This window comes from Microplitis demolitor, chromosome 8, assembly GCF_026212275.2.
Source record: "Microplitis demolitor isolate Queensland-Clemson2020A chromosome 8, iyMicDemo2.1a, whole genome shotgun sequence".
NCBI lineage: Eukaryota > Metazoa > Arthropoda > Insecta > Hymenoptera > Braconidae > Microplitis > Microplitis demolitor.
This window is the reverse complement of record NC_068552.1, coordinates 20,638,605-20,760,521: the sequence shown is the minus strand read 5'-3', so window position 1 is coordinate 20,760,521 and position 121,917 is coordinate 20,638,605. Positions and strand designations below refer to the sequence as shown.

The 121,917-nt window shown below is 27.7% G+C and overlaps 13 protein-coding genes across 30 annotated transcripts; 5 read left to right on the top strand and 8 right to left on the bottom strand.

The window, feature by feature from the left end:
- Positions 1-3,005: 3,005 nt before the first annotated feature.
- Positions 3,006-14,513, bottom strand: LOC103572696 (protein dopey-1 homolog). 5 transcript variants are annotated; one of them, XM_053741310.1, is made up of 9 exons: positions 14,393-14,513; positions 14,245-14,265; positions 13,684-13,859; positions 13,339-13,616; positions 4,127-13,211; positions 3,926-3,937; positions 3,679-3,849; positions 3,469-3,589; positions 3,006-3,378 (listed from the first exon to the last, which is right to left on the bottom strand). In XM_053741310.1, the coding sequence occupies exons 3-9, from the start codon at positions 13,737-13,739 to the stop codon at positions 3,070-3,072; spliced, it is 10,032 nt and encodes a 3,343-aa protein (XP_053597285.1). In that variant the 5' UTR covers positions 13,740-13,859; positions 14,245-14,265; positions 14,393-14,513; the 3' UTR covers positions 3,006-3,069. The 5 variants fall into 5 exon arrangements, with proteins under 5 accessions (XP_053597285.1, XP_053597286.1, XP_053597287.1 ...); XM_053741311.1 differs by having other exon boundaries at positions 14,245-14,262; XM_053741312.1 differs by having other exon boundaries at positions 14,397-14,513.
- Positions 14,514-15,360: 847 nt separating this feature from the next.
- Positions 15,361-17,724, top strand: LOC103572692 (la-related protein 7). The gene is made up of 2 exons (XM_008551421.3): positions 15,361-15,636; positions 15,788-17,724. Exon 2 carries the CDS (start codon positions 15,832-15,834, stop codon positions 17,722-17,724), a length of 1,893 nt encoding a protein of 630 aa, XP_008549643.1. The 5' UTR covers positions 15,361-15,636; positions 15,788-15,831.
- Positions 17,725-17,829: 105 nt separating this feature from the next.
- LOC103572693 (probable H/ACA ribonucleoprotein complex subunit 1) lies at positions 17,830-19,690 on the bottom strand. 2 transcript variants are annotated; one of them, XM_014443219.2, is made up of 5 exons: positions 19,317-19,690; positions 18,795-18,895; positions 18,458-18,698; positions 18,152-18,332; positions 17,830-18,033 (listed from the first exon to the last, which is right to left on the bottom strand). In XM_014443219.2, exons 2-5 carry the CDS (start codon positions 18,887-18,889, stop codon positions 17,930-17,932), a joined length of 621 nt encoding a protein of 206 aa, XP_014298705.1. In that variant the 5' UTR covers positions 18,890-18,895; positions 19,317-19,690; the 3' UTR covers positions 17,830-17,929. The 2 variants fall into 2 exon arrangements, with proteins under 2 accessions (XP_014298705.1, XP_014298704.1); XM_014443218.2 differs by having other exon boundaries at positions 19,595-19,680.
- A 44-nt stretch (positions 19,691-19,734) lies between these two features.
- LOC106693859 (uncharacterized) lies at positions 19,735-21,919 on the top strand. 3 transcript variants are annotated; one of them, XM_053741308.1, is made up of 4 exons: positions 19,735-19,811; positions 19,881-19,984; positions 20,068-20,868; positions 21,120-21,919. In XM_053741308.1, the coding sequence occupies exons 3-4, from the start codon at positions 20,862-20,864 to the stop codon at positions 21,794-21,796; spliced, it is 684 nt and encodes a 227-aa protein (XP_053597283.1). In that variant the 5' UTR covers positions 19,735-19,811; positions 19,881-19,984; positions 20,068-20,861; the 3' UTR covers positions 21,797-21,919. The 3 variants fall into 3 exon arrangements, with proteins under 3 accessions (XP_053597283.1, XP_014298703.1, XP_053597282.1); XM_014443217.2 differs by having other exon boundaries at positions 19,762-19,984; positions 20,068-20,482; positions 20,705-20,868; XM_053741307.1 differs by having other exon boundaries at positions 19,762-19,984; positions 20,103-20,868.
- A 208-nt stretch (positions 21,920-22,127) lies between these two features.
- LOC103572691 (putative epidermal cell surface receptor) lies at positions 22,128-31,970 on the bottom strand. 7 transcript variants are annotated; one of them, XR_008404142.1, is made up of 13 exons: positions 30,361-31,970; positions 28,878-29,510; positions 28,462-28,764; positions 27,963-28,305; positions 27,602-27,882; positions 27,050-27,456; positions 26,685-26,973; positions 24,754-26,448; positions 24,292-24,559; positions 23,592-24,144; positions 22,808-23,480; positions 22,649-22,726; positions 22,128-22,566 (listed from the first exon to the last, which is right to left on the bottom strand). XR_008404142.1 is itself a non-coding variant. In XM_053741303.1 (13 exons), the coding sequence occupies exons 1-13, from the start codon at positions 30,488-30,490 to the stop codon at positions 22,719-22,721; spliced, it is 5,505 nt and encodes a 1,834-aa protein (XP_053597278.1). In that variant the 5' UTR covers positions 30,491-31,970; the 3' UTR covers positions 22,128-22,718. The 7 variants fall into 7 exon arrangements, 6 of the variants coding, with proteins under 6 accessions (XP_053597278.1, XP_053597276.1, XP_053597277.1 ...); XM_053741303.1 differs by having other exon boundaries at positions 22,128-22,726; positions 28,878-29,147; positions 29,226-29,510; XM_053741301.1 differs by having other exon boundaries at positions 22,128-22,726; positions 30,361-30,596; positions 31,017-31,970.
- A 3-nt stretch (positions 31,971-31,973) lies between these two features.
- Positions 31,974-32,753, bottom strand: LOC103576627 (uncharacterized). Its single transcript, XM_053741597.1, has 2 exons — positions 32,668-32,753; positions 31,974-32,370 (listed from the first exon to the last, which is right to left on the bottom strand). Exons 1-2 carry the CDS (start codon positions 32,751-32,753, stop codon positions 31,974-31,976), a joined length of 483 nt encoding a protein of 160 aa, XP_053597572.1.
- Positions 32,754-33,855: 1,102 nt separating this feature from the next.
- On the bottom strand, positions 33,856-39,983 carry LOC103576810 (dentin sialophosphoprotein). The gene is made up of 3 exons (XM_053741125.1): positions 39,773-39,983; positions 38,866-39,358; positions 33,856-38,774 (listed from the first exon to the last, which is right to left on the bottom strand). Exons 1-3 carry the CDS (start codon positions 39,825-39,827, stop codon positions 34,169-34,171), a joined length of 5,154 nt encoding a protein of 1,717 aa, XP_053597100.1. The 5' UTR covers positions 39,828-39,983; the 3' UTR covers positions 33,856-34,168.
- Positions 39,984-41,900: 1,917 nt separating this feature from the next.
- Positions 41,901-47,620, top strand: LOC103576811 (probable serine/threonine-protein kinase ndrD). Of its 2 annotated transcripts, XM_053741127.1 has the most exons (3): positions 41,901-42,402; positions 42,957-46,942; positions 47,028-47,143. In XM_053741127.1, exons 2-3 carry the CDS (start codon positions 43,024-43,026, stop codon positions 47,054-47,056), a joined length of 3,948 nt encoding a protein of 1,315 aa, XP_053597102.1. In that variant the 5' UTR covers positions 41,901-42,402; positions 42,957-43,023; the 3' UTR covers positions 47,057-47,143. The 2 variants fall into 2 exon arrangements, with proteins under 2 accessions (XP_053597102.1, XP_053597101.1); XM_053741126.1 differs by having other exon boundaries at positions 42,957-47,620.
- A 3,284-nt stretch (positions 47,621-50,904) lies between these two features.
- LOC103576631 (uncharacterized) lies at positions 50,905-56,030 on the bottom strand. 2 transcript variants are annotated; one of them, XM_053741128.1, is made up of 12 exons: positions 55,943-56,030; positions 54,756-54,932; positions 54,577-54,684; positions 54,260-54,488; positions 53,951-54,185; positions 53,533-53,874; positions 53,351-53,460; positions 53,146-53,276; positions 52,743-53,080; positions 51,746-52,681; positions 51,414-51,667; positions 50,905-51,292 (listed from the first exon to the last, which is right to left on the bottom strand). In XM_053741128.1, the coding sequence occupies exons 1-12, from the start codon at positions 55,974-55,976 to the stop codon at positions 50,911-50,913; spliced, it is 3,276 nt and encodes a 1,091-aa protein (XP_053597103.1). In that variant the 5' UTR covers positions 55,977-56,030; the 3' UTR covers positions 50,905-50,910. The 2 variants fall into 2 exon arrangements, with proteins under 2 accessions (XP_053597103.1, XP_053597105.1); XM_053741130.1 differs by having other exon boundaries at positions 55,658-55,950.
- A 1,010-nt stretch (positions 56,031-57,040) lies between these two features.
- On the bottom strand, positions 57,041-60,353 carry LOC103576632 (transmembrane 9 superfamily member 3). Its single transcript, XM_053741133.1, has 9 exons — positions 60,258-60,353; positions 59,939-60,134; positions 59,721-59,843; positions 59,391-59,638; positions 59,077-59,316; positions 58,721-59,005; positions 58,281-58,636; positions 58,080-58,163; positions 57,041-58,011 (listed from the first exon to the last, which is right to left on the bottom strand). Exons 1-9 carry the CDS (start codon positions 60,342-60,344, stop codon positions 57,867-57,869), a joined length of 1,764 nt encoding a protein of 587 aa, XP_053597108.1. The 5' UTR covers positions 60,345-60,353; the 3' UTR covers positions 57,041-57,866.
- A 1,308-nt stretch (positions 60,354-61,661) lies between these two features.
- On the top strand, positions 61,662-64,572 carry LOC103576633 (nucleoplasmin-like protein). 2 transcript variants are annotated; one of them, XM_008556939.3, is made up of 6 exons: positions 61,662-61,841; positions 62,175-62,290; positions 62,761-62,974; positions 63,085-63,161; positions 63,371-63,470; positions 64,047-64,135. In XM_008556939.3, exons 1-5 carry the CDS (start codon positions 61,820-61,822, stop codon positions 63,455-63,457), a joined length of 516 nt encoding a protein of 171 aa, XP_008555161.1. In that variant the 5' UTR covers positions 61,662-61,819; the 3' UTR covers positions 63,458-63,470; positions 64,047-64,135. The 2 variants fall into 2 exon arrangements, with proteins under 2 accessions (XP_008555161.1, XP_008555160.1); XM_008556938.3 differs by lacking the exon at positions 63,371-63,470 and having other exon boundaries at positions 61,666-61,841; positions 64,047-64,572.
- Positions 64,573-77,173: 12,601 nt separating this feature from the next.
- On the bottom strand, positions 77,174-82,497 carry LOC103576812 (LIM domain-containing protein A-like). 2 transcript variants are annotated; one of them, XM_053741131.1, is made up of 3 exons: positions 80,449-82,497; positions 77,659-77,855; positions 77,174-77,510 (listed from the first exon to the last, which is right to left on the bottom strand). In XM_053741131.1, exons 1-3 carry the CDS (start codon positions 82,070-82,072, stop codon positions 77,256-77,258), a joined length of 2,076 nt encoding a protein of 691 aa, XP_053597106.1. In that variant the 5' UTR covers positions 82,073-82,497; the 3' UTR covers positions 77,174-77,255. The 2 variants fall into 2 exon arrangements, with proteins under 2 accessions (XP_053597106.1, XP_053597107.1); XM_053741132.1 differs by having other exon boundaries at positions 77,659-77,852.
- An 18,319-nt stretch (positions 82,498-100,816) lies between these two features.
- On the top strand, positions 100,817-105,522 carry LOC103576636 (homeobox protein LOX2). The gene is made up of 3 exons (XM_008556940.2): positions 100,817-102,247; positions 104,798-104,979; positions 105,089-105,522. Exons 1-3 carry the CDS (start codon positions 101,209-101,211, stop codon positions 105,314-105,316), a joined length of 1,449 nt encoding a protein of 482 aa, XP_008555162.1. The 5' UTR covers positions 100,817-101,208; the 3' UTR covers positions 105,317-105,522.
- The last annotated feature ends 16,395 nt before the right edge of the window (positions 105,523-121,917 follow it).

Below are 121,917 nucleotides of genomic sequence, written 5' to 3'. Positions count from 1 at the left end.
AGGGAAAGGAAAAGAAAGGAAAGGAAAAGAATCTGGCGGATTATTTACGTCTCCATGTTGGTCATGTCTCCTAGGGGACGCTGTCTGGTTGGGGACGTGACCAAACTTTTTCTTGGACCGCCTCCCTAGGCGGCCGGAGGCCGCCTACAATCTTCCGGCCAAAGGCCGGTTATTGCGGGCGGCCATAGGCCGACCGCCCCCCGCATAGGGCCTTCGGCCCCATGCCCCGCAGAACACTTGGTCAGATTCCCACGTTTTTCCCATTCCCGGATTTTACCCGTTTTTACTTGATTTCGCCTGATTTTAGACTTTTTTCTAACTTTTTTTTAAGCTTTTTTTTATCGACCACTTCTCCTGAAACTAGACAGAAAATAACAAATTAACTCGGATTTTCATTTAAATTTTGCTCGAAAATCGATCATTTTTTTCCAAAAAAAAAATTTACCCCCACCCCCCAAATTTATTTTTTTTTTGATAGACAACATTTTTCTCTACTCCCTCCGACACTTTTTTATTACAACTTTGTCAATATCTTCGAAGATAATTTCCGCTCAATTTAACCATAATTTTAATAAAGTTCATATGGCCGAGAAAATCGAGGGGGCCGAGGCTTAGAATACTCGGCGTAGGGTGGGACGCGGGAGGCGGAGGGGGATCCATTACTGACCCCCACGTTTCACACTCACAAAACTCAAAAATTCATTAAAAAAACAATTTTTGAAATTTTGGAAATTTTTTCTTAGTTTTTTTCAACGTTTTTTAGACATTTTTTCTATTATTTTTAACGGAAATTCAACTTTTTTCCTCATAAAAACTTAGAAAAGTACGGGGATGTGAAAGGGAAAGGGAAAGGAAATGACATTATTTGTCACATTCGCTGTTTTCTTGGAGACGCTGTCTACTCAGGAACGTGACCAACTGCTTATTTCTCCATGTAGACCATGTTTCTTAGGGGACGCAAACTACTAGGGAACGTGACCATGAACTGGCTGGGGCCGCCCCCCCGCATGGGGCCTTCGGCCCCATGCCCCGCAGAACACTTGGTCAGATTCCCACGTTTTTCGTGTTCCTGGTTTTTACCCGTTTTTACTCGATTCCGCCTGATTTTAGACTTTTTTCGAACTTTTTTTAAACTTTTTTTTTCGACCACTTTTCCTGAAACTAGACAGAAAATAACTCAATCAACTCGGATTTTTATTTAAATTTTGCTCGAAAATGGATCATTTTTTTTTTTCGAAAAAAAAAATTCACCCCCACCCCCCTAATTTGTTTTTTTTTTTTTTTTTTTTTTTAATAGATAATATTTTTTCATATCCCCTCAGTCACTTTTTTATTACAACTTTGTCAATATCTTCGAAGATAAATTTCACTCAATTTAAGCATAATTTAAATAAAGTTTATATGGCTGACGACTACGTCATTTCTCCATGTTTGTCATGTTCCTTAGGGAACGCCACCTGATAGGGAACGTGACCAATCTGGGTGGGACCGCCCCCGCATGGGGCCTTCGGCCCCATTCCCCGCAAAACACTTGATCAGATTCCCACGTTTTTCCTGTTCCCAGTTTTTACCAGTTTTCACTTGATTTCGCCTAAATTTTCACTTTTTCCAAACTTTCTTTTGAATTTTTTTATGAAATTTTTTTCCTAACACTTTTTCCCTGAAAATACACCGAAAATAACAAAATGAACTCGGATTTTTATTTAAATTTTGCTCGAGAATCAACATTTTTTTTTTTTTTGTTTTTTTTTTTTTTTTTTCAAAAAAAAAATTCCCATATTAAGTTCGGATGGAAGTGGGTGGAGATGATTTTCTATAAAAATAGCCCGTAACTTTGCTCCTGTTTGGAATTACCTACCATAACATAAACGTCTCTCATTTATTGTGATGCCCTCTAATACGAACGGCCGTACAAAGTCCCGGGAATAATTTATTTTTTGAGAAATTGACATCGGGCAGATACAGGCAGATGACACTGTCTATGCGATATTGTAACAAGTAGCTCGTAACTTTGCTCCTGTTGGGAATAACCCATCATACCATAAACGTTTTTTGTTCATTATGATGACTTCTAGTAGGAAAAACGCTAAAAAGTCCTATGAAATATTTATTTTTTGATTTTAGACCCATATCAGGATCAATTATGGTAAATGGGAATGACACTTTCCATGAATTCTTATACTAACTATAATTTATAACTTTATAGCTTTCGAATTAATTTTTTTTACTCACTTCTAAGAATATTTTTATTAATTCCTTCTTAAACGATTATTTATTATTTATTTGCCTTCGTAACTAGTATATCATTATTATACAAGTAGTTAATAAATTATAAAAATAAACGAATCGTCATTTAAACAATATTATAATTATCTGTTTGAAAAACAATAACATAGAAAGATCTTAAATAATAGTAATAGTAATCGCGATAATATTAGTTACTAAAAATTTCTGTCAATTCATACTATCTTGGACAATTCATGTGATAAATATTAAAAATATTACTTTTCATATCATTAATATTATTATCATAATTATTTTTTTTTTAAATTTAGTATTTAACTTTACAATATTAATTTACAATTCTACATTCACATTTTTTTTTATCCTGAATATTACTTAAATTATTTTAATTCACAACCGAATGAGGAGACGTACACACGCGATTAATGTGATTAAATAATATACATTATCTTTATCTTATTTACGTAATTATCAATTCTAAATAGATTTCTCAACTGCCTATATATGTATATAATATACATTTAATTGCACAACATACAATGATAACATTAATAACGTTATAAGTTAATATTATTTACATTTACATTACTTTTTATCGACAATCATAATTATATTAACATTGTTTTACTCATTAATGTGAACCATTTGTTGTTTTCTTCGTCAATTCTCGGTGTCATATACATATTTTTTTTTTTTTTTTTTTCTTTTCATTCTCATTTAAACTCCCATTCTCGATGTATATATATATATATATATATATATATATATATATATATATATATATATATATATATGATTTGTTAATTATGAAACTATTGATGATGTTCAAGATGTACTTAATGTCGATGATAATAACATCGGTTCAAGAAAATCTTGTTCAATAACAGATTCTATATGCGTTATATTTACCGGTATGTCTAATCGCCGATCTGTATCTGATTTTTTACTTAATACAGTGAAAAAGTTATGTAAATCTCTTAATGAATTTATCTTGTTTGTTGTTAATAATAATTTTCCTGGTTCTATACTTTTCTCAATATTTGATGATGTTGTTGTTGTTGTTGTTGTTGTTGTTGTTGTATTTTTTCGTTTATTCACATTATCGGGCGGCAACAAATTATTATCTTCAGAGAACTAAAACATACATATTTTTATCGACTATAATATTTCATTAATTATATAACTAATATTTATTATTATTAGTATTATTAGTATTAGTATTACCTTTTTATCCATTAGTTTTGCAATTCTTATTATATGCGGAACAAAATCATAATTTAATGTTGTATTACTAATATATTCACTTGTAACATTATTTACATCTCCAACAAACGCCCATCGATACCTATAAATAATTCAATAATAAAATATGCATAATTATTTTTATTTATCATAATATTTTTATAAATTATTATAATAACCATTTAAACTCACATTTGAAACTGTGGCAGCTTATGCGCTGGTAAAAGTAATGCTAAATCAAGTAATTTTGATGCTGACAATTGTAATTGTAACCAATGAGGATGTCCATGACCTAATAATAATCCATTACTAGCATTCATTGTCCACGAAGAATCCAATGCTGACAATAATTTAATATGAGAGCTGAAAATTTTCATTATTATTTTATTTTATCATTATTCAATATTTTAACTTCATTTTTTATTTTATATTACAATACCTGTTGCAACGACTTGATTATTGCAACACAACATCCATACACCAGCCGTTATATTCCCAAAAAAGCATCCGTAAAATGTAATTAAACAAAAAACAAATTATATGAACAAACACCAAAGCACGTACATTAATGTTATGACAATGATGTTAATTTTAAACAAACAAAAAAAAAAAGCATGATTATTATAATAATTATATTCACCTAAATTCTTCGCTGTCAGTACCACTACCAAGCTCCTGTTCAATATATAAAAATACTTGAACCAATTCACTAACAATAACTGGCCATAATGATGTTGTATGCTGTGGTGACATACGTATTAAAAGTACACGAAAACATAAAAATACTTGAGCTTGAATTGTTGGAATTACTTGAGGTAATCTAAGACTATCTGCAAGACGTTCTTGAATATCTGGCATATATTTATGATATTGATCTTGTTCACTACAAAGAATTACAAATGCCAATCGTTTTAATAATTGTGCTCTTTGTTCATATTCTTGTTCACGTGATGAAAATATACTTATACCACTACTTTGTGATATACTTGATGATATTCGATTCATTAAATCACGAAATGTTGTTGTATCATGTGTCATTAAATTATCAACAATTATTTTCCAATAGGTTAAACATCCTACAGGCATTTGAAAAAATGATGAATCTAACAATAGTTCTAAAACATCTTTACGCCAAGCTTTTCGTGTATATTGATAACCTGATAACGAACTTGTTAGTTGTGAACAAGCAATAAATGACGGAATATTTTTTACAGTATGATTGCGTAAATATGGTGTTATATTATACATTAAATTTGTTAATAATGTTATAACACGTTCCTTATTATCAACAGCACCATATACAATATCTAATAATGGTGCTAATATTTCAGCTAATACTATTTGAGCTCGAACACTGTAAGCTGAATTTGGCGGTAGTGATCCTGATCCTGATCCTAATATTAATGATGTCAATTCACCAGATACTTGATTTTTTTCATCATTTAATTGTTGTTGTTGTTGTTGTTGATTGCCTGTTATTGGTGTTGTTGCTGTTGTTGTTGTTGTTGGTGGTGGTGGTGGTGGTGGTAGTGGTGGTGGTGGTGGTGGTGGTGATGGTGGTGATGGTGGTGCTACCATTAATACATCTTCTCGTACAGCTAAATTTCTTCTTAACCAAGTTGTTTGCTCTAAACATGCACCAGCTATCGTTGAACAAGATTCAACAAGTTTAGTTGTTATATCTTGAAGATCTCTAATATCTTTTTTTTCTTGCATAATACTTGGAGTTGTTAATGATGTACTACATCGTTGAATATATTCATTTAAAATTGCCAAAAGTAAAAATTGTGCTGGCGCTGGTAATTGTTGAGTTACATTTGATGATAACAACGATGATGTTGCTGAAGCTGCTGCTGTTGTTGTTGTTGTTGATGCGGTTAATGTTAATGTAGAAAGACTATCACGCAAAAGTCCTAAAAGAGCACTCCAACATTCAACTAATGATTGTGATGAAATATTTGTTTGTTTTATATAAACATATAATAATTCAAGAACAGACACTTGTAATGAAAAGTTTTTTTGTACACCATTTATTAACGGTGGATTTTTAATAACACGATTAACTGTTTTTATTAATGTATCTATTGGCATAACACGTATTGCACCAACTAAATCAACAATTACCTGTTGATTAATACAAGCTTCTGGTAATATATTTTTTATACCTAATAATAATAATCCACTATTATTACTATTGTCATTACCACTATTATTATTATTATTATTATTATTATTATTATTATTATTATTATTATTATTATTATTATTATTATTATGAGATCGCCTTTCATGCCATGCGACAGCTACTGCGGAAAGGAAATTAACTCCATGATGAAAAGCTATTGGTGATATAAGTTCTAAAAGTTGATGTACAACCACACGTGGATTACCAATAATAACGCTTTTGTATTTATCATCAAACAAACTTGATGTTTGTTTATTATTATTAATGTTATTGTTGTTGTTGTTGTTGATATTATTATTCTTTTTTCCTACTGTTGATGTTGATGACATCATATTTGGTATTGTTGTTGTTGGTAGTGATGGTATTGTTGCAACAAGAACAGCTTGCCAAAGTGTTGATAATGAAGCTATTATTCTTGGTAAATGACTCAACACCGCTCTTTTTATAAGATTTTGTTCATTGCTATTCATTACCAAACTGTTATTACTAATATTATTATTATTATTATTATTATTATTATTATTATTATTATTATTATTATTATTATTATTATTAGTGTTGTTGTTGTTGTTATTATTATTATTACTGTTTGTAACAGATTTATCTTTTACATTAACTGGTGTTGTTGTTGATACTACTGCAGCTGTTGTTGGAATTGGCGTTGATGTTGTTGCAGTTATTGTTTCAGAAGATTCATTTGAAAATGATGTAGGTGAAAATACATTAATAAGATTTGTAAATATTTGATTACTATTATTAAAACTTGAAATATTATTACTATTGTAAAATAATCCTCCATTACTATTGATACCACAACCACCACCAAATGGTTGATTAAAATTTATTTGTTGTTGTGTAGCTGTTGAATTATCAAGCAAACAATAATGAAGTAAAAAAGTTAATGCTTCTAAATGAGTTACAGTATAATCAACCGGTAAACAACATTCAATATTTTCATCATTATCATCGTCGTTGTCGTCATTGTTATTATCATCGTTATCATTATTATAATTGTCATCACTATTATTACAATTTTTATCGTTATTTGTATTTAAATTAATTTTTTTATTATAATAAAATGCTAATTGTTCTATATTGTGACACAATTGATTAATAATAGATGTTATTAATTGAGTTAAAAATACACTATATCCCATATATGGAAGACTTGAAGTAATAAGTGTTGTCCAATGTTGATGAAGGTGTCGCATATGATTTAGTTTTAATACACTTATAATACTAGCTTGAAATATTGGTTGTTGAGCGATTGGTGTACCAGGAATATATTCCAAATTATCAGCAGCTGTAGTTGATAAAAAATTATTTTTATTAAAATTCATTGCCGTAGATGATGCTGAAGTTGATGACATTAAATCATCATCACCACCACTTCCACCAGATTTTTGTTGTTGTGTTGAGTTATTATTATTACCACTGGTATTACTACTACTGCTATTATTAATATTATTATTATTATTACTACCGGCACCACTATTACATTGATGTTCTAATATTATTGTTGCTAATATTAACTTTAATAATTGTATTTGATAAGCTTCTGTATGATGACTTGTTCGATATTTACATTTATTAATTATTAACTTTTCTTGTTGTTGATTATGATGATTATACGATGACGATGATGATGATGTTGTTGTTGTTGTTGTTGGTGGTGTTGTTGTTGTTGTAGATAACGAAGAAAAAGAAGAAAAAGTAGAAGAAGAAGAAGAACAACAACAAGGTGGATCATTGAATAATACAATTTCTTCAGTAAATGTTAAATTATCTTTTTTTTTTTTCATTGTTGCAACGTATTTCATGTTTAATACACTAGATACAAGACAAAAAAGAATAATTTTTTGTAATTTACATTTAGCCATTAAATCAATAATATAACAACTAAAACCACGTTCTGAATCTCGTACTATTGTTACTAATTCAGACAATATAATTGTAAGAAGTTCAGCACTTGTTAATTGAACTTGACGATTCCCCGCTATTTCTTCAGCAGTTAATCTCATTTGTCCAAGATTTGGATAATAACTACGCATAAAATATAAACATACTGTTATTAATACCTCCAAATACATACTACTTCTATATGTTGATATAAATTTAGTATTTGTAATATCTCCATAAAAACTTGTACCAAGTACACTTTTACGATGCCTTGCTAATAATATTAAAAGATTACTACTGCTTGAAATTCCAGTTGTTGCTGCGGCAAATAAAAACATTCGAGTATTTGTAAGTAATTGTGCTTTTAAAGCCTTTAATGCGTAAAGTGTTTGCATAGAATCATAAACACCACAATAAAGAAGCATATGAGAGTGTAAATTATGTACACCAGAGTTATTGTTATTATTCTTATTACTATTATTATTATTATTATTATTGTTATTATTATTATTATTATTATTATTATTATTATTATTACGTTTTATCGCTGCTACTGCCGCTGCTGTTGCTGCAGCAGCAGCTGCTACTGTTGTTGTTGTTTTCTTTTTTATTTTTGTTTTAATTGATCCCAATTTTTTTATAGATTTAGCTTTCATTGGTTTTAATGTTATATCAGTTATTGAATTATTTTTTTTATAATTATCCGCATAAATCATTTGATTTTTATTTTTACTATCGTTACTATCACAAATCTCTAATACATTATCTACAAGTTGATCTAAAACTTGCTTAACAATTATACTAGAATTATTTTTATCAAAATATTCTTCAGCAGTTGTACAAAGATTCAACTCATTGTCATTGTTAACTTGATTTTTATTATCACCATCATCATTACTATTATTATTATTACTTGTAGTCCAACCTGGAATTTTTGTATTTATCTGTGTCGCTAACGATGTTGTTGTTGTTGTTGTTGTTGTTGTTGTAATATAGGTAGCAGAAAATTCATTATGACTAATATATTTTCCTTTCAAAAGTGTACCACCTGCAACTATTTCCCGTGAAATATTACTGTTTGTGATAGGCATAATACAAGAATTTAAACCTTTTTTCAATTCCTTATTTAATGTAGACGGCATACTTATTAAATTATTTTTTTCAATTGAATCTAAAGATGAACATCTATTTAATTTTTGTGACTCATCTTGTGTATCATTATCATTTATTACTGCTGATTTTAAAATACGCTCATCAAAGCTAGTACTACCGATATCATCATTATTATTACAACCATCACCACCATTACTTTGATATGACTTTTTATAAGATAATGTACTTTTTAAACTTGATTTCCTTATTCTCATTGTTGTTGTCATATCATTATCATCATCATCATTATTATTATCATCATCATCACCATCACCATCATCATCATCATCATCATCATCATCATCATCATCATCATCATCATCATCATCATCATTATCATCATTATCATCATCATCATAATCATTTGCAGTAGCCTTTTTCAGATTATTTATTGATGAATTTTTCAAATTTGTCATTGGATTGACGAATACAGATATATTGTAATTATTTGATATACTAGGAGGGACTTTAAGTTCTTTTATAAATTGATTTTTTTCCGTAATATATTGTTGCTGTTTACGTTGACCACTACTACTAGCAGAATTTTTCGTTACTAATGTTGTAACTGCAAAAATACGTTTTACATTCACTGGATTTATTAATGATTGTTTATTTTGTTGTTGTTGTTGTTGTTGCTGTTGTTGTTGTTTTTGTTGTTGTTGTTGTTGTGATTGCAACTGTTGATTTTTTTTATTAATTTTTTTATTTTTTATATTATTATTCTGATTATTAGTATTATTACTACTGCTTACATGATATATCACATTACCATCTACTGAACTGATGGCATATATTTTAGCAGCATCAGCAGTTATATCATCATCATCATCATCACCATTAGCATCATCGTCATCATCACTTATTGTTGTCATAGTTGTTTTCGTTGATAATAATAATTTTTTATTTTTTTTAGTACTTTCTTCAATAATGTTTTTATCTTTGCTATTTTTAGTTATTGATAATACAGTATTGGTGTGTTGAATATTAACATGAAGTACACTCATACGACAAGTAGATGAATCTAGTAACATCAAAAGTACTGGATCTACAATTCTAGTAATGTCACCACGAATTAATGAGTGATGTAACCATGATTGCGCATGTAATTTTAATGGCGAATTATCATTTAATTGAAGATTATCAAGCATTTTTAATAATAACTTATTAAATGATAATAACGGTACCGATACTGATGATGATGATTCTAATAATTTATTAGATTCTATCTTCATAATTGTTGAATTATTAATACGTATATCTCTTCCAAGATGCCAAAGAGTGGCAAATCTATTGTAAATTTCATTTTGTCTTTCTTGTTTATTATTATTATCATTATCATAATCATCACTATCATCACTTTCATCAGCATTTGTTGCAGATAAAGTTAATCCTATAACATCTTCAACAATATCACATGATTGATATTGATATAATAAATAATGTAATTCATATAATAATTCAACACATTGTACGTGATATTTATGAGGTGAAAGTTTATCGAGATGTTGCCATAATGAGTATGCTAATATTTGAAAAACATTTGTATACTCTATAAGATAAGTAATATGCCATTTTTTCAATAATGGAACTATTATTACTTTAGTGATAGCAGTAGTACTAGAATTATTATTATTATTATTATTATTATTATTATTATTATTATTGCTATTAATCTGATTGCATGATGAAAAGTTATCATTGTAAGATAACGCCAAAAGATCTATTAATGTTGCAATGCTTGTAAGTTGAAGTGATGGTTGTTTACTTAAACAACAACATATTACCAATACTTGAAGCCAATCTGGTAAAACTAATAAATTAATTGAATTTGTTTTTGTTTTTGTATCATTTAATTTTACATCATTACTATCATCATTATCATTGTTGTCAATAGTAATACTGTTATTATCAAAATTTTGAAAATATATTGAAAAAGTTGATAACTCAACTAATAATTTAGAAGCAAATTTCAAAACTTGTTCCCATTTTAAATCAACTACTGTCGTAGTTATCATAGTGTCATTAATTTTTTTTAAAAAATTCAAATATGATGTCATTGTTTCTGGTATTTGTTTAACATTATTTAATAAAACTGAATTTAATTTATGATTAATGTTATTAGTATTATCTTGTAATATTTTAGAATTTAGTATTGATTCTAAAGATTTTTTACTATTTTTTTTATTTGATACTTTTATAAGAGTTTTAAAAATATTTGATATTGTTTTATCGATTTTCAATTGAGATAATAATATTCGTTCACTAACTAATTTAACATAAAATAATTTATATTTATTAAGACACTTGCCCAATACTGATGAACAACAGTAATGGTGTGATTTTGATAATTCTCCAATTATTACTGACGATGACGATGATGATGATGATGATGATGATGATGATGATGATGATGATAATGATGATGACGATGATGATGATGATGATAATTTTTTATTATTTAATTCAATAAATGAATTATCATCTGCATCATTATTTAATGAACCATCATTATTAATTTTTGAATAATTTATATTTGAGTCATCTATACTTTTAAATTGTATTGTATGTTTTTCATTATTATCATTATCATCATAGCCACTGTGATTATCATCTCTATTATCACAATCTGGGTTATTTAAAATTTCAACATTTAATTTGGATGCACTTTTACTAGATTTTTTTTTAATTTCTTTATCATTCTTTTTAATTAATCCACCAGAATTAGCTCTTCTTTTTTTTGGTGATGAATTTGATGAGGATGATGATGATAATATATTATTAAAATTTAAAAATTTTATAGGTTGATTTAATTTACTATCCGACAAACTTTTTTCAAGTGATGAATTTTTTGATACTAATCTATAATTCATTAATTCTTTATTATTATTATCTGTAGAATTATGTTGTTTTTCTTGTTGAAAAACTGTTATTTCTTGATTTATTCCTTTTTCTTTTTTTTCTTCTCCTTCTCCTCCTCCTCCTGAAATTTTCATTGGTTGAATTTTTGATAAAATTTTACTACATAGTACAAGACTGTTAGTTATTTCAACCGATGTAAAAATATATAATCGTTCTAACAATTGATTTATAATTTCATGAAAAAGCTCTGGTAAATGATCTGAAGGTACATCACCAAAAAATGTAGTATCAACATTTTCAAGTAAAAATTCAATTAAAATACACAGTTCCATTAAATTTGGGATACCATTTCCGACAGGTTGTACGTGATAACAAGACATTGAAATATTTACTGATGTTTTTTTTTTATGATTATTTTTTTCCTGTTCTTGATGTCGATATTCATTTTCTTTAACGATACATACTTTTTCAATTAATTGTCCACAATAACGCCACACATAAGCTGGTTCTAATTGACTTGAAAATAAAAGATTTGCTGATTTAATTATTTCGTGACAATAAGGTGATTTAATTAAACTTTTATTATTTGTTGATATAACTTTTTGTTTTCGCATAATACCGATGTAAAATGTACGAAATACATCATATAAAATATCATCTAATATTAATGGACCAATTTCAGGTTTATCTAACAATGAAACCAATATTTTATATGGTTTTACATCTAATGACGATTGTATTATTCGTGACTTTTCTTCACTATCACCACACACACTTTTCATTATTGATCTGAGAGCTTCAATTAATAATTTTTTTGAATACATATCAAAATAAGTTGATGAATCTTTATCAACTTCTGTCATTGAGTCTTTAGCCTCTGTTACTTTTAGTATTGATGTCGATGTAAATGTATTATCACTAGTTATTGTTGTTGTTGTTGTTTCAGTTGTTCCACTATTTTTAACTTCAGTACCAAGTAACCATGAAAATAACCGCCTATTTAAGCTCATGTCTCTTCTTAACAAAGTTGCTAAAGCAGCAGTAAGTAATGATACCATATCACTGTGATTCAACAGTAACATATCAATGTCATTATATTCTTCACCAACATCAACCTTACAGTTATCATCATCATCATTATTATTAAAATTAGTTAAATTACTTTTACTGCTAGTGTTGCAACTATGTAATGGAAATCCTATCAATAAAAGATCTAATATACTACGTTGAACAAGTACTGAATTATCTTGAATTCCAGCAATCAATGCAGATACCATTATATTAATATTTGTTCCCATGACATGGGGTTGTTCTGCCATAGTTAATTTTTTATTAAAATGAGATAAAACAAATAATATAGCAGGTAATCGGATACTTGAATTTGCGGCTAAACAATCCCATAAACATGTATAAAAATGTTCAGAGCCTACACCTTCACATACTTTCTCCAATAAAAAATTTGTCCTGTCAAAATGATCGGATCCTTCTTCTAATCCTGGAAAAACTCCACTTAGGAAACCACTTAACCCAGGTCTCAATCGTTCACCAAGTGGTACAAAATGAGTTTCATAAACAGTCAATAAAGTTGGTCTCACATTCATAGCAGCATTACCAAGAAGAGGAAATAACCCTTGTATGAAAAAGAAAAAAATAATAATAATAATAATAATAAATAAATAAAATGAAATAATTAATTTTATTCAATTAGTTAATTAACTAAATAAAAATAATAAATCAGGTATTAATAATTTTACTACCTGCACTGTATATAAATAATTCATGGCTTAGTCGATTAGTTCCCATACATTTGAAAATTATGTCATAAGTTTCTAATGCTTTTAAATGTACTCCAGATGGTAATGCTGGATGCATACACTGTGCTAATCTTTTTGATATTTTTATACGTCGAGGTATAACAGGGAATTTCATATGGTTTAATAAAACCTTATTAAGTTTTCCCAGTGCTGATATTAAATCAGCCCATTCACTTGTATATTCAAAGTTTTTCAATGCTTTATCTACCGCTGACACATAACTGAATCATTAAGATTATCATTATAATAGATGTATAAAAATTAAAATATTTTTTATTAAATACTTACACTCGGTATTTAGCATCTTTCATTAATTCATACTCCTCCAATGCGATAGAACCCATTTTAGAATTTTTATTGGATATATAGATGAATAACAATAATAATAATAATAATTTAATCAATTGATAGTAATCAATCAATCAGCAGTAATTAATTTTTACTGTGCATGGCTAGATATTATTCTGCAAAAAAAAAAGGTTAATAATTTAAAAATATAATAAATATCTAATAATTACTAATAAAAACATATTTAAAAATAACACACATTTAATATACACATATGTTATAATTCTAATATAGTATTTAAAAACATTACTTAGACAATAAATTCATACGTTCATAATTCAATAACTATTCATTCTGTATTACGAACAAATCAAATAAATAAATAAATAAATATATATATATATATATATGTATACTATGATATAGATTTTTGTGGTACAGATTTTTTAATCAAAAACACGTCATGTCACAATAAATACCAATTGTATATTGATAATCATTTACTTGCGTTAAAATACATAACACTAAATTATTTTTATGTGAAACTTAATATATAATTACCTTATCTGGTTTTTACTACTACTTTATTTTATAAATTTTTAACACGTCACATGTATGGAAAAAAACAAATTCGTTTAAATTATTATTATTGTTGTTGTAATTGTACAAAAAAAATCGGTAGCATATTGAATAAAAAAAAAATATTAACCTACTAATAAATTTTAAATTTTAGATATTAAACTTGATAACAAAATGGTGATAATAAAGAATTAAAAGATCTGTATTGAAAGTATTTGTCACTTTACTTTTCTTATATATATTGTTGTATAGCCGCCTGGTTGACTATAGTAAAAGATGTTCTTTTAATTCGCAATTAGGAACTTGGAGGCGTTTAACTCACGGAGAATATTTTACATGCCAGCGCGCGAAATGTAATTTGAATTTAAATTTAAAACAAATATTTTATTGTAGGTTTTACTTTTAACTAAATAAAATTAATGGTTTTATTGAGGAAAATAACAATTATATTTATTCATATACTTTTCACAAACTGCTTGTACTTTATAAAAATTATACTCTCTAAAAATAATAAAATAATAAAAAATAAATTTTTTTTCCGTGATTTATCGTGTCTATGGGACAAATTTATCAGTTTATGTACATTTATTATATGTACAATGCCGGTGGCGACTAGTGATGTAAAGCTAAGCATGTGCTCGTCAAGTTCTCGTCAATTGCTCGTCATTTGACGTCAATGGACCAACTAAAAAAATGACCGTCGGTCATTTTTTGAATTTAATGTCGATTCCCGCGAAATGAGAATAAAAAATTATTAAAAATTTGACTAAAAAATGACCGAAAAATTTTTGACGGTCATTTTCCATCTAAGTAGTTGAGCAAGCCAAATTTGTTTATTATCGTCAGAATTTTCGGATAAATTTTATTTTGAATATTTAAAATATTTAGGTTGCATATAAAATAGGTTGCTTTTTTTTTTTTTTTTTTTTTTTTTTTTTATGAGGAATTTTCGTAAAAAGAAAAAAAATGCTCATGAATTTTTGTGACTGACCAAAACTAAATGACGTCAATTGACGAGTATTTGCTCGTCAATTGCTCGTGATTTGACCAAAGTTAAAAATGACCGTCATTTCGCATCACTAGTGGCGACAAATGTTTGTTTATTCCTACGTTTATTGTGCATGTTCTTAGTGAGACAATATTTTGTATCAGTGTTATGTATGTATGAATGTACTTTTATACATATTACATATACAATTAATTGTGAAGCACATATATATTAGTTGTAAAATAACATAATAATAAAAAAATACTATGGATGGTATCTTTTCATACTATTGTTACCTCGGTAAAAAATATATCACATAAATAGTTATTTAAACAAATAATATCTAAAATATATATCGACAAGTGCATATATAATATAAAAAAACGGTATGTAATTAGTATACACAATTTTGATAACTATTATTATTTATATCAACATTTTATTTTATATTGTATTTAAAATGTATCATGATCAAATGATTGTTTATTATTTTTTGTTTAAATAATCTTCTAATTATCAATATTTTACTTTTAATAGATCTATTATTTGATATTTAACATCATCACTATTATTAAGTTATAATGGTTATGGAAGAGCAAGAAATTGGGCTAGCTTCAGAATCTATACCCGTACCACGAGTACATGACTCTTTAGTTATTGAAGCTCAACAACAACAAAAACAGAATAATATTGTATCCACTAATACTAATACTGATACTGTGTCAATGACAGTACATCAACAACAACAGGAAACAGAAACAAGTAATAAAACAGGTCAACGAAAACCACGACTTCGTAAAAAAGCTTTACATGCTGCTATTCTTAAGCAAATGGAATTTTATTTTAGTGATGCTAATTTGAGTAAAGATCGTTTTTTATCAAATTTAATTAAAAATGATCCTTATGTTAGTTTATCAATATTTATTAATTTTAATAAAATAAAAGCACTTACTACTGAAACAAATCGTATTGCTAAAGCATTAGAGTCCTCTAAAATATTATCTTTATCAGAAGACAATACAAAGGTTTGTCGTAAAACACCTATTAATATACGTGAAAATTGTGATGATTTTACAGTCTATGTTCAAGGATTACCATCTGATGCTGATCATGATTGGCTTATTAGTATTTTTTCTCAATACGGTTCTGTTGCATATGTATCTATACCACGATATAAACGCAATAAAAAATTAAAAGGATTTGCATTTGTCGAATTTGATAGTATTGAAGGTGCTGAAAAATGTTTAAAAGCATTTCAAGATAAACATTGTATATTACCATCTCACACAATGCCAGAAGATATTTTGAGTATTACAACTTATACTAACGATCAAGATACCTCATCATTGTCGTTAATTAATAATAAATCTAATACTATTACTACTACAACTAATATTAATACTGTCAATAAACTTGATGATCAACTTTATTCAAATATATCAAATAAAAAAATTGATGGCAATAATGTATCATCATTGTTGGTAAGAAAACGATCTTTACCACAGATTACCACTGTCATTTCAGAAATTCATGCTAATAATCTTAATTTGAATAATGATGATAATAATGATACAAATCCGAAAAAAATAAAAATTGATGAATCAACTATCACAGATGAAAAAAATATATGTATAAATGATGATAGTAAAACTATTAAAGAACATAATTGTGATGAAGATGATGATGATGACGATGATAAAAATGATGATAATGAAGAGAAAAAGAAAAAAAAAAGAAAAAGAAAAAATAGAAGTAGCAAAAATGAACATCATCATCATCATCATCATCAAGAACAATCAGACATTATAGATTTCGGGCTTCGTATAATGGCAAAAAAAGAGTGGAAAAAATTAAGAAATAAATACCTCCAATTACAAAGAGATAAAATGAAACAGCTTAAGCAACATCTTTTAAAAAATAGTAATCGATGGAATGTCAGACTATCATCTTCAAATGATAAAATTAAATATGATAAGATGGATACAACAATAACAACAACTAGTAATAATACTACTACTACTATGATTGATCAAGATCAAGATCAAGAGCAAGATAAAAATTCACAAAAACAATGTTCAGTTCCGAAATTTAGTTTTGCTCAAGGTTTAATAATAAAAATTGAACTTGATGAACCATGTTCTAATCCAAAAAGTTTAAAAAATCAACTTAAATCTGCTGCCAATTCTGATGCCACTGATATTCAGTATATTGACGTAAAAGAAGGAGATAATTATGTATACATTCGATGTGATACTGCTTCAGCGGCAGTTAAATTACTTGAAAAATATTATGAAGATAAAACTTCAATAATATTGACAGGAGATGAAGAAAAAAATTATTGGAATAAAATGTATAAAGATAGAGAACATAAATTGATGATGGGTAAAAAAAATCGTGTTAAACAACGAGGAAGAAATAAATTACTTAAAAAAGCTGAAAAAGAATTAGGAAAGCATATACGATTTGATGATTGAAAGTAACAACGTAATTATCTAAATTTTGTTATTATTTTTTTTTTTTTATTCATTTCAAATTTCGTTTTATACTACAATTGTGAAAATGTGTAAAATTGATAATTTTTTCATATTTTTCTGTATTTATAATAAATATAATTATATAATAACATATTTTTAGTAAATTGTAGAATGAAAAGTATTATATTTCATATAGAAATATATTTCACCATCTTCCTCCTCTTCCGGCACCACCACCACCACCACCACCACGGCTGTTGCCGCCTCGCCCAAATCCACCACGTCCACGGAATCCACCTCCTCCTCCACCTATAAAAATAAAAAAAAAAAAAATCATATCATATTTTATTAAAAAATTAAAATGTATAAATTACTTATTATTTGTGAGTATTATTTCGATATATGCATATAAAATAATAATTATTACCTCTAGAACCACGACCGCCGAAGCCACCACCTCCTCTGTTACCTCCTCCTCCTCTACTAATACCACGGCCACTACCTCTACCTCCTCGTCCTCCACCACCACGGCCGCGTTTCTCAATCGATCCTGGAGGTTTTGGCAAAAATCTTTGAAGTGGCAATAGCTTAGCTGGATCTATGAATAACTGAAAATGAAACAAAATAAAAAGTTAAATATAATTTAATTTCTCTTTTATTTATTGAATATATATATATATATATATATATATATATATATAAAGTAATAAAATTTTATAAGCCCATTAATTACCTTAAAATTTTTTTCAAAACTCGAAGCTTTTACATTTTCAGAAAGTTTTATTGAAACATAATAATCTCGAATGTTTCCAAATATTTCATCAATTTTTCCAATCTGCTGTTTATTTTCAGTATAAATTGGAGCATTAAAAAATGGGACTTGTTCAATGTCTACCTTAGCTACAAGATCATCTTGAACTGACCATTCAAAATGTCCTAAAGTTGTAACTGATTCCGGTGGACCTTGATCATACCTTAATTAAAATATCAATAATTTATTCACTTATTAATATAAAAAAATATTATTAACATTTATTATTAAATACTATTGAATTATAAATGTTTCTTACCCTCGGTTTCTATCACCTCCACGATTATTTCCTCTAAATCCACCACCTCCTCTGTTTCCACCTCTGAACCCGCCACCACGTCCACGAAATGACATGTTGAACTGTAAATAAAATTAGTTTAATATATATTAAAATTTATGATAGTAATAAAAATAAAAATTATTTTTACTAATAATAGTGTTAATTGATATTAACTAAAAGTATCATTTAGTTTAGGTAAATTCATGAGATAAAATTTAATAAATTTTAATTACATTTCCACGTGTTACTCGAATTGATTTACGTCACAGTAAAATTTTAATAAATAAATTTATTATTTTCAATTAATAACTTTTTTTTTTTTTTAATAACATCAGTTATGATAATAATGCCACAATAAAATTTAATTAATTTTTTATTTAACAAAGTAATATTAATTGTTAACATATCGAGAGTAGTTAACCTCTAATTTAAATGTATAACATCGTGTATTTCCACTTGAAAAATGAATCCTTAAAATTTACATCTATATTCTATATTTACCTTTTTGCGTTTATATTTTATGAATAAAAAATTGATTACTGATTTTCTGCAATCGTTATTAATTGGAAAATGTACAGAAGTGAGAAAAGTAATAAATAATATGGTTTATATATTCAAAAGTAACAACATCAACATGGATGTATACTATATAGATTTAATCTACAACGTACAACACCATACTGCACCATACAACTACAAACTACAAACTACAACACTAGGGGCGTGTTCAGAATTATACTCTGGAGGTGAAGAATTACCTATCCAGGTGTAATTGGTACCTTTGTAATGTTAAATCGCACCTCGGATTCAACTAGAGGATATTTCTGAACGCAGGATTCGAATATTTTCTCTTCCAGAGTGTGTTTCTGAACATGCCCTAGGACTGCCGGTGCCGGTTGCTTAGTGCTGCGTGCCGGGAGGGATTGCCGGAAAAAAAATGGCTCCGTCAACTCTCATACTCTCAGCTCTCAATATGCGGTCAGTTATTGGTTATTGGTCAGTGCATCAGTTGAGTAAGTATGTATACCAACTATACCAACAAGTCTAATTTTCTAATTTTCAAAGAGAGGGAGAGAGACCGAGGCTTTCCCTAAATTTCCTAAATCAAAACAAAATATTGTTAAAAACAATTTGAGTGAATTTGAGTAAGCATCACTGATCACTGAGTAGTGAGTATCACCGGTGGCATCGCATGTCTTTTAGTCTGATTAGCCCTAAAGTTAACTTTTATAATGTTTAATGTGCTTTCTAGTTTCTATTCATCTGTTCTCCTTTAATTTCATATAGAGTGACTTTGGACGCTTTACACTTTGACAGATCCAGAATCCAGTAAATGAACGATCGAATTTTTAAATATTTTAATATGAAGAAGAATGCTACGAAATTAGAATTCAAATTATAAAAGTTGTCAATCATGTTTTTATTTTCTGTAATGGTGATCAAAATCTAAATGATGTATAAATATTAAAGCTTAAAAAATATATAATAATAATAATAATAATAATAATAATAAATACAACGAAATGTATAAAAAAAACAACTCAGTTATATTATTTATATAGACAATAATCTTATCGTATTAATATATATACAATAAACACATATTATTAAAAAAAAAATATTTATATCAATAACATCATGAGTATTTATAGCACATATCGATAATCGTAAGTATTATAATATGTGTAAATAGCGGAAACGTACTATGTACGCAAATATACATTTATTAGTGCATTTATTATCATCACGGTCGTTTTAATCAGTTTTGATTATATACACAACTTGAACAACTTCCTCAGTTCAGGCTATCACGCATTATAATTTTAATTCCTGTTTTCTGTAATTTTTTTCTTTTTTTTTTTTTTTTTTTTCTTTTTACAAAAAACTAGTTTGAATGGAAAAAAAATTAAATCTTCTACCAGAAAACGATAAAAAAATACAGATAAAATACAGACTACGACGGCATCATCAAATTTTTATGATTAAAAACTAGTCATTCGTGTTTCAAAGCTTTCGAAGAGGATACTATTCTGATCATCAGAAAATATGTCGGGTAAGTTTAATCAACGTATATAAATAAATATTGTGTAGATACTTGAATGTTATTTTTTAAATGAAAAAATAATTGAAATTTCCTTTTTTTATCGTAATTATATATTATTATGTTAGTTTATTCGACAGTATTATTTTATATCAAACTAAATTAATCTTACTAAGTAATTATAAAAAAATTCGTCTAAATATTAATAATACTTAATGAAATAAAGTTTTATATATTTAATATTGATGAATAATTATTTTTAGGTGTGATATTAAACAGAATGATATTTTTATTATCATTATTATTTTTATTATTATTGACAATTGCTAGAGGTGATTCTTGTGAAAAGGGGGAAGATGGTCACTGTATGGCAAATGATGATCCATTAATAAATATAAATAAGAATGATGATTTATCAGCTGGAATACTATTTAATCAAATAACAGATTGGCAAAAAGCTGAAAATGTATATCAATTTTACGCGAATGATATTCACGGAAATAATATATCTCTTGCTAAATATCGTGGACACGTTATGATAATTGTAAATGTTGCCAGTGAATGTGGTTTGACAGACGTTAATTACAACCAGTTAGTTGAATTATACAAAATGTACGGTAATAGTAAAGGACTTAAAATTCTAGCATTTCCATCAAATCAATTCAATAATCAAGAACCGGGAACATCTGAACAAATATATGAATTTGTTAGTAAACGTTTTAATGTTAAATTTGATATGTTTGCAAAAATTGATGTTAATGGTGAAAATGCACATCCTCTTTGGAAATGGTTAAAAACCCAAAAAGATGGTTTTATAACCAATGATATTAAATGGAATTTTACTAAATTTATAATTGATAAACAAGGAAAAGTTGTATTACGTTCATCACCTACGACTGAGCCCCTTGCTCTGGAAGACGAATTAAAAAAGTTATTCTAACTATTATATACTCTTTTTTTGTTAATGTAAACGTAAACATGACGATATGCAATATTGTACTAATATTTATATAATTAATCAAACTTTTACAACATATATATAATAATAAATTATATAAACTTATACAGATGTTTTCGTTTTTTATTTTTTAAAATTTACTATCATAAAATGTGTACACAAAAATATTTCATTATTATTTTATATTAAATCTTTATAAAAAAGCAAATATATATATATATATATATATATATATATATATATATATATATATATATATATATATGTTTCATTATAAAATAAAAAATAAATAAATAAATAAAAATGGCTTTTTTCGACTTATTGTCTCAAGTATCATACTCATTTTTTTGCTCATACATACCCATCTTTAATCATATTAAATATTATATATTTAAATAATACATATTTTTTATTAACTTTCAGCATAAAAAATAAATAAATAGAATATTTATTAATAATAATGTATACATTGAATAAAGTAATTAGAAATAATAATAATAATAATAACAAAACATATACTGGTATTGCACATTAATTCTATGTATGTACAACTTATAAAATAATTATAAAATATCTTATATCTTACACAGTATAAACTTAAACATAATATAAACATCCATTATAATTAATCTATTTAATTAAAAATAGTTAATTACAACTCAATCTTTCATATATTATTTTCAAAATTATTGTTATAAGTATTTACTAATGTCGTTTTCGAAAATTTAACTAAAAATTAAATTTCAGTACCTCTGTTGAAATTTATTATTAATAAAATTAATTTTATCAAAAACAAGAAAATTAAATAAATAAATTAGTATTATTTTCTGTTACCTGCTACGTAGATGGCAGTACTATTATTATTATTGTTGATATTGTTGTTGTTGTTATAGAATAATAACTTTCAAAGATCTAATATAAAATAATAAATGATTAAATATAAATCTTTGTGAAAATAAATAAAAAAAATAATACTTAAAATTATCAAATTACCCATGGTTTCTTGTTGTATTTCTACTTTATAGGAAGGATTATCGTACGCTGCAGATGTTGTAGTTTTTCGAGATGAGGATATGTCTGCTCTATTGCTTGATCTTCTTTTCATAAGCATCATAAGTAAAATTAAGGTTGACAGAATAGCAAGAGAAGCAACGATGGCAACAATGACTAGAGGTCCATAATAATAATTATTATTATTATTATTACTGTTGTTGTTGTTGTTGTTGCCTTCTTGTTGCAATGATGGAATTGATGCAGCAGCGGCTGTAGCAGCAATATTAAATTTATCCGGTTGATGATAAATATTATCACTGCTAGCGGTATGCAACAAATCAACACCCGGTTTAGTAATAAAGTCCTGTACATTGCTTTTTTTTATTTTTCCATTAGTTAAATAAATTTCAAGCCATAGACGATATCTTGTTCCAGGTTTCAGATCACTTATTATTGTTTTTGCGGGAGAATCTCTTTTAGCTATTTTAAAAGTACTTGTATCCCCTTTTCCACTGTCGCTTTGATAAATTGCGCGGTATATATTAACGTATTTATCTTCTGGATAAGGTACTCCACTCCAAGATAATTCAACTTCTTGTGATTTAACCATTTTAATTTCAACTTTTACATCAAAAGAGTAAGGATCTAGCTCAATTGCTGTGGTTATTTGAATCTTTAGCATCAAGTTATAAATATATGAAAAAAAAAAATTATTATTAATATTAATATATATTAAACTGAAAAAAAAAAAAAAAAAAATTATTATGCATAGTGATTGATATACCGTTTTTTCGCTATAGAGTTCAGTAGTTTGACCTGGAAAAGGAATAATTGAAATTCCAATTTGATATGTTGTAGCTGGTTTTAAATCTTCAATCACCCAACTTGTAACAGCTCGATGAATAAGTGGCGTTGTTGTATAAACTTTGCTATCGTACTCTTTGTATCTTAATTGTATACCATCAATGAATTGAATTTCGTATTCTGTAAATTTTTTCCATTCAACTTTAATCCAGCTGAAATTTTTTTCTGTAACTTTAAGATCAGCATCAATAAAAATTTGAGGAGGTAACGACATCTCTGTTGTTGTTGTTGTTGTTGTTGTTGTTGTCAATGTTTGCTGTCTATCCTTATAACGTTCAAGTGTTTTAATACTATAAATTTTACTAGTTGGATTATTTTTAAAAACTTGATCATTTCCAAGATTTACTGTTACTTTTAATTTATATTCAGTTGAAGGTTCTAGACCATCAAGCTCAAATTCTAATTGAGGTGTTGCTATCAAGTCGTTTGGAGGTATGAAAATTTGTGATTTCCATTTCGAAGGATCTAAATTTCTAAACAAACACAAAAATTATTATTTGTTAAATATTCAAAAACAATATTAATCTAATAATAATAATAATAATAATAATAATAATAATAATAATAATAATAATAATAATAATAATAATAATAATAATAATAATAATAAATAAAATTACATTTTTTCTTTTGTATAACGTAGCTCAACACGTCCATAAAGTCCAACTAATACAGCTGGCACTGTAAAAAGTATTCTTATTGTTGAATCATCAATTGCATCTAAAGATTTAATAATAATTTCATCATCATCATTATTATTATCATTATTATGATTTAATGATGATTGCTCAGAAACTTGACCAAGATATTCAGTAGCTGCAGTTACATCACTGTGTATTGGAAAACCAAGAGATGGATAAATATGTCCTGATGATGGTGCTGGCATACCTGTGTATTTAAATTAAAAAAAAAAATTAATAAATAAATAAATAAAATTATGTATAAATATGTATAATGTTCTTAATTTATTATTGTCCTTATAAAAATGTAGGATTATATATATTAATATTAATATATAAACGCGCTTAAAATCCATGTTAATTAAATTTTGACAATTTTCCTCGGTAAACACGAACACGAACCTGAATGAATAGGAGCCTGAGTGCCAATAAATTGATGATTTAAATATGTCGATAGAGATGATGATGATGATGATGATGATGATGATGATGACGACGACGACGATGATGATGGCAGCGGTGATGCCTTTGAATTTTCAACGTTAGAGTCACCTTTGTGGATTGGTGATAACTCAAATTTTGACAAGACATGAGAATTTGGGGAGTTATTAAAATTAATTGATGAAGATGATGATAATGGAGGTGGATAATGATGAAAAAAATTAACGTTAGGGTCATGTTGGGTAATATGAGCAAGTAATTCTTGAATTTGTTGAGGTGAGTTTGGAATTTGTGGAGTATGGACATGATAGCTTGTTATTTCACCATTATCATTTTTTTGAGCTTTTATGTGCGGTTCTGTAAATTTATTTTTATGTGTTCCTTGTTCAGAAATTAATGATGGTGATGATAATCCAAAATTTTGTATATTTGGTGATATTTTAATGTGATAATTGTTTGGTATTAATGATGATTCTTGATTCTGATGATTAACAGATAAAGTTGTTTGTGGATGTAATTCATATAAACCTGGATGCTGAGTTAACTCTGGATGATGAAGATTTATCAAGTGAAATAAGTCTTTTTGGATAATTTCTTGCTCTTTAAAATTTAAAGGTTTATTTTTTTCAGTATTTTTTGGTACTATTGGTGATGTTGCTGCTATTGCTGGTTTTGTAGATGACTCTAATTTATTTTTAAATAATAATGATGAAGAATTATTGGACATAATTACTGGTAAAACTTGTTTTTTTATACCATTAGTATTATTAAAATCAGAAAATTGATATTTATTTAATTTACTTGATGAAATTTTTTCTCTATTATATGGATAAAATTGTTGTTCAGATTTATTATCAAAATTATTAACTATTACCATAGGATTTATATCGATAGTTGCATTATCTTTTGATGATTGAGTAGGTGTAACATTATTATTACTTGTCACAATTATTGTTGGTAATAATGATGGTAATGTTGGAAATCTATCAGGTGCCAAAGGACCAGGAAATGATTGAGATGACATCACTTGTTGTTGTTGTTGTTGTTGTTGTTTTTGTTCTTGTTCTTCTTCTTTTTTAGTTTTATTATGGTAATAAGCCTGATTAGCTGATTCATTTTTTTTTTTTATTTCACCTAATTTAGATTTTAAAAATTTATCTTTTATAATTAACGGTGATATCATTATTTCAGATTGATCATGGTTGTTTTTGTTAATATTATTATCATTATTGTTATTCAATTGAAGATTATTATCGAAGTTGCCTAATTCAGGTAATTTATAATCGGGATTATAAGGACCATTGTAAGTAGGTTTTTTTATTTCTGTTGGTCTTGCAATAGAATACTCATTAGATGTAAAATAATTAGTAGTATCAGAATTGTTGGGAGCATGATGTTGAGAATAAGTTGATGATAATTTTGTATAATTTTTATGTAATAACTTAACATCGATACCAGCACCATAATCATCATTATCTTTACTATTTTCTATTTCTTTAGCTAAAGTTAATTTAGATATTGATATTGTAGTTTTATTATTTAGTTTTTTTTTTCCATTATTGTCATTAGCAATTACAGAGGATTGCCGATTTTTTTTCATATCATTCGAGACAATATCAGTCAATGTTAAGGGACCCGCCGAAGACATGGTATCATCTACAAATATTGTACTATTATTTTCTGTAATAGCAAATCTACTGTAATATCACACAGCAAAACAAATATATACATGATCTGACACATGATTTAAGATTTTATATATGTATAAATCATCAATTTTATATATATTTCAAGCATTTAAAAAAGCAAAAAAAAACCTATCAGTTGATCAAACAATCACGAGTAACAATATATATATATATAATAATAATAAAAATAAGAATAGTAGTAACCTGATATAGAAGTATGGTAGTTGTTGTTGTTGTTGTTTTCATTGCCACATGTCCAGTGTAAACAACATTCATCATCAGGTAATTTAGTAAGTATCGCCTGATTTGAGACACACGATAAAGTGTCAGGTGGTAGAGCTGGAATTGGAGGGCATACTGGCTGACAGGATACTTTTCCCATTTCACAATAACATCTTTTATCACATCCAGTAATATTATTCGGGATTTCACTCCAATTATCATACGTTATACCTTGATAAATACAAGATCCATTATTACGACATCTTACTTCCTAAAAGATTAACAAAATTGATGATTATTTATATAATTTTTTATAAAGTTAATAATATTAATGGAAAAACATTTACTTCAGGACAACATTGAGGAGCTTTAGGAACAAAATTAAGTGGAACAGTTTCCCAATCTATACAATTTGGATCAAGAACATCAAGCCCAAAATCAGTGGGACATTCGATAGTGACGCATTCAGTTTTAGCACCCTTTTCACAAACACAAAAATATATACATTCGTCGTACCATTCTGTACCAATTTTGTATAAATTACCCCTATAACTACACGTATCATCATTATTCATTTTCATTGTTGTTCCATTGTTGCTCTTATTTTTATTTATTTTAATTTCTGTTGCTGGCAATGCAACAATACCACCAACTGTTGATATTGTTTTATTATCATTACTGTTATTAATTTTTCCATCTGTTTTGATTCGAATATAGTAAATAGATGAAGGTTCTAGATTTGATATTATACCTTCTGAAAAAAATATAATAATTATTTATTTGTAATATTATTATTATTATTACCATTTTATGATAAATACATGTAAATATATATATACATATATATATATATATATATATATATACAATTATATATATATATATATATATATATATACCTTTATTGAAAGTTTGTTGTTTCCAGGTGTGATTATTTTTCGAAATTTCAATTATTGTTTTATTGTTATTTAAAAGTCCTTGTGATAATAAAATTTGTATCGCTGTTGAATTCAAAACTTTAACTTGGTCGTTAATTAACTTAGTATCATTAAGAATGCCATCATTAAAATTATTTATTGTTTTTGTTGTTGTTGTTACTTTATCATCATCTATTGCTGATGTTAAATCGTCATGTTCACCAATGCTTACATCACAGTAAGTTATGGTACAGCATTGATCTCTATAAATTAAATATAAATATTTTATGTAAATAATATACTTGATATAGTATAGTGTAGCTAGACAAAAAAAAATATTTACCGAGGATCTTTAAGTTTAACACATCGATCGTAATTATTCATTTTTAAATTAGCTTTATGACTTTTTTCATCATTATCATTATTATTATTATTATTATTATTATTATTATTATTATTATTATTATTATTATTATTATTATTATTATTATTATTATTATTATAATTATAATTATTATTATCAGCAACTAGTGGACATCTAGGTTTACAATTTAGTATACCACCAACTTGACAAGTACATATTCTTGAACAACCATCTTCTATATGCTCTCCTATTGTGATAGTTTTATTTTTGTTATCATTACCAATAAAATTACATGTTTCTGCTGATTCTGGTGATTTAAAATCTAAAATAAATAAAATAATATTAATAATTGAATTTATAAATTTACTTCATCTTCATATATATATATATATATATATATATATATATATATATATATATATATATATATATATATATATAATAAATGAAAAATAATAAATATTTTTAGCATTATTACCATAATTAACAGAAGAACAAATTAAAATTGCACAACATTCATTATTATCAATTTGCCGTTTGTGACAAAAAGGATCTTGACTTTTACCAATGGCCCTAACTAATGGACTTTTACAAATTGGCTGACAATTTTCAGCGGTACCATTATAACCGCAAATACATTTTTCTGTACAACCCCTGACAATTGTTTCTCCAACTAGATATGTTTTATTATTTGGTTCTATACATTTTGGTTCACTTGTAAATATTATAGGTAAAATTTTAATATGACTTTCATTATGATGTGTAGCAATGTACTCTCCACCTGATGATTGTTTTTATACAATACATATATCATTAAATGTAATAAAATAAGTTTTACGATAATAATAAAAAATACATTTATTACAGATAATAGATGTTAAAAAAAAGCTTTACCTTCAACTTGTTTATCTTCCTCATCCATGCTCACATCGCTGAGATCCGTCAAATTAGCATTTAATGAATTAGTTGGATCTGACGGAGATGCCGGTATATCAAGTGCACGAGCGCGTGAAAAATTAGTTTCAAATGTTTTTATAGTTGATGGATTTAATACTTTTTCTGTGCTATTTAAATTAGCAATTGATGGTGGAGTTTTATTATTATCATCATCATCATTTATATTATTTACTGTTGTTATAATTGTTGTCATTGTAATCGGCTTGTCTAAATTTTCAACACTATTATTATTATTATTATTATTATTATTATTATTATTATTATTGTTATTATTATTATTATTACTATTATTATTGTTTTTGTTATCATGTGTATACATATTTGAAATTTTTAAAAACTTTGTTTCATTCGTAAGTCTTGTAGATGTATTAGCACTGCTATTAATCAAATCAATACTTTTTTTATCATCATTTATTTGTTTTAGTTGCGATATTTTTTTTTTAAATTTTGAACCTATTGTCATTTCTGGCAACGTTGTTGTTCTTGGTGTGAGATTATTAACCGTAACAACATCGGTTGTATCCAAAGATTTCATGTCAAGTGATATAACTCCAGGTATTTCCTCATTAACTAAAAAATACAAATAAAAATATATATATCTATACTCGAATGGAATGTATTTTATTATTTATATACTACGATGATTGTATATACGGTATTTTATCCTACTTTTTAGTAATGCATGTGTACCATTCACTTAAAGATGTCACACTTAATTTTTTATTCACGAATGCATGCGATTACCGTATATGTCAAAGTAAAATATAATATTTTTGTTACAACTATACTAATTTAACATTTATTAAATATTAGTTTTAATTTTTTTAAAAGTCCAAGTCAACCATGAAAACCTATTGTATATTAATTATATCATGTTTAATAGAGAATGATTTTAATTTTTAACTAATAAGTATGAAGACTTTATCCATTGACGTCATAAAATTCAATTTTCTTAAATCTAACATCGTTTGATGTATATACGTTTAAATTCTACATGATGTGAATACCAATGATATTTCGTAGTAGATACTGACGATTGCTGAGTCAATGTATTTCCAAAAAGAGAAAGGATGTGAGACTATACATATGTAATCCGGATACACTTTTATATTGCGCAAAATAAGGTTTTACCTGTTATACTCATGCGTACATATTTTTATAAAAAATATATATTTAAAAAAAACCATCAAATATATATATATATATATATATATAATGCCGCGTGAGCGATTGACCGGTACGACTCGTCGATTTCCCCTGTGGAATTTATGTAAATATATATATATATATATATATATATATATATATATATATAGATGCTACACAACTTTCCACACAACAGGTTGAATCATTTCTATACTTTTCATATGTATCATACCATACTTTTGTAATATATTTAATTATTATCAAGTTAACTTACAATAATTTGTAGTTTTATTCATCATTTGAATATATCGTTGATGAAACTCATCCATCTCTTGATCCTGAGTACATAATACTGTTGTCACCGTAAAAATTGTAAACAACAGACATATTTTTTTGATGCACATCCTAGTACATTACTTGCGATATGCGAAATAAATAAATACTTTTTTTTTTTATAGAACAGTCAAAGTAAATGCACTTGAAAACATTAATGGAAAAAAATATGATAATCTGATAAATAAAATATGTAATATTAATAATAAAATAAAATTTTTTGATCAAGTTAAAAATTTTGTTCTATTTAATGTATCCGGTTGTGACAATGATGATGTGATGGTGATGACCTGCTTTTTTCTTTCACTCACAAAATCACGACACTTATTGTTTAATATTTTTGTTCACTTTTAAGATGAAAATTATATATCATATTTGTAATAATACTTTTTATGTTCTTTAGAATAAATTAAAAACGAGAATCATTTAAAACAATCAACAAATTCCGTAAAATTTATTCCTTACATATCGAATTAAATAATTTTTTAAATTTAATGACAAAATAGTGTATTGCTGAACGAAAGAATGTTAACTCTCGATGAGTTTAGTAAACGGCACTTGTGGGATTTGTGAGCACGGGCACTTTGGGCATCTTACCTGATCTTACCTCTTAGCTTAGAATATATATTTATTTTCAATACCACTGTGTATGTACTAGTGAGAGAAACGGGAGAAACAACCGCTTGTTCTTGAGAAAATAAAACTGAGGCAAAACTCTTAGACACTATGGGCTCTATAGTTATTCCAACGTCTCGAACGTACTTTTACCTGTGCTTCTTTTTCTTTTCATTCCTCTTTTTATTATACCGGACATGCACGGGATGGATAAAGTACGAATGAAGCATTGCTTTACTACTGAAAACCACTGAAAACCACTGAAAACCACTGATACTCTCTTTTGGTACTGCTGCTGCTTCTCCTGCTCCTGCTGCTCTTGCTCCTATTCCCGCTGATTATACATCGGTTTTTCCTAATTTATTCTAATAAATTTTCCTTCCATATAAATAACAGAACAGTATAATATTATTTTATTTTATTTGAATATATAATCATAAAGTAGAATAAAACATATTGAAACTCTCTTAACATGAATCAGTGAAAATTTCATTAATTACGTACGTTAGTGAAGTTATATTCACTTTATAATCAGTGTATTTAAACAAAAAATTAGTGAATTCTCACTAATAAATTTAGTACTATAATTTTCATCAGCAAATTAATGATTTTCACTAATATAGTAGTGAAATTGTCAAACACCCTGATCATGTTTGGTCATGTCTTATCATACTTAATCATACGTAGTTACTTACTTTTTTTTCACCGATCAAATCAGTGGATTCCCGTATTCACTTATAAAATCAGTGAATATTCACTAATTGTGCGTGGTACGATTGTAGCATTGACAAAAAGTGAATATGCACTTGAAATTAGTGAAAAATCACTAATTCATGTTTAAAGAGAATATTTGATAATAAATATTATTATTATTATTATTATTATAAAATATAATAATATAAATTATAATTGATGCATATTATATATAAATTTGAATTATTATAATTTGAGAATAGTAATGTCGGAGCAAGTTCTGAAAGTTTCTTGAGGTCCACATCCAATTGCACCACCAGTTACATCGTCACAAATACCCCAATTATTAGCTACTCTCCAATGCCATCGTAAAGAACAATGATGACAGATAATATTTTTAGGAAGAATAAGTTTAATTTGATAATTTCCAGTTTCAGAGCTTGGTAAAATATATTTATCTTTTCCTTCAACAGTTAATATAGGATATTGTTGAAAGCATTCCTCTGTTTCTTCTATTACTGACGATAGATTATTAATACTGTTATTGTTAGACAATAGCAGAGGGCATAAAGAAAATTCAAAATACCCTCGATGATTTGATGTTAGAGTGACATTTGCTGTAAACTCTTGACCTTCTACATACCTTAAATATAAACTATATATTAAATCATAATAATAATTAATATATATAGATATATTATAGTAAATTTACGTTTTCACGATAGTCTTCGTCCCATAAATTCCACCGTCTTCATTTGGCCGAGGTCGCTTTAATGAATAATCATCACCACATACACCACACTTACCTTTATTTTGGGTATATTGAACCTAATAATAGTATATACAAATATATATATATATATATATATACATATATATTTAAATATATCATAATCATTATTAATTAATTTATAAATATATAATATAATTTACATTATACCCGCCACAATAATTTTCATTGTCGTTATAATTTATTGGAGTATTAAAACCTCTTCTCCACGCACTACCACGATTAACAGGGTCCATTAACATCCCATGACCAAAAACAACCGGTAAAATAATAATTAATTGAATGCAATAATTATAATAATTTATTTTTAATAAATCCATATTAATTATTATTATATCAATATATAATATACGTTATGATTATTATAACACTTGAAATAAGACAACAATTAAAAGCACAAATGACGCTTATTATTTATATACATTCATAATGTATATCATCGATGACAATCAGTTGTGATAAATATGAGTGTGATGATAGCACAGCATTGATTTGTTCTAGTCAAGTACTGTATAATCTGATTCTAACTAAATTTGTGTAATCATATCATTCATGAGAAATTTTATCATTTTTATATGGGTTTTCAACCAAGTAAATTATATATATATATATATATATATATATCTTTAATTATATTATATACTCGTTATTTTACAACACGTGCACAAATAAGAAATTAATAAAATTTATCGTTATTATCATTATTGTTGACTCATTGATCAATGATTAATATGTTTTATCTTAAATTTAATTTCCGGTGGTCTTGAATTAAAATTTTCCTATTTCAATTTTATTTTAATCTTTGCATACTGGATTTTTTTATTGTAAATGAAAAAAATAATAAAAAGTCCAAATTAATATACATAGATATTAATTTTTTCCATCAGCCTAATTGATCCACGGCTTACAAAATCTATTACTATTTCACGGCTGTGTATTTATTGAATTCTAATGACAAAAGTACTATAACGTTATAATTTAGATGCAAAATGTTAAAAATTTCTTTATATATATGTACATAGATCGAGTTTAGTATGATTGCCATTGAAATATAATTATAATTATTATTTAACTTATTTTATTATTAAAAGAGTCACCGTATGTATACTTAATTAATTTGTATTGGAACTTGTTAAAACTATAATATAGATTAATTTTTTAAATGTCCTTATAAAAAAGATTTAAGCTCATTTTTTTTTTTTTTTACAATGAAAAATTTATTTAAATTCAATAGCATACAAATTTAACAAATAATGCGAAGACAAAATACAATCTCATGATAATTTAATACAAAATTATTATTATTTTTATCACTATATGATTAAGAAAAAAAAGGAATGTTTACACAAAAAATATGAAAATTGTAAAGATATATCTTAATGAAAAACATTCTTTGAAGTAATTTTCTTGACTAATTCGTATTTTATCAAGTGAATTATAAAATATATATTATATAGTATAAAAGTAATAAATATAATTTTTTATTATCAATAATGATAATACACAACTAAAATGAATTAATCAATTTAATGAATGACTTTAAGGTATTTTCATCCTCACATTTACGTATGTTTGATTTAAAAAAAAAAAAAAATTAAATATAATAATAATGATAATCGATAAAAGTGAATGCATATTATTAAAACAATAACTAGTATTTATCTTTTGATAAAGTTTTCTTTTTTTGTTGATACATAAGATACGCAGAAATTGGTTGACGAGGATTTCTTCCTAATATACGTTGACGAAATGAATATGCTGCTGCTGATTTTTTAGACTGCTGTTTTTTAGATTTATTAATATTTATAACTGAAAATTTTGTTGTACCACCATTAGAACTTGATGGTAAAAATTCTTGTTGGGTTTCAATTATCATATTATCAGGTTTTGGATGTTTACTATCAAACATTTTTTTAGTTGGAACAATTTTTTCATAAGTTGTTGAAGAAAGCTTTATTTTTTTTTGTGGCTGAATATCAGGTAAATTTTCAATAACATCATCTGAAAGTCTTTTTAAATTATTTTTTGTTGATGGCAATGTCAAATTTTTATTAGTTGATGATAACAGCGATAACTTTTTTTCACCTTTTTTATTTTCATTAAATTTATGACAACTATTTGATTCAATTTTTACTATATTTTGTTTTGTTTTTTTTTCTTTTTCTTCATTTTTTTCAATTCTCTTTGATGAAACAACAACAGATGACAATATTTTATAATCATTATTGTCATTATCTATTGTATTTTTATTTTTTTTAATTTTATCTTTTAATTTAACTACTTTTTTATCAGATGTTCCTAGTGTAGATAAATTTTTTTTATCGTTAGTTTTTTCATCTTCATCAAATGATTTTTCAAATTCGCTCGTTGTTATCATTGTTATCGATTCAAGATTTTTATTTTTTTTCGATTTTTTAATTTCATTTTGATAAATAACAAAATTTTGATCATCAGTAATTGCAGAACAAGATTTATTAGTTTTATTCTTCTTTGATAAAATTATTTCGTTATTTATTGCCTTTAGTGTGTTTTCTTTGTTAGTTTCATTAATATCGAGTTTACTATTTTCTAATGACAATCTATTGGCATGATGTTGTAATTTAAGTGTTGGAAGAGTCTCATTTAATTTTTCTTTCATTAACAATATTGTATCATGATCTGTTAAATTTAATATCTCCATACTTTTATTATGAGGTTTTGACGATGAAGATTTAACAGTATTTGTATCATTTGTTGATTTTAATTTTTTTAAACTACCAATCGATTTTATTTCGTTATCTAATTTATTATTAATTATTTTTTTAGATTTATTTTTTTGTATTTTCGAATCAGCCGATTTTGATACACCCATACAAAATTTTGAATTTATTGGTGTACTATTGCAAGATTTACTTTCTGTGGTTAGTAGTTTCTTATTTATAGTATTTGAAGAAAAATTATTATTTAATTTTTTAGATAATGTATCATCAACTGAATCATAAATTTTATTATGTTTATCTTTATCATTTTCATAATCCGTATTATAAGAATCGAACTTCAAAATTTTTTGTACTTTACTTAAACCAGATTTATAATTTACTTCTTGTTCATCTATTTCATCAACATCACCATCGTTATCTTTTTTTTCTTTTTCTTTTTCTTCATCGTCATCATCATCATCATCATCATCTTCATCATTTTCTTCTTCAGATTCAGATTCAGATTCATTTTCATCTTTTTCTATTTCACTCTCTGTTTTGTGATCTGCAACAGGATTAGAAACATCGGATAACGATAACATTGATGATTTATCTTCATCTTCTTCGTTTTCAATTTCGTCTTCGTCTCTGTCTTCTTCTTCATCATCATCGTTGATAAAATTTGCCATATCATCGTCTTGATCATCATCATCATCATCTGATAGTTCTGTTTCAGATTCTCGACACTCATCTCCAATCACATTATCATCTGAATATTCAGAAACGCTATTTCCATCAAAATTATATTCACGTGCGATATCAGAATCAATATCAGAATCATTATTTTCACTTGAAGAACAGTTATTATCGTTCCCAATACTACTAGAACTTTCTTCATCATTTAATAAAACTGATGGAGCAGTAACAATACTTTTATTGTTTAGACTATCACTATAATCATCTTCGTAATTATCATTTGAATCAGAATTAATCTCAAAATTTTTTTTAAATTTTGACTTATTTTTATTGTTATTGTTAAATTTATAGTTTGAAGAAAATACATCATCTTCATCATTGGATGAGTGTTGATGTTGTTGCTTATTATTATTTGATTTATTTAATGGTGATGTTATTTTATCTACTGAAACTATACTTTTATTATTAATTATTATTAATTTACTAACTGATGAATTATTTTTTTCATTATGACTGGTATCAATAATATTTTCAGTACCAACAATTGATTCAACTAATTTATCATTAAAAGAAAAATTTAAATTTTTATTTATGTTATTTTGTGTTTTGTTTTTATCATTAGAAATTATAAATTTAGCTGAATCGAGTGATTTTCTTAATAATTTTTTATTTTTACTGATATTTATTTTATCATCAGTAAATGTTATTGGCAGCAATGATGATGACAACGACATTGATGAAAATTCAGCTGTAGTAGAATTATCTGATTTTTTAATTGGCGAGGAAATTTTCTCTGATAAACTATCATTGTTAGTATTATTTGATAATGAGCATGAAGATGAAATAAAATTAGATATTGATTTATCATTATTTTTATTATCATCATTACTATTAGAAATTTTATTATCAGATGTTTGATTAACAATATCACTTTGTCGATTTTTTTTATTTAATTTTAATAAATATTCGTTATTTATATTTTCTTGAAGATCTGGTTCAATTTCAGTATCATTATCATCACTATCAACATCCATTGATTCCTGGAACTGCATTGATTGCAGCGATTGTTGTTCTTGATCTTGAATAGATAATTTTAATAACTCATCATTATTTTTTGTTAAAATTAGTGTATCATTTGAATCAGAATTACAATTCATATCTTGTGATTGTTGATTGTCCATATCTTTATTGTTTTTATCTAAATTATTATCAGAGCTGTCTTGAGTTATTGTTGGTATCTGATTATCTATCTGACTTTCGTGAACTACTGTTGTTGTTTCAGTTATTTTTGTTTCAGCTGTAGATTCAATTTCTACTTTATTTGTATCTGTTTCTGTGCTTGGTTTCCATTCATCAGCAGGAATATCGTGAAATAAGTTTTCGATATCATTATCAACATTATCAGTATCATCATTGTTATTAATTTGGGTGGAATCATGGTTATGATGATCTATAATGTTTGACGATGACTCTAATGATGAAGACTCGGTAATAATAATATTATCATTATCTTTACTGTCTGATTTATTTATATTTTCAGTTGATTTTTCTTGTTCTTCCTGTTCTTTTGACATTGGTGAATAACAAGTTAAATTAAAGTCATCTTGTTCATCAGTTGATTTCAAAATAACTTGTTCATTGCTATAATTTTCATTGTTATTGTTATTATTATGAGAAGAGTTTAAATCATTTTCTTGTTCATTTATTTGTATATTATCATTAGAATCAGCAATTATTGTTGTAGTTGTTGTTGTTAGCATTACATTATTAGTTGTTGATTTAACTGAATCTAATGGTTCGGATGATTTATTAGTATCATTGGGAATTAATGGTAATAAATTTGACTCATCAGTCGATAATGGATTAATTTCTAAAGATTTATTGAGTCTTTTATTAACGACAAGAGATGCTTCTATTTTTTCATTATCACTTAATATATTCAATGATTTACGTACTGATGGTATAATTTGTGATGTAGTTTTTTTAAATTTATTTTCTAATAATATAACTGAATCAGAAAATTCATTTTTATTATCAACATTTTCTTTATTTCCTGGGCTTTTTTCTAAAGAAAAGCTTTTATTACTTTCATCATTTAAATTATCATTTTTATTATTAATATCCGGTATTGAAAGAGTTTCTTTATGATAGTTATCTGAATTAATTATAGTTGATGTTTTAAAATATAATGATTTATTATCATCATGATTTATTATTTTTGATGTTGTTTCATCATTTATTAAATTATCATTTTGTTTAATTGGTGATTTTATTTCTAGTACAACAACAGGTGACAAGGATGATGGTAATTTTTCAAAATCATTAATTATTGTTGTTTCTTGATCTAATTCTTGAGTTTTATCTTCACTAATATTTATTTGTAACACAGGAGATGATGATAATTTTTCTTGATTAACGGTACAATCATTATTATCTTTAATTTTATAGTAGTTATTTTCAGTAAATTTATTGTTATTAACACTTTCTTGACAATAATTATTCTCAATTTTTTTTTCTTGGTTAGTAATAATATCAAGAATATAATTATTATCAGTAGATGGTGATAAATTATCATTATTTGTATTAACAATTGTTTCTACTGTTTCTATTATTGATGCATTAGATAATGGTATACAATTATTAGTTTGTGAAGTATTTTCAATCTCTTCTACAACTGAAGGTTCCGATGGAATAACAGAAGCCCGTTTTCGTGTTTTAACAGGAGTACAATTATTACTACTATTATTAGTATTATAAGTTATTGGTTTTACCTCATTACGCTGTTCTTCCAAATCAACTGAGCTCGCTCTAGTTCTCCGAGTTATTCTTACATTGTTACTAGGTGACATAGTTTTTGATTCTGATCCAGCTCTCATGCAACGCCTACAATAATATTAATAAAATTAAAAAAATATAATAATAATAATAATAATAATAATCGTAAAAAATATTAAATCGTAAAAAAAAAAAAAACCTTAATCGAGTAGTGGGTGGTGTATCCACAGATGAAACAGATTTTGTTCCTGTAGCTGCTGCTGTTGTTGTTGTTGAAATACTTTTTCGGGTAACACGAGATTTACCAGAATCTTTTAGTGATTCACAGTCTGTCACAACGACAACAGGATCTGCCATGAAAAGGTTATCCATTGAAGTCGTTGAAGTCGTTGAAGTCGTTGAAGTTTTTCTTGATCGTAATGATCGAGTTGATGATAATAACGACTCTGAAATAGTTGTTGATTCCGGTATTGTTGTTATCGTTCTTCGTCGGGTATTTCTTCCTGACTGTAGTGAACTAATTGGTGCCGAGACCGTTGAGATTGAGGTTGATGTTGATGTTGATGAAGCATCATTGATATCATTTGATTCAGGAGGAGAAATAGTTTGTTGTTTATTTCTCGTACTCCGGCGTAATGGTGAATCAATTATAGTATTAAGACTGCTGCTGACTACCGTTTTTGTTCGTCGTCCTATATTATATAGGATAATTAATGTTTATACTAATAATTAATTTTTTTATTTATTAATTTATTTACCCTAAGTCTGTATTGAGTCTGTATTGAGTCTGTATTTTCTATGGAAGCTTTAAACAAGGCTTTTAAAATCACGCTAGCACATAAAAATGAAAGAAAATGATTATTCTTCCCAATTTCGAGCACAGAGTCTGTATTGAGTCTGTATTGAGTCTGTATTTTTTATAGAAGCTTTAGACAAGGCTTCTGAAATTACGCTAGCTAGTTATATTTTTTTTATTTAATTTAATTATAATATAAAAATAAATAAATGTAAATAAAGCGGTGTGGAAAATTTTACGATTTTTACACAGAAAAAAAATAAATAATTATTAATTTGTTAATATTTTTAAAGTTTATAAATATACATACCAGGATTTTTAACTTCGTTTTCATCATCTGATGATTCTCTAGTGGATCGTGGCATTGTTTTAATTTAATCAGTATTGTAATATTAAATAAATGAATTAAAAAATAATGAAATTGATATTTTATAATTGTATAAAAGAATAATTTGGTTACGTGATAACACGTGTTGTAAGTTGTACGTTGTACGTTTTATCCGTTTTATCCAGTTTTATCGTTTATGGTACATATAAATTTGTTTCGATGTTTCGACGTTTCGAGAGTTTCGAGTTAGAGCAGTAAGAGTATATATATAAATATGAATACGAGTAATACATACGACAAACGACAACACACGAGGAAACACGAGTGCCACCGATGTTACCGATGTTGCTACTTGTACCGTACCTAATGGCCCTCTTAGTGTATTTGACCATTTAACGTATGTCTATGGTATATGCAATGTATCTATAACCATCAACACTATAAATACCATAAAAAATAGATAAAAAAAAAAGAGAAAAAATTATTCCTTAGTTGACATCTTAAAGCATATCTTTACATCTTGACATTTTTGACGACATCTTGCTATCTTGTTATCAATATCAACTTGGCATATGTATAAGTACGTAGTATGGTCGCTGAATGTTACTGGTGTTGTTCTCTCGTTTAACTTGCTAAGTGAGTATGTAATTTTAAAAAAATTTTTAAAAATTATTATTTTTGTTACCACCACTATATGACATCAGAAACGTTGTATTTTCAAGCGAAGTAAAAATTATCAAGAAATTAATAAAATTCGCCATAGATATTAAAGACACCATAAACCTAACACCCATTACAATAGAAGAAGAATAAAACAGAGAACAACACATATTTAAATATTAGCGGAATCCCGCCAATACTACTCAATCAGACAATCACTCAATCCACAAAAACATTGGCTGTATGGGCATGTCCAAAGGCGAGCTGGGGTACAACCTAGCGGAGAAAAAGAAATATAAAAATTATATTAGTTGGATAACTAAAACATTTTTATGTGAGTTATTACTACTTTTAGTTACATATGTATGAAAAATAAAAATTAATTTTAAATTTGTGTAAGATTATCATCTTTCATATATTCATTTTTCATTTAGTATTTAAATTATATACTTTTTTGAATCTACTAATATTCTTGCGCTATTATAGTGGCAACATTGCATATATTGTACGTAGATAGTAGGATACAGGATACAGGCATGGAGATTAGAGGGTACAAGTCGTACAAGTTATAGGTATATCTATATGTAATGTGTAATATAAAATACAATTTTCCTTCCCTTGACATATGTAGTCTTACATTCCCTAGTTGCTCCTAATCCTCCGAATGTAGTGTACGCTCATACACTTGATATACCTTGATATATATTAGTCTTGGGTAGTTCGCGAACGACCTAGGTCAGAAGAGCGCTCCTTTAGGTGAACTATGCGAACTAGTTCGTCGATGATCTCGCTCTTAGTTCTTTTTATATTTTTTTTAGCGTCGGTTTAATTAGACACTGGCGCTATGTGACCAACCGAGTTATTTACTTTTTCTGTGCGCGCCTTGATATTGCGAGAGACTATTTTTATATATTAGATCATTACTCAACGAGACTAGCTGTTGACTAATGATTAATATAAATTATTGAATTTTTTCATTTTTACTTAAGTAAAAGATTTGATGTGCTATAAAAAAATGTCAACTTTAATTGTAATAATTAGCATTTTTTAAGTATTGTAATATAATTACGCATTATACTAGAAACGAGACTAGCTGTTGACTAATTATTAATATAAATTCTTTTATTTTTTCATTCTTATTTAAATAAAAAATTTTATGTTCCATAAATAAACAGAACCAGCATTAATCATAAATATATTTTTTTTTCTATTTATTGTTTTTATTAAATTATTTAAACAAAAGAACTAATGAACTAAAAGAACGAACTAGTTCGCCATTGGATTATGAACTAAATTGAGCGCTCTCAGTGGTGACCGATTAGGCCCAAGACTAATATATATACAGATTGTACCATTGTACGCACTGTACTGTACTGCACTGTACCACCAGAACCAGACTGCAGCGATTACAGTAGTATAAAGTATAACTAGTATTGTCATCCCACCGAGAGAATGCACCTCGGGTGTCGTCGGTTTTTACTCCCACCCTAGATGTTTTATATGCTAAATGTTCTCCTACTTTTCTGTGCGCATGCGCAGTTCATAAATGTTTGGTAGTGGGGGCAATTTCCAAAGTTTATTCTCTTACTGGGACTACAATACATACGTATTACGTATACTGCAGTAAACCGTAGACTGTAGTGACTGTAGCAGACTGTAGTACAATCTTTAATAATTTCATTATTGTATACTGTGTTTGTGTGTTGAATTTTGTGCTTATAACTGCTTATGACTCCTAACCTCTTTATGTTGTTACACGTTACTGTATAATTTAATTTATAATAAATATAATATATTTATCGACATATATTATTATTATTATTATTATTATTATTATACATATGGAGATATAATTTCAAAAATCTTATTATAAAAATTATAAAGATTCGTAAAATAATAATATATTTTCATAGGCAGTAACACCGTACAACACAGTGGAAACATGAAACCAAGTATGTATACAATTTAATCTTTGTAGTTATACTAATAATATATATTATTAATTTAAATAAAATATCATTTATTTATATAGATAAATTGTTTGACAACGAAAAGATAAATATAATAACATGAACATTAATAGCAAATTATAATATTCAAGTCACCCCAATACTCGATTTTATTAAAAATAATAATAATAATAATAATAATAGTTATTATTATTATTATTAAGAAATTATTTATTGACACACATGCATCTTTATATATATATATATTGTAATCTGTTATTTTTGTTAATAGAAAAGAAAAGACAAAAACAAACTGAATGTAAATAATTTATTGTTGATAACTATTTGTTATTTTTTAAAAAAATTTATAAATTCAAATCAATAACTTGTGAAATTTTTAATAATTTGAAGAATAATTGCTAATTTTCTTAAATTTAATTAATTTTTTTCTTTTATTTATTTATATTTACAATTTATTTATATTTTGCTTCTCTATTTAACCATAAATATTAAATTTTACTATTATTATTATTAGTTTTGTTTTTTCATTTTTTCAGAAACAATATTGATTCATACATAATAATAAAAAAGTTGGAAAAAAAAAATAATAATAATAATAATATTATGGTAAACAATCTAATAAAAATGAATCGTCAAGAGGAGTTTATATCAAAAAGACAGGTTTTATGTAGACCTTGTTCTGTAATATTAATAAGATTATCAAATTCTGAGATCAATAAATGGAGAAAGAGAACAACAGTACAACAATTGGAACGGCACTATCCTCGTCGTCGTAAAAGACTGAGCTCATCAGAAACATCAACGAATGATTATTGTAGGCTATTGAGACCAAAGAGAAAATTAATTTCAAATAATTCTACCGGTGCAGTATTTGATTCATCTTTATTATCCCATATGTTGGATGATTCAAGTTCTGATAATAATAATTATGATGATGATCATGATAATGCTGAAAAATTAAAAATTAACGATACATTATTAAAAAATGATAATATACCATACACTGTTATTACTAATAACACCAACAACGCCAACAATACAAATTCAACTTTTGTCACTAATAACGTATCATCAATAAATTATGATAATATTCAAGCATGGAAATATAAAAGAAAGCAAGAGTCTTATTCACAGTCAATATCTCATTCAATTGATGATGTAAATAGAAAAAGAAAAAAAAATATACAAGAAATAGTAAATAGTCAACTAAAAGTTGATAATACTAAAAATTGTCATTTAAATTTAAAAAAACCTTGTATCATCAATGACAATAGTGAAAAAAATAATATTACAACTTTAAATAATTTTTGTCATTTAATAAAAGAAGTAAGAATAATTTCACCACGATTAGAAGAAATAGATGATCCACATGTACGACAATGGCAATTAAAAACTGCTGCTAATACTGCTAATACTGATAATACTGATACTACTAATACTACTAATGATGCTTTAATTTCGACTACTACCACTATTACTACCACTACTACTACCACCACTACTAGTAGTACTTTTGAAAATAAATCTCAATTGCAACTTGCATCTACATCTACATCGAAAATTATTGCTTTGAAAAAAACAACAATTAAACCTCTAAAAAATTTATTATCAAAAAAAACTCAAAAAATAAAGCGTAAACTTGAACCAAAGTCTACAACTTTAGAATGTAATGTTTGTTTAACAGTGTTTGACAGTAAAGTAGAATTAGCTAAACACATTTATACACATACACCACGTGAGCTCCAAGAACGATTCGAAGCAGCTCAAATAAAAATAGATCAACAACAACAACAACAACAACAACAAATCCAAGAATTATCGGATGAACAAAATAATATAAGTAGTAACAATAATAATAACAACAATAATAATAATAATAATAATAATAATAATAATAATAATAATAATAATAATAATAATAGTGTAGTAATAAAATTAACTGGTAATGAAATAAATAAACAAGTTGGTAATAATGGGCAATTACCTTTACTTACTAAAACAACAGCAGTAACAACATCACAATTACCACTCTCTGCTATTGATAATAATATTATATCATCTGCATCTGCATCATCATCATCATCATCATCATTATCAACAGCACCAGTACCAATTACTATCTGTCCTTGTCACAATAATTATAAAAACAATGATTTTAGTGTTCAAATAGAAATGGTATTATTTTGTGAAATATGTCGTACATTTTATCGTCGACGTGATTGTTTTGAAACTCACTATAGATCCAGCCCAAAGTGTAATAAGGACAGTGATGGACGACGAAGTCATAGACTAGTTAAATTATTTTGCCTAACGTGTTGTATAGTTATTGATGAATTGTCAAGTACCCATCAACATATCCAAGAACATGCCAATATTAATAGCAATACATCTATTACTGTTGTTTGTAATATCTGCAAAGTTGTATTTTCCAGTGTAGGAACAATATTTTCCAATCATTGGTATAATCATGTACGAGATCCAATGTTTACTGCTAGTTTATATTCATTTCAAAAATTATATATACAAAAGCAAGGACAGTTACCTATTGATGCAACACCAAATGATAAATATATTTTTATAGCTGAATTTGTATGTCATATTTGTAAAACACAATTCATTTCCGAAAGTATTTTAGATAATCATATTAAAAATGAATGTAATAAACTACCACCAATAACAACAACAACAACAACAACAACAACAACAACAACAACAACAGCAATTATTCCGACAACAACAACAACAACAACAGCAGCAATTATTCCGACAACAATAATTTCAGTTGTAGACAAAGTAAATAATACTATTATGTCTACTCCTATGACTGTTGTAAGTAATTCATCATTAAATTTATTTGAAAAAAATTTAATACAATCTTCGCCCATATCTTTTTTAAAATGTCCTACCAGTGATAGAACAATAATACCAAAAAATATCGAACAAAGTATAACATCTGATGGACGATCAATTAATAGTATTAGAAATAATAATCATAATTCATCAATTGCTGTATCTTTAGTTATTGACAAATCAGGAAATCTTCGACTTATTTCTACGCCTACAAATACTTCAATAATAAAAATTACTGGTAATAATGATACAATTGTGAATAATTTACAGACTATATCAACTAATAATAACATTTCAAAAGGGCCATATACTTCTAATGATAAAATTAAATTAATAGCTGATAATAAACCATCACAAACTAAATCATCAGCAGAATTAATTGATATTACGGATAATGACGATGATAAAAATGAAAAAAAAATAAATAATAGCAGCACAATATCCAATGAAATTACTAATGTAAAAAAATTACGAAAACCAGTTGGAATAGCTACAAGTGTAGAGGATAGTAGTAATGTTGATGTTACCAAAAATTCCTTATCTTATAATGATGTTAATACTCAAGTTAAAAATGATGAAATTATTATAGAAAGCATATCAACCGTAACAACAAAAAAAACAACATCAAATAATTTAAATAAATATAATACTGTTGAAAATAATATCAATAATACACATGATATTATTATTTTGGATGAAGAAAAAAATGAAAATTCTCTCAAACAACGAGGATTTTTGCGTGTAAAAAAATTTTCCGAATTACAAGCTGTAAAAAATTTTGCTTGTCAACATTGTAAAGCAGCATTTGATAATGCAACTTCATTAAATGAACATTTGATTGGACATAAAACAACGTTAAAAAAAAATTTAAAAGGACGTATTCCAACAATGAGAGCTGCTTTAGTATTACCCTCATCACCACAGCCATTAGTTAAATTTCCTTCCGTCCTTCCAAGGAGTTGTTCAGAATTTAATAATAATTCAACTTGTCCATCTTCTGATAATTTAATTCATAGAGGAAATATAAATCCATCATTAAATATTTCTACTGAAATTAATCAACAGTTTATATTACAAGAGCATAATAATATTCCATTAGCAGCACATAATCAACAGTCATTATTAACATGTCCATTATGTATTATTTATCAGTGTAAAAAACAAGAGGATCTTGCTGAACATGTATCAAGTGTCCATTGTAGTAAAATAAATAATAATTTAAATTATACTCGAGAAATAAACGATAATTTATTATTATCATTATTATCATCATCTACATCTACATCTACAACAAGCATATCATGGAACAATATAACTAATAAACCTGATCAATCAATTGTTACTGGTATTGGTGTTGATAACATTAATAGCACTAACATTAGCACTAGCACTAACAATACTAATACTAATACTAATATAATAAATTCATTAAAAAGAACCATCTTACAACCATCATTGCCATCATCATCGCCATCTTCATCGTCGTCAGAAGTACGAAGTGAAATAAAAAAAAAATGTTATAGCTGTAAATTTTGCAAGTTTGATACATTTGATAAAAATGAAATAATTCAACATGTTTTACGGCATGACGTTACTTCTGATCATGCTGCTACTGTTGCTACTACAACAACTCCTGGTTCACTATCATATTCTTCACCTATTATTACAAATGGTACTACCGATATTGCCATCAATAATAATAATAATAATCACAATAATATTACTAATATTAATGATAATAATTTTATTGATAATAGGCTTTACAGTTATAACTCACAATTGGTAACTACGACATCAGCAAAACCACCAACAACAACCACAACAATAACAACAACAACAATAAATTCCCATATATGTCCTATTTGTATGAGCTTCCAATCAACTTCATTTGATCAATTGAATCAACATATTAAACTAATTCACTATGCTTGCTTATTATCTGATAATGAAACATTTCTTTGTTTAGAGTGTCCATTTTTCCAGGGTTTTCATGGCCCAGAAGTGTTAAAAAAACACAAAGATATTTATCATATTCATATTTGTCCATTTTGTCAAAAACAATTTCAATTGTACAATGATTTTATAAAACACCCCTGTACGCAAAATAGTGTATCAAAATAAACTTAACAATAATAATAATGATAATAATAATAATAATAATAATTATTATTATTATTATTATTATTATTACGATAATGTCAAGATCAAATATTTTAAAAAAAAAACATCTAATTACCTCAATATACGTTGTGCATAGGCAGTGTATGTATTAGTACTTTTTATAGGTATATTCTATAATTAACTTTTTCAAAAAAATAAATAAAATAACGTTAACGAATCTATCGTTCTCTCTCTCTCTCTCTCTCTCTCTCTATATATATATATATATATATATATATATATATATATATATATATATAGAGTATGTAATTACATATATATTTAATCATAATATAAGAACAATATTTATCTCAAATATTTATAATATAGTATTATTTAATTACTTGGAATAAAAAATTAAAGAGTCTATTAGTTTAATGTCTGTATGTAGTACTATCAAGTAGTAAAAGTTTAATAATAATAATAATATTATTAATAATATTTAATTGTATAAGTATTTAGTAATATTCAATTTATAATAAATAATAAACTACTGATTAATTTAGCTGCTGCTGCTTATTATGATAAATAAAATTATTTGTTTTATTAGTAATAATCACCAATATGGCCTTTACTTATATGATTATTATTGTTGTTGTTGTTATTGTTGTTGTTGTTGTCGTTTTGTTGTGTTACATGTATATCTAGTAGTAATGTAAATTAAGTTTAAATACATTAATATAATTATCTATAGTTTAGAAAATAAATAACTTTATTAAATTATTAAATTTGTAAGCTTTATATTTTTTATTGGTAAAAAAAATTAAAATAAATTTTTTTAATATCAAGTATTAATAAGTTTATTTTATTTATTTAAATAATAATTATACATAAGTAAAATATATGTAATTAAAATTCATCAATCAAGTATGTAATTTTTATTTATATAAATTTACAATACATACACGATAATTAAAATTTTTTATTGTTATCGTGTAAATTGCTGAATTTTTTTGTTTATCTATAATATCATCGAACTATTGCTCCCTGTGATCACAAATCAAAAATACAAATTATTATTAGGTATACAAAAAATTATTTAACATAAAAATTTTGACTTTTCTCATTGTTTAGAAATTTACTTACATACCTTTATTTTGAGAATTTAATTTTCTAAGCTTAACATCATCATCATCATATACAAGTAACATCTACTACGAAATTCATCTAATGATTCAGATATAGTAATTTTAAGTGGAATAGAATTACGAATACTGCATCCAGTAATTATAAACGACCGTTGATAAGTTGTTATTGTTATTTGAGCAACAGTTGTTGTGAATTTTATTTATAAATATTATTGTTGGCACGCGCAATTCACAAAATACAAAATTATCTATATCATAATTTTGCTAATAATGAATTATTAAAAGAGTAAATGGTCTCACTAAAGTCATTTTAATTAAATAATACATATAGTTAATGTATAAATAAACATACGTGTTATTTTCTAATAAATTTATTTCTTTTGTGTTGACTAAATTTATATAATTTTTTAGTAAGGTAAGAGACCTAATACCTGATCATTTATATATTAGTATATTTATATTTACTGGATTTTACTAAATCAGGAGATATAGATATACAAATATATGGAGTGATCGAGTACTAGGTCTTTTACCTTACTAATATATTTAAAAAAAATAAATTATTTAAAAATTTGTCTAAAATCCGAGTTAAATATCTTAAAGATCGTTTTTAAATAAATAATTTTTATCATACGCATTATACAAACATTTCGATAGCTAATGGAAATTATTATTTTCTTTTAATCGATTAATGTTTAAAGAAAAAAAACGTCGTTCATTTATCGATATCGTACAGTTTTGTTGGGCATAATTTTCTTTTACGAATTACAAAGTACATTTAAAATTTTCAAATAACCATATACATATTATTAACTACATCACTTATATATTTTTAAGTTTTTTATATAAACCAATAATGAATAATTGTAATTCTCTATAGTTACAAAATTTTTTAGTTGGACACGTAAAAATACGAATGTTTTTTTTATAAATTTTATAATTTATGAAATGCTATAAATAAAAGTTATTTTTTTAGTATGTATATATAATGCCCTATCATATTATTTCTGAACAAATTAATTTTACATTATTTTTTTAAGTAAATAATAAATTCAATATTGTTTTAGAATATTAATCGTTTTATTGATTCGTATTTTGATTTTTTTTTTTTTTTTTTAATTATATAATTATCATTTTTGATTGCATATATTTATCTTTAGTATGATAGAATTATTATTAAATAATAAATTATGAGTATTATTAAATTATTAATTGTTATTTTCGATTGTTTCAGCATATATATATATATAGTATAATATATTAATATACATCTTACTTATACTCTAATAATAATACTGACGCAGGTCACAGATGTCTTAATTTTTTTAAATTAAATTTTATCATTAATTATAAACATATAAAGACATTATTATTTTATCAAGTAGTATAGTAAGAAATAGCATACAAATTTTTTTTCTTTTTTCATTTTGTTAGAATAATAATTGTTTGGTCTCAGCAGATTTTTATATTAATTAATAATATAAAATCATATTTTTTATTATTAAATAATTATATATGTTCTTATTATTATATATATATTATTTAATCTCACTATACTATACCCCCGAGATATATCAGTTGCTTTAAATATTTAAAAATAAATCATAATGTGTCCCCGCCATAACAACCATGTGCGTGTGTGTATGTAAGTTTTTTTTTTATTTTATCAAAATGTCGTAACTTATTGAATATACACACTCCGATAGCACTTAACTAGTTAGTACACATATTGTTAATAATGATAAATAAATAAATAAATATATTGTATGGTTTATAATTGATAATAATATAATATTTTTATTGATTTATTCATTATTATATATATTAGGTATATAAATGCTGTATATTGCGTTGATTATTGAAATATATATATATATATATATACAACTATTGAGATTTTTGGAGTAATTATCTATATATATGAACAATAATCATGAAAAAACTTGTATTGTCAAGAAAAGAAAAAGACATGATTTATTTAAAAAATAATAAAATATTATTTTCATCAGTTGTTGTAGTTTGTTGTATATGTTTTGTTTCATTTGATAATTGTATAGCAAAAAATATCACAATAGTCAAAAAGAAAAAGAAAATAGAAATGACTGAAGATCAACGTCATTTAGATTGTATATTTATTATCTGTAGCATTGAGCAAGTATTACTTTGTACAGACTCATTTAAATTTTACTTTTTTATATATATATATATCGTGAAAGCTTATAATATTACTATAATGGTAATAATAATAATAATAATAATAATAATAATAATAATAATAATAATAATAATAATAATAATAATAATAATAATAATAATAATAATAATGTGATATAAAAATTAAAATAAATTATTATTATTGTTATTAATATTATTATCATGGCTTATAGTCAGACTAGAATCTACTAATTGCCTCATTATCATCTTCGTCATGACAATCATCTTCATTATTATCATTATCATCGTAGTTATTTGTATAAGTAACAGTAGCAATTGTTGAATAGTTTAAATCGGCAGTTATTTCTTTTTTATAAATGCCATAAGTAGGACTTATAACAAGTCCACGTCTTCCAGTAACACCAGAACGATTAGTATGATCCTTGTCATCCGCTACGGAAGAATATCTAACTATATGGTTACTATTAGATTTTCCCTTACCATCTTTTTTCGTCGTCATTAATACAGTCATTCGACAATCTTCTGTTCGCAACGGCATCGATGGATATGCTGGTTGCCTTGCAAGAGTAGTTAATGCTCGATCACCAGTTTCATTAAAACTATAATAATAATAATAATAATAATAATAATAATAATAATAATAATAATAATAATAATAATAATAATAATAATAATAATTATAATCAAATAATTTAATAATAAATAAAAAATTAATCATACCTATGGTGCCTTACAATTCCTCGTTTAATTCTACAGTGCTCATTACCGGAACCACCAACAGCAGTACCATGAATTTTACAGGCTTCTACACCTAAAGTAGATGGAATAGGTGATAATGATATTGGTCCGCCAATACTACTAACACCTCTTTCTTCTTCTTCTCCTTCTTTTTCTTCTTCTTGTCTATTGAGGTTCTTATTATTGTCTATAATGTGTACTAATTCGACAGATGGTGTTGGAGAAAATGTGCTCTGCTATATATATATATATATATATTATAATATTAAATTAACATCACAAAAAAATAATTTATTATTATAGTAATTAGATACCTGCGAAGGACGCCGAAGACTAGCCGATTCATCCATACCAACGAGCTTTACACCAACAACATTTTTCTTAACAATCCCAGTAGATGATGATGATGATGACGATAAGGATGATAAAGGTATTACGGCCGCAGTTGGTTCCTTAAAATTATTATTTAAATTTAAATTTAGATTTAGATCTAAAGAACTACGATCTCCAACTACAACACCATTGAATTTATTTTCAATTTCTTTTTTAATTTCAATGCTTTCTAATTTTCCATATATCACAGTAGAATTAAGTAAATGTTGTGAAATTTTTCCGTTACTTGGAGTACTACAAAACGATGATGTCATATCAGCAACTGCTGTTGGTGTAGCTGAACTATTATTATTATTATTATTATTATTATTATTATTATTATTATTATTATTATTATTATTATTATTAATAATTCTTTGAGTATTGTTATTATTTTTATTGTTATTGATGACGCTTATATTGTTAGTTGGTTCACTGTTGGTTAGATAACAAGTGCTAGGAATTAAATTTCTTACAGCCAAAATTTGTCCAGAATTTATATTATGATTATTATTATTGCTGTTGTTGGACTGTAATTGGTGAATCGAGATTACCTTACGGCAATTATTATTATTATGAATATTATTAATACGTCCAGGTGTTTGTGTTGCATTCTTTGGAAAAGGGTTATGATCTGTTCGAGTAACAGGAGTATTATGAACACTCATACCACGGCGAAGAGTATGATCGGCTTTAAAATTACTCAAGTCTATTATATTATTGGATTCTTTGGAAACATTTTGTCGGGATGATGATGAATCCTCATAGTTTAGTATGGATTTATGTCGTTGCTGTTGATGATGATAATGATTTACTGATCCGACTGTTAGTTCTTCTTGACTGTCAGTAGAATCACATCCATCATGTAGTGAACCTTCCTAATAAATAAGAAATAAATATATATGTACATATATTTTATTAAAAATATATATTACTTACTTGAGTAATAGCAGAATCATCTAGAACAAGTGCTGCACCTGAGCTACTTTGAGCAACACAAGATTGTTTTTTTGATCCTTTTTTTCCAGATAAATAATAAACACCAAGAAAATCACAATATTTTAGCCAACAGAGTTTTCTTTCATTAGTATTTCCATCTTTACTAGTACCGTTACCATTACCAAAAATACGTTTGGTAATAAAACTTACGAACAATTGTATAATTATCGAAGATATAACAGCTACAGTACGAAAGGGAAATTTTTGAACCCGAGTTTGTTGATCAAAGAACGGATAGTATATTAATGGAGGCCAAAGACCCAATTTTTTTTCCCCTCCTACATATTATGATTATTATTATTATTTATAATAAATGATAAATATAATAAATAATTAGACAAACCTGCTATTCTCATAATTATTGAAACTAAATATCCTGCAAGACATCCATAAGTATCGATGAGTGATGGCCAATAAATTACTGCAAGCAGTTGAGGGAACAAGACGACGTAGGTCAAGTCCGAGGATAAGTACCTTGTTAAAAGATTGAGGAATCAAGTTATGTATAAAGATCTGTCTCTAATATTCATAAAAACATTTTTACTTACGATAGATAGTAAACACTTGCACTACGAACATTGAAAACAATCCCTGCAGATATTAGAGAAATAATGATGACAGTTATTCTCAAGATCCATATAAGTTCTTTATCAGTCGCCTATTATACATAATTAAAAAATAAAATAATAAATCTTATTTATTTATATTGTTATTATTATTATTCCATTACCTTGGGTCTGATAGTAATTCTGTAAATATTTCTAGAGAAGATGAAACTACTCGACAGAATACTTGAACTAGCAGATGACATGATGGTAGCTAAAATTGTACCTAGACTAATAAATGAAACCCACTGGGGTGTAAGATATTTTAAAATAATTGGTAAAATAGAGCTAGTGCTAGATAAAGTAGTTTGATTAAAATTTTCAATTAGAGACCAATCAGTTTCTCTTGCTACAAGTCCAATTAATGCAGACAGTACAGCTACTGTTAAACAGCATATCATTGATATAATTGATACTATTTTTGCAGTGGATGTATTTTTAATACTCTTAATTTGCTGTAAATAACTCTAAATAAAAAAAAAAAAAAAAAAAAAAAAAGTTACTATTTATTGTTATATATTTATATATTTATATACTTAATACCTGACAGGATAGACCTCCAAAGATGAGCAAGAGTAAACGATCGATCCAATCAGCAAGGTCTTCTGTGGTGACCTCACCCAGCCAATCCTTATTTTTAATTAAATATCTTTCTAAAGATACTACAGCTGGATTCAATATAACATAAGGAGTTGCTATTGCCAATCCGAATATGACAAAAATTAGTTGAAGAGCATCAGCAACACAAGTTACATAAAACCCTCCAAATATCGTATATCTAAATTATTTTAATTATATTATATCAATATATTTTTTAGTAATATTAAATAATAATAATGAAAAAAAAGTTACATAATAATAAGAATTAATGCTGCAGTGATACAAATGTTGCCATCAATTTCAGAAATTACACTTATGGTATTGGCAAGTGCTTTAATTATAGCAGCACACCACAAAAGATCACCTATAAGTGTTGGAAGAAAGAATAAACCACCAAATCGTGGACCATATTGCTGTTGAAAAGGATCAAGTATTGTCACATATTCAACATTTCTTATTGGTTTAACAAATAGTATTGCACCTGTAGTAAAATAATTAAGTTATAATATAGTGTATATTATATTATATTATATTATATACGGTAAATCTAAAGTCAATGATACGATTACCAAAGAAAAGGCTCAAACTGTAACCAAGAGGCATCTGACACCAGGCTAAACTTTTACTAAATATTGCTTCTGCGGTACCATGTACAAAAATTCCTCCTGTCCAAGTTGCTAAAAAATACAGACACATATTATAATTGTTATTGTCATTATATCAAATATATATAAATATAAATATTTACCAACAAGCGATGAAACTCCTAAAAGCAATCCAAGATCGCGATTTCCTAATATTAAATCATCTAGAGATTTACTTTGAATTTTTTTTCTTTTTTTAGTAGCAGCCCAGATATTTACACCCAATATGGTAAAATAAAAAACGGCTGCTCCAGCTATTCCTGCGACGTACATTTCAAAACCTGTTCATAATTAATACATAATAATAATTATTATTATTATAAAAAGTTAATTATTAACTACAGATTGATTTAAGTTATTTTTGATTTTGATTGACATTTTTAGTAATAACGATAAAAAGTCAGGTCACACAAAAGTCACAACCTACTGACATTTTATACTTTCTATTATCCTAATAATTTCTTCCTTTACAGCCGCCTGTATACTAATATATTTATTTATTCAATTTATTTTTTTTTGTCATCATCATCACCAATTAAAAAATATGTTTATTATATTCTGAGAAAAAAATATAAACTTACTTGGATAATAAAATCTATCGTAATAGTTATAAATATATATATATATACTTAATACGACTTTTTAGGTAAAACTAAAATTTTTTTGTCATTTATAATATTTAATTATTCTATAGATTATAATAAATATATCCCTGCTGTAAAACTTTCATATAATACGATAGATTCTGATGGATTCTTATAAAAATGTTTGAGAATCTATTTATCACTTTCTTTAAAACCAAGGATATATTAATTTTATGCATATAAGAATATTGTACAGCTAAAAAAATATGCCAATAAGATGAAGCTATTATTTACTCATATAGTAGTTTAGATCATATGTATATAGATATTAAATTTATTCGTTGATAATTAAATATATATTCCCGCGTGTTTAAACAAATATAGATAATAATTTTTTTTTGTGCAGATAGATTTAAACTTACGTTAAAATTATCTTGTATATTCCAGGATGAGTTAGTTAATTATATACAATGATACCATTGATAAATAGAAAAAAAAGAAGAAAAACTTAATTATTATTGTAAAATTAATTATATTAGCACATGGATTTTTTTTATACTGATAATTGATAAAAAAATATAAAATTTTGTTTATTTAGTAAATCTTTAAATTAGAAATGGAAAAATAAACATAAAATATTATGTATATATAGGTATATGTATAGGGCTATATGCGGCTATACAGATAATAGTAGAATGTAAAACTACCCTGAATGCGCGATCGTACACCCATATCCAGCATCCGGTATTAGTTGAATACTGGACCACTTCGGACCACCTCATCAGCAGCCTCGAGAAAGTATAATAGGGAATGGGGGTAAAAGCTATCCACGTGCCGAGGGTCTTGCCCGGTTTATTGATCTGTTCGCGCAAGCTCTTTATCTTCACAGCCTTTACATTGTATATACATTCATCATAAGTAGACTAATGTTACTCTGCTCTTACTCAAAACTATCTAAAAAAAACCTTATCTTTTTCATTATTTCTTTGTTTTTATTAATATATCCCGTTTATAATTATAATATAACTCTAGAAAGAATTATATATTTTTTTTTTTAATCGGCGTCGAGGAGATACGAGAAGATGACTCTATTTATGTATTAGCAGCATTAAAAGTATCCCGTAACTTTTTCCTTGCTGAAAATAATTTAGCACAATATTAATGTTTTTCTTTTTTTTTTGTTAATTATGATATCCGCTAACAAGAGAAACCCCAAAAAGTTCAGATAAAAATTTATTTTTTAAATTCAGAACCATATGAAGATAAATGAAGATGATTATCTATGAAAAGTGACCCGTAAAAATTCCCCTGTGGGAAATTACTCATCACAATATTAACATTTTTTCTTCATTATAAAGCCCTTTAGTAGACAAAAACATAAAAACTTAAGAAATACACTTTTTTTTGTTGTAATTGGCGAAAGGCAGATGTGGGCAGATGACACTGTCTATGTATTTACATTGATAATTGACTGTAACCTTTTCTCTGTTATAAAATAACTCAAAAAAGATGATTTAAATTACATGTATAATCATCCATCAATCACTTAAAATTTTTATATCATAATTTTATTATTATTATTATTATTATTATTATTATTATTACTTCTAGCAATGCCATTATCATCGATTTTTAAATATTTATTTATTATATTAAGTTTAAAATATTTTATTAGTTGATTTAATTTTCATTATTAGACCATTGTTATTAATTATAATATATGATGTAACTTAAATTATAAAATAAATATTATTTTTATTTATTTTTTATTTTTATTAATATAAAAACAATATAGTATTATAATTAATGTGTGTTGAAGAATATAAAAGTGCTAATGCGAAAACGTAAATAAATTATGCTTTTCGTTGCACTAAATATTCAATTATAATACATTATATTAAGCTAAATTTATACCAGAGTCTATTATTATCATCATTTAGTATATTGTTGCTTACTATATATAATTATTTTGCATCCTTCACAAATATACATCAATTTTTTCCCAATAATCTACTTTTAATTTTAATTTTAAATAATATATTAAATAGTTACTGTTATTCCTTACTCTAATTATTTTTTTTTCTTTTTTTAACTACTCGCTTAATCGTCATTGGAACACAACTTTGTTAAAGAAGACTTGGAGCTAATCATAAGTTTATAATATTTAATCATAAACGCAATAATTATCTACTTAGTATGTGTTTATATACTATAATGTTTACAAGAAAAATATTATTATTTTTAAAAAAATGTTTTTTTTTTCTTTTACAAATTTTTTCTTAAGGTATTAAGTTAACACAATGTAGTAAATTTAAATAAATTATAATAAAATTTCATGACATATTATTAACATTATGAAAGTAAAGTCGTTGATTGCTAACAAAATTAAACAAAAATTTTAAGTACAATTCCTGATTGCACAAATTGGCCAATTTTATTATATTAACATTGACGACGCATTATGTATCAATTAAACAAAAATGTTGTACGTGTAATCAATGATGATGATGATGATGATGATGATGATGATGATGTACAGAAATTACGACACTGATTAAATTTTTTTCGTTTGTACAATTCAAAATGATGGTTTATTATATTTTATAATAAATATTATTAAATAGAAAGAATTTAATCTATTTTAACTGTGGAATAAATTTTGCGAACAAATGCATTAGTACCAATATATCCTACTGTACCGCACATTATACCAAGAGCTAAACTGAAGAGTGCCATGTAACTGAAATAAAATGCAGTTTGAAAAAGGCCATACATTCTGTAAAAAAAAAAACATTAGTTCAAAGCAATACTTATTATATTTTAAATAATTATTAATATAATTACTTTGTTTTGAAGAAGAAATAGTAGAATGAATAAATGTAAACATAACCGGCGGTAGATGCAGCTGCTAAGAAGCTCGTCCATTGCCTATAATTTTGTGTAAATTTAGTTTATATTTAATAATAATAATAATAATAATAATAATAATAATAATAATAATAATAATAATAATATAAAATAATGATGAATTTAAATGATATTTACCATCTGTAATCTTCGGCGTTTAATAAAAAGTATGTGCATACAATAGTAACACAAACAGTTACAATCATCAAAATAACGAATACCAGTAACATAAATCCATAAACGTAATATATTTTATATGCCCAAAATGACGTAAATATAAAATACATTTCAATAAATATTGAGCCAAAAGGAAGAATACCACCCAGTAAAATAATTATCAATGGTTCCATAAACCATTTTTTTTCAGGAATTGGACGGGGTACTGCATTAACTCTGCATGGTGCGTCTGGTGTACCACCAAGATTACGCCCTAATATTGTTCCAACCAATGTTAATGGTAAAATAACAAATACGCATATACATGTCACTGCAACCTACAATATTACAATAATAATTATAAATAAATTAACATATTGTTATTATTTATTTTTTATTATTTATTATTTATTATTTATTACCATTGAGCCAAAGGGAATAGCGCGACTTGCATGATAGTACATAGCAATAAAATTTATAAAAAATGCTGTACCACAGACCATAATTGGTAGCATAAATGCACTTAATAACATTTGTTTTATCCATATTCGTCCACCCATACGTGCATAAAGTCCACCACCAGCATAACCGTTAACTGGTGATGTAGCAGCATACATAAATATTGCTGTTGAAAGCATTGAACCTCGTTCAGTATAAAGCTCTCCAAGTATTGCAAATATTATAACACTAAGTACTACAACAGTCACCTGTAATTATTTATATATAATTTAAAAAATACTTGAAATAGTTATAAATAATAATAATAATAATAATATACCTGATAACCAGCACCAATGAGTGCTGAGAATAATATTGGATGACTAGCTGGTCGAAATACATCACCATGAACTTGTTTCCAACCATATTCATCACCCAAATCTCGTTCAATGTCATCTATTTCTTCATCTTTACTATATCTTGCGTAATCTTTTCTCAATGTACGCATCAATATCATTGAAACAAGTCCGACAAGAAAAATTACCATCATAAAACTATTAAAAATACTAAACCAGTGTATCTGCAGAGATATAAAATAATTATTATATATAACAATGCCAATTGGTAAATAAAAATAATAATAATAGTATTTACTCTATGTTGGAAGAAGCTGGGATCCAAATACTTATCAAATCTATCTTCAAACTTAACATTACTTTTTTTCCAATTAACTTCATAAGTAAATGTAATATGTGCATTTGGAGTCAACTTGACTTTGACACTATTAGTTGTCAAGTTAACATCAACTATTTGTTTATCATTGTATCCAATGTCGAATTTTTTGTGAGTAAATAAATAATACGATATCTCATCACCATTGTTTTCATCCTCACCAACGACACCTAACAAAAAAAATTTTTTAAAGATATATAGATATATATTCATAATAAACAATAAATATTATAATATACTGTTAATAATTACCCCATATTGGAAGATTATCTATATACATTTGGTACCAATATTGATTTTTAATAGCATAAATAAATGCTTTCATATCGTTTTCTGTTAAGTCAATTGAACATACAGTTGTTTTTGGTACTGGAGCTATACAAGATATAATAATTTCATAGATAATAAAACACTCATTAATAATAATAAAATAAATTATATATATATATATATATATATATATATATTACCTTTAAAGTCAATATCCAAGCCACTAAATTTAAGTTCGATGCCTTGAAGAGCTTCTGATAATGTTTCATGATAATGATCAATTGCTTCTTTTTTGCCGTTGCAAAATGGTAATGAATCATAGGCATAAGTTTCTTGTCTATTGTGATAAGGTCCGATGGTGCTCATCCACAATACAACTTGTTCATTATCTTCATACTATTTAATAACATTTAACAATATGCCATTTAATATTATTATTATCATTATTATTATTATTATTATTATTATTATTATTATTATTATTATTATTATTATTATATCAAATATATTAATACTTACAATATGATTATGTTCATCAGCATACGTCAACTGATATAATAATATGTTAAATAATAATGAAAATATAATTTTTTGTGTTAACTTCATTTCGTCGTTTATGATTATAATTTTTAAAATTATTAATATGTACTTGTAATACAATGGATTTTTTATTGGTTAAAACTTGTATACTACTGTGGGTTGGTATTATTATTATTATTATTATTATTATTATTATTATTATTGTTGGTGTTATTATATTTTCAAAGAAAAATACCAATTGCAATTGTGATCGCTATGGGGAGTATTCCCCAATAATTCATTAAATTTCATTAAAAATTTTATATTAAATAAAGCCGACACGAGTACACTTGTTTAATTTTATTATTATTATTATTAATAAAATAGCACAAATTATACATAAATATATATAAATATACCTATATATGTTGTATATTCTAATAGTTTATATGAATGTATATGTTGTTATTTTTTTGAGAATAATAATTTACTCTAAATGGTGTATGCGTGTACGTAACAGTAGGTATTTTTGCCACATATCTTAAACGTTTTAAACTTGAAATAATTATTTTATTTTCCTCCATTTCCATGTAGAGATTTTCAATGCATTTCAATGCAGCGATAATAATTATACATATCCATATGCCATATGTATTTACGACGCTTACGACAAGCAACCAAGAAAGAAGCAACAACCTAGACTCTAGAGAGGCTAAAAAACAAAAAGCTATACATAAATTGTATACTAATCGTTACATGGAAATAAATTTAGCCGATGATCAGGTGGAAATCTGCCCAACTACACTGGATACAAATATAAATGAGTTATAATCTGATATTTAATTAAGCAGTATAATAATTTATAAATAAATTTCATTTACCAGTGAAAGTAACAACTATAATTTCTTAACAACAACAACAACTATTTCTAAAAAGTTAGTATAGGTCATATCGGTGATATTTGCTTGCGCGCCCTCTTGTTTTTATAGCGTTTACTAGCGTCTTCTTGCCTTGTAAATCGGGTTTCGTGTCGGTCTTCTTCTTTGCCAACCACGCGAATTCCACCAATCACTGACATGAACACACATACATAGGTATAGTCATATAGTCATATAGTGTGTGAATGTAATGTCTTGTTGGGTTTGTTGGTCTTGTTTAATGTATATAAAATGTGAGTAGCGTTAAAATTGAACGTTAAACGGACCGAACCAAACCGAACGAACTACCTAAACGACCTAAACCAACCGAAAGCTAAACTAACGTACTAACCGTACGAGCATATACGAGAATACAAACCATACTAACTGATTACTGATAATACTCTAAAATACATTCTGTACAATCGGTACAATCTACATTGAGCTACATTCTCTTGGTTGCTCTTCAACAGCACACAGCAGCAGCAGCAGTAGCAGCATTAAACAACTTGGGCTTTCGGCAGGCACTCTCTACAGTCTCTACAGTCTTTACGTTGCTTTACGACTTTACTAGTTCTTTACTGTTCGGATTTAAGCATCCTTTACGTTTTCTCATAAAAATCCGTTTATATTTATTCAATCATTATGGCAGAGGAATATCTTTATGGTAATTATTATTTATTTATATTTTTATTATTTAAATATAGTGTTATTTTATAATTTAAATACTTACTTACCGCTAAATATTTATAAAAAGTTCTTTCAACGCTATGAACAGGACGCCGGTTGATTTTCGGCCATTGTGATGTATGAGCTACTGCTAAATACTACTATATAAACTACTTTTATTGTCAATTATTATTTTTTATTATAATTATAATTATCTATTTATTCATTTTTTTTTTTTTTTTTTTTTTTTTAAATATAAATATATATATATAAATATATATATATATTGTTTACTCGATCGTTTTAATTTATGAAATATTATTTTCTGTAGGAATAACTCTTCAAGGAGCCAATGCCAGCGAGGTTTGGGATCCTGAGCATAAAAATGATGATGCAGATGGTGGTAATCAGCACTTTGGAGTTGACCAAAAACTCATTATCAAAATGGTAAATGTTGTTTCATTTTATTATTATTATTATTATTATTATTATTATTATTTTTTTTTTTTTTTTTTCAATCATTTAGCTTCTGTAAATACATTCATGCTTTTTATATTTAGTAGTGAAATATATATCTTTTTTTTTTTATTACACATAAATTTGAATTTAACATTAAATGTAAGATAATATCGTTCTTAAACTAACTCAGTAAATAATTTAATGGCATGTGTAACGACAACAATGATAATGGCAACGAGTATTTAGACGAAAACGACGCAATGATAAAAGTAAGAGAGGTTATACAGCCCGCTCCTTCATAATTCTGAAATCCTATTGGATTAGCCAAGTTTGCGCGCCAATTATATCAATGTCACATGCATCTAAAAAACAAAATTTAAAAAATATTATTATTATTATTTTTGTATTGTGTTCTTTTAATTATTAACAAATTTAATTATTTATTTTTATTTTTTAAGGCTTTGTTGGGACCAGAAGCTAAGGTTGGTGAACTAAATGTTCTTCAAGTTGAAGCTATGGGACTGAAGGGATTAATAAAAACGCCGATTGCTTTACTGGAAAGAGGAAAAACCGAACAAATTATTTTGGACCTCAGTTTTCCCGATCCACCAGTAACTTTTTCTTTAGTTAAAGGTAGTGGACCTATTCACATAGTAGGACACAATTTATTGGGTAAGTTTTTAATTTTTTTATATTTTTGTATATACCTATGGACTATATTATTATTATTATTATTATTATTATTAATAATTACGTTATTTTTCTATGAAATATTATAATAGGAACACATATGGAAGAATTTGACGACTTGGAGGAGGAGATGGACGAGGAAAACATGGAAGACGATGATGAGGAAAAGGTAAGAGATAATAATTACACATTTACAGAGTAATAACATAAATACTAATCTATTGTTAAAAATAAAAAACCAATTAGTCGATTTTTTTTTCCTTTTTTTTTTTTTTTTTTTACGAGTTACATTTTCTGTTGGGTAGTTGATTCAAAAAAAAATATATATGTATATATATATTTATCGGGATCTTATATAAAATAGACTAAAAATTTCAGGCATCACAAAAGAAACGAAAGCAAACCGCGGATGGTAAAAAAAATGGCACCAAACGCGCCAAGATGGATGAAGCAATAGACAAGTAAAACGTATAGTCAGGTGACGGCGATAACATATACCATTAGAAAAAAAAAATTGATGATAAGCAAACTTGTGCTTTCATGATACAGTGTTAATTATTTTAAATTTTTTCATAATATCTTTAACACGTAAATTAATAATTGTAAAGATAACGACGATATATTTATTAATATCGTATCAATTTACGAAGACGCGACAAAATTCCATTATTATATTTCTTGTATTTTATTTTTTATTATTATTATTATTATTATTATTTTTTTTTTTTTTTGCATTTGTTTAGTGTTACATTTACTTTTCCTCAAATAAATTATTTTATTTGGAAATAAATTCAACATGTTTTTTTATTTTTTTAAATATAATAATAATAATCATAACAATAACAATAATGATAATGATGTTGATGATAATGATAATTATAATAAAGACAATTATAACCTTGTCATTTTTCCATCTTGGCGTTGATTTTATTGAAATATTAATAATTTAATCTACATTTATAAAAAAAATATTTATTTTGTATACATCTATATGTATGTAAATTTGATTATGATTGTAAATTATATACATACGTATTTTTAATGTGTAATACAGGACACCGAAGTTGACGAGGACGAGGATGAAGAGCCTAAAAAGAAGAATGCCAAAATGACAGCTGCGACTAAAACAAAAAATCAAGCCAACAAAAACAAGAAAAAATAAATATTAATATTTCAACATCATTTATTCATCTCTGTCTCCCATAAGAAAATATTTAAAAAAAAAACACAAAACACACATACATACATAAATTTTCATTTTCTCATACATATACAAATACGCATTGACATAAATCAACATATATTCTTTTAGACTAGGCTATATTGTAATTTAAATCCATTTAATAATTATACATATTGTCATTTGCATTTGCGCGCGCATCAACTGTTTTATTTTTTATTAATATTATTATCATTGTCATTATCATTATCATTATCATCAACAATGATTATACGCATCCACGTATTTCACTACTAAATAAATAGCCGCGAACTTTTAAATGTAATTTATGATAACAATAAACAAGTTCATCAGTCATTTAAAATTTTATAAAATTTTATTATTATTTTTTAAAAATTATTTTCTTAATTTCAGGATATTTTATTTTTTTATTACCAAATAATGCAAGTATTTAAATTTATATAACTGATTGATGGAAGGGAAAAATGATTATGAAAATTATATAATAAATTAATTGGTGTAAATTAATAAAATTTTAGAAATTCGTGGATGCATAAAAAAGAAAATACGCGTGTGTATAAATGCATTATTTCAAAAATTAAAAAATTAATAATTAAATATATTGCTAAATAATGAAAAAACAAACAATAGAACAAGTTTTTGTAATCTAAGAGGAATAAAAACTTTTAATTTTCTTAAAAGGTATAAATATTTAACATAATTTATTGATGTAATAATTTAATTATTAAAAATTTTGATACTGTTATTTATATTTTTCTTTATCTCAAAGTATAACTAGTAAAATATTCTGTTGTAATTAAAATATAATCGACCACTTATCAATATAATTTTTAAGTACAAGAATCATTCCACAATATGATGATTTGGTAACACTTATTTATCATACATGAGATTATTCTATATATTTCTTCTTTTTGCACGCAAGGTGATGATGACTGCGCGTCAAAGTATTAAGTACATAACTACATACAAGTATTTTCCCAGTGTGATTGATTAATTAATTGTGTGTACATTTATGCTGTACTACACTTACTTTTGTACATATACGATTCAATAACAATAATAATAATAATAATAAAAAATAAAATAAAAATCACGAAAATAAAGATTTATTATACATCAACACCAATCCGAGTCATTTTAATTTATTGTTTAAGTTTTTTAATAAGAAATTTAAAAATTTTAATAAAAATCTTGGATTATTATTACTATTAAATCATGTTACTTAAACTATAAATTACCAATAACAGCCATCAAATAAATAATTTAAAAATTTAAACACCTGAGGTTACATGTTATGCCCTTTATGCTCTATAGTCCTCTAAAAACAGTTTCTCATTTTTTTATTTTTATTTTTGAGCTCACATTAAATACTTCGAATTTATAATTTAACTATTTTAAGCTTTTAAAAAAATTTAAACTCTGGCGCTATATGTTTTTTTTTTTTTAACCATTTTAAGGTATTGTACATATTATTTTTCTTCATACACTTGGGATGGTAACTTCCTATTTAATTAATAACGACTGTTGGTATATGTATTTAATATACTCATTTGGATCAACATTCAGATGGAGTTAGATGACTCAAAAATTTATTAATTATTCTGAAATATTTAAAGGTATAATAAATATTTATTATTGAATGATTCTTAAAAGATATATATATATATATATATATATATATACACAAGTTTACTTTGAAAACAGATTTATTTAATTAAATAATTGTAATTATTTCGGCTTGACGGTGTTTATTCAAATTTTAAATAAATAAATAACACACATAGATTGAATATTTTTTTGCTAATAATGCACTGGGTTAATAATTTTATTGAGTTGTTTAACTTTTGTGATTTATTTAGTGTTGTAGCTTGTAGTCGGTTAAATTACCAGTGCTAGTGGCTATTTAAAAAAAAAGCAAAGTTTTTCTGAGGTAAAGGCTATATTAGATAACCCAATGCTTAATCAAATACATATAAATAATATAAATGATAAGGAATTATCCATTTAAGACTATTCTCAGACAGTGCTCCTGAATAAAATGTTGTATATATATATATATATATATAATCTTTTGAATATATAAATATATAGAGTGTAAGAGAAGAGCATCCTACGCAAATGGATTCATCTCATTTGTGGTGGTTTATTGCGCGTTTAAATCGTGCTTGGACCATTTCAGTTGAGTAAGCGTTAATTGGCCGATCCAATTAATTCCGACAAGTTCGCTCGATGCGATTAGTTCTGCACGCCCAAGTATGGTATAGCCACATAGCCACATACCCACATACCCACATATCAATACTTGGCTGGAATAAGACACATATGAGCAGATGTTCCCTTCTCTCATATTCAATTTCATAATAATAATTATAAAAATCTCTTAATTTTTTTTTAACTATCATCATGTACGCACTTGTAATTTTTTATTATTAGGTAATTAAGTATACATCTCAGTATATCATAATAAAAAACAAAAAACAAAAAAGTTTTTTAAATAATAATAATAAAGTTGGAATTAAAGAATCGCGATTTAGCGCTAATTGAGAGCGAAAGAGTTGTCTTTGAATTCCGGTAGCGGATTCGCATTAGCGAGAAACGAAAGACAAGAAGTAGTTGGATCCAGAAAGTAAAGAGGAGAGGGAAAAGAGAAGAGAGTAGGATACACATATACATATCCAAGTGTATTATCCTGCAGTCTTGAGCTCTGAGCAGCTCTGAGCAGCTCTGAGCAGCTCTGAGCAACTTTGAGAGGCTGAGGCAGGCTGAGGGCACAGTCCAGCACAGTCGACCGTAAGCAGAGAAGTGAGCCCAAGGTTGATTTATCGGCCAATTAGTCGAGTGTACCGGGTGCGCTTCTCCAGTACGTCGTCTCACCTTCCGCAGATGCGATATCCCCCGATGAACTAAACGAAAAAGGCCAAGTAAAAGAAGCCCTGCAAATAAATGGACAAGAATAAAAGATGAGTGAGCGGGATCGAGTGTAAAAACAACATCACCAATAAAGAAAGAGGATCACCAACAACACACGCATCATTAATAAAGGATCTTTTCTTTCGTTCTTGTTCTTGTTCTTGTTCTCGTTTTCGTCGTTTTCGTCGTTTTCGTCGTCATCATTATCATCATCGTCATTCTTGTTGTTATTCACCGTCTTGACGATCCTTTTTTAAAACTTTTATTTTCCTATGTATATATAAATAGCTAAGTAGATATTTGCCACTACAGTCTGTATTTTGACCGAATGGATGAAAATAGAATTGCGGCATTCTGAAAAAGTTAAACTCCTCATCAAAAAATTACTAATATATATTTATATTAAAGAAATGTCAATTATAATTTATCATTTGTTATATTACATATATCTGTGATTCTGTGCATATGTCAAAAAATTTTAATTATAAAATAATATAATATTGAGTAAAATAGTTTTAAAACAAAAGGAAAAAATTAATTTTTCAAATTTACATCAAATTTTATATTTTATTTAATTAAATATACCAATAATGACACGAAAAAATTACTGTTTATTATTTTTAAAAAATGCATTTTAATATTATTATTATTGAAAATATTAAATAAAAGTAAGGTATGTTTATTATGTAGAGCGAATTTCGGTTTAACCTTTGTCGCCATGGCGATTGTAGGTGGTGGTTGTATATATGTACGTGATCAGTTGCCGTCAACAGCATTGGATTTGCTTGATCAAATTTCACTCGTGAAATGCCGCTTGTATGGTGAAATGTTGAAGCGCCGCGGCTGTTGTTACTACTACTGTGTACTGCTGTGTTATGCTGTTATGCTGTGGTTTCGTTTTTACCTTTCGCGCTTGCGTCCATATGCCGAGCTGCGATATACCATTAACCTGCTCCATTAACGATCCAACAATTTTTCACAGCGTTCCCGGAGTTACTAGCCTTAAGCTGCCTCAAGCTGCCTCAAACTGACGAGCCGCCATAATCCCATGGTTCGCCGCATATATATTTAATATTTATATATTTATAAAAAAAACAAAAAATTAATATTTTAAGTATGGTATTGAGAAGCACTCAAGAGCTCATTTTTTAAACAGTAATTCTCTCAATTGACAATATTATTTTTTTTAACCTTCAAACTGCAATTTCTAGTCATTTTAAAAAAATACAATAACAAATTAACGAGCCTTGTTATTTTAATTTAATTACATACACAGCTAGTGGATATATCAACTTTATAAGTATAGTCATATCTTTTTTAAATATCATATAGCTCCATATCACTATTGGCTCGCTTTTTTTTTTTTTTTTTTTTCATTTAGAATACATGTCGTTATTTTCATATATTTATTTTAATTGAAATCTATTTTATATACTTATATTTTTTTACATGTAATAAATTAAAATTAAATAGTTAAATAGTATAGTAGAATACTGATGGTGTGATGGCACATACAATAATATTACATATGTGTTATTTTCTCTGATAGATTTTCTATTCCCTTGAAAATAGCTCACACAATAGCTCATCTCGTTCGTCCTGGTGCTGTTGATACGAAAGCGTGTGCGGATGAAGAAAGGGGAGATGTCACCACGCGACGCTTCGACTTATCAACCGAAGCATATTTAATTTCCGTTTGACAGTAACATTTACTCATGCTACTCGTTTATAATACATTCTAACACTCATATACACATACATATAGACACTCACATTTGGTGACAAAACTCTGTACGATGTAGAGGATTCTTATCTATTTCTCTTTTCCAATGAGCTGCTCTTTCCTCTTTGTATGTATACACGATATGCAATGGTTGAAATTGTTATTATTATTATTATTTTTAAGCATGTCAATGTTACACAATAATAATATACATTAAAATGTCGATATATATAATATAAATAAATTATAATAGACGAAAAGATTCATTATGATGAGGGGGGTTTTTCCAAGGGAATCATGTGTGATTTCGAATTTTTAAAATGATGCATATAATAATATGTATATATATCAATGAATGAGTAGGGTGTCGTAAATATAAAGCGTAAGTATTGTCTCATAATCATTTTATACGTTATCATATATAAATGCAGAGTGCGGCAGTATTTTATCTCAAAAATAATCTTCAAGTTAGTCGTATAGCAGTATATCAGTATAATCATTGGGTGACTGAGATTCAATTTGGGCCACGCGGCATTAAACGGCCATTTATGTTGTCGTTTTATTTCCCTACTCGCACCCTGCAATCATCACACAGTTCACCCTATTCAAATATAAGGATCGTGCAACGACCCCTACCGCTAAATAAAAGTTTTACATTATTTCTGATAAAGAGATAACTATAATAATAATAATAATAATAATAATAATAATAATAATAGTAGTAATAATATATACACGATAAGTGTTGATAAATTTTATATATGTGTGTTCGAAAATATCACAAGCAAAACTAATAAGATATTCAACACAATTATGTATCGACTGAAAATATACATACATATTATTTATTGCTTAAATTTTGAATAGTCATTAGTTATGTAATTATAATTGTAAAAACTAAAAAAATTTTAAAGAATGACATTTATTCTCCGTTTTCTTGATTTTGTGTCGTTAACGTTTTGTATGTAACTCATTTAATTTCTCATTTAATTCTCTATATACAAGTTGTATAGTATACCTACTATCTCGCGGCTATTTGAGTTGTATTTTGCGCGCGGTACGGGTGGTATATATATATATCCAGTGGCTGCATCATATAATACGCCACCTATAGTAACGTTTACGTTGTTTTGTATAATATTATACATGTAAATAATGTGATGAAAGCGCAAGAAAAGTGGGCTGCATGAGAATAATACGCGAAAACAGAGAAGAGAGAGAGAAAAAGCCGATCGTGGTTGATCTATATAGTAGATTATAACAATAATAATACTAACACACTCTGGTATTGGTTGATATTTCCAACAGTTATGTAATTTCCTGGCTATTGTTGCCACCCGCTACTCCTATCATTCGCAGACGTTCTCTCTCTCTCTCTCTCTCTCTCTCTCTCTCTCTCTCTCTCTCTCTCGTTTTCTGTATATATAATAGAATAGCAGTGATGTCTTCCCTCCTCGCACCCTCTTTAGCTCTTTGGGTTGCGCATCACCCCGGCAACGCGCGGTGTCTCCCATCACATCCGTTGCCAACAGCACAGTATACTGTATATATACCCCTCTTACCTCTCTTCCTCTTTTACATCCACCTCAGGTTCCTCTTGCGACAAAGAGGAATATGTTGGTGCGCGTATTCACAGCAAGCGGTGATACTTGTGTTGCGTTATTGGTCCGTTTGAGAATAATCGCCAGCGAGCGATCGATAGAGCTCCACAGCTACTCTACTTTATATATATTCCAGTATATATGTTTGGGTCAGCATCTATATATATACATTTAACACCAATATCAATTTATATAAAGACTATTTTATATCGTATACGTGTACTAAGCTGTTTTTTATAAAAAAAATTTTTTAATTTTATTAGAATTTATTAACGGTGATTTACCTAGGGCCTGGACATATCTACGTAAGTATGCACATTTTTTGGTGCAGTGGAATATTCTATAATGGAATATTCTATCAAGGGCCATAATGGCTAGAAAATACGCAGCTTTTATTTCGTCACGTGCGAGGGTTACGGACGGGTTACGGTGTTTCTTGAATTTACCGGTAAGTAAAACGATGTTGGCATGACGAATTGGAATGCATATTTTAATGCCGTAATGCAGCAATGTATTAATTTCCGTACGTAAATTAATATTGCAGACCGATAGTAATTAACTGTTGTTGCCTGCTCCATGGTATTATTGTCAACTTATATATATATATATATATATATATATATATATATATATATATATATATGAGTATTATGGACAATAGCGAATCAGTAAAGTGACATGATTATTATTGTATACTGTGCCGCGGCTGCTGATGGGATAAAGGTAATGAAAGGGAAAGAAAAGAGGATGTTGGAGTTGAATAAAGTGTAAACAAAAGAGAATTGTATAACATATATTTCAACTTATCGTAGTTCCTCGGAGGCATTTATGTTGCATTTCCAAGTTATATAGTCTTGCTATACTACTGTTGATGAATATATGATGTGCACTCAGTGTAATGGCGAGGGCCGTTGGTAGTTTAATTAAACAATCAACAGCTCGTCGCATGTTACGATGAATCGGCGTGAACAATGACAAGTTGACGACGAGAAAGGGTAGGGTGTCGTTAGTGGAAGGAGGGACACCGAGAGGGAGGTTATATATATATATATATATATATATATATATATATATATGATGTGTGCTTCTGTGAAAACGATAATAATGGCCGCGAGTGGTATATAGTATATAATATGATATATATATATATATATATATATATATATATATATATATATATATATATATATATTTACAGTAAATGTCGCAGCATTACTAGTTGTTGCACTGACGGCACTTTGTACTCATGTAGACAACTCTGATGATGATATGGTGTCCTCCTCCACATAACAGTCCTACAGAGTTCTCTGCTGTTCGCATCACCTGCTGCTGGATATGATACATACATATGAAAGACAGCTGAGAGACAGTCGCGTGTCCATGACAGACAAAAAGTTATCCCTTTAGCACGTATTTTTTATCATCTACTATTCGCCTCTTCACTTACTGCCCGTTTAATATTATTTTTATCATAAATATTATTATATTTATCTATTAAACAGTATATAGGATAAATTGGGCAAAATAAGATACTCGTAAATTTAGCTTAAGAATTTTTTAGTTTCTTAAAAACTGTTGAAAAATTATAAATTAATTTTTTTAATAGAAATTGTAAATTAGTCTAATTTTATAATATTTTTATTAGAACCTAGAGTCTATTAAAGTTAGATTTTCACATGAATCTACCTGAAAAAAAAAAAATTATCAGTATAGTATACTATAATTTATACCATAAAATATTTTATTTAATAACATAATTTAATATAGGGGATGGTGAGGCAAAGTTGGTCCCCATACAATTTTATGGAGGCCCATTTTGCCCCACCCTCCTCTACTTTATGTACAGCATCAGTTTAAAAAAATTAAAAGTTAATTTAGACAATGCTTCAGTTATAAATATTTAAATAGCTTCACTGATGGAGTAACAAATAATCAAGTGTAGAATAATAATAATAATAAAAGAAATAAATATTAGAAAAGCAAACTGCGATGTTGCCGCCTATAGTAGCCCGAGGCTATGAGCATAAATCCTTATAAATTGACAAAAAAAGCCATGTGATATCAAACCACAAGATCTTACGGTAGTAAAAGAGTAACCTATACTTAGAAGATCCCTGGTCCTTATTTCTTCCTTTCCATGTGTAGTATACAAAACAAAAGGTTTGTCTATATACATATTTTTTTTTTTTCTGGTCGACAGGATTTACTTTTAAGTAATATCGATAATATTATAGCATCAAAATTCCAAATATATGTGCGCAATTGTACAAAAACGTGTGAAAATTTAATTTCATATACTTTTAAATATAGTCTAAAACCTACAGTGTTATTATATCAGAATATATAATCAATACACGTAGACAATGTTTCTTAAAAATTCCTATAGTGGTATCCTGGTGAAGCTGTATAGCAAACGGCGACAACTATATACTTTTTACAGAGCGCTTTCTATAACATTTAAAGTATTTTATCGTCCTATATATCATACATTTTGTAAAAAGGACTCTGTAAAAAGTCCGGTTGGCACTAGTGTTTCGAGCTTTACTGGTCCGGGTTAGCGTTGAAGCTCAGATGATAATTATTCTCAATGTAGTAATTAAGAAAAAATATTATGAAATTTTAATTCAGGATATGATCAAACATTTATAAAAAAATGTAGTGATAATTAATAATAATAATAATAATAATAATAATAATAATAATAATAATAATAATAATAATAATAATAATAATAATAATAATAATAATTATAATAGTTTAAAGCATGTATGCGAAAGGAATTGATTGGTGAGGATGATCGTCTCTGTACAAATGTAGAGAGTAAGACAGTGGCCAGCACGAAATAAGAAACCGGTTAGGGACCCAATTTACTTAACAACGGTCGAGAATCCAACACTTACGGTTTAGTTGTTCAAATGCGACTACTCACTACTTTCTGTGGCTTTCGGTGACTTTCTGTTATGTGACTCTGTGTCGGTCTCATCTCCAGCACAATTTTTTTAAAAAGAGCAGAAACTATATAATACACAACCACAGACTACACTATATATATATATATTTATAAGGATAACCGGTATATAATATACTGAGTCGTATGAGTGGAGAACAGATTAATAAGATTGGGGTGTTATGTGTGTACGGTAGCGACTACTAATTTCTACTTCATCAGTTGAGATAAGAGTGGAATTTTTGTCACCGCTTGAACTTAAAATAATATCCAAAAATACAAAAATAATAAGATGAAATGAAAATAAAAAAATTAGTTTAATATTCGTATAAGTAGTGTACACACACATATGATGAATACATTTTAAAAATTTATAACATAATAATAAATAGTAAACTTAGGGAAAGCTTAAATTTTAATTAGTTTCAATATATGTATAAAGAGTTATTACTCTACCGTGTATTCCCGATTTATTATAAGTATATCTTTATTATTAAAATTAATTAAATTGTTTAATAATTAAAGCTTGTCGGCACTCAATCTTTGCACTTACAAAAAAAAAGAATAATACTTATAATAATAATTAACGCTATACCTTTTATGTGTAATAAATGGTTTTTTAAAAAAAAAAAAAAAAAAAAAAAGAACATAAAAACGTTTCTAATATTAGCTATTAACAACTAGGGTTGAGTCATATATATCTTTTATTTGCGTTTCGACAAAATCCAGTGTATTACACTTTCAATATACTTATTGAGGTATAGTTTATTGTATTTTCTGAATTACTATTTTAGTAATCACATTCTTTTTTTTATATGTTTTATTGATTAATTAATATCGACAATTTTAATTCATAATGAAATGAGCGTGATAGTGTTAAAAATATTTGAGGGGTTTCGCAGAGTGACAGTTGCAGTGGTTAACGATGTTCGTTATGATCGTTGTTAAATAATTATATACTTGATAAAATAAAGTTAATAGCGTCTTGACCGCAAAACCGCCAGTGTTATACTCACTTATAAGATTATAAGGTGCCAACTGTGATAATTTACTTTCTCGTTTTACATACATATATTCAATAAAATAAATCAAGACTATACTACTCATCTAGATTTGGGTCCCCATCAGCTATACACACATACTCTTAATATATTTATGAGTTTATGAGAGATTTTTGGTTCTATATATACTATTGCTGGTAGGATTGGAAGTTTGAACTCAGGTTTTTCAGGTAGAGTCTTTTGAAGAGTACCTGTCGGATACTCGACTACACTTTTCTGCTACTACTACTACTACTACTACTACGATTATTATACTCGTAAACTCATCTCAACTTCAACCGGTATACATACATATACGGATATAACGAGCGAATCATTTCTTGCGTATTAAAATATCAACTAATTGCCCGAGTTCCGAGTTTAACATTCTTTTACCGGATCTTTTTACTTGCGTGATGCAAACGTGACTGGCCGTTGTGATTTCTCAAATCTCACCGTTTATTTTCTCACCATATCAAATTTATATATACACGTGTACAAAAATACATCTATATTTTCATTTTATATAAAATAATTGTTTTTTTTTTTTTTTTTTTTTTTTTTCTTATTATAATACAAATAATTTCTTAGTAAATTGTAATAAGAAGTTTTTAATACAGTCTAGGTACTCGTTCTTGTTGACTATATTTGTAATATATATATTAAAATTTTTTTATACAATCGCAAGTGGAATAAAAATAAGATGGCAAAAGTAAAATAATTGCTAGTAGTATGTGCCAGTTGTAGATATATATATATATATATATATATATATATATATATATATATATAAGTGGGCGTAAGTATGAGTTTACTTGATTCTTGTCCCTTACCAATAACCAATTCACCTTTTCTCGCTCTCAACTTGTGTTACGAGCGTTATTCGAATCCGCATGCTATACTCTCAGTTTGCCACTTAATTTACGACCAATTAATTTGGATAAACCCGATTGCGGCGATTGAGAGAGAAGAAAATTAAAGAAAGATAGAAATAGCGTGGATATAAGGACCCTTTTTTGAATTAACCAGGAATTTTATTTAAATGCTATACTCATCTTATTACCACCCAGCCTTTTTTCTTTCTTTCTTTCATTTCATTATAATACACACACGTCGACAAACGTACAAAAAAAAAAAAAAAAAAAAAAAAAACGCTATATATACAACATTTTTTTAACATTCATTTCATATATATAGTGCGTTGAGCGATGATTCTGTTTGATATTCCGTACTTGTTTCATGGTATAATTGGTTGTCAACTACACATATAACTATCCATACAAATACATCAATATATGTATAATGTCGCGCTTCGTTCTGTTGTGCTGTGTTAGGTTCTGAGTGATGGATAATATCATCGTCAAAGCAAGAAATTATTTTTTAATTAATTGTCGTGAGTATAGTTGTAGTAGTATATGTATGTTTGCATTAATTATACATTAAGCTCCGTTTATTATTAAGATAAATTTAACAATTTTATTATTTATATATATAATATGTACACATTGACACATTTTGTAAATACATTAAACGAAAACCGTTAATTAATTAAATTATTGTGTATACGATTAAAAATTTGCCATTACTATAGTATATGTAGTAATCCATCGTCGCTATAGCATATATCAATGTATATGTTACTGTCAGAGAATACCAACCAATCTATATAGAACAACTTAATTTATGTAATTCATGTTCTATATATTAATTATTAATTTTTCCTGTTGTTATAAAGATAACTTTGAGGCGGGTGTTCTTTGTAGTTATATAACAAATTAATTTTATGTTTGACAATATGTACTTTAATAAGACAATAATTATATCAGGACGTAAAGTTAAGTTTTTTTTTTAACTTTGCCCAAAAATTTATTGATACAAATTCATGTGAAAACTTTAAATTTAAATTAATATTAAAGTTTAATAATTTAATTCAATTTACACAAAGATAAATTTTTTAAAAATATATTATAGTGATAAATGTAAATTAAATAATTTATATTATTGGGGCTATTTCTCAGTAAATATATTATTTTGTTGATTTATCACTACTTTTATTCTAACTGATTCAGATAAAAAAAGAAGACTATCATAAAATTTTCCTTAAATCTTTTAGTTATGAAAAATATAAAATACAGGAGCACATTATATTTTTTAAAAATTTAAGTCACATGGCAATATCACAATAAAATATAAAAATAATAAAATTCATAATATAAATTATAATCATAAGTATAATGAAAAACAAGCGGTTCCATATATAAATTATATTTATAATATTAGTTTAATTAAATCGTTCAAATTTAATAATGTGTGCTGGGTTTATAATAATATTAATAATATATCGTGCGTATAATGCGTCCGTATTAATAAGTTGTAATTACGATCATGTATATATTACGTTACGTTTATATGTATTACTATTTATAATATATAAACATGCATGATGAACACAATATATAATAATAATACAGAATAAAATAATTTAAAAATAATTATAGATATTTATCTAACAATAATACAATTTTTTATGTTACGTGTATATACTTACGTGAAAACATTGTTACATTTTATGTATACGTATAATGTATTTATATATATAATAGAAAAGAGGTAGAAAGGCGCGTGTTGATTTCACGCAAAATATTAATAATATTTTTTAATTTTGTATTTACACTATATACAAAAAAATTTTAATTTTAATAATACAAATTTAAATTTTTAATTCATAATGTATTATGGTAATAAATTTAAGATGGTGATAATGGTGATGACACTCTGATACAATGATAAGATGATATGATGATACAATGATGATTAATGAGTAGAGAGTTATATAATTCAAGGTCGATGTCCAGGCGGAGCCATGAACATGGCAGCTGTTGCTGCGGCTGCGTGGCTGTGTCTGGCCATTGCTGCTGCAATGAAGGGTGGCACACCACCGGGAGTGCCAGGGGGCCCGACTCCAGCTGAGAACATGAGACCTGTGCTAAAACTTGGATGTAATAGTGGTCTTGCAGATAGTCTCAGCTTTTCAATTTCCGCTTCTTGTAGTCGTTTCGCTTTCGCCCTACGATTTTGAAACCATATTTTTACCTGAAATTAATGTCAAAATCGTATAAACTTGAAAACATAAAAACTATTAAATACATAAAGGATATAATAATAATAATAATAATAATAATAATAATAATAATAATAATAATAATAATAATCTTAATTATAAATAACTCATAACAAATACCTGTGTTTCTGTCAGATGAAGTGATGATGAAAATTCAGCTCTTTCTGCAATCGTAAGATACTGCTTTTCTCTAAACTTTTTTTCAAGAGAAAGGAGCTGTTGGGTGGTAAACGGAGTTCTTGGCTTCCGATTTGGTTTGTGTTTCCTCAAGGTACATCTTACGGGTCCTGGACCAGGCCCAGGTAGTCTAAGATCTCCTTAAATAAACATTTTAAATAAATTTATATAAATAACAATCACTGAGTAAATAAACTATATATGTGTGTGCATCAACAAAAATATAAAAAATATTACTAGCAATAACAATAATATAAAGGGAGAAACCTATAGTATATATAGTATATATAGTATATATAGTATATATAGTGTATATATACACAACCCAGCTTGGCTGCAATAGTTGTCGTACGAGTATTCCTGAATCGGTAGCAATTATTACAAAGTAAAGACCGCCAATTAACGTCTACCGATGGCTGAAAAGAAGCAAGGCGCGATGTCGGCCTATCTGTCACACCGCGACATCGTTAAATCTCAACATGTCTTTCTCTTTCTTATTTTTCACTCTTTCTTACCCTATACCATTCTCGCTGGTTATCCGCTGGTTATCCGCATATCCACCATCAGAACTAAGCGTCTTGTTTAATACATTCTCATCATCTTTTATTTATTTATTTATTTTATTATTATAGAAATATATATTTCTTTTTGCTTCAATACACTGGTCCTTATAAATACATATATATATATATATATATTATCAAATACCATGTAATGGTATATGGTGTATTACTATACTAACGGTATGGATGGAGCCGCATCCATTCAGAGCGTGGCACAACTGCCGGTGCAGGATCACCGCGCGACGAGTGTTTTTCCCTTGCGCTAATTAATTCCCGTTAATTACCGGGCAAGAGAAACGTCGTGGGTACACGAGCACGATCGAGTTGCGAGATTCATCCGGGATACAAATTACACGAGGTTGCGTCTTGCATAAGCGATTCCCCATCAACAAAACGACGTTCTCTGTTTATACATATATATCTATTTATATATACTTGCATATAATGTTAACAACTTTTTTTTTTTTCTTTTTTTTTTTTTTTTTTTTTTTTTAATTTCTCTTTATGATGCACATATATATACTTGGATCAAGGAATACCTGATATGTTTTAGATTTATTTTCTTCTGCACATGATTAAACACTTGAATATTTGACATTTCTAATAGGTGTTGCACGATCGTTAGACTAATTGTATTTTCACACGCGACTATTTTATTCTCATAACAAGTTCGTATTAATCTAATAAATATATATAGAAATTATTAGTGGTAAAAAAATGAGATACCGCAGTAGCGAAGATTCTTAAGTAATAAAATTCATAATAATATTATAAATATTATTTTTCCGGTAAACCAGATATTATAAATAAATGTTTTTATTTTATAATTATAATATCCGATTAAAATGATATAAAAATATTTTAGCCACAAACATCAAGTGGTTAAGCCTTTCAATGATCAGCCTTTCCTCTATTATTAGTATATTACATACCTAGGCCAGTAAAATAAGAAAAGTCTCAGAACACATGTAATTGTTGGCCGAGGCTGACAAACATCTAGTCTGAGGCTTTCCTTTTTACTGGTCAAGGTGCGTATACTATTTTTCTGCTCGACGAAGCCGGAAAGTTGCAACTTCGTTTAGGGCAGCGGCCCGAAAGTTGCTACTTTCCGACCGGAGGGCAGAAAATATATTTTTTTTCTCTTATTCCCCGATTATATCAGTTAAATAAATAAATTATTAAGAATACATGTATAGCTTTTGTATTTTTTCCAGTTTAAATAATTTGATTTTACTTTTGTTTGTCACTCGTTGACATATTATTATATTTGTTTACGTAAATAATAAATATAAGAAAAAAAATAAATTATAAAATTATTTTGTATTATACGAGTGTAGATAAATAAAAGGTTAATTTAAATTACGGTTTAATAATATATACCAGGGCATATATATTTAATAGTAGTAGTAGCTCTGTATCCTTCTGAGGACGATAAAATCCCTGAATGGTTTGCTGCAGTACAAGATTTCTTTCTGAGAATCGCTTACTGCCAATGCAATGAGTTTCTTAAGTGATAGACTTGAGTATGGTCAAGAACGTGTCTTTTTCCATCTCTTTTTGACTTATACACTCGATTATCATGAAATAACTCTCATTGCTTAGTCGTTTGTATAATGTTACCTTACACATAATTCCTACTAATAAAATCAATCCAATATAGGTAATTATTTTAAAAAATAATCATGATGAATCACGCAACAATTGAATGACGTATTGATATACATATATCAATGAATATGCGAATCAATATATATATATATATATATATATATATATATATATGATATACTATTATAGGTTAATTACACGGAATAGTTTAGGCATATGCGAGTGACTGATGAGCGAAACGGATCCATTTATTTGTGCTGTCTGTCAATTGTCATCGTCAGAGTTAAGCGAGTAATGCTGTCTTGGTATATGGATATATATATATATATATATATGCTGGACTAACTGCTTTCTGATCGATTCGCATCATCACACGCGCGCGGAAGCCCCTATAAATGTCAACGTCAACGATAACGAGCATTCTGCAAATAATCCCCATGTAATCTCATTGCGGTTGTGATCTACATTCCTATACATAAACTTATACACACTCATACGCAAAAGATATTCAAGTTTGTTGCATATATATAAATATTGGGTGGTAATCCGGGGCGGTTCTCACCATTTGGACTTGTGGGTCCACCTTGGGGCGTGTACAGATGTCCATGAGGATTATGAGGATGTGGAGGTGGGGGTAACCACGCAAAACTAGCGAGAGAATGCGGAAATCCCGCAGGAGACCATCCGGATGATGTCGGTGGAGTGCTTAAATAAGATCCTGTTGCTGCTGCGAGTGCAGTTGTTGCTGCAGGCCTTTGAACACCAGGATGAATTGGTTGAGGTATTACTGGGGTAGATTTTACTTTTTTTCGTTTATTATCATCTTCAGGCTCATGTTTTAATATTTCACCATCATCCGAATCCATAACGTTAAGATCTTCTGATCTTGATCCTGGACTAGTATTTCCACCATCAATTAATCTGTCGCAACTACCATCGTCGCCTGTTTCTTCAAGAGATCTTGGTGCTTCAGAATTACTTCTTTCAGTATCAAGTTCTAGACGCATTGGAGAAATTAAATCATTTTCCATAATTATTCTCTCCTCTTCCTCTTCCTCTTCCTCTTCTCCCTCTGCCTCGACCTCTGCCTCCGCTTCCTCCTCCTCTTCTCCTTCATCAACATCATCATTATCATCATCATCATTATCATCATTGTCATCATCTTCTTGATGAAAATCTTCATTACGATTGTTGCTTAATCGACGATTAACAATTTGTTTCGGTGAATTGTTTCCATTATTATTTATAATTTTACCGCCAGCAAATCGTTCGTCTGTTATCGAGAGTCGAGTACTAGCGACGGGTGACGAACGTGAATCTTTGTTTCCATCGGTAGTTTTTAAAGAGGACAAATCTTTAACAATATTATCTTGTCGAATAACATTATTTGACCTTGAGATAATATCTGATCCAGAAGTATTACGTGAAATATGATTATTATGATGATGTTGATTGTTATTATTATGGTGAGGATGATGGTGGTGATGATGATGATGATGATGGTGATTATTATTATTATTATTGCTATTACTATTATTATTATTATTATTATTATTATTATTATTATTATTATTATTATTATTATTATTATTATTATTATGAGGAAAATGATGGTGATGCTGCTGCTGCTGCTGGTGGTGATGATGATGGTGGTGAAAAGCAGAAAATCCTGAAATATTATTTGGGGTCAAAGGGCTTAATCGAGCCAATAATTGACGGCTCTGTAAACTTCTTTGACGTTCTTGTTCCATAATAAGTAAATCTCTATATCTACGAGCTTCATCCTGTAATTCTTGACTACTATTTTTTTCAGACAATTCAATACACGGAAAATTGTTGTCGTTATCGTCACTCCCGTTTTCAACATTATTACAAACTTTACGATTAATCGGTGATTTTTTAGTACTACTGAGTAAAGCGTCGACACTAAAATTTATTTTTCCACTGCGAGGTTTTGGATTAGATGCTGCTGAAGTAGGTCCACTTGCCATGTCAGGGTCTTCAGAAAGGCTGACACTAATATTAACACTTATGCCTCCTACACTTTCACCACCACCATTACCACAACCATTACCACTACTAGAACCACTAGAACCACTAGAACCACTAGAACCACTACCACTACTAGCACTACCACCCTGCTGCACATTTGTCGCCGATAGTTCCTCGACTATATTACCACTCATACCACAAACTGCTATTTTAAATACTGCTATAATAGTTTTAACGCTTTCTTAACTTTGTCTTTATTATATTTATTATGTTTATCCGGCGGCATTCGCAAGGATTCCTTTCAATAATGATGCTCACAATTTTTTTTTTTTTTTTTTAATAATATATTATTATTTATATTCATTTTTTTAAAATTCAATAACTCTCAATGATTGTTATCATTTATTGTTATTTTTGTAATTGGTAGCATTATTATACATTATTATAATACGTATACGAAATTAAAAATATATATTTTAATATGGATATATATGTATATTACACACGTCACGCACAATTAATTAGTTTACGTAGTTTGAGTAAATTAAAATATAAATATAGAGATAAAATTGAAAAATAAAAGAATTATTGATGATAAAGCCAGCCGAGTATTGGTGTGGCCGGTTCTGTCGCGTAAACGGCACTGATTACCAGTTGGTAGTTACCAGAAGCGGAAAGCCCGCGACCTCGACGTCGTGCACCGCCCCCGCGAAACCTGGTGGACCAGTTCCAGTATAGCAGTATACCAACTGCGCTGTCTCGACCAATGCTGTGCTTCTGGTGGTTGGGACAGGCGTTTTATCCGTAGGCGTTACCCTTCGTTGCTTTTCTGCCAATCGAATTTGTTGCTCGCGAATTAAACACCATCCCTCTGCACCCTCCATTTTCATTCTCTTTTATACAACACATATAATCCTTGCATGTATATACATTTATATACATGTATATTCACCATCAGTAAGTGACACGAAATAAACTACAACGAAATCGACAAGAACGATGGAAACGAAAGAGAATAAGGGTGCATAAGAGAATGAATTACTTGTATACAAACGTGACGACTCCTAATTGCTTAATTTACACGCCAACTCAATATTTTTAACCTCAACATTACATATTTTACTATTATATTATTTTTCTTTATTATACCATTATTTAAATCAACATATTTATTTATTTTTCTTATCATTTGACCTTCCACGATCACAGAGTCATCGCTTAATTATTTTATCATTTATATATCTATTGCATAATAAATGTATACTCAATATAAACTGATTGTTTATGCGATAATAATAGAATAGGGTAAATACATCAATTGCTGATGGTGATTATACAGGAAAATAATTAAATTTACTTTAATTTTTTTAATATAAAAAAAAAAAAAACAATATATCTACAAACATTCTGGCGTTTTCAAAACATATAACAACAATAAAAATAATAATAATAATAATAATTTTTACAAATAGCCTATTAAATATCCTTAAAACCAGTCAGTGAATCGTTGACAATCCAGTTTAGATACAAAATGGCTGTCATTTGGCAGGGATTAATGGTCCACAGTACTGTATATATATAGACTCTATAAAGCCAAAGTCAATATACAATATAATAATGGGGCAGATGCGTTCAAAAAGCTCTCCAATATAAATGAGTTGCTGATGCTCCCTTTGACACATTATTCGCCCCACACTCATTTAGTTTTACGTTAATATCTATTAGAGTAGTTTATCGTATAAATACATATATATATATATATATATATATATATATATATATATGTGTATATATATTTAATAGTTAATAGGGGATGCTGCTTATTCACCATGATGGGTCTTTCTCATATTTCTTTCTGTTTGCATGGGTAAATCAGGATTGCGGACAGACACCGAAACTTTTTGCTGTCAAAAAATTTCATACAATAAATACTCAACACATGAGTAAGTGTATCTGTGTTTAAGTAGTGTAAGTTTATACCGACATATTTTATACCAACTACTCTCTCGAGTATATGCGCAAAGCGTTAATAATATTAAGTCATTGTCGGGCGTTTAGTTCAGCGTTTCATGGTTGAGCGACTACCCTTCAGAAATAACCAGTCTATCTATCTATTTATCTATATGTATATATAATAGTACAACTTTAGAATAGACGAGTAAAAGTCATATACCTATTTACTTAAAAATTAACAACTGTCTATATATATATATATATATATATACACATGAAAATAAATGTATATGACGATGATATTTATTGGGCGGATCTTTTAATACTGAATTAGTTAAACTCTAAAAACCTATTATGTTATTGCTAAATATATATGTTGCTGACACACGAAAATTTATTTATATATATGTCATCGTCAGATATCTTGATTTAATCTTTGGTAGTATCAATTTCTCCCACGCTATGTGTTCATTCATCTCCTCAAACTCTATTCTTATAAATTATAACGTTGTAAATCTATAAATCACAATAAGAATAAAAAAAGTAAAATAACACCAGTACAATTGATACACGCGCCGATGAACTTTCATTTTAAAATTTTTATTTTTTTATTGTATATAATAAAAAATCATTTGTTAGATATTTATATATTATGTATAGATCTATATCTTTTATAGTGTCTAAGTTAAAAATATAAAACGATGATGACTTTTTTTCTGTATATACTTAATATCTATATTATGCTTTACTGATGGTATGTTGCACTTTTATCTTCTTTTAAAGATTCACATATATATCCATATATATAGTATAGATGTATAAGTAAGAATTTTAAACACCAGTCAGTTGTGAAATCGTGACACGCCTATACATACGAAAATAATGTCATTGGTATTTAAATATACACAATGACCATTGGCCTAATACTGACAACAACTCCAAGCGTATATATTTGTGGATATACCTCTATTATATGCTCAACATAGAATTATGTATTTATGTACTGTATAAGGCATGAGTTGGAAAAACTATCACTTAAATTTAACACAAATATATTTTTTTTTTCTCGTATACTTACTATCCAAGCAATAATTATGTATATAAGAAAAGTTTTATATTTTCAAATCTTTCAATGTTATATTCAGAATAAATATATAGTATATACTGTTAATAAAAAACCAACAACGAGACGTTTTTGAAAAATTCATATATGGCGTGTTATATATTTATTACTATTAACAGTCAGGTTTACACTCTCTGGTTATAGCATATATAGATAAATAGATCAATTCAATGACTTTTCTTTGTTATTATTTTATTGAATAAAAAAAAGTTAAGTACGATGAAAACTGATTCAACAGACTGTAAGAAACCAGATGGATGCCTCAAGTTAACGCACCGCGACAATTTATTTATCATTCTGATTATTATTATTATTATTATTATTATTATTATTATTATTATTATTATTATTATTATTTTTTTTTTCCATATATTTTATTTATAGACTTGATCATAGAAGTTATAATTTTTTCTCCATTCTATATGTTTATTTATTCATTTATTATTAGTTGATAAAGTTATAGGTATTTGTTTAAAGCTCTTCTATATATACATAAAATTACAAAATATGCAGGGGAGGGGGAAGGGGGCCCTCCAAAAAATTTTGGATTTGATATTAAAATGACGGAGAAGACAACAATTAGAGCTTTTATTTTTTCTAGCAAATTATACTCTTTAGTATCTTTAAAGCCATGGATTCAATGTGGCCAATGTAAAAATTGTGCCCATCATTCATGTGCCGGTGTTCACAACAAAGTTGTGCGAAGTTATACGTGTGATATTTGCCAGATAACTATAAAATAATTATATTTGAATAATATAAAAAATCATTTTACTAAAGTCTGCTGCGATAATATAACTTTAAAACGTAATTTTATTATCTTTAACTTTCTTAATAAATTATATTTAAGAAAATTTTAAGGGGCCCTCTTTTCCCCCCTCGCCCCCTCCTCCTATTTCCTATTATAGTATATATAATAATATAATAACTGTGCGTGCATACTTTGACGGGGGGTTTTTCTATACAGTTGTATACAAAGGCAAAAGTTAACTATAGATTTTATTATATAGTATTTTCTATGTATTACAGTGTGTTAAGATTAACGAAAGAGTTATTTTAAAAAAATTTGACTTAAAGTATTAGTATAGAACGTCTCGAGAGAATATACAAAACTGATATGCGGTTGGTGACAAGTTTTGACAGAACGGCGTGAGATCTATAATCTCAGGATTATCTGTAAGTCTTGTAAGGCTTAAAGTCCTGTTGTATATATTTTTTTTTTAGTTATTATTTTAAAGTTTGAGTGTACATTGGTATGTTTATGAGGGCGATTCCTTTGGAACGACTATATTTTTTTTTCACTCCCACTTGAAAATATTGTTGTACACATTGAGAAAATTTAGTAAATAAAATATTTGTTAAAAATTTTTCCGGAGCTTATCAAATTTAATTCTTCATATTTTGATTAATGGGTTAAATTAATAATAAGAAAATTATTCATTGATTTAAAATTAAAATTAAAAGGTATTTAGACGAACTTTTTAAATAATATTTCATTTACAAAATTAATAAAATCCGTATATCTTGTTAACGAAGAAGAACTTGAGCCACTTGACCAACTGGACCTTTTTTGTAAATAATTACATTTTCTAAACAATTGTTACCTACAGTTGTACTACAAATTTTGTTATTTAGTCAATATCAATTAAAAACCAAAATTATCATTAAAAAAAATGCTTTTCAGAACTAATACAAAAAAAAAAAAAAAAAAAAAAAAAAAAAAAAAAAAAATTAGTATCTGAGTAAAATTACTAAGGAGACTTTTGAAGAGTATTAAATTGTTTATACAAAATGCCACTAACGGTGACCCAATAACTTTAAATGCGGCTGAGTTATAGAGAATTGAAAAAAAAAAAATAATAATAACTTTCGTATGTATTTTAAATGGAAAAAATTGTAAATACATCTAAAGTACTTAAAATTAAAATTAAGAGCTAAAACTTGCAGGGAATTTTTTTTTTTTTTCAATGTCTACAACAATATTCTCAAGTGTGGGAGTGAAAAAAAAATAGACGTTTCAAACAAATCACCCTAATGTATATAGAATATACTCATCATTATCTTAACTTGTCTATAATTTTGAATAATCAATAGATATATTTTATTTGAGAATATGAATAATAATTAAGTATAATACACCCAGTATATAGAAGTAATTTAAGCGATTAGGAGTTGTCATGTTACTTTTCTCTTGCGACTCTACAACATTGATTGATGTTTATTCATCAGGTAAATATATGCTGTGTATATAATAAAAGGAAAATGCAAAGAAAAGGCCCGACGTACAAGGAGCAGTAGCAGCAATAGCAACAACAGCAGCAGCAGCAGAGACTTAAACCTTAGACTAAAAGCCCAGGAGATGATAAAGACAAAACACTGTGACTTTGAGTAGACTTATAGGCGACTTAAGAGAATGTCGGTGGTCGGTTGTTTAACACGCAACCCCTTTCAAGTTACTGACGTTTTAATCCAATTTGTAAATCCTTTTCCTGTACTCTACTGCTATAGTCAATAGTTGTTAAGTTTGTTTTGAAATAATCGTCTTATTTGTACCTATAGTCTAAACTTTACTTATATATAAATACTTAGAAACGACATAAAATATTATATGTATACCTGTGTCTAATAGAACACTAGAATTAATGATTTTTCATATATATATATATATATATGTAGATCGAGGTTCGTCTGCATATAACTTTTTTCCTGCATTATTTTATCACTCTGGCCTAATTTAGTATAAGTATATTTTAAATAACTTTGAGGATATATTCAATTATACATATTGATGGTTTTATTTATTTATTTATTTATTTTTTTTTTTTTATCATAATTATATATTAATAATACAATAAGAGGTCACTATGACTATGTATTTTTTTATTTCTTAATAATATCATGACACTGTTGTATTTTATTATTAATTTTCTTTTTTGGTTTTTTTTTCGTTCTCTGTCTAATTCCTATCGTACATAAGCTTCAACTTTTTTTTTATATATTTTATTTTAGTTGGTTACGCTCATTGAGTAATACACACATACATGAAATATACATATGTTAATTTATCATGATAAATTCATGTATATTATATATTAGATTCATGGCTTTTAACTATCAGTTGAGTGTGTATATATATATATATATATATATACAAGTCTATGATTAAATAGTTATCAGGTTTTTTGGAAAATAATTTCAACACAAAATATTATTAATAAGGAAAAAAAATAATTTATTTATTATAGTAGATAAAAAATTCGTTATTATTATTTTTTATTTTTTGTTAACACACAAGTATTATATTATATTGCAATTAAAATGATTACGTTATTATTATTTAATTATATAATATATTTTTAACGATAAACATGAATTTTTTGGTAATATATATTCACCAAGACAAGTTTGTTTTTCATTATAAAGCAAGCGTTAATTGGCAGTGACTAATTGCCTTATATTATCAATAAGTTATCATGACCTTTTGCCTCCCGTTCGCATCACACATAAACAACGCTTTCTCGTCTATATCGCACTATCGCACAGTTATTCGAAGAATAAAAAAATCATCACCGGCTTCATAATTATATTATATTAACTTAATAAATAATATACATATATATCTGACTGAGATATTATTTATTTTTAAAATAACATTTAATATTAATTGTTAAATAAAAAGTCTTGATATATAAGTGTCGATTATGTATAAATAAGAACGTAATGATTTTGGTGAATATAAAAAAAAATTTTTACAAAAATATTAAATTATACACGATTTGATGAAAAAAAGTAAACTTGTTATATACCACATATATCATTGAAATATTTTATGTCAATATAATGTAATGAGTTGTTTCAAGAATGTATAGCCGCAAGTTACAGCAGGTTGAGAGTCAAATCACCCTGGAATATATATATATATATATACATCTATTGCATTTGTAATACAGCCACGCCCTGGCGTCGCGCCGGGATGAAATTCGAACGTCTGGTTAAAACTTTAAAAGATATATATTACCCTTGTCGAGCACATTTTTAACATCCTCATAAATACTTAAAATTAATAGATTTTAAAAAATTTTTTAAATTTTAACGAGACCCGTATTTAAGTTTTTTCAACTCATTAATGGTGTGTGAATCATTTGTCCGGAATTGTCCGGAAGTTAGTTTCAATTAATTATATTTAATTTTTCATTACAACATGATATTAAGATTAAATTAAAAATAAAACAATTGTTGGATAATTGTATATTAAATGGAAAAATATTATAATACTTTATTACAAATTAAATTTTATGATAATAAATGTGATCTGTATAGTCGCGTGGTAGTAAAATATATAAGATTATAGTCAAGTGAAACTAATTTTGTGCGGCAACTTGAAAGATTTCTTCCCAGTGTCACACATAATTATTTTTTTTAAGTATATATATATATATATATATAAGACAGAGAAAATATATATACAAGCAGAAAAAATTTTAAGTCCTATAGCTATGAGAAGATTGGAAAAGTTATCAAGGACAAAAGCTAGCAGTATGGTAAAGGTCTCTGAAAAAAGGAGCCTGGCGGAGTAATTATAGATTTAGTTTGTGCTTGGTTCGTGCTTGCTCTCGAATTGTTTTCGAACGTGTTGGTCCCTTGTTTGCGGGTTGTCAAAGGTTCTTTTAAAGTTAGTTTCAAACAATCTTGACTGACCATTAGAGCATTAGACACCCGTCGTTTATCTTCTTTTCTACTCTTTTTTTTTTCTTTCTTAGAAAATTTTGATAGTCAGTAAAATACTATAACCTTAACATATATCGATGTTTATTTTTTATTTAAGAAAATAAAAAAACAACCCATCTATTTGCTCAATAAAATTATTTAATGATATATGGTGATTGGATTTTCTGATAAAAAATCAGTCCAGCAAGTACCTCGATATTATATATTTATTATATAAAAAATATTGTCTGAATGTGATACTGTAACCTATTACTGTGGATACATAGATCTAACAAAATTTATCATCATATTATGTGATCACAAATACTACATCATCAGCAGAATATTATTTTTTTAAATCTTTTTCCATTTAAATATATTCTACAGCCCAATCATGATGGTGTGCATCATCATAATATATATAAATAAATATATATGATAATATGTATATTGAATTCAAGCGCGTTAAATAAAAATCGAAATTTTTTTTTTTTTATTTCTTTCATCACCACAACACTTTAAAGAGTTTAGATTTATATATGTATAAGAAATACTAATGCAGACCGATTTATAAATTGCTAATGTATATATATAAAATTTATTAAGTCTAATTTTCAATGGGTCCCAAATTGAATCTGATTTAAGTACAATACAACATTGTGATGACCCGCAGTCTCGGCGGTCTTGACGAACTCAGAATGCGCATCGTTTTATTCAACTGAGAAAGAAAGAAAGAAAGAAAAAAAAACGCGCACGTGCGCTGGTGTTAAATACTCGTGATGGAGGTGGGAAACGTATTTATATATATATATATATAATGATGTTTTGTGTAGAATATAACGGGTGAGACATACATAGGCCAGTGCAATAGTATATGTTAAAGTCAAAGATAAATTTTTCGAATAATGACAGTTAATTGGAATATGAGTAAGCAAAATTCAAATATATATATTAATCATATCGTTATATATTTCTATAGTGAGGTTATAACAAGTAAAGTTACTCGTCTTGTGTTTTATGCATTGTATTACGAAAAAAAATAAAACTATTTGACGAATATTTCTTTATAACTTAGAGTTTATTAGATATCTAGGAGCAACTCATAGTGTCCGAGGTAAAATGAGACACCTAGTAAATCTAAATAAATAAAATTTATTTTAATTTTATAAATTTTTTTGCAAGAGAGATTTTCGTGCTTTAGAATGAAAAAAAAATTTTTTATATCAATACTATTGTAATATAATTGAAAATTTATTTTAAATAAACAACAATAATTTGTATTTGGTGATCAGAAGTAACAACAAACAATTACTCACTTAAATGAATCAATGTGCTACGATATCCTCTGATGTATTAGCAGTTAGTATTGAACAATAGTCAATTTTTTGACAACAACAAATGTCATATTAATAATTTAAATAGTTGTTTATGGATATATATATATATATATATATATATATTTATATATATAGAGAGAGAGAGAGAGAGAGAGAAAGAGATTTATAATATAAGTAGTATTGTATAGGTTGTAATGTTGTATAGAGGATGATGATATGAGTAAGGCTGTGGTCTCAAAGAGGCTTTTGCCCAAGTCTGAGTATATAACTTGAATGATATATAGAGAGGTTTTTGTCCCGCTGCAGAAATAAGAGACACATTTATGACCCAATCAACGGAGTATTCAAACATAGAGTCACACCTCAGTTGAATGCGGTTTTTGAGAGCGATGCATGCGGTCATATTGTGCTGTATCTTTAAAACCAGCGGGTAGTATGCTATACACTCAAGTCGCCAGCAACAATATTATTATTATTATTATTATATTATATTATATTATATATGCTATATCCTATATGAATCTATAGTACACGTGCCTAACTAATAGCCTATAGTTAAATATATTTTTTTACTCTATTTCCAAGAATTTTATTCTAAAATTGAATTTAATTTACAAAAAAAAAAAAAAATAAATTTTTGTATACCTATAAAAATACTGCACAACTGATAGAGAATAATGATAGATACTTTGTATATATATAACACTAATATAGTATAGGTATGGAGATGAGAAATGAGTTAGTAGACTAGGAGTAGGCTGAATAAGGGAGGGAGAGATGCGACCTTTTAACAAAGCCAGTCACATACCGAGCCAGGTGTTAGTGCATGTTCTGTACTATTATAGAATCATATATTATTTTGAGCGTACGTGGGGACACACGCTGCCGTCTCTACCGCTACCTCTGTAATATATTATTTATAGTCACCTTAATTTGCCTCATTGAACCTATTTTTTATGGACGTAAATTAGTCTTTAATATACGAGTAGTGTATATATATATATATATATATATATATATATATATATATATTTCTACCGCCATCACTTAAACATATCAGAGTCTATTTTATAGTTAATATATTGATGATGATTTAATGTTATGTTATGTACGTATGTATGTAATGAAATTAGTGAATAATTGTTTGAAGAGAGTAGTAAGTTGAACAAATGACCGAGAGTGTAAAGCTATTAAGAGCCAAAGAATTTTATAATGTTTCGTGGAAGAGAGTAATAGAAAAACTTGTAGCAGCAGCTTCACCAGTACTATACGACCATAGCCGCATCACCTGCTTATGTTAGGTTGAATTGATGATGTAGTTTGTTGTAATTTTCTGCACAGTGTCAACTATTTGTATTATAGGAACTAATCAATTTCACTTTTTTAAACTTGTTAACAATTGTAGTATTCAAGAATACATACATATCGATACAAAAATTTAAATAAATAACTTTTAATGTCGAGAATATTGCATTGCAAATAATGAGTAACACTAATAATATGTATTTTTCCAGCACCATGGCGCACCATATATATGTATATAAGTATATAATATACCCTGCGGGGTCTATTCATTTTATTAGAGTGCAGCTTTCATAAATACATATAGTATTTAATGTGTATTAAGTTTAAATTTTCGTTATTTTATAATATTGAACTATATTTTTATAGTTGAACATTAGATACCGATCAGTCTTATTCATGTCACACTTATTTATTGTACTATTTTTATAAAAAAAATTTTTTTTATTATTTAACTTAAATTTATTTGTATATAATAAAATTTTCATAATATTTAAATCTATAGTATGAGATTTATTTCCTATAGTAGACATATACTAAAATAAATTATCAATTATATAATAAGTATAACAAGTTTTTTACTTTTTTTATTTTTTTATGAGTTTTGTGAGCACACAAATTTTTGAGTATATATTGTAATGGTCTATATTGGCTTATACAAATACCACTGGTGATGGCAGCTGCTTTGAGTTTTTCACAGAAAAAGGTAAGAAAGAATAGAGACTGAGTAGGTAGGTGGTAGGTGGAAGGTATAGCCGACCGGCCATCAAATGCATGGAAATATATACCACAGTCTCTTAAACTGCAATTACGCGGGAGAAAATAAATTTAGGATCCTATTTTTCAGTCAACTGCTTAAAAACTCAATTCTTTAGTTCTTAAGTATTTTTTTCTTTTTCTTCTTCTTAACAATGACACCGGGACGAATTTGGGTCGTATAGGCAATTCTTTTTCGTAAAAGTTTTGCCGTCTAAGGTCACTTTTCTTAAGTGGAGAATACATTGTTATAAAATATAAGGGCGTGAACGAGAATGATAAACGCATGTAAACTGGATTTATCAATTTCATAGTTAAACTGAAATACCATTAAATTATATTTGTATAAATAAAATCAAATTTTATATTTATAGATAAAATATTTATTGTTTTTTTAAAATAATAAATTAACGATGATAAATTACGTAGTATGAAAAAAAGCATATAAGTACATGTATATGTTAGGGACCGTGATTTTATATAATATTCAGCTATAGCTATTAAAAAGACAGATTTAGTTTATTGAAAGTCGAGCGTCGAGGAGAATGAGTATGATATATATATAATAGTTTTTAGCTGACTACAGTTGGCTTGATCTTGGTTTTGGTTGTGGTAGTTGTTGTCGTCGTCATCATCATTGTCATGCATGGCATTTATCTATAAGCTTTTTGCCTATGTATGTGCCTATGTATGTGCATGCTCTAAACATCATCTAAAGCCGAAATAGTACATTAACAAACTGAATGACATACAGTCCTTGGTAAATTCTATTTTTATTCAACTACTACTGCTTCGAGTAACTAAAAAATACAATATATACCTACTAAAAGTTTGCTGGATATTAAAACTGCACGGTAGTGCGGCATGTGTTGTCGACGACTATATATACAAGTCTGCAGTTTAATGTTTAACTTTAAATTCTATTATAACCCTTTGACATGACCAGGGCGGCATTCATGTCGTTCATGGGGTGTTTAGTTCATTTCGGTTGTCTCGTTATAAATTACTTATTATTCATATACTCACATATACATATATATCTATATAGATATTTTAGTTGTTGATGACTGTTGGAACCTATTAGTACAACACGTGACACAATTTTTTTTTTCTTTCTCGTATGTCTTAATAAATAATAATTAAAAAAAAAAAAAGTTTAAGTGTCTATTTAATGTAATAAAAATCTGTAGTTTAATTTTATATTGAAAAATTTTCAGTGAATACTCATAATAATTATAATATATATTTTATACTCACAAGTATATAAACAAATTTTTTTTCAATATTAAACGTGTAGTTATTACTAAAATAAATATTTGTTAATTTGTTTTGAAAAATATCACGCGTTTGTGGTGTATTAAAAAAAGCAACATCATCAAAGATAAATGGAGCATCAGAGTAGTCAAAAAAAAAAAAAAAAAAATAAAACAAGAAAAATTTGTGAAGAGATATCAATTCTCTTTCTCGGATGGCGGGTGACTCTCCACTAATAGACCGAATGTTTCTCTTTTCTCAATTCATAGCAGTTTACTCACATAAACATATACATATAAATATAACACACTGGGGTCTTTTGTATAGAGGAGTCAACCCAGAAGCTAAGCAAGAAGTATGTAGGATAAAAATAAAAAATAAAAATATAAAAAAATAAAGAATGAGATAAAGTGGAGAGAGCGGAATCAACGCATACCTCTTAATTGGAACGGTTTGCTTCGACTAAGCGATTTGGGCGGATTTCAAGGGAAATGGGCGTTAAAGTGCATCTACGAGCCATTTACAATTCCCGACATGGTCGTCGCTCGCGACCCTGTCACTGGTAATCGCTGGAATTCTGTGGTGTGTGTACATACGTGTGACATGTGTACACGCTTCGAAAAAATTACTTGCCGAGTGTTACTCGTGTGGCACATCGTCTCAACATTCCAATTCATCTGCATTCATATATATATATATATATATATCTATATCCATACATATTATTTTTAAATTATATGAAATGAAAAATTAATAGATTAAACAACTTTAAGTAATCAAGTATATATGTATACGAATAATTTTTATCTCTTTTTTAACAGCCATCATCAGACAACTCATTATAACACGAAAGTCACTCAGTTTTTACAACGAGACACATTTGTAAGTGATACATATAATACCGAAAGACAGACCTAAAAAAACAAACGGTTGTCGAGTGTTTTGCGATTTAACTGTTTGCAGCACAAAAAGATTTTCCCCATCATAAAAATCAGCATCTGATGTTATCTACTGTCAGAAATTAAACAATATTCAATTTTTTTTATTTTATAGAAATTATATATAATAATATATTATTAAAAAAAAATGAAATAGATTCTTTGTCAAGTTTAAACATGTTTTTTCAGAAACGAAAACTCTGAGGATTTAATTAGAACGAGACTGTGTAATAACCAAAAAGTTTTAGAACAGGGCAAGTGTAATGATTATACGAACTACTGTGCGCAAAATGCCGAAACACATGTTTCTCTCGACTAACACTTCCTGTCGTTAAAAAGCACTTTAACTGCTGTTGCTGTTGCTGTTATTGCTCTTGCTTTAACTCTTTTTATATTATCCATGTATCCTCTTCCACTTATTTCTTTTACTTCGTATCGTTCTTTCTCTCTTAAAATTTCTTACCGTACTCTATATCGCCTAAAATATATAGAGTTTTTTTCTTTATTATTCGTCTCCCACCCTATTTCTTCTTTATTTTATTTTATTTTTTTTTTAATCTCTCATGCCTTACATAATAATTGATGAAAAATTAAATAAATTTATTAATCCATTATACCATAAAAATAATATTTAAAAAATTAATTAAAATAAACAATGAAAAAAAATATACAGAAGCATAGATTATAAATGATAAATTGATACAATTTATTAGGATATATATTTAAATATTAAGATTATAATATAGTAATAAGTAATAATATTAGCTTGGATATTCTCTTTAATTTGTAACTTTGTGGCATTTTTATTCAGTACTTTAATCTACAGTGACAAGAAGCTATCTAAACAAACTATAAATCTTAGCTAAGTAATGCTCAAGAAACGCGTGAGAGCAACTTTTAAAAAAAAAAAAAAGTGAGAGATGAAAGACAGTAAAAAAAGAAAAAGAAAAAAAAGTTGTCGAAACAAAGGCGGAAGACGACACCACACTAAGTGCTTAAAACACGTTTTCTTAGCGCGATTGCTCTAAGCGACGCGACATACTCGATCATTGTCAACAAATAAAAATAACTATTAGAACACAATAAATTATATATTTTTCATTTTTATGCATATATATAAATAGAAATATTATAGCGTTAAATTTTAATTAAAAATTTACTATATAGAGTTCTGTGAATAATATAAAAACGATAAGTAGTATGGAAATTCAGCGGTGTGATTATAAACGCAGAAAACATACATTTTAAGACCGAAAGTGCGAAATTTTTATTATATACAATATTATACATATATATCGTATAACAGTTTGAATAAAAAGTGTTTAATGAAACAAAGATTTAATAATTTATAATAAACTAATTGACTAATTGATTAATGGAGAACACTTGCATTGTAACTATAATCAAAAAGGAAGCCCGGAATTGTCAAAAGGCAGGCGCCTATATTGAGTTAAACTATAAGCACTTAACTAGCCACGCATGGTGCGCACGTGTTTAAGGTGTCGTCGAGACTCTCTGCGTCTCTGCTCCACATTATATTCTATCTTTTTACTCTCTATATTTTCTTTGTCTTGCACACATCCATAACTATATATGCTCACATGTTACAAGTAATAGTAGCAGTGGCGCTTATTCGTCAGATTGTACTACTTGCCTGTGGGTACATCTATAGAATTTAACCCAAAAGTAATACTTGTATCTAGAATTTTTTATTCGATTATTACAATTCAACAATTATTTGTATTAGTATGTATGGCTAAGACTAATAATATTTTTAAATAAATAATATAAATATAATTAGATATAGATATACAATAATAAAACCTTAATATCATCATTAGCTCTAAAAAGATAATTAATCCTATATATATATATATCGAAAAGCGATTAAAATCTATAAGAAGCTTATAGTGTATATGGGTAAAATTTAATTAACCAAAAAGGGGTTGTAAATTTCTCTAAACTCATACACATATACGTCAAAATACAAAAAATTTTATTAAAGTGTTATAAATTGCAAAAGGTTTTATTCGTAAAGAAAAAAAAACGTATTAAGAATAGAGGTGTGCAGCAGGGCTAAAATAACGAGAGATAAAGAGAAAGAAAGAGAAAAAGATATAAAACAAGAGAGAAAGCGTATACGCGTTTGCTGATACAAACGGGCAGTTAGAAGAGATTACCATCTTCCATTCGTTCGTTCCAATTATTTTGTCCAATTAAAATATCGATTTTCTTTCCTATCCCTGTCACACAGTAATGCTTTAGCTACTCTAGCTGGTGGTGTACCCTATAACTGTAGACTGTAGAGTGGACCTTGATGCTGTGGCTGTCACCTTTTTTAGTCCGTGTTGTTATATTTTATATTCTTTCATCTATGCTGATATCGTTTCTCTCCTTCTCTCCCTCTCTCTTACTACATTTTCTATTCTATGTTCTATGCATCATCTTTTATTATATCCTTCTATCACTATTAGTTATTTACTCTCCATTTGCTAACAATTTTCGGTTAATTATTTATTTAAATTATTTATACATATATTTTATAAAATACCCTATTATTGCCGAACAAACCCCTGTATATTAATATAATTATTGTGCGTATAATATTTCAGATACTTATATAAATATATAAGTAATATCATCAGTAAAGTCATAATAACGTCCACATGATTAAGAGTAAGTATATACATACAAATGAAAAGGGTAGACTATTAGAAGGATAAATGAACGAATAAGAAATGTTGGACCACCGTGATTGTAATTTTAACGCCAATTTGACTTAAATCTCGCTTCAACGAAATAAATATACTGTTTTCATGCTCAATATACCAGGCTGCTAATAATTAACCGCTCTCATTTACTGCATTCAACATAAATATCCAGACATGTATATACTAATAATAATATCTTTCTGACATACATGACCGGATCGTCATACATCTAAATATACATATACATATTGTTTCTATTTAATTTAAACAATTAATATATTAAGAAACTCATTCTGGCATATTATTATACAAAATAAATAATTATATATATATATATATATATAATAAAACTAATGTACATATCTGACTATAATAAATAAATAAATCCAATTTTGACTAATTCTTATTTGAGTAAGCTTTATATTGTCCTATAACACGTTATAATGTATATCTAAGTTAACTATAATATTATACATATATGATATAAATTTTTTTATATTGTATATATCGATGACACATACCACGTGTGATATGTTAACACTTAATATATATATATATATATATATATATATAAGGTTCTCTCTTGGCGGTTAGATCGGTATATAGCTAGCGGGTGGTCCTCATTATGCCAGTTTCCCTTCCCCACCGCGGTTGCTGCTGTCTCCTATCTATTTAACGTATCGTTTGCCTTGGTAACCATCCAAATTGGCCCATCCCTCTCTGTATTCCATACAGTTAGAGCAAAACAACGGCTAAGAATCTCGTATTCTCTATACTCTTAACTTGCTGATTATGCACTGTATAGCCATATATTTATATATATATATATATATATATATATATATATTAAAGAGCAAAAAGGGGAAAATGGACCTTTTATTAATTTTTTTTTTAACTTTACATGTTAAGGGCAACACGAACTCGAATAATTTATGGGGCTTTATTTTTTATAAAATTTATATAAATATACGCAAAAGCCTCAATTATATATTTTGCCAAAAAAAAATAGGGTAAAAATTAAAAACAGTACTACGAATAATAAAAGAAGCATATATAGACAAAAACAATATATTCTATAGAGATTACAGATGCTCATTGCTATCAAAACTCATTTGTTGTTGGTTATCTTGTGTCACATAACTACGCATATATATATGTATAGACATCACCGAAATACACATTAAATAAATATGTAATGAATAACGAGTGAAAAACGCTCGATTTATATATATATATATATATATATGAACAGATTATTTGTGGATCGTATAATCAATAGATAGATATGACTTGATATAAAATAAGTTTTAAAAATACATACATAATTTATATATGAATAAATAATTGTTAAAAAAACCTATATAAATATGAATATTTAAATGATGATATGTATGTAATTTAGTTATATAAATTAAAAACGATATAAGTTTGAATGATAATTATGCGATGATGATTGCGATGAATTTATTGGTGGGGGATATGAACTTACATGACCCTTTTTCCGGTCCTCATTATATCGCCGAATAAATACAAATAATATAAACTGTGTGTGATGTACTATAATTTCAATAAAACTCAAATTACAAATGTTGATTATTCTCGCATTTCCGATGACATTGTCACGTTGATCTTTGACATAATCACTTGAATGTTGATTTAAATAGCCAATTGTCGAGCACGAGACTGATATGTTATACTATATATATATACTGTTAATTATTGCGTGTGAGTTTCCCTTGACGTAGTATATACTACTCTAATATATATACATATATATAATATAGGCTATTAGAGGTTCCGACGGCGGAAACTACCCGTCAAGACTGCTTTTGTATGCAGAAACATAATTGACTCTGACCTTGCCTCAAAAAATCCCAATAATTTATTACTCCCAAGCACATATGTATACTATTTACTATAACGATACGATATCGTATTATTTTTAATTTTTTTTAAACTTATAATCAATATATATAATAATAATTAAATAAATTTATAAGTTTAATGATTTCATTAAATAACTATTATAACGTAATATTAAATGATAAACTTTTTTATTTAATATTTATAGTATTTTGGTTATTCTACTAGAGCATATACCCATATATACAATCTCAAAGTCTAATTGGTCAATTACGCTCATTAACGTCTCCGATGTAGGAAGGCGAGTAGTGATTACATCTTTTTATCTCTTTCACTTATATATATCTGCGTATATCTATATATCACTACAAATAATGACTTTTCTTTCCTCTCTTTCTTCCTCTTGGTTTATTCATATATTGTGGTAACTCTCTATGGTAAATACCCCACTACCCTCTACAATTCTCCTACTCACAGGATAGTAGTTGTATGTAGCTGCATCCATATGTCATTTGCATCCACATTAAATACCCCACAAGCCATTTCTCTTATTTAAAATATATATGTATATATATATATTTACATGGATTGCTTGGTCTGACTCTTATTATTACTACTACTACTACTACTACTACTAGTTTTACTACTATTCATGTTACCACTCACGGTTATGATAATGATGACGATGATAACGATGATGATGATGATGGGTAAAGTTGTTTCTGTCTTACTTTACTTGTTCACCCTACATGTTCTACTGATATGTATAAAGTTATAAATATATGTGTAGAGTTATAAAAGAGTAGTTGTGATGAAAGGGGCGTAGACGAGATGAAAACACACCCTCGTTGATCTGCTGGAACGCCTTATGGACGCGAATAACATATACCTTGATGCTTTATCCCCACTCTATTCCATTAAGTGGTCGTGGATCGAAGTGACGGTGGTAGGAAAAAGTTGTTGGTTTGGAGCCTGCATCAGGATGGTCGGTCAGTCTACTCTCAGAGCTTGTCTCTTCAAGAACTGTCTCAAGATATTACTGCCACTCAATATTTCTATTGCTTCATAATATATAAATCAATCAATCAATCAATCAATCAATCAATCAATCAATTATAATTATGTCACTATCTAAGACTGTTAATGTTAGTATTAGTAATTAAAAATGATGGTGACAATTTACGGTTATAAGTGATGTTATACTGAGTGTTTTATTTAAATGTGTATAGTTACTGGTATATATGTATATGTACATAAAACAAAGATTATAATTTAAAGTGATACATTATTATTATTATTATTATTATTATTATTATAAGTGATTAATAATAATAAATTAATAAATTTAAAAAATCTGTTTACAAATAAAAGTGGGTAAATTCAAGAATGACAGTTTTAAGAATGACAAGCTCACCTATGACGTCTCCGTCAACGAGTCCGAGCTCACCTGAGCATGCTCAGGCACTTGAACCATCAACTAGGTCATCGTCAACTCATCAGCCATTGAGTTTTTCAGTAGCGGCCCTTCTTGCGGACACTAAAAAATCAAACAACAGAGCAGTAGTATTAGAATCTGCATCATGCCCGCTAGTTATTTCATCAAAAACATCTGATGTTTATCATCCATCTCCAAGTTCATCACCAATTTCTTCATCACTATCATATTCTTCTGGGAATAGTCAACTACATCGTCAACCATTATTTCCTCGAATATCATTATCGAATCATCATCATTCTCATAATAACAATAATAATAATAATAATAATAATAATAATCAATCACCAAGTACTGTAGTTAATTCGTGTTATACCACTAGCCGTACACAATCACCTGGTGGAGTGAGTGACAGTAGTTGTAGTGATTCTATTAGAGTAACAAACAATTTATCACCTGTAGAAAAATTAAGTGCAACAGTATCATCAAATGTAAATATAATGGCATCATCAACGACCGACGGTCGCTCAACTCACCTGATAATCAGTCAGAAATCTACCTCATCTCCATCATCATCATTATCACCAAACACCGGATGTTCGATAAGATTTAATGATAGATCTACATCGATTCAACTATCAACATCAGATATGTTAGTTGGATCACAATCACCTCGAAGCTCTCATGAAGAAAGACATTCAAGATGCTCGGAATTAGATATGGAAGAGGAGGATGATGAAGGATGTTTAGTGGATGTTGAGGACTTGGAGCAACAAAAATCTTCAAGTCCAACACCCGTCAGACCAATGCCCGGTTACGTTGGAGGTTTTTCAACATTAGGATCAATACTGGGATTACCAACGAGTCTTCATCCAGCTGTTTGGGGTGGTACCGGACCTACTCACAGATCTGTTGCTGCTACTGTTGCTGCCGCCGCTGCTGCTGCCAGTTATTTTCCAACACATTTTTCTCATCATGCACCTTTAAACGGTTTGTTAATTATTATTATCATCATCTACTTTAATCAAATCTTAACTATTTTATATTTCAATTGTTAATCCGTTATTTATGATCGACTTGTACACGAGTGTAAGCAAAAAATAAAATTACGCCCGTTTATTTACAGATAATCTACTTATATATACAAATTATAGTATAACGTTAATATATTTATTAGTGTTGTATCAATAGTACCGTCGGGAGAACCAAGTTTTTTAAAATAATAATTAAAAATAAAATAAATACATTGCTATCTATTTTTTTATATTTTTATGTTCATTTCTAAACATTTATTTCCTTCAGGTATATTTTGTACGGCGTAACTGCATGCTATAACTTGGCAATAATTTAACGTAATAATATTATTTAAGGATAAAAGACGAGAACCCTCTCTAAAGTCACTTAAAACTTTTATCGCCATTTATTTAACCGTTAAAGTCTTGCGATCTCGAGAAGATAAATAATGAGAATCTTGTTCTTTCGACTTTAGCGCCTACTTACATTGCATGAAAAACTCTAACATATATATATATATATATATATATACAACAGAGGGTGAATTTTATTCGCGCGCGGTGATGAGTAGCTTTTATATAGCTATGTATTTTCATCATGAGAATCATATATATATTAAGTGTGAGAAAATGGAAAAGTAAGAGTATAATATATTAGATATACTATGAAATGAAAAAGATGAGTAAAACAGTAGAAACACAATAAGTTATTGTTGGTTTTATTTCTAGAAATAATAAGTGTGGAGTGAGTAGAATGGATAAATATAAACTACACAAGAGAGTATAGGACAGATATATATATATATATATATATAGAGAGAGAGAGAGAGAGAGAGAAAGAGAGAGAGAATAAGGTAAGACGGGTAGCCGAGAGCGTTCGTGGAACGACTATCTCGAAGAAATCAGCTAATTATTTCGAATGGGTTCGTCCGATGGTCGTTGTGTACACCGCGTATATTTACTTGTGGTAGAGAATAAGGTGGATATACGCGGAGTTAAACCCGATGAGCGGGGTTTGTGATGGCGGGACGTTTTTGGCTGGTGGCCCGCAGGAGGCTTCGAATGCCTGAGACTGCTGGAGACTAATTGGGCCCTTAGCGAGGCCGCCGTGGGTGCAACAGTCCCCAGCATATATATATATATATCTACTCACAACACACAAACCAACAGAATTATTGCCTGATGCTTTTACTTTTGTCTTTCCTACACTGATGATATGCTTACCCTAATATATATATATATATATATATTTATACAAATATTCTCTTTCAACAACCACACTCTGCATGATGATGTGGTCCAATCTTGCCAACTACAAATCAAATAACCACCCCAAAATACACAAAACTATATGATAACAACTGAATATTATAAAATTCTAAATGGGCCCTTTCACTGTTACATATACATGTATATATTTTATCTTTCTCGGTGTGATGGTAAAACAACAGAATTTATGAGACCGTCAATTTGATTATATACCTCTACAAATCTGTCATTTGTTTACTCAAACGGCATATACTTAATGCTTTGCCATAAAAAACGAGTTTTACATTGCTACGACTAATATAGTTGATGGTATGATGCTATGGCACATGGATGAATTGTATGATCCAAAGATACACGATACATATATTATTCTGCTATTTATGTTCGTCAGTCGAATCTTTTGTTGTTATACACGGAAAAAAAATTTTTAGTAAAAATTACCAAAAAAGTATGACACTACGAGGACGTGTAGCAAAAATATGTAAATTTTTTCCACGCACATTGTAAAATATAATACTCGATAGCATGTAAATAAAGTGCGATTCCTACTAACGACATAGTAAAAATTTAATTACTGGCTAGATGTCTTTACAGTGCCAAACTTTATGGGTAATTTTTAATTCAAAATTATCTGCGTGTACACAATTATTATAATTAAGTCACACATAAAATATATTTTACTTATATTATAAAATAATCAGAAACTAATACTTTGGTACATTGATACAGTCACAGTGGCTGAGCAATGTATGTCTACATAGATATGTAATATATTTATTATTATATGCGTAATATTAGAAGGCGAAATAACGCCTTGTTTAACGTGGTAATATTATTATATTATTAAGCTTTTTAACCGAATATACTCATCCTTTTGTATATTGTGCAGCAGATTATGAAAAAGTCAAAGGTATATATATTTATCTTATATAAAGTAGTTTCTCGCAGGACGTAGGAGTTTCACGGCCGGAATTTGTGGTCGTGGTTCGTGTGGAACAAAAAAGCTAATGGGCACGAGGCGATCTCGGGTACAGCCTTTGCAGCGCTGTTGCTCCGGAAAATTATGAATTGCTCCCCGGTTAAATTAAGCGACCAACCAAGAATAAAAAAAAATGAATAAAAAATAAACATCGTTTAATAGAGAACAAAAAAATTTATTTTCTTGACACGTTCATTTTTGGACGTGATACAAAAAACTATTATACGACTCGTTTCCTCTTAAATATATAATAAAATTAAATATTTTTTAATATTACAGAACATGGAGAACCAGCTAAGATAAAGTGTAATCTCAGAAAACACAAACCTAACCGAAAACCTCGAACACCGTTTACAACACAACAATTACTTGCTTTGGAGAAAAAATTTCGAGAAAGACAGTATTTGAGTGTTGCAGAGAGAGCTGAATTTTCTTCATCATTACATCTAACTGAAACTCAGGTATTATTTATAAACATTTTTTTTGCATTTTTTATCTTGGAGACAAAAAGAAAAAAAATAGTAATAATAGTAATAATAATAATAATAATAAGTAAATAAATTTGTTTAGGTAAAAATTTGGTTTCAAAATCGACGAGCCAAAGCGAAGCGATTACAAGAAGCTGAAATTGAAAAATTACGTATGTCAGCAGTAAGGCAACATCATAATTCTCTGTACGGTGCACACCACGGACTCCTTGGACCTGCCGCAGCACTTTATCCCGTCGGCATGTTGTCTCATCCTGCTGCTGGCATTCCACCTCACCATACAGTTGCACCGCATCCGGCGAGAGAATAAATTGACAATAATAATGATGATAATGATGATGATAATAAACGCAAGACATATTCGTTCACACGGTGCACTCATTTTAGATTTTACCAAGACAATAAAATCTACTTAAGAAAATATTTAACTCCATATAGATACATGATATTTTTTATCACAAATTAGTCTATTAAATGAGTGCAACTATTTTTTAAATATTAAAACAACTGAGAATATTAAAATTACACAATGTACATAAATAATTGTAAATATAATAAAAAAAAAAAAAAAAAAAAAAAAAAAAAAAAAAAAAATTGTAAATATATATAATCTAAACATATTTAATAAATAAAATAAAATACATTAATATGTGTAAGATAGAAACTATATAGATAATAAGGTAACGATATTTAAATAAAAAAAATAAACTCTTGTCAAAAAATATGCTCTGATAATATTGAAATACATAGATGAATATCTCTCATAGATTTAATTACTTATTAACACTGACGTCCTTAAATATAGGTGTTTACAACGATGATGATGATAATAATAATAATAATAATATAAATAAAATTTAATTACAACAAAAATAATTTAAACTATAATGTCTGTATAGAATAAACTAAAAATGAGTTTAGTCGAAATAGAAGAGTATATATAAAGTCGAGGAGCCAAATTAGTAGTAGGTATAGAGTATATACGTATATACAAACTGTGTGTAATAGAGAAAAATACGGCATGCAGTGAAGATTATTCCGGCGATTCAAAAAGATTTTCAGAACCGATAAGAATTGATTGAGAAAAAGAAGGAGAATGATCGTATAAGACAAGTATATGAGTGAGCGTGTGTGAGTGTGTGTGTGTGTGTGTGTGTGTGTGTGTGTGTGTGTGTACATGCGTTAAATGTTGGAGCATAAATTAGCCGAGGCAATTAGTTTGGGAATCGACCGCCCCAGGCGGTTTGGCGCCACCATCTTGATTATACGAAAAACGGAGAGACAGTAGCAAGCACTGTTTGCCGAAAGCCAAGCGCTCGCGAGCTAATTAGCGATGCCCACTAAGATATCACCGATGCACGCTAATAATACCAAACATAAATATTCCGAATTTTTTATGTCTGCCGCCGTACTGTTTCGTTCCGTTCATTTTGCCCGGTATCCTCAATTTAAGACACGACCAAACGTGAGTAGGACGCTACTACTCGCCAGAATCACCAGTAACAGCAACACCAACACCAACAGTAACACCAACACTAGCATCAGCAAAACTACACCGCACACACTCATTTGAATTTTAATCGCTACTCGCTCACTTTATTACTCGACAACATAAATATGTCTTTTTGAGGCACCATCATATCCACAATCCACAATCCACAATCCACTCTTCTCTTAACTCTATCCTTATTTTTTACTACTCATTCACTTTATTCTTTCTTATACCCTTTCTTTTTCCTCTATAATACTAATATTAATCGACGTCATATCATCACCATATTATCTATAGATATATATACCTGATTATCATGTATTAATATATACTATCTTATAAGTATTTTATTGTAATATATTTCTTATCTGAGTAGTGTATGTGGTAGTTGAATAACCCAACAAAAGAGAATAAGAAAAGAGTAGTCTTGTCTCTTGTCTCTTGTCTCTCGTGTGATGTTGGCTCATTAGTCCAACCACCGGACTAACACCTCTATAAATTTTTAAAACAAGAATAATATCATTTATCAATTGTATATTATTATATATATATTATTCATTTCTATACATATATATATAATGTATAAACTTTTTTTTTTCCAACGTTAATTGACGATGAGTGTTAATTGATAACTCTTTAGTATTTATAGCTTTTTGTCATTGGAAACGAAATAATAAAAATGCAAAAAAAAAAAAAAAAAATTCACCAAGAAAATTATAAAAATAATATATAAATCATAATAATATCACATCGTATATATTTTTTATATTTGACACATTCAAGGCGTCTTTCTTAATTAATTAATCCAACGCAGTAATTAAATAAGATTAAAGCCGATATTTTTTTTTTTTACACCCTCGGGGTCAAACGCGTCAGCATCAATAATGAGTTTTATATATACATACATATGCACTCACGATCTCGGTTATTACTCCTATATAATACATAAAAGGCAAGCAATTATCAGCATATGTATTTATTAATAAATAAATAATAATAAATAAATAAGCGACGGTTATGATGAGTAACATGATAGAGACACGTCCAATTTTATCATTACTCGTAAATGTGTTAATAATATATTCATATTCGTATTATATTTAAATATATACTTATATATATACACACATACTTATTTATGGATATATATGTATGAGTATTTATTCACTTGTGCGAGAGAGAATGAAAGAACCGCAGAGAATTTGGTCTGCGCGCAAATAACTTGCGAATGAGTTGGAGCGTTGAAAGCAGACTCGAGAAGCTAATTACGCATTGATTATCATCTCGTCTTGCGACTGAAAATCACTCACTATATGCTCTTTCTCCATACAAACGTCTGTACATACATACATATATGTGCAAATACATAGAAGGATATCATTTACTTAAAATATTTATCCCATATTATTATTATTATTTCATATAATACATTAAATAAATAATTAACTATCATATATTATGTACGTATATTTCTGTTACATTGATATTAAAATTATGTGGTGTTTTACGCAAATATACAAATTGGTTATTATGTATAATACATATACATGATATCAGTTTATTGTTTAATGTTATTTCTATAATCTAGATGACAAGTTTAAGTTTTTTGGGTATATATACATATATATAATCCATAAAGTTTATTTTGCAAATATAGATTAAGTGCGTGTTTCTTATCTTATTTATTCTGTTTATACTACTTATTTGTATTCTGAATAATACGCATCAGTTACCTCTCTTATATAAATACATACATGTATAAATATATACAATATTATCATCGTCAAGTCTGTATAATTTCAACACTCATTATCATATGCGACTCATTAGCGATCCGAATTCAATTAACGTTTCATTTAAATAAACGGCCATATACTATAACATGATGATTAACGGATGATACTAAATCGTAACAAACCTATACACACATACACACAAATATATATATCTAGAAAAAAACATCTTATATATATATATATAGATATATATAGATATTTTTTAACTTCCCGCTAAGAAAATCGACGATTTTCAAAAATTTCGGGAAGTTATTGTTTTCACCCGGATTTTCGAAAATCAAGTTTTCATCAGATGTCGATGTTTTGAGGTCTTAGGAAGCTATTCTGACTATTTTCAGAATGATGTCCGAGTGTGTGTGTGTGTGTGTGTGTGTGTGTGTGTGTGTGTGTGTGTGTGTGTGTGTGTGTGTGTGTGTGTGTGTGTGTGTGTGTGTGTGTGTGTGTGTGTAAACTCTTTGTAACTTTTGAACTAATGAATCGATTTGGATGGTTGAGGTGGCAATCGAAAGAGCTTGTTGGCCATCAACTTTCCTGAAAATTTCAAATTATTTAAAAAAAAAAAAAAATTTTTTTTTAAGTTTTTATTGATTTCTCAAAACCGACTCATACGATCGACTTCAAAATCTAATCAGCTCTAGTACTCAATAAAACGCGTCGATTGCCACCTCAAACATCAAAATCGGATAATTCGTTCGAGAGTTATCGCGGGAGAAAGAAATGGTGAAAAACGGTTTTTTCTAAATATTTTCGAAACGACTGACGCGATCGATTTCAAATTTTAATCAGCTCTAGAATTCAATAAAACGCGCCGATTGCCACGTCAGCTATCAAAATCGATTGATTAGTTCAAAAGATATCGGCGTTGAAAAGTTAAAAAAATAACATTTTATGTTATTTTTTCCGGATAAATCATAATATAACGTACCAAAATGTGCCTGATGTCATACCAACTCATCTTTTTTATGGTTTCTGTTGATCATATCATGTCATCGAACTTGGTTTTTAGTTTAAATCATATTATCAACAAAAAAATCGATAAAACCTAGTTTTTAACATTTTTATCGGATATTTCATATTTTATTGTTTCTTACATGAGTCAAAACTTACATAAATCTTGATTTTGATCCCCGACATTGATTTCTGCCTCAATACACTTATTTTACTGAACATAATCAGGAACTAAATTTTAAAAACCGCTTCATTGATGATTTTTGATTCTTAAATTTTCAAACTTCAGCATAACAGGTAACTTGTTAGAGCTTGAAAAGATCGTAAAAAACAATTGCATGTGATAGCATTTTCGAGCTCGAAGAGCTCGAAAATATATCTACACTAATGTTTTCGAGCTCTATGAGGTCGAAAACAGCGGGAAGTTTTGGGGCTGGCCCGCAGGGTGAACCGACGCCCGGATTTTTTTTTTTGAAATGGTACCATATATAGCTTCAAACAACGGATTTACTTTTTTTACATGCTAAATTGTTAACCAAATCAGTGTGATCGGAGTTCTAAGGAAAACATATTTACATATTTACATATCCAGAGAGAAAATTAATGGAAAGATTTCAATAACCAAAATTTTTCTAGACAAATCTTACTCTTGATGTGCTGGATCCGAAAAAAAATATAAAATTAAAGCTTTGTAGATAATCTAAGTGAATATATTGATTATGAATGTTTATAAGGTTTTACGTTAATCTTTATATTGCCATTCATACATCAACAAAATATGACTGATGCTTATACATAAAAGTAAGAAGAATTGGATAAGTTATTATACACACATAAGGCATATTTATGCCACCCGCATTCATTCATTATATATATATATATATATATATATATATATATATATATACATAATAAAAATAATGTGGTTTAAAATTTAGTTAGCAACTTTTTGATGACTGAAGTTAACTTTATTCTCAAAACTGTCATTCAGTGTATGAAGAGGAATATGAAAGAAAAAAAAAAATTCATTGTGTACTCGTGTCATTTTCATAGAATTTTCAAGAGCAATAAATGTCATCTTTTTCTTTTCTCTCCTTGATGATGATACCTATACCTAAACGCACATTTATATACTGCTATGAAGTATATATGTGAATCAGCATGTGAAGTTAAAAACTGACTCAGTCACACGCACTTATTGGTTTTATGTGTATTATATATACATACATAAACACACATTTATAAATCACTGTGTGAGGGCTGCTCCTTTAAGGTTTTGTGATTTTGGAAAAGGCAAACAATACAATGTAAGTGTACACTCTTTAAGACCGAGAAAATCCATTGAAAAGACCTCAGCAATTCATTCTAATGCTCTTGACCTGGTGAGTTTTTCTATAGAAAAATAAAGTCCTCGAAAGTTAAGAATAAAATAAAATAGTAAAAGAAGAATAAAAGGGAGGAGAAAAATATACTCTTTGGCTTTTATATAAATATGACAGTTTTTATAATGATGACCGAGAATATAATAATCATGAAAAACACTTACAACGTAGCTCTTACACGGAAATAATCCTACTCAATAAAATCATCTTCCATTACGAATTAAGATGACTTTAAGTTTTTACATTTCATGCGTAAAATAACTATATATCTATAGACTATTTTTATTGTATCAAAAAGATATTAACACACATTTTAAAGCTTATAGTCAAGTCACAGTGTATTCTTTATCTTTTGACATGCTAAATTTGTAGAGATATATATAACAGTATAATCAAAATTAAAAAAATTAAACAATTAAAATACATAATTATTTAAGAGTAATACGTAAATAATCTACTAATCTATATTAATATAAAAGTTATAAATATATTTATATGGACAAAGAATTAAATAACAAAGCAGAAAGATGATGAAAAAAGGGTATCGAGTTTATAGGATGACACTTGGACAAAACTATTTTAGCAGCATCCCGAGTAGCGGTATAGTTGTATAGCGGTATAACACAGTAGTTATATGATAATTAACACCATTATACCGTTTAATTGCTTTCCCTCGAGTGTATCTCCCGCTCATCGTTATTATCCAGCTCTACTACCTTCTCTTTCGTTTCCTACTCCTCTTTAACTCAAATGCGTTATGTTTGCCGCCATCTTGTTTTTACACATCCCCTTGGGGTGAGCGCAAAATGGTGGTTGATCCCCCGCGGCTACTTAAATAATTCCGCACAGTTGCCGCATCGTTAGTTAAAACGCGTTTATGTAAGAGAGGGCGTCGGAAATTGCACCACCCATTGCGCAGAATCTCTTCTGATCTACAATATTATTATTATTATTATTATTATTATTATTATATATATATAATTGAAAAAATAAAATCCGTGTAGACGGAAAAATCGCGTCAATGGTTTCTCCTTCATATATATATATATATAATTTTGGTCACATTTATTATTTGATATTGCCATTTATAACGAGCTATATGGGATCATGATAATATTAATTAAGATGGTAGTGAATATAATCATAGTGTATATATGAATAATTGCATACCTAAAAAACACTCTTATTTTTAAATAAATATATAAGACTCATGCTCGTTGTATTTTTCACATAAAATCAGAGTTAAATTAATTACTTGTAAATAGATATATATTACCAGAATATTATTTATATTTGACTGTGAATAACGAAATAATATTATTGGACTTTTCATGGTTTATGTATTTAAATATAGTGGCGTATATATATGCTGTAATAAATGTATCTATAGATCATATAGAAGGCGAGGAGAGCAGATATCTCGAACACGAATTCGTGCACGTTACCCCGCTGTGCGTCTGTTGGGTGGGCTGGGCCGAGCGCGCGCGAGCGAGCACGAGAGGTGTTCCAACTTGAGTCGCGCTTGCAATTTTCAATACCAACGTCTCTATATGTACGTCTTTGTCAAGGAATATACCCTCTGTCGGACTGCGCATATATGCTTTTTCCTGGATGCTGTTGCCGATCGTTTTGCTTATATATATATATATATATACATCCATGTATGCATGCATGCACAGTTTACTGGTAAGGTTGCCGCCGTGCTCGGTGTACCACCATATATCCACATATGAACAAACAAACATACAGATGTACACACACACACACACACACACATACGTACATTTATCATGGTGCAGGCGCGCTTCATAACTCGCAGCAGAGTGGCTCTGAGCACGAATGAAGTTGTCGTTGTCTCACTGGCGCGCAGAGAGTAGAAAACGCCGTGAGACAATGTGCCGCATAAATATATCGTAAGAGGACTTCTCATATTATTATATAGCCCCACGAAGCGACAGCGCGGTGGGGCTGAAACCTTTATATATATATATATATACATAGACAAGATCGCTAAGAGAGAGAATGAGAGAAACCAAAAGACTTGTTCGTCAGCAAAAAATATTCAATAGAGTATGCATGCATATATATATATATATATAAACGGAGATAAACTGCAAAATTATTGTAGTTCGATCAAACAAAATATGATACTGACAAGAGTTGCGCTTGCAGATAAAACCATTGAAATGTCGGAGTTTTTCACCTAAAGTGAATAAAGTAAAAAAAAAAAAAAAAAAAAAAAAAAAAAATGCAAGATAATAGACATCAGATAAATGTATAATATTCATCATCGTTATATTAATAATGAAGAAAAAGAGTGGAGAGAAAAGCTGCATGACAGAATCGATCACACAAACTGTCATTTGTCATCAAGATATTGTTGGTCTATCACTGATAAAGACACACGTGTGATCGCCGTTAAAGCTGCTGATGATGTGTATACATGATGGGCTTTTATTTTTATCACATCTCGGCTTTACTTTTTGGGGCTATACAGTATACATGTACAAAAAAATAATAATAATAATTTAATATGTTATTGTGTGTGTAGATGAAAATGAGAGACAATAAGTAAAATACACACGACAAGAGCTAAAGTTTAAATAAGAGAGCTACCTATAAGGAAAAATCTCAGTGTATATATATATTATATATATCAGTATCAGCCAAGGACGATCTAAAATCATCCAACAATGAACGCTAACTGGATAACCGGGCTCGTTATCGCTTTAACAGATAAGGGCTCCCTCCGACGACGGTTATTCTCGCTTACCCTCCTTCTACATTACATTAGTCCCTATAGAATAATGTATCTGCTTACAAGCAGCCGCCCGCCCCCGTGTGCCTGATGCGCGACCCTCGACTACGACGACTATATTCACATGGTAATGCGTGTTACGATATCTTTCATATACTAAACAATATATATATATATATATATATATATATATATATATATGTATATAGAAAGCACAAGTAAGGGTCCAAGTGTTATTAACAATTTTGGGGACGACCTCTTTCACACCCTACTACTCAATATCCTCAACACTCATTCAATAGCACCTATTATAACATTATCATTATTATTAAATCCCCACAACTTTATTTTATTTAACCATCATACATTTAATAATGTAATTGTTTATAGTTGACATATTACGAAATATATATGTGGGTGTTAATTAAATATACACATTGTTAGCTGAATGGTTAGTATGCATATATATACACAGTGAAAGAGTTCAAAGTTAATAATGCGTAATGGCAATAAGACGAAGAAAAGGAAAAAAAATATAAAAGAAAGGTATAAAGACGAAGAATCTTTATAATAGAGTATATATGTAGTAGTTTACGGGTTCTCTCGCGTGAGGTGTTAAACGGTAGCTGAGAGCTCGTTAGGATTTTTCCGCGGGTGCTAACTGGCCAGGGACAATGCTGGAGCTTGTTGGTTCGCGATCCGCGCTAACGAGACGACCGAACAGCGCGCGGCCCCGTCAATTGTTTTTGCAAACACCGAGACAATGGACAGTAGCCGGGCAATACTAATGGTCGGTTTATTCGCTCCTTAACTCTTTCGTCTGCAAAACTTTTTATTTTGTTTATTTTTTTATTAGTCTTTCTTCTTTTTCACTCGATGAGAGTCACACATATTATTGATTTTAAATAAAAAATCTTTATACACTCTATATATCATACTGATTCACATATGTAATTTGTGTAAATTTATAAAAAATATATGTGTTTGTTGATAATTAGTTAAGGAAAAAAAAATTTAATATAAAATCATGACTGATGATGACGAATATGTCTTATTTATTATCCAGTAAATTAAGGTGTATGATAAATATGGCATGTTCATCAAGATAATATCTAAAATAATACAATATTAAAAAAGTTGAGTGTAAAATACTATTATATATAGTGGTAAAGAGTATGTAGTATATTGACGATTTAGGTATATTGAAGGAATAAGTGAACATAGAGTAGTATTAGGAATAGTTGTTATTGAGGAGTGATGGGAACAGAGTATTTAGCATCAGTATAGGGGATGAGCGATAATAGGAGTGAGAAAGAGTTTTGCTTGCGCGAGTAGGTTAGAAATAGGAGCTAACCGAGCGTGAGAGATTAACCCCTCTAACAGCGACCGCCCAGTATATCAAGGCACTGTGATAAAACGCCTGGTTCTGCCTGTGTTGCCACCCCTAACTGCCTCTATTGACTTTCAGAATCCAATATATTCAACTCCCTCACTGGGGAAAACTAACAGGGAGGCACCGGAATTTCATACATCTTTCTCTCGTCGCATATCACACCTATGATGTACACACACATAAACACATAAACACAAGTAAATCTATTCAACACAGTGTATATGTCCCGATAATAACGTTACTATATTACTATAATAATAAGATCAATCGAAGGTCGTATATATAATGTTTGTTTTAAATTGATTATATATATAGTCTGCTCATTATCAAATAACACAAAAGAGATTTTAAGTATTATATTTATACATTGTATGTGTTTATAATCTAAACAGAACAAAAATAATAAAGATAAAAGATAAAAGAAAAAAGAAAAAAGAAATAGGTATGTAGAGAGAAAAATTTGTGAAATGGATGAGGTGAAAGCTGTTGGCGTTCCAAGAGAGGCTCACACTAAAATCCCCAAACACCCTAATAGCTACGTAAACAACTACTCTCCAAACTGAGTATGTATATAGTACCGCTTAGGGGAAATTGTGCCGCCGGTTCTTTGAAGTCGATGCGGATTTTTCAACATTGCTTGTCTGAATTGGAAAATCCGAACGGAAACGCCGACGCGTTTGAGTTGTAAGAGGATAACGTTGAGTCAACGGCTTATTGTTTCAAAAGGGGAAAACTCACCGAGCAGTATTACAGACGAAGCGATATATTATTATATATACCATTTATATAAATATATATGAATAAGCCGTATGTTTATACTCTGTAGCTCTCATCTAGTTTTCTCAGGTCAAAATACAATTAAAATATATATATATATATATATATATATATATAACAGCTAAATATTACATTTATAATTTTTAAACTGCTTATTGTATTATTTATATATTATTATGGTTTGTTTAGTTCTAAAGTATATTTAGTATTTGACCAGTTGAATCAATATACATCATATATATGGATATATCCACAATCATATAATATGTACTTTTCGCTTAACAATATTATATTTTACAATTTTAAGTGCATATTTTTATATTTTATATTTATAGTTGTTATTTTTTTAAAATCAATAATTTATATGTATAAAGCGGTTATGCTTTAAATAGTGTTTAATTAAATGCTGTATGTATATTGATAATAATATAAATTATTGTGTCTGACGTTATTGTGAACGGCATCACATCAGCGTAGAGGATATTGTATTATTATAAAAGAGAAAATTATATCGATTATTAGTATTAGTATTGTATAGATATCTGTAAACAATTTGATGATTATAACAATTTTTACATTTGACACATGTAAAACTAAATTAACAATAAGATGCTTATTTTTTTTTTGCGTATACGGAAAAAAATGAGTTCATTTAAACTATGTATATAAACTGTAATTATTCTATCATTCTATAATAAATAGTAATTTTTTGATTTATGATTGAAATGTGAATAATTACAGGATAAGTATGAAAATTTATTGTCTATACAAGAAAGAGTCGAAAAATTACTATTTGAACTTCGAAAATTGTAACTGACATACTTGGAAAACTGACGACACGTATTATAAAATTTTTCATGAAATTTTGAATGTTAAAATTCCCCATATTGACATTCGGGTTCCGGATTGTAATTTAAAACACTAATTTTTTAAGTTTATTTTTTTCCCTTTACTATAGTAAATTTTATTTGACATAATAATTAACTGGATGAAACACCAAAAAGTTTTATAATATATAATAAATATTATCTTTAAAGAGTCATATTGATGTTTGTATGTATAATCACTACACATAGTAGATAAAATAAGAAAAATAAATAAGAGTACAGAGTAGGAAAAATAAATGATAAAAAAATAAGACAGCAGCCTGAAAAATGTGTAAAGTGGAGTAAATGGGATATAGTATGGGATATTCTATGGTATGGCGTGGAGATAAAGAGTATTTTATCTTGTGCGCGCGGACGACCGGATTGTAAAGGAAAGAGAGTCAAAAGTGGGGTTGTTGAGTTGTCAAGTTGTCGAGTTGTGGAGTTGCCGAGTTGCCGAGTTGTAGAGAAGAAATGAGAGAGTATGCGCAATTTTTTTATTTTTATTTTTAACACACAAGCACCAGTTATCCTGCATCAAATCTTTCAATAAAAAATTTTGTAGCCCCTGAGCGGAGTCAGCGCCATTTTGTGAGTTTAAATGGAAATCCGCGTAGGATAGGGGTTGGTTCATTGGTATATACGTCCACGCGCACCAATCTGCGGACCTGCTGACTGCTATTGCTATCGCCGCTACTCTTTCTAGGGGGTGAATGAGTGAATGGGTGAGTGGGTGAGGTACTCTTAGCATGCAAATGAAAGTACCGCCATTCGAATGGGAATAAAATGTCCCGCGAGAGCCGAGTATACTATTAGAGTGGAAAAACGACCAGCAAAAGGGAGAGCAAAAGAGAGCAAGGAAAATTATATTAAAAGAGGAGGCAATGTGCACTATCGTGTATAGTTGGTGTATAGTTGGTCTATAGTTGTGTACCAATAAGTTGACAGATCCCAAATAAAAATCTATCTATCTGTATAATAAGAAGATAGTAAAAGATTAGCTGGCTTACAATATTAAATTTAAATTAGATTATTATAATCAGTTTAACACGAGTTCAATTATTATTATCATTATTATTATTATTACGATGATTGCGTTTATATTTTTATGGAATTAAAAGAATAAAAAGTAATATTTTTCCCAAGTGCCATAAAGTTTTAATTCTCGTTCTACCACTATTATTATTCCATTCACCATTGCAAAAAATTAAAACTTGAGGGTGCGAAAAAAGAATCATCTTACCACTGATGAGATTTATTCCGCTTGGTTTTATATATTTATATTAAGAAGAGGGTTTTTCCATGTCATAAAAATTCTTAATTGTAGTTGAATTGATAAATTATACAACTTATAAAAAAAGTTTAAATATCTAGGGGAGGTTGGGGTACGACGAACCCCTAATAAAATTTTTTGAATATAAAATGACTTTGTAATTGATAATGCGGCATCTTAGCTTTTTTTTATCTTTCAGTATCTATTGTGTACATTATAAATGCGTATACAACGTATTAGAATATAAATTATTGAGTTTTAGATATATACGATAAATTTAAATGATTGGATAGACATTTTATTTAAAAGTAAATTCTCTTGAGATTCCTCGTTGGCGCACAAATATTCTGTTAGAAAATCCAAGGGTGGCTAAAGGAAGGATCGTTTTATAAATTCAATTCAACTTGAATTTAGCATTTTCTCTTTGTGTAGATGCTTATTTTCTACCAAACTCATTTTCTGATGTCGATGATTCCTTTTTTCATGGCATATGTAAAACTCTGATACGTGATCGTCTTTATACTCCCTTTATACTCCTACCCGTATTTTTCGGTTGTTATATATATTTAACCAGTTTGCGCATACTTACACTCTTACACTCAATATTGTCCGATTGTCGTTTCCAATTTCATGGAATAGAGATATGTTTTATTTTTTTATTTTTTTTTATTATTTTTAAGTCAAGCAAGTGAGTGCGCAATGTCCTGATAAGATGAAATTCAAATGACCTGAATCAATATTCAAGCCCAATAAAAGCTTATTTCCTTAACTCTCACTATTTTGAGTCACTACTGATATATCTAATATATTTTATCGACGATTCGATTTCGTTTAGGAAATTCTTCAACTAGAAAAATTATCATTATCTATACCACATTTTTTGTACTCTATACTATTTTAATTCCATCATTTCCATCCTTTATTATATTTACATATTATAAAGCTTTATAAAAAAAAAAAAAGAAAAAAATATAGTCAAAGTATATATAAATTTGAAGAATATAATTCACAAATAATCTCTAACATTGTCCAATAGATGAGAATAACTCTTAAAAAAATATTATGACAATATATAGGGGCGTTAGTAAATATTTATATTGTTATTAGAATTTTTTTTTTCTTACAGAAAATAATTAACTGTCATATATCTATAGAGAAAAGATTATGCCCTGTTCATTATTTTAAATAGATTACTCAAATGTCAATATAACGTATTTATGTATATAAATATATTTTGGCATTTAGAAATCCCCAGTACGACCACAGCTTTTTTCATTCTATATTCAACAATAAATGTTTTGTTCCTTTACTATTCTGTTTTTATAAATATTAAGTAATCGATCGATCTTGCATTTATTATTTTCAACATATAGCATAATAGTATAATAATAATAATAATAATAATAATAATAATAATAATAATAATAATAATATTGATATCTTTATTTATCTTGGTGGTATGTGTTTTAGCGTAATTTTTCAATTTCTGTGCGATCAGTGATCTGACATATTCCAATGAAATTCAAGGATTTACGTATTCTTGGTCCAGTAGTGTGCAGATGACCATCCGGGATTCTCATGAATTTTTTTATTTTTACTTTCACGAAAAATCCTCTTACACATATTCGATATACATCATCTATATTGTATATCGTATATATGTACGTCACTTGAATTTTATATCGACAGAAGAAACAGTCATAAATTCTAAATATCGTTTTCGATAGCTGCTCTGGAACTTGTTCAATCGCTGCCACTATTATTTTTACTCGTTTTTTACTTTTTTAGTTTATACGTATTCATATATATATATATATATATATATATTTATATATTTATATGCAGGTATATCTGTGATAGGAAATAAAAAAAAGAAAAAAACGAGTTAGATAACCTGTCAACGGATAAATTTACATGGGATGAAGCATCAGGAGACATATATCCTCTAATAGTTAATTCAAGTTTTAGCTACAGAATATATATAATAACTACCAATAACACCAATATTGTTATTATTATATTAAAACGTGTACTCAAAACAATGATAATAGAACTGTTTATAAAATAATATAGAGTTAGAATTTATATAGTAGAGCACCGACCATACGGTGGTGGTAAAAGAGATGGTGCGGTGTATAAAGCTAAGAGAATCATTGTATGAATAAAAGATGACGAGAAAGACGTGGGAGAGTGTTCGCACGCTTATTCGTAGTTTATATATACATATATAAATATGAGTATAGTCGTAGGGCGGGACGTATATGTATTATTATTAAGCCAGAAAGTCTTGCATTCGTTTACGAGGGTTGGATATTGTGCTTGAGGTTCGATGATTGATAGGACTAATATTCCTTGGGTCCCTCCTGTCTTACTTAATATTATGTCTTTCTTTAGTGATTTTCATAACCATTACTACTATACTATTATTGTTACTATTATTATTTTACACATCCCCATCGTTCAATCACAACTAGCCGATAAAACTGCCATTAAACATGGAATATATTTAAAACCCTCTTGGATTAATAGGCCTGTAAACAGCCGCAATGATTTCATTAATATTCATGACTAGTGTGAAATGCATCCCTCGTCCGCAACGTCGTCGACGTCGTCCTCATAGTCGCAGTCATATCGTACTTATTGTCAAACGGCCTGTATTCTAAATTATCTGCACGTGTCGTCATTATATCCTGACACAAAATTTTTAATATTAGTGTATATATATATATACCATATATAATAATGATATACAATAAATATAAATATATATTAACCTTTATTAAAAAGTAAAATTGCATAATTATCTATAACGTATATATATATATATAAAGGTATATAAATAAACGGAGATTGTATATGAAGCTAATAAATATATAGGTTATTTAGCTAATGAAAATTGATTGCAATATGATAACAATGTAACTGACGATGACGAAGATCGGAAATTCAAATATCGTCGAGTATTAAACTGAATAACGAGCAACGGTTGATTCAAAATATGAACCCTGTCATGATTTGCGACCTCGTAAACCCGTTCATAACGAATAATAATGTCACCAACGGTGCCAGTTCTTCCCTCATTGCAAAATGTCGTCCCACGGCGGCATTTTCTCCGTACAGAGCTGTGAAAATCCACCTACAATATCGTTCAAGACTTTTTTCATGTCTCATAACGCCAGCTTTCTCCGGTTAAATTAAATAATAAAATATACGCTATTCAACACGACTCTGTTTTATTATTTCTATTACATATATATTTACATTTATAATAATCTTACCAATATTAACGTCTTTTTCTTTTATTTATTTTAAACTTTAATAACGCACTGAACTTTATTTAAATTTTAATTAAATAAAAAATATGGATAATCAGTATAGTATATTTTTAAATATCCAAATGCTGCATATTAACAAAATAAAGATGTATTTCTGTATAATAATGCTTGCTCAAGTATAAGCCGGCTCTGTCTTACATTACTCCTTGTTGTTAGCCTCTATATATATATACGATGCACACCTCATAATGAAGATGTCGTTTTAATTGCTGGTTCGCGTGAGCATTTTACCAATTAACGCAGTCACCACCAAGGAGATACAGTATACTCATCACAACTACTTTAATACACACTAAATTACAGACCCAAATATTTCATATTTTTTTATTATAAATTTTTTTTATGCGAGTTATGCTAATAAAATAATGTTATTGCTCCATATATTATTATCATTAATAAAAAAAAAAGTCTAGATAAATTATTTAAAAATAAGAAATTACTTTAGTTCAACGATTCAAATCAACAGATTAATTTTTATTATTGTAGATAATAAAATGAAAAAACTGAATGTTGTTGATCTAAAAAAAGATTTAATTGATTAAGAAATATATAATGTAATGTGTTGGATAATTTTAAATTTAATTATATACGATAAATCCTGATATATCTTAATTATGGGCAGATGAATATATAATTAATAATTAGTGAAATTGTATGTGCGAAATTTATAGGGACTACTCGTGCGTCGTCTTGTTTGGCGTTTATTAATTTTTCAATGAAATTAGGGAGCGGTCCAATTAAAGAGCTCAGGCGGAGGCGAGCGTGGATGAGCATTAGCATCCCGCGGGTCTGTAATTTGTGCCTTTCTTAATTAAATCATCCGTTAACCGAACCCCAGTCCCATCGAAACTTGCTTGTCTTTTTTTTTTTTCTTTTCTTCGGTCTTCTTCT

What these genes read in the sequence shown, in the direction of transcription:
- LOC103572696 (XM_053741309.1), bottom strand. Translation starts at nt 13,739, where the DNA reads ATGGGTTCTATCGCATTGGAGGAGTATGAATTAATGAAAGATGCTAAA. An exon ending in AAGCTGCCACAGTTTCAAAT is followed by an intron (nt 3,590 to 3,678) that starts GTGAGTTTAAAT and finishes AATTATTTATAG; the next exon opens with GTATCGATGGGCGTTTGTTG. An exon ending in CAAAACTAATGGATAAAAAG is followed by an intron (nt 3,379 to 3,468) that starts GTAATACTAATA and finishes TGTATGTTTTAG; the next exon opens with TTCTCTGAAGATAATAATTT.
- LOC103572692 (XM_008551421.3), top strand. Translation starts at nt 15,832, where the DNA reads ATGGTTATGGAAGAGCAAGAAATTGGGCTAGCTTCAGAATCTATACCC.
- LOC103572693 (XM_014443219.2), bottom strand. Translation starts at nt 18,889, where the DNA reads ATGTCATTTCGTGGACGTGGTGGCGGGTTCAGAGGTGGAAACAGAGGA. An exon ending in GGAGGTGATAGAAACCGAGG is followed by an intron (nt 18,699 to 18,794) that starts GTAAGAAACATT and finishes ATTTTAATTAAG; the next exon opens with GTATGATCAAGGTCCACCGG. An exon ending in GTTTTGAAAAAAATTTTAAG is followed by an intron (nt 18,333 to 18,457) that starts GTAATTAATGGG and finishes TTTCATTTTCAG; the next exon opens with TTATTCATAGATCCAGCTAA.
- LOC103572691 (XM_053741301.1), bottom strand. Translation starts at nt 30,490, where the DNA reads ATGTGCATCAAAAAAATATGTCTGTTGTTTACAATTTTTACGGTGACA. An exon ending in GAATAAAACTACAAATTATT is followed by an intron (nt 29,511 to 30,360) that starts GTAAGTTAACTT and finishes TGTATTTTTTAG; the next exon opens with TTAATGAGGAAATACCTGGA. An exon ending in GGAAGATAAACAAGTTGAAG is followed by an intron (nt 28,765 to 28,877) that starts GTAAAGCTTTTT and finishes AACAATCATCAG; the next exon opens with GTGGAGAGTACATTGCTACA.
- LOC103576627 (XM_053741597.1), bottom strand. Translation starts at nt 32,753, where the DNA reads ATGGACCCTGTTAATCGTGGTAGTGCGTGGAGAAGAGGTTTTAATACT. An exon ending in AATGAAAATTATTGTGGCGG is followed by an intron (nt 32,371 to 32,667) that starts GTATAATGTAAA and finishes TTTATATTTAAG; the next exon opens with GTATGTAGAAGGTCAAGAGT.
- LOC103576810 (XM_053741125.1), bottom strand. Translation starts at nt 39,827, where the DNA reads ATGCCACGATCCACTAGAGAATCATCAGATGATGAAAACGAAGTTAAA. An exon ending in AAACGAAGTTAAAAATCCTG is followed by an intron (nt 39,359 to 39,772) that starts GTATGTATATTT and finishes TATATAATATAG; the next exon opens with GACGACGAACAAAAACGGTA. An exon ending in CCACCCACTACTCGATTAAG is followed by an intron (nt 38,775 to 38,865) that starts GTTTTTTTTTTT and finishes ATATTATTGTAG; the next exon opens with GCGTTGCATGAGAGCTGGAT.
- LOC103576811 (XM_053741126.1), top strand. Translation starts at nt 43,024, where the DNA reads ATGGTAAACAATCTAATAAAAATGAATCGTCAAGAGGAGTTTATATCA.
- LOC103576631 (XM_053741128.1), bottom strand. Translation starts at nt 55,976, where the DNA reads ATGCTGGATATGGGTGTACGATCGCGCATTCAGG. An exon ending in TTGGAGGTCTATCCTGTCAG is followed by an intron (nt 53,875 to 53,950) that starts GTATTAAGTATA and finishes TTTTTTATTTAG; the next exon opens with AGTTATTTACAGCAAATTAA. An exon ending in GAATTACTATCAGACCCAAG is followed by an intron (nt 53,461 to 53,532) that starts GTAATGGAATAA and finishes TATGTATAATAG; the next exon opens with GCGACTGATAAAGAACTTAT.
- LOC103576632 (XM_053741133.1), bottom strand. Translation starts at nt 60,344, where the DNA reads ATGAAGTTAACACAAAAAATTATATTTTCATTATTATTTAACATATTA. An exon ending in TCATTGGTGCTGGTTATCAG is followed by an intron (nt 59,006 to 59,076) that starts GTATATTATTAT and finishes AAATAATTACAG; the next exon opens with GTGACTGTTGTAGTACTTAG. An exon ending in TATTTCTTCTTCAAAACAAA is followed by an intron (nt 58,012 to 58,079) that starts GTAATTATATTA and finishes TTTTTTTTACAG; the next exon opens with AATGTATGGCCTTTTTCAAA.
- LOC103576633 (XM_008556938.3), top strand. Translation starts at nt 61,820, where the DNA reads ATGGCAGAGGAATATCTTTATG. An exon ending in AAAAACTCATTATCAAAATG is followed by an intron (nt 62,291 to 62,760) that starts GTAAATGTTGTT and finishes TTATTTTTTAAG; the next exon opens with GCTTTGTTGGGACCAGAAGC. An exon ending in AAGACGATGATGAGGAAAAG is followed by an intron (nt 63,162 to 64,046) that starts GTAAGAGATAAT and finishes TGTGTAATACAG; the next exon opens with GACACCGAAGTTGACGAGGA.
- LOC103576812 (XM_053741131.1), bottom strand. Translation starts at nt 82,072, where the DNA reads ATGAGTGGTAATATAGTCGAGGAACTATCGGCGACAAATGTGCAGCAG. An exon ending in TGGACCCACAAGTCCAAATG is followed by an intron (nt 77,856 to 80,448) that starts GTGAGAACCGCC and finishes TGTTTATTTAAG; the next exon opens with GAGATCTTAGACTACCTGGG. An exon ending in TTCATCTGACAGAAACACAG is followed by an intron (nt 77,511 to 77,658) that starts GTATTTGTTATG and finishes CATTAATTTCAG; the next exon opens with GTAAAAATATGGTTTCAAAA.
- LOC103576636 (XM_008556940.2), top strand. Translation starts at nt 101,209, where the DNA reads ATGACAGTTTTAAGAATGACAAGCTCACCTATGACGTCTCCGTCAACG. An exon ending in TCATCATGCACCTTTAAACG is followed by an intron (nt 102,248 to 104,797) that starts GTTTGTTAATTA and finishes TTAATATTACAG; the next exon opens with AACATGGAGAACCAGCTAAG. An exon ending in TACATCTAACTGAAACTCAG is followed by an intron (nt 104,980 to 105,088) that starts GTATTATTTATA and finishes AAATTTGTTTAG; the next exon opens with GTAAAAATTTGGTTTCAAAA.